We start from the raw sequence: 128,999 nt of genomic DNA, 5'->3' as shown, positions 1-128,999 counted from the left end.
CACATATATGTAATTGGGCCCAACTTGTGGGCAATCTTCTGTTTTTGTATGATTATGACTAATATTTACCAATAGAACCTTAATTTGCATATTCTTATTATATTTTGACTGAAAATAGCTTTATTGGCCAACTTGACAATGAATGCAAGATTTTTTACTAGCTAATACCAGATGAAATCAAATGATCACGTATAATATATGGTATTCGTATTGTTAAGTGAAATCAAATAGACACATACACATATTTATGCTATTCATATTATTAAGCAAAATCAAATAGATATATACATATGTCTAAACAAAATGTATTCACACACATATTTTTTTTTTTAGGGTTTCCCTCACACACATAATTAGTGAGGGATAGAAATATTTATTTTTTGAAATGTGAGGGATAGAGAAATTCATTTTGTGAAATGTAAGGGATGAAAAAATCATTTTATAAAATGTGAGGGAAGAAAAAATTTGTTTTATAAATATATGGAGGACTATAGATTAGATTATGTAAAATATAATTTGATAAATTTACTCTTAAAAAATGATCACATGCCTTGCACGTGATGGATTACAGTCAAAAAATGATTAAAAATCTAGTTAGGGATTAAATTTGACTGATGTGAATATGTAAGAGACATAAAATTATACTTTTAAAAGTGAGGAACGAAAAAAATTATTTTACAAAATGTGAGAGACCTTTTGGACGATTTTCCCTTTCAAGTATATGGTTGGCATTGCTTCACATCAAGATAAAAAAAAGAAATTATGGGATAAGCATATGGCCAATAACATAACATGCCAAACGTTTTGTTGTTTTCCTGAAAGACAAACACAGGAAAGTGGATTTTAATATGAAACCAGTGATTAAGATGTTTTGACACACATTAATGTACACCCATAAGTCAACTTAATTAATATGTGAGTTAGAATATTCTATTGGATATGAACGTAAGATCATTCGATGAGAGGGATTCATTAACTGTAAAATAAAGATGATAAATTTCTGTAGATATACTTCCTATTTTGTTTCCAAGGACTTCATGGCTTCATGCATTAGTTAAGCCACAAGCCTAAAATCTGTAGCTGTTGTCAGTGTCGCCCAATAGATTACTAAGTAATACTCCCTCCGTCTTATTTTCACAATTCTGTTTTCCTTTTTTATCTGTTTCAAATTATAATCCACTTTCCAATTAAAAAATATAGTTATCTTTCAAATTCTCTAAAATACCCTTATTCAATGTAAATTATTATTAGTATAAACTATCTTATTTAATATATACTGTTAACCTACCCCATTTAACACATTTAAATTTTCCAAAACATATTTATATATGAAAAACCAGCTTTGTTATTCTTCCAAGTGAAATAATGTAAAATGAGGATTGAATTTTTCTTGATCATCAATTCAAGTTCCCATAAACCATCAATTCAGGTTTTCATGAATAATTAATATAAAGTTATACTCTATTTAATGTAAGGGTATTTTAGAAAAATAGCAACATAAATTTATTGTTCCAACAAAGTTAATTATTTTTTCGTAAACTGTGTGGAAAAAAACTAGAACTATCAAAATAGAACGGATGGAGTATAAAGAAAGAATGAAAGAAAACTTCAATTTGCCATTACTGCTAGATTTCTTTCTTCCTTTTTTTAAAAAATTTTTATACCAAGTTTTCTACTATATATAATGAAACAAGTATCATATATGTGCCTTGTTTTTTGGTTGCTTTAAATTTTACAAAATTTGATTATTCAAAATCAATAAAAGTTATTTTTTTGGGCGATTATGATTTTTAAATTTTTTAGTAATTTAAAAAATATATAATTTGAATACAAAAACAACTGAAAATATCACAAAAACTAATTACTCAAATCAGAATTTATAATCAGTCAAAATAATCAATCGAGAACAAATCCATGATACTATCTAGCAGCTTGAATTTCTTAATATAAGTATAGAAAGTCCACTAATAGAACATATTAAAGAGCTACATTAACTCAAAATGAAACCTAAATTTAAAAAAGGAGTCAAAAAGAAGCCATGAGACGCAACAGCACCAAGTAGGTGGGGATTTAGGAGTGGACTTTTGAAGCCCGACACTGCGAAGATGATGATAAACGGAGGGTGGAAATTGTATGGTCGGCCATGCAGAAACAATAATAATATATACTAGTAGTAGTTTGAGACTATCATGGGGTGGCCGTAAATGATAAACCGATGGGTATTGTAGGGGCGTCGCCGTTGCGGGTCTTCTTCTTCCTGGGTAGACTAAGAATAGTGGTCAAAGAATTTGTACAGCATACAGCTGGAGCTCACTATAAATTAATTGTAAATTGGTGGTACGCATTCAAGAAGATTTGCCAAGAACAACAGCTGGTGGTCCTAACACGCTAACCAAGTGGTACAAGAAATTTTGGTCACCGTCTTGATTTTGCTTTGTCTCTGGCTTGATGATCATGCCACTATCAAAGAAAGAAGGAAAGAAAGAAAATGTCCAACCTCTGTCTTGTCTCTGGTGGAAGTTGGGAGATAGGGCAATAAATTATACGTCCTTTCCTTTGATCTTCTGGGGTACTACGTAATGGATTTTGTTTGTTTCACCTAACCTAATCCGCACTCGCAAAAAGTGATGTGTATGTATAAACCAGCGGTGCCCAATCCGGGTAGCTCGTGTGGTGTGTCGCTCTTCTTTAGATTATGAGCACTAAGGATCGAGTCTCGAGGTTAATGTGTTCGAGAGGAATGAACCTCTCCTTTCGAGCCGTAGGGGATTAGTCGGGCTGAAAGTCCAGAAACTACTGTATCAAAAAAAAAATAATGTATAAACTAGCAGCATTGCTTACATGTAAACAATGGGAATTGAGTAGATCGTTTTTTTCTTACGATAATATTTTTATAACTTAATATATTTTATTTTATATGAAAGGGGAGTTTAAAGATCTGACTAGACCAAAAAGATGCTTAATGAATTAGCATTTTTGCTAAATCAGGAGTTTCAATCGATTCTCCTTGGAAAGCTCTCTCAGATTTTTTAAAACAATTAGTGCTGGACGATTTTTGCCAAAGCAATGGAAGATTAATTTACGAAATAATATATTCGTGAAATTTAAGTGATAAGAAAAGAAGGGACAAAAATAAATTGAAGAAAGAGTGCGGTTCTTTTTGTATCTTATCTAACACTTTAGTCGCATAATCGGAGAGTTGATCAATTTTTATTAAATTAGATTCGTGTCTAAGGATTTTAAATATCACAAAATAAGTAAAGAAAATCAAAGTGTTTCGGTTTCAGGACCTATTGATTTGGATTTTGGAGTGGAGATTTAGGCCCATAGCGTTTTTTTATAATGACCATCGGTGGAAGAACCAATACTCAGACAAACATTTCAATCCGTTCGTAAAGCTCCTTGGGCTGGGCTTTCAATGTTAAGCAGTACGTCGGCTTGGAAGACTTTGCCTCAACAGATTGGGCTTCACAGTCGATGCATAGAAACAGCTCGTTGGATTACTGAAATTGGATTGCAATTGCAATTATTATCTTCTAAATAAATGAATTTACTCTAACGTTAACAAAATAGAATCCCAAATTGACAACCTATCTTAACATCTTGAAGATGTAATTGCACATTTAGACGCACAGGATAGCTTAGGTTTGTAACCCAAAAAAAAAGAAAAAAAAAGAAAATGAAACGCCGGAAAATTTAAATCCAATCTAGAAGAATGCTACAAGACTCAAGAAATTTGACATGTGGGAAAATAATCAGCTGCCCAAACAAACCTGACCATATCATATGTGGCCATTTTCTTTTCGTTGGTAAGGAAAGGGAATCACATGTTCGCACCTACTGCCATAATGATGAAAGGAAAGCAGTCTTCACAAAAACAACACCGTCCTATTCAACAGGATAAGCTTACTGACTAAGCAAGCACGCATCTGGATCTTTTGTATCCGCCAAACAAACAATCGCTGCAAAAAAAAATATTTATATTCATTAACACTTTATACGTTGTCACGGACTCACGGTTAAATACATGATACAGGAATGAATTTTAATCAAAATTTATACACGTGTTATGTTACGTATCTAATAGTGACGGTGTACATAAGATTAATTTCATAAAAAATTATAACATTTTATGTCCCCGTGCAAAGAGGATGATGATAGTGACGCATCATTGATCATTATACACCGTTTGACTTAGTTAATACTAGCAAAATGTAATTCCCGTGTCCAAAAAAGTGTATCACGCTACAATTGAATTTTAATGGTCAAACTACGGGCCATCATTTTTTACATAATTTCTTGAATATTTTGAAAGGTTTTCTAATTACCGTATTGGAAACAGAAGAATCTTTTGTCAGCCGGGGCTACACTACATTATATGGAGCATATATAACTTATCTGGTACGGGCATTTTGTTTGGGTCGCGTGTGTTCCCCTTTGATGCGTGTGCAAAGAATTTGGACAAAGTTGCATGGTTCCAACCTAACGAAATTGCTCACATGCAATCATTACTTGCACCGGAAGGATTTAAGAATATTGATTATTCGTGTTAAACTGACGTGACACAGGAAAGAAATTATCTCCATTCGCGATTTAGCTACATCAACTCACCTTCATATGTGACCTGGATCAGTCTGACGGGTGCTTATTCGATGAAGATATATTTCAATTGTTAGATTTTTTTTTAAAAAAAGATAAAAGTTAATTTAAAAGAAAGTATATAAATATAAAGAATGACAGTAATGATTAATATGCGTATATACACGACAGATTATGTGAAGTTTAAGTGTAGTGTCGGATGCCTGATAAAAAACCTGTTTAATCTTACAATTGAAGCCTTATTTCGTTCTTATTTGATTTCTTATGTTATAACTTCAGCACAATCTGCTTCTAACTTGTAGAATCGGTCAGGTCCTTAACTACGGTCCAGGGAAAAAGATTTTGCAAGTTATGGAAATCGATGCACTGCAAGAAGCCTACAAGGTTGTGACTGTGATTGCCGAGGAACTAGAACGTTATCCAATTTTTCGTCAAAGTATTTCCTTACTGCCGAGATTCCTTTTCTTTGCCATAAAAATTAGGGTCCCCTTTTCTTTTACGAAATTAGTATAATGTGCTAAGTTAAACAGTACTCTTATTTCTCTCTCTCTTCTTTTTTGGATACATAAGAAGGAAGAGGTCATTTTATCAATATATTTAAACATTACTTAATAATCTTAATAGTCTAAGCTTCTCATTTATAAAGATTACTCACATCATAATCCACTTTTTTTTTTTTTTTTTTTGTCACGGGTATAAAAATCATGTATTCAAACAAAATTAACAAAAATGTGTATCACGATTGTAGCAAAGTTCACATGATCTCGTCATTTAGCTGGGCTCTTTATGCACTTTTCGTCTACTATCGTCCAATGAAGAGCCAAATGCCAGGTCCCACAAACATGGAAAATTGTTTAGAAATTGAAAGACAAAAGAGTCTTTTGGGAATAGAGAATATGCTTTGCTCTTCCCTGTAAATATCCCTTGATAACTTGTACCATCACTAACTTGTACTTGATGGTGTCTTTCATTCTTGGAATGCTAATATTTTTCTGCAATTCTTATTCCTTCCGTTATACTTTAATCTTTCTTATCTCATATACAAGTTTCCCCCTCTGATAGTAGTCGCCAAAGTTGGGATTTTTTTTTTTCTTGACAAAAAAAAAAAAGAAAAAGAAGAGTGCAGAGTATGGGGTTGTTTCTGGAGCTCCTTCTGACAGCCTTTGTGGCTTTCGTTTTCTCTTTTGTTATTGCAAAGTTGGTTTCAGTTGCTGTTCCCAGCAGTAGTGAGGAAAAGAATCTTGATCGAAAGGTTGGAGCAGAGGAGGTGAAGGTTGATAAAGGGTTAAAAGTTGGGAGGGCTAAGAGCAAGAAAAGGAGAGTGAAATTTGTGGATGATGTTGTGGTTGGAAACGTTGTTCACCTGGAGAGTTCTGAGGAACCCGTTAAAAATTTTCATACAAGTGAAAGTATATCCGAAAAAGTTGGGATTTTGGATAAGTCGTTGGAGGCTGATTATGGATTTGGGGGTGAAAAAGTGGATAAAAAATCTGAAGTACTGAGGGCTTATGGTGAGAAATTGGTTGAGGAACGTGCTCATGAAAATATGACGAGGGATGCAAAGGATGGTGATGTGGAAGGGAAAAAAGGGTCTGAAGACGTTCAACTGTTGGATGAGGCAATCGACGGTGAGGCTGTTGAGGGAAAGAAAGAAGTTGCTACATTTGGTGAACTTTGTAGTGAAAAGAATGAAGAGGTGGTTGGTAGTGGCTTCAGAGATGTGTTAGCTGGAGAGGAGATGAAAACTGAGGGGATTGGTGGTGAAGACGGGCTAAAATTGATGAGTGACGGGAGTGATCAAAATGATGTTGTTGAAGGCAAAAAAGCGTCTAAAGATGTTGAATTGTTGGATGAGGCATTCCATAGAGAAGCTGTTGGGGAAAAGAATGAGCATGCTAAATTTGGTGATCTTTGTAGTGTAAAGAATGAAGTTGTGGTTGGTAGTGGCTTGGGAGGTGTGGTGATTGGAGAGGAGATAAAAACTGAAAGTACTGGTGATGAGAATGAGTTAAAGTTGATGACTTGTGAGAGTAATCAAAATGATGTTGCAGCTGGAGAAAAGTTGGCTGCTAATGCAGAGTACTTAAATAAAGAGTTGGACAGAGAGGCTGTTTATGAAAGGGGTAAACATACTGCAATTGATGCAGACAAGGTCTATGACAGCAACACTCAAATGGTGAGTGGAAATTTGGATGATTTGGTTGTTTCAGTGAAGGTAAAATCTGAGGTGAAATTGGCCTACGATGATATCTCCCTTCCTCAAAATGAGGAAGGCAGAGTTGTGAGTACTAAGGAGGGCAATGCGATTGGAATCGTAGAGGACTTGAGTGAAGAAAATGAAGGGGTGGAGGATAAGTATATACTAAGGGATGAGAAAATCGATCATAGTGCTGCTTCGGATGATGATGACTGGGAGGGAATAGAGAGAAGTGAGCTAGAGAAGGTGTTTGCTGAAGCTGTTAATTATGTGGAGTATGGGGCGAAAAGAAAGGATGAACAGTTGGTGAGCTTGGGAAGTGATGTGCTGGTGCAATTGTATGCGCTTCATAAACTTGCATTGGAAGGACCATGCCATGATCCCCAGCCAATGGCGCTTATGTTCTCTGCCCGAGCCAAATGGTAATGGTTTTTACTTGGATAAAACATCCATACTCCTTGATTTTTAGAAAGTTATCACCCTGTTTTTCTGTGTATGTGTTTAATTAAGTTGCTTTAGTGAAGTGATTGTTATCCTGAACATAACTAGTGGGCATCTATGAGTGAAAGGAAGATAGGAGTAAATAGGACTATTTTCATAATATGGTGGTTGTTGAGGAAATGTAGAAGGAAGTTGGTACAATTTTAAGCTAAAATACCTGTCAAGATTGGCAGCCTAGTTGTTTTTAACTGAATCAATGTGAAAATATCTTTGAAAATCTGAAAATACATTTACAAGGGTTGTATGAGTTACCGTGCAACAGACAGAAAAAGTGTAAATGTAGCTGACAAAAATAGTATAGGCATAAGAACCAATATATGTGTGTGCATGTATCTTCAGCCAGACACCCCTTAGACTGGAATTAGAGTTCACAGCCTTCAGTGAGGAACTAACTCGTTGTTAGATTTTGATCCTTTCCTTGACCTTCCCTGTTTCATACAAGACAACTATGTTAGTACTACTTAAATTTGTAAGCAAGAACAGAATATGGTAAAAGTTGATTGATAGATTAAATACCTTGGCTTGACTCATGAGTAACATATACCATAGACATGTAAGATATGGGGGTTTTGAACTAGACAGATGGACTGAGTCCAACGATCACCTTAGGACCAACCAATGAAAGACGTTCAGGGTATAGTTTGATTGCTAGTTACATAACAGGGTTGAAAGCTGCTATGTGTGAGTGATGGAGGCCCTAATTCCATTGTGCAAGGAATGCGTGGCAGCAACTGGGAAACATGAGGCCAGAGGTCGCAATGGAGGAATATATCAAGATTCTGTCAGACAACGATCCTGGTTGGATGCAACATTCTTCTGCTGTAAGTTTGTCCTGTATCTAAGTGAAGTTGCTCAATAATCATCACAGGAAGACTGTTAGCCTCATGCTACTGCCTTTGAGCTGCAGGAAGATGAACAGCATGGTTCTTTAAAATCCGAAACCGGAGTATGTGGCAATCCAGATACTGAGTCAAGCTCTGTTCAGGACCCTCAGATTAGCTTTGAAGTTGGAAAGTAAGTCTTTATTTTGTTTTCCATAGACAAATTTCACATTTTGAGTTAAAGGTTCTGAAATAGGTACTTGATTCCTTATGCTTCTGTGCCGCCCTCTATTGTCTCTTACCCTTTCAAGGAAACTAGTTAAATACATTACTTTCCTGCATCCCTTCTAGTCAAAGCATTAAAGATAGGAATATGGTTCTTAGATGACAGGAAAATTCAGTTATTTCCTGCTTCATTTTTTCTCGAGGTCATAATGATTTATATACTATGCTGTCTCATACTATAATGTAGCTTCTGCTTCTTGTTACTGGTCTACTGAGGGGAATAGATCAATGAGGTTGAGTTGCTGAGAGGCATGAGGTAGTTAAGTTGTGTACGTGCTGATTTGGTATTAGTCCATTTGAAAGCTTATTTTCTGGAGATCTTTTTTGGGCAAACTTTGACAGCATATTGTGGTCTTAATTGAAATTATTTATGTAGTCTGAGTTTTGGCTACAATCTGACCAACGAAAATTTTAAAAAAAAAAAAGGACCTGTCATACAACATCCCCTTGAGATCTAAGAATTGTTATTTCAGCCCTTATTTTCTATTTCAGCAAGGCTTATTTGAGGAGCCTCATTGAAGACTACTGATAGTTTCAGCATTTGAGGCTTTAGGTTGATGTTGAGTATGCTGGTTGGTTCAGCATGGCATATACTGATCTTGTGCTTTTTCTTAATGATGATGATTGGAATCCGCGGCAATTCCAGCTTTCTATTTCATTTACTGTGTAAATGGTTAATGTTAAGGTTGTCAGGGGATTACATATTCATCTTGATTTTAAGAATCTCAGTTATGATTTTCTCTTGAACTTCAAGTCATCCTACCCCGTCATTGCCATCTATTACAATGCTGAAAACCACTTAGAGGGCTTGAGTGTCCTTGCTTTGGTATTAATTCCAAGGTTTTGCTGGCATTCGTGATGAACAGTCCAAGTCCACCTGTAAATTAACATCGCCATTTTTTTGCTTGAGGACTGCCTTTATCCAATCCTCTTAGGTTTGGTTGCCTTCACCCCTCAAATTTCTAAATCATTCTGCATTTCCTCCACTGATCATGTTTTAGATAATCACCTGTTGCTACACATGATACGATAATTCTGACAGAATTTGCTTTCCAATTCCAGGACGAAGAATGAGAAAGTTGATTAACTGCTTGTGTTGGCAACAAATTTGGCTCCTCCTCCTGAAATAAAAGCACAATGTAATTTTTCCAACCATGTGCAGTGTGGATTTGAACCGTTTGGCTGTTTGCTATCATTTATCTCTCCTTGGTGATGATTATGATAGTGGTCATGCAAGTTATATATATATGTATATATGGAACATCAGCATTTGTCCAGAGATCGATTGGCCTCTTGACTTAATCAATAATTCTTTTCACGTACTTGGGTCTTCATTGGATTGTATTTCTTTCCTGTATTGTGTTTCTCTAATTGTCAAAAGATTTGGCTTCAACACCCTTGTCACAGCATTATTGCTTGCCTTTAGATAGTGTGATCCTTAATTTTGTGCGATGTGAAGCTTTGGTTCCAACTGACGGGCACAGCCTATAGTTGATTTCGGCACATACAAGGCCACGGCTAATAAGAACATTATTATTATTCTCAAACAGTGGAAGTTATACACTAGTTGGAGATCACTGTTGCAGATATATAGCAAGCATAGCTATTAGCAAACTGCAGAATTATTACACTGGAGAAAGTGCTCTTTATTTCTTCACTAATGGAGCAATTATAGCTCAGGAAACACCTTGGCTATGTCATGGTTTCATGCTGCATGGGAGCTGCTGCTTGTCCCTGTCTAGGCGCCCACCATTGATTCCATACTGCCCTTCTCCGTTGTTACCTCCGCTGCCATGACCAGTACTACCGCTGCCATATCCTGAGCCAGGGCCCCCGCGCCAGCCCCTGCCATAGCCATAGCTGCTGTCCCGACTCCCCTGCCTGCTGCTTGCACCAGGACCATAGCTACCACCATTCCATCCACCACTATTACCACCACCACCTGGACCATATTTACTGCCTGGACCACCACCTCCACCCAATCCAGACCCACTGCCACCACCTCCACCTGACCCACCACCATTACCACCAACAGAGCTATATCCACTGCCGTCATTGCTGCCTCCGCTTCCAGCCCCGGAACCACCACCATTACCACCTACAGAGCCATATCCACTGCCGTCATTGCCTCCGCTTCCAGCCCCGGAACCACCACCATTACCACCTACAGAGCCATATCCACTGCCGTCATTGCTGCCTCCAATTCCAGCCCCATATCCACCACCATTGCCCCCAGAACCTGATCCATATCCATTGCCACCACTACCACCACCATTCCAGCCGCTACCATAATTAACAGCTGTCAACCCCACATGGGCTGCCCTATTCACGTACTTCTTCTCATGCCTTTTACCTATATGATACTGATTAACAGCCCAGGTTTTCTCAGGCGTTGTAGCTTCGACAGCTACACAAGCATAAAACTCTAGACACACCACAAGCAGGAAAATGAGACTCAACAAACCAACATCATGATGTGCCATTGTCTTTCTCACAAAGTTGCAGAGGTTAAATTTAACGGAAACTCTTGGTGGCAATCCTTACTATAAGGAATGTAGAAAATATTTCAAAGAAATGTAAACGCAAATGAGGCAAAATTTAGGAAGTTAAGGCTCAGAAAATGGTGCAAGGAAGTCGAAAATAACTTAAACATGCAAGCCAAGAGCCTTGACGAATGACATACTTTATAATTGATAACAACTAGCAGTACTGATTTATAGCAGAAAGGGAGATCTGCTCGTCTATTTCGGTGGCAGCTCTCATATATATAGGAGATGCTAATTGTTGGCTTATGCATCTGCTGTACAAAGCGAGTGAGGATGTTGCAGAAAGAATGCATCGAAGTCTCAAAGCGTGGGGTATGATTCTGGTAGAGATGGCAATTTGCATGAATAATGCAAGAGCCCATGCAAACAAAGTGTGGCAAGTGGCCGCAAGAGATTAGGCTGCTTTCATTTTGCTTTCTTTCTTTGTGTATAAACATGGATCCTTATTGGTCTAACAACTTCTGGGATGATCAACTCGAAACTAAAGATACCTTACAGATCCAAAATTTTGTGCAAAGGGATACTTCAACGCACACCACATAACAAACCTAAATATTTCTGCAGATCTTTAACCGTACATGCTGGAAATCAAAACAATGAGCCTTTTCTTCTTTCCTCTTTTTCCTTCTATTAGATGCAAAACTCTTACATCTATGTAAAATGCTGGAGACAAATAGCACAATGAAGAATTGTAGTGAATGAAAATTCTTCAAGGCAAGACTACAATGGTCATTAGAATACGAAAGGCACACAAAGTGCAAGAGTCGTTAAGGTTATTCCAGCAGTCTAACATTCAGATATTTCTAATCAAGTGCAATAATGCATACTAATCTCTTTTTTTTTTTTTTTTGAAGATTTTCTAAAGCTATTACAGTAAAGTATCACTCAGAATCCTCCACAGCTTGACAAACAGCGAGATAGTATGTATCTAACTGCCAATATCTATGTTTCACACCCTCCCAAATTTTTTCACCCAAGCAGTCCTTTACAGGTAATGGTATCAGCTGCGTTGAATAACCCAGACTCTCGAGTTCTAAAGAGACCAACTGACAGTAAACAACATGAAAGAAAGGATTGCTTCCGCAGAGGCCATTGAAGAATGAATATATGCCTCCAGGCTTCAAAAGTGTAGGAAGATGTTGATGAAACTCTCTCATATCTTCATAATATTCCCCATAGGTGTCAAAGAATATCCCTGTACAAATGGAACAAATAAGAACCAGGCACATTTTCACATCAGACAGGAAGATTTTTGACGAGTTGGCAAAAAAAAATGCTTAAAGTGTCTTTCGATTAGGAGTAACAAGTAGTTATGTTGAGAATTGGCTTAGAGGTAAAGTTGCTCTATTGTGAATCCAAATCCATGCAATACAAGGGATACCCCTTTACTACCACTTAAGGTTGCTAACTCATGACCCTTCTCAAATACTATTACAGCAGAAGCCACATGCACAAACGTTTCTCTTAGAGTTGTCAGAAAAGATGATAGTGATGGTGATAGTTCATGACCAACCAAGAAAAAAAAATGATAAATCTCACAGCTATGCAGTTCATAGATATCTTCAATTTATTATTAGTAGACTCTATAAATTCAAACATCTCTATACAATATAAGTAGACACTATAATCATGCTGAACGCACGAATGTCTGTAAGGAAACAAAATATGCTAAACAAATTAAATTGTCTCTAAGATATAAGTGTATATTGTATACAATATGTCATGTATTTATTCATCTACAAGGTATAGTCTCATCAGCATTTGGTTTCAATAATTTTCAGCAGAGCTTATTATTCCATGAAAATGATGCCAGTCACAACAAGAAAAACAATCTGATTATTTATGAAGTACTACTTTGAATTAGCTTTAAAACAATTCTTGAAATTCTTCAGGCCTATACTAACACTAATTCATGCGTGAATATGGAAGCGGATAAAGCAAATGTCATCTTACCATCATAAGATCCAAGTTGATCAAGGACATCTTGCCACCGACCATAAATGATCTTCACATTCTCCTTATCACCCCACCCAGAGTCAATCATACGCTTATACACCCCTGGATGAGCTTCAACAATGGTATGACTCGTGGGATTGTACTGTTGTATAGCAGTGTCAACAAGGCCCATCCCAAATCCAATGTTCAAAATGTGTCCACCTCCAGAGCAAACAGCTTTTGCATGAGCCTCCATCAATGGCTTTTCCCATGCCATCATTACTGCTTTATCTTCCGTATCCATCAACTTGTCCTCACTAAAACTCACTCTATCTTCCAAGTAATCAACATTGGATCCCCCATTTTCACTTCCTTTCCTAGCAATTGTTCCTAGCACCAGCTCAGATTGTATCCCTATTAGAAAACAATAGAGAAACCATTTCCCTAATGTTAAATTTCAGAAACAACCACCAAAAATAATAAAAAGGGAAAAAGAAAGCATTTCCAAACTAAACTAGTACTTGAAATTCAGCATCAGCTACAACCAAAAAATGAAGAAAATGCCACTCCAAACAGCTTACGTGCAAAATCAGCCTAACTGAGCCCGACACTATTAGTATTCAAGCTAAGTTTGATTCTCTTCCTCATCAAGCTTAAAATTGTGTTCAACCTTAACTTGCTTATTGCACAAGTCAAGCTCAACCAAGTTTTTATCATGCCGATCCCAGGTCCTGCTCGAATATCTTGATTTCTTTTCTTTTTGTAAAAACTACATTTTTATAGTTATCCAGGTCCATTTTGAGCCGAGCTAAAAATTAATGCCAATGCTATATCAACTGGGTCCTACAAAATTTCAACATCAACTGAATTCCTAAACATTCAAGCAAATGCAACTGTTGAAAGAAAAAAGGTGATAATAATTATCGAAGGTTTAAGCAAGAATTGAATCCACAGACCGGCGTTAAGGAGGAGGTCGAAGGCGTCCTGGTGGCCGGCATCCATTGCGAAGTCGCCGGCGGAGAGGTTAGATGGGGAGAGAGCATTCCAGGGGGCGCCGGCTTCGAGGAGGGACTTAACAGCCTCAGCATGGCCGTGCTTGGCGGCGTGCATCAGGGGAGAAAGGCCATCTTTATCGAAGCAGCTGACGTCAGCTCCAGAGTCAATTAAGGTCTTGAGCTTTCCAACGTCGCCGTTTCGAGCTGCCTCGCAGACTAACTCGTCATTTTCCATGGTTGGTTGCTTTCTGGGATGGGGTTTTAGAGAGTGAGAAGAAAATGCTGCTGTGTGGGCTTAAGATTAAAGAAGAATGCTTGAGCGGGGATTGGAAACTTAGAAAAAGAAATTTTAGTGGGGTTTTTTCGATTTAGCATTTTAGAAGTGGCATTAGTGTCAAAATCGTTATTCACTAAAGACCCTGGAGGTTTATGTAATTTCCAGTAGTCTGCCTGCCATTGGTTTATTAGACATGGCAATAGGCTCCCCATTTCGGGTTTTCTCAATTTTTTGTGACAAAATAGAGGGTTCTCAATTTCCCAAGGAGACAGCTGTTAGCACTAGTGCCGGTCTTCAACATCCTATAATCTGATTGTTTGTATTAAATTTGAAACTTGATTGTAAGCCTTTGTCATAAAAATTTTAGTGAAAATCTTTGGAGGCATGTTTATTTGGATAGGAGTTTATTTAGATGATTTATTTGAGATAATTATCGTAGTACTTTTTGTGATCTAATATATGTGAGATAAAAAAGTGATTGAAATTTGTGAAACAAATTATTTAAGAGTAAATCTTTCCTGCACTGACGTTGTATACACTATCATCGTTGGATTCATGATACGTGTGCAAAACTTGAATTAATTTTTCCACGCTGACAGTGTATACACTATTAGCATTGCATGAATTAATCTTTTTCACATTGACAATTTTGCATTGTTGTCATTCATCCAACGCTAATAGTGTATACACTGTCAGTGTGAAAAAAATTAATTCAACTTTTGCACATATGTCATGAATTCAACGATGATAGTATATACATCATCAGCGTAGAAAAGATTTACTCTTTGTATAAACCAATTACGAAAAATAATTATAAAGAATAATCAGAATCAATAGAAACCACTTTTCAGTAAATTATGAACTTGAATTTATTCTATAATTTGAAAAACTAAAGCAAACAAGAATATGAAAAATAGTCACAGTTATAATCTATAATCAATTCAAATCATCAATTGAGTACAAATTCAATATGATCAACAAAGATTTAATGCTCCAAAGCAAGTATAGAACCATTAATCGAGTTGAAATATTTTGAGATTAAATAATAAGTAAATCTTTCCTACACTGACGGTGTATATAGCACTATCATCGTTGGATTCATGACATACGAGCAAAAGTTGAATTTCAAATTCAAATTTTTATATAATTGTCATTCATTCAACGCTAATAGTGTATACATTGTTACTATGGGAAAAATTTGATTATCATCCAAACTTCTATTTGGAGGTTTGGATTTTAATAATTGGATTTCAACCGAAAAACAAGTAATTCAATAAAATATATGAAATTTTCATTCAAATGTATCATGTACATAAGAATCCTTTGAGATATCACATAAGCATATAAGTCATCCATTGTATACGCCTTAATTCATAAGTCATCACAATCAATACAACTATTAAAACTCTTAAAGAAAGACAAATATTCCGAGACATAATAAAATTGCAAGTAGCAACCTAGAAACCATAAGTATTGGAAAATGGAAGGATAAAAAAGAAGGCAACAGTCCTTGCATCATTAGTACAGAAAATGATCTCCGGAGCCAAAAATAGACCAACCAATACAAGGACTAAAACTTTTGCATTATTGCCTTGAATATTATTTATTACACAACCCAAATAATATTAAGTACTAAGTTTGTATATGTATTTAATAAAACTATTTATTAGTAATTTAGTATATTTATTATACATCAAATATTATTATTATTAGTTATCAAGCAGTGTGTTTGGATAATAAATTATTTGAGATAATTTTGTGAAAAAATACTATAGCATTTTTGTTGATGTGATGTATGTGAGATAAAAAAAATTATTAAAAAATGTGTTGACAATGCAAGCAAATCAGTGTGTGTAAATAAGGCAGAAATAATGTTTGGATACCAAATTTTTCTAAATAATATTTTGCTTTCATTATAAATACATTTCTCAAATCACTTTTTTATATTTTTAACCACCTTTATATTTCACATACATCAATCACAAAAAACACTATAGTAATTATTCCAAATAATATTTCGAATAATACTTTATCCAAACAAACCAATGTGTAATCCAAATCAATGTTTTAAAAACCGGACCGTTAATTGAACCGGTGAAGTGAAAGGGTCGAGATTCAACCAGTCAGACCGGTTCAACCTCGGTTCAATGAATTTTTTAAAAATTTTTTTATATAAATATATATATGTATAAAATAAGACAAGTAATGGATTAATTTAATACTTTATATGATGAAATGTTTACTATTTTTTAATAACTTGGATTTTTTAAAAATAAAAATTTTAAATTATAAGTTAAAACAAATAAATTTCATCTCGATTTCAATTATGTCTAAATCCAATCCAAAAATATCACAATATTTTGAAATTATACAAAATTCACGTCTATGAGAATTTAGATATTGTGAATTTAAATTTTAATTTACGTTTTAGAGATTGCAATTTAAAAAAGGAAGTTTGGAGTTCGAAGGAAGTGAAGAAAATCGAAAATAGAAATGTAAACTTGATAAGAAACAAAAAATGAGATAAAAGTAAGTGGTTGTAGCATTGAATAATTTGAGTTAAAAAATAATTCTTTTTTAACTTTTTTTCAATTTAATGGACAAAAACCAAATTAAAATATGGAAGAAAACATCAATAAATTAAAAATAAAGAGGTTTGATTAAAAAGTGAGTGACAAAAAAAAAGATGATGGAGAGAGAGAGAGAGAGAGAGAGAGAGAGAGTTGAAAATTAAAAAGAAAGAGCCATGAGAGTATGAGATTTTGTAAGAAAAATGAAAAAAAAAAATAAGTGTTTGCTTTATATAAATAAGTTATCAAAAAAAACTAATAAGATGTGATGGTGCAATGGTTAATACATTGGTCTTCTATTACAAAGGTCTTGAGTTTGAATTTTGATAGCTGCATTTTGCAAAAAAAGAAAAAAGGAAAAAAAAAAAGGAAGGTTAAAAACCGGTTCAAGAGCGGTTCAATCACGGTTTTTACGGTTCGACCGATTCTCTGACAAAGTCAACTATGGCATTGAACGGACCGGTGCCATGGCCAATTCACGGTTCAACCGATCGAACCGGACGATCCGGTCCGATTTTCAAAACATTGATCCAAATACGCTCAAGGTATGGCATGCACTCCTATGTTTTAAGTCTTGCTCAACTAGAATCGGAATGGATATCCCATTATAGTTGTTCTAGGCAAACTCGTCCCTAATATGAGTCATCATTTAAATGTTAGTAATAAAGTAAAATTGCATATCCCAAAAAAAAGCTTGTTCTCGTTTGTGTAGATCTCACAAGACATGTTTATGTAAATGTAGAGAAAATCATAATAAGTTAAAACCACTTTTGAATATATTTTATAATTTAATTTTTCTACTATTAAAAAATTTGAAACCTTAGATGCAAAGGAACTTTTTTTTTTTTTTTTTAGATACGATAGATCTAGACTTACTCTATACTAGAGGAAGGAGGATTTGAAGAGATTCAAAGAGAATTCGGAGGGGACTGAACTGTCACCAGTCTTAGACGAATGTCTATGCATTAGTTGACAACATTTTTCAGAAAATTCTGAATTTTAGTCTAGACAAATGCCTGTGCACTCACTGACAACAATTTTCAGAAAATTCTAGATTTTAGAATGTAAACAACGGAATTTGATCCCTTGACCTATGCATAAGTATAGTTTTTTAAAACTCTACTGGTGACTAACTATTATAAAAGTAGTTGGTTTTAGATGCAAAAGCACTCAAGAACATCAAGAATTACTCCAAATAATGGGAGTGCTTGGATAGCAAATTTATCCAAATAATATTTCACTTGTATTATAAACATATTTTTCAATCCATTTTTTTATATTTTTAACTATTTTTTTATTTCACATACATAACATCATAAAAAATTTTACAGTAATTATTTCAAATAATACTTTATACAAACAAACCCAATCCTGCTACCTAAATAAAGTATTTATGTGTTTGCATCATTCATATTTCAACCATAATCAGCATTTTACATAAGTAACAATGGGTTTGGTTTGGATTATTATTTTCTAAATTTTTTAATGGAAAAATATATTATTATGATATGATGTATATAAGGTAAAAATATGATGAAAAAACATATTTGCAAAAAGTGTAAAATATATTTGGATAAAAAACTATACTTCACATACTAATGACTAACTACGAGACGGTATTGGAGGTGGAAAGGGAACTAGAGAAAGTGTGGGAGGTCAAAAAAATCAGGGGGAGCTAGAAAAAATTCTTAGTGGGGGGCAAAAATAACACTAAAATTTTTTACCTACTTTTTTTCTAGTTTTTTAAGCAAAAAAAAAAAAAAAATTACCAACAAGTACAAATGATGCATATATTCCATGAAAAATATAAAAAGACAAATTCAAAATTATTAATGTAATAATAAATTTATTTAAAAAATAAACTAAACTATTTACAATTGCTCACTACAAGTTTTTATATTTTGATAACTAATTTGGTTGTGGAAATAAGAATGGCTCTGAGTTGTGGAGAGAAAATGGGGGATCAGTGGAGGGAAGGAAAATTGGGAAGTGGGGACAAAGGAAGTGAATGATATGATTAGATAAATTTATCAAAAGAAATAGTAACTATCTGCTTGGTTGTGGAAGGTAGTGGCTCTTGGTTGTGGGGGACAAATGGAGGCCCAGAGGAGGGAAGAGAAATTGGGGAGTGAGCCCAAAAAAAAGTGAATGATATGATTGGTACTTGCTTGTTGAAATAAAAAAGTTTTTTTTTAATTTATTTCAAATGAAATTTATGCCCCACGTATCTTCTTAGAATTTTAATTTATGAACTAACTTAAAAAATCACATAATTCTTTCATATCATTTTTTAAGAAAATTTTGGGGGTACACTTAAAATTATATTAAAATTGTAGAAGTATTGTAAGAATTTAAGGGGACAGTGGAACCCGTGCCCCCACCTTAAATCCGCCCCTAAAAAAAACAAAAAATACATATGAAAACAGTTATTTGTTCAATAGTAAACACTAGTGAGTGTGTTTGGATAGAGATAATTTGAAAAAAAATAATTTATCTCTCAAATTTCAATTATTTTTTTATTTCATATATATCATATCACAGAGATTACTATAATAATTATCTCAAATAAACTCTTATCCTGTTTTTCATCCACCGGAAGCCTGGAAGGAGAAAAGTTGTCAACCCACTCGGACTCGAAGAAGAATAGTCGATTGTCTCTTATCTTTGCGTCTTACTCGTCTCAACTCAATCATTGTACACTTATTTTGACCACGCACCTAAAATCCTCTGAAAAAAACCAACACGGTCCAACACCATCGAAAACGACACCGTTACCTTCAGATTTACTCCTCAACGACAACCACTCGCCGCCTACCTGGAAGGTCGCCCCATCCTACAATTACATCCGCCACGCTTAAAAAAATAAAAAATAAAAAAACTCAAAAAGTATATATGTATCACAATAGGAAAAAATGATAAATCAGAACAATACCGTAATTTGAGGTTAATTCCAGATAGATTATCCAATACCTTTCCCTCTTGCGCCTTAAATTCTTTCTATTTTTATTTCTGATTTGGATAATTGAATACAAATAATCTATAGATCTGGAATTTCTATTTTTTTTTTTGCCGGAGATTCTAATTCTTTTTAGTGATTTTTTTTTATTTTAGGGTTTATTTCTTTGAAACATTCTTTTTGGTGTAAATTATTTGTATTATTTTTTTTTGGAAAATCAAATTAGAGGAAGAAGTGAGCGAGACTGAAATCTTGGCAATTAGGTTAATAAAAATATGGCTTCACAATTTGATCGGTGGGAAAAAGATCCATTCTTCTCTGCCGCCGAGGAGGTTCAGGAATCTGCCGACAGGTACCAACTTTAAATTCAAAGTTCGTAAAAATCCTTGCTTTTTTCCTTTTTGGAATTTTTATTGCAGTTTTTATGATTAATTGGCTTTTTTCGTGAGAAGTTGATCTGGATTATGTCGGTTGCAGTGTTTGGCCGGATTTGAGATAATTTTTTGGGGTTTTTTTTTTAAAAAAAATTCGTTTGTAATATATTGTTTTTTTTGGCAGGATGGAGTCAACTTATAGGACATGGATTCATTCTATGAAGGATTCCGGCAGTCTTTGGAACTCCGATGAGCTTCGTAGAGACCTTCGTACTGCCCTTGGCACGACTAAATGGCAGGTTTGACACCCCTCTGGCAGTACTAGAAAATGATCACGCGTTTTTAACCACATTGTGCACTTCTATGCACTGTTTGCTTAGTTTCTAGCTCTAAAGCGAGCAAAAGGGAAAGGAGAAAAAAAGAGTTCATAAAGCTAATGACAAATGTGTTAGATAGTTGTGTTGTAGCCTGTTGTTTATGTTGGGTGCTTTTATGTTTCTTCCAACTTTTTGGTGTTGCAACAAATAGTGAATTGGGTTGACGGTTGTTCTGCCAATGATATGCAGTTGGAGGAATTTGAACGAGCAGTTAGTTCAAGCTACACGAATAATGCAGCTGATGATGCCAAGGATAGACATAGGGAGTTCGCTATTGCAATCGGGAGCCAGATTTCAAAGGTTGAAGCCTCGTTAAATGAATCAGCTGTTTCTCGGGGAAAACCACCAAATCCATGGGTACATCTGGATGAGGGAGAAAGTGACGAGCTGGCTTTGTTTCTCTCAGGACCGTCAGCGCCCTTTTCTGGGGATAAAAACTTTGGAAGACTCCATGGTAGAGAGCAGCAAATAGCAAATTTGCAGGAGGTTGATAAGCAATCAGAACTGAAGCATCCTACAAATTCTTCTCATTCTTTGGAGTTGGGTCAACTGGAGAGTAAGGAGGTGAAGTTGCCTGGGCACCGCAGAACTGCTAGTGCTAATGCTGACATGGGTTACTGGAAGGTTTCAGTTGCCGAGGATGCATTGCCTCAGAGTTCACCAGATGTTCAATCAGATCTACCACCGCCAAAGATTCCGAGCTTTTCTGGTTTTCTGAATACGATAGAATCTGCAGCTAAGTTGAAGTGGTCAAAGAATGGTTATAGAAAATTGAAGCTTTCAGATCACCATCCAGAAGCTGATACTCCATTACCTCGAACTCAGCCCTTGACTCGAGTTAGTGCGATTTTTAAACTGCTTTATATAGACTCATTTGCTGATTTTATTCACGTATATAGCATGTTATTGATTATGATGAAATGAACTTTTTAACATGCAGGGCATTAACTTGTGTTACGAGAAGAGTAAGAGTTGCCTTGAGGGTTGTGATGAATGTTATGATAAGCAACTTTATGGTTGGTATGGCGCCATCCAAAGACAGCTCCAAAGATCTCAGTATCACATGCAGTATAGTAGACCCATGCAAGTCGTCTTTTCAGCTGTCATCCTTCTCTGTGTGATTGGTGAGCCTGCTGATTATGGAGCTTTTTGTCTTTTTGAAATGGATGGTGAAGCTTTCTTTCTTTGATTCTGATATTTAAAGCAGATGTTGAGAATTTTGCTTATGGTGCAATTAATGTTTATTCCTTCTAGTCCTCAAAGAGAAAGGTTTATGAGCTATAGCAATGTCGATTAACTCGAGATATCTAGATGTGGCTGCAGCTAGAAATTTTAAACTGTCTTTTTTCTTTAGGATTGAATTGCATGAGAATATAGAAATTTATGGGAATTTAATCAGATCAAATAAAAGTTTTTCGATTTATGTTGGTTTAATGCTTTGATTTTGTTTCCTGCGATTCTTTTGAATAACTGATAATAAGATGATTGTACCATGCCTGATTATGTTTGTATGTAGCATTGAGAAAGGATGTTTGTTGCATGAAATATTTTAGAATTGTAAAACTACTAACTTTGATCTTAATCTAGTAGCATTTTAAAATTATTGATGCTTTTGGGGTTGATTTCTTTCCTGACAGTACATTGCTTCTTTATTTTAACTGTGTGTTAGTATTATAACATATCTTGGTACCATATGCTTCCTCCAAGTTGCAGTAATTTGCCATCTTAGTGAGTGGATGCCTTTTTTTTTTTGGTTCCTTTTTCTTTTTGGCAGTTAACATGGAATGTTGTTTCTTCAGTTGAATTTTTCCTTCAGTGATATGATTTATTTTTCTTGCCATGCCTATATCCGAAATCAATATAACTGTATAATATTGATATGCCAAAGGAAAAAGGTCCTCCATTTTTTTAATGACTAGAATTTCTGGTGCATGCTACCTCCTGGAAAGATACCTGATTATTTGATTGTTTTTGCCAGTAACTAAATTGAGTGATCTATCAATAGGAATATGATCTGTTTTGGGACTGATTGAGCCGCTACTCACGAGGCATGTTAGGTGATTTACAGGAAATTTTACTGAATCACGTCTGAGATAGCTTGTATAGCAAAATGTCAGGCTGAATCACACAGGCAAAGTGAGATTAGAGGAAATTCATGTGTCCTGTCCTTGGTTATGCTGGCTAATTTGATGCCAAATATACTCAAAGCATGGGGAAAATTAAAAATCCACCTTCGTAGCATCTAGAATGGCCTAAAGTCCTCTGTTTATGAAGTGGGGTAGTTGGTGGACATGAGCTTTTTGGCAGTGATGAATTTTGACATATCATGTATAAGAATTATATTCTGGATAATGGGTATTATAAAGGGAATTATGGATGAATAAGATCTAATGACTGCATGGTAGTGGCTTTAAAATTAATCATATTGATTATGACATCTTTTACTAAACTAATCTGATTTTGCCTAAATGTGGTCCTATCTTTAATTGTTTTGTCATTGTAAGACATTGAGATTTTTTTAAAAAAATTAATCTTGTGCAACTGTAAGTTTGGTATAGTTTATCTCATTATAATAAGAGGTATTTGCTGTATGAAACCTCGTAGCAGATCTCTCCGACTCTTTAATAATTGTTTGACAAGCATCTGTGTCATTCTTCTCTTTTGAGTTCAAAGTCAGTAGTGCTAAGATCTGCAACCCTTAATAATCCTAGATACATGTGCCTTGATTGCTTGGTAAATGATATTATTCACATACTTGCGTTTACCTAGGTGTACACTTTTAAGGCTTTACCAGATATCTTCAGCCTCAAGCCCATCCACCCACAGTGGCATTAAAAGAAAGGGAAATAATGACGAACAATGTATTTTGGCTTGCCAATGAAGTGGTACAAATGCGGAACCGAGTTAATATTGTTCTTTTTCTATTTGGAGACTCTCACAGATCAATGTCAAATTTGGTCCTTTTAAATAATAATGAAAGTATCATATGCAAATAGCTAGTCTAAAATTATCTGCTCCCAGTATCCAGTGAGGTGGTGTGGGATTACGTTTGTACACATATCTTGCAATTTGGCTTGTCTATGTTATAATCTGATTTGGCGAAGCATATGTGTGTAATTCTGTCTGAACAAGAATGGAGATAGGCACTTAAAAGTTTAAATTGCATGCCTTGTCCTTGTGGGATACTTATGTGGGATTTTTATTGTCTCTGCAGTTTTATTGGCATCACGTGGGTTCTGAAGAACACTATGATCCTTGTATTGGCAGTCACGGAGGTATGCTGGCATTCTTGATGCTATTAGGTGATGGACAGAGCTACAATTTGCTTCTCTTTCACCTGATTTTATGCTTGGGAATGAAAGCTCTAATTAGGTTTGCAAATCAATTTTACTACAGTAATTCCCACCTAATGCTCTTCTGATAATTGTTAAATTTTAGTTCAGATGATGGTGGGTGAATTTGTTATAAAAATGTATAATCTCAGGATAATTAGCTCTACTCCACTGGCTAGATGATGCAGTATATTACTTTTCCTTTTCTCCAGTGTTTTTCGAGTCCCGCTTTTATCATTTAGGTGCAATGATAGTTCTTGTACCATGTGCTTCTTTGGAAGCCAAAATACACTTACTTTCGTCAGTGTTGCTTCATGATATTTTGTCCTATAGCATTATAGTGTTCTCTTGGAAAGCCATGATGTATAAAGTAACGAGACAGTATCAACTTTGTGTAGAATTTGTCTGGGCATCCTCTCATTTCTATGTCCGTAAGATAACAGATCTGATTCCACAGTTATGTTTTATATTTTGTTTTTCCAGTGATGAGGTTCGTGGTGCCAGTCATGCTTGCCTAATATTAGTTTTATTCCCTCATGTATTCGATTCATCAAATATGTTGCACCAGTAAAGGACTTTCAATAGTTAAAAACGTGCTCATTGAAGTTGTTATCCAGTGAATTGGAAGCCAAAAGGTTTGTGACATTATGTCTTCTGTCAGTTTGGGAAAGCAAATGTCTTGTGCTTGTATCTTGTAGTTGCAGGGTGACTGCTTCGGAGATTGCTTAAACCCCTCTACTGCATCATTAAGTTCTTATCCTGATTCTATCTTTTTCATTTTCTTCAGGACCAGATCGAAATTATTCACCATTTACCTTCTTATTCCGGAGATTCCTTGAACCCCCGCAATGCCTCATGGGTTAAGGTTCTCTTAAATAATTTTTACTTTCTAGACGACCACCTTAATAGTTTCACCATTTACCCTTCAACCTGCTCTAGCTTAGCTTCTTTTCGGGTTGGAGCAGTGTGCGCTGTCCACTTCCACTTGTACTACTGGATAACGCCTTGCTTGAAGTACCCTCTCTTTAAAGGCGCTTGGCTAGGTGAGGGCCAACTGGACCTGGACCAACTGCCTTCACTTCAGATACCTTTTTGTGTTTGAGATTGGAAGTGCATGTATGGCTGCTAAGATCCTACCTCACCTTAATTGGGCTTCTGAAATTCCATCTGCTTAAAAGGAAGTCACGCTGCCCAACTCTCTGGCACAGCTTATTTACTCCACATCCTTCTATAGAAGAAGAAAGGCAACGGGTATACTAGACGCCCACAATGTAAATGAAGCAGCATCAGGAGAGCAGCACGCAGTGCTTGCTCATGGTTTTGGGACTGATCAGTTTATATGGAAGTGCTTGGTGTCCCATCTGCTTCACGACCATCGTGTTGTCCTCTTCGATAACGTGGGAGCAGGTGCGACAAACCCCGATTATTATGATTTTGAACACTGCTCCACCGTCGAGGGTCATGCATTTGACCTCTGGGCAATCTTATAGAGAGAGAGAGAGATCCAGGAGTGGGCATATCTGGAGATCTAAATGCGTGCTTGTCCTCTTTCTGCTGCAGAAGTACCATCGTTGGTTGCATTTGCTGTGGTAAGAGCTCAGGTTGCCTGTTTACTTAGGTTTGAACAGTTGTGGAAATGGCTGAGGTTACTTGCCCTTGTTAACTTCTAAATCTAACGTTTTGAGGTTAATGAAAGATTTTACCAATTATAATCGGAAAGTTGTATCCCCCGACTCTCATCACAAGTCAATTTACAGTGTTGTGAACCAGCTGTATGTAAGAAAGCTACGAATACTCAGACATTCAACTAAGGATGCGTTTCATAAAATTAAAGTTTGAAATCTGAAGTTTGAATCTATTACGTTATTGAATTGTTAAGTATTAAATTTAATATATTTGAATGCATATCACATTCAGTGATAAGCGAATAATTCATTACTTAATTTGAGAGCAGGTTTTGCCCAGAAAATTTAGTGTCATTTAATTAATTCAAATGTTCAATTTTTTTATTATCAAACGGTTTAAATATATTAAGATTTAAATCCATTAAATTTAAGTGTTGAATTAAGTTATCAAACAGGACCTAACTTTGGGTACCTCTACAATCTATGTCCAACTAGGACTGCCGAAAAGGAATACAAGCAAGCCTTTACAAACTTAATTTTGGTGCAAATGTAGTCATTACATCACGGAGTAATCAGTAAGTGAAAATCAGCATGATGCATATAGTTTCTGAGTGCTTTTTGACAAGTCCTTGCACTAGCTACTTTTGCTAGAATCTTTAGCGTCAAGATCCGTCCCCTGAAATATAACCCTTGAATTTCGGTAGTGACTACCAAAAGCTGCACCAAATCCCCATCCAAGGCCTACACCAACTCCGCATCCACCACCTTCAGATCAGTGAGCATACATCAGAATCCAATAACAGAAGTTATATTAGGGGGAACGATATCAAATGAGATGCAGTTTTACCGACACCGAGGCCCAGAAAATTCAAAGGCATGCCTGATAAGGACACAACATTTAAGGGAAATTGATTAGAGATGGGTACAAGTAGAAATCGAAAACAAGATATACTAGCAATTTGCCAAGGGGAGATAAGAAACTAAGTAAGAAAGAACAATGTTCGCAACTGCAGCCAAGAAAGGCCTTCAACCATGTCGCAGAAAAATGAGCAGAATTTGTTCTTCAATACCCATCAGAACTGAATCTAGTACTATATATTGACCAAATAAGGACACTGAGGAGTTACACCATAAAATTCCAGAGGGAAGCGTGAATGGCAACCAAATAGGACAAAACAGAAAGCTTTGTACTTCAATTGGCTATCAAAGCTCTGTAAAAAGTAAAGCACAGTACAGAAACATGGCCAAGATATTTCATCATTAATGCATAGATCTATCCCGTCTTATTGACCATTATAAACACATTACTAAAAGAAGAAATCTCAGCAAAATCCATCATCTTCTGTCAAAGAACATAGATAAACCTACATCACAATTAATCCATCATTTTGTACTTTAAGCGATACCTGAAGGAATTACAGGTTCAATTTGAGCAAAAAGTTGGGTAATGATCACATAGATAAACCTGCATCACAATTAATCTTACTGTCCTGCAACAACATGTCCCCTATTACTCCTTTACATTGTTGAAATCCCTCCATGACATCATGACTCCCACTGCTATCGTATCAGGAATAAAGCTTAGCTGAACTACCTGTTTCTAGCGTAATCACCAGTTCACCCATCCAAAAATTTTCAAACATTCTTAATCTAACAAACAATAAGTTACCAATTATACCATTATAGCATTTGTGTTTTAGAACTAGATTAAGTATTAAGAATTAGGCAGGTGAGTAGACATTAAGTAAATAGCATTCTATGGACCAAGGTTGAAAGATGGTAACTTCATTGATAACTAAATGTGTCCTAAAATAATATTTCATATATCGAACAATGTTATAACCTGTAATAGTAAATTGAAATTGACAAAAGACCAACATATTGCAATCCAATTCTGAAACATCCAAAATTAGAAAATGTTTTAGGCGCTTGTAAACAAAAAACTACATCCTTTAAAAAAAAAAAAAAATCTTCAAGTTCAGTTGTTATCAAAGGGTTGACACAGTTATTCTCTATTTAGAACAAAGTTGGTTTGAGTATGACCTAAATTCAGGAAACCTGGTGCCTAACTTGCAAATTGTTACTCATTCTTTTTGAGTAGCATGATGCATAAATGATGATGCATGCGTTCCAGTGAGCAGCCAATGTTCTGGAGTTTGAAACAGTAATAATATTGCTATGCTAATCCTGAAATATGAAAATATCTTTGTCTACCTCAGATTAAGAACAGATATTAAGTTGTTAAATATTCAACACAAGATTAATTTTAAAAAAAATATTCAGCTTGCCAAAAATGCAAGGTCACTGAACCAAGAATGCAGTCCTTGACAGGTGTAAAACTCATCTAACAAATACATTATCTCAGCACGGATAAATAAACCTTGGCATCCTAAGGTTGCTAAATTCTAAGCATAATCATCCATTAACTAAAATTGGAAAAGAATCTTCTTAGATATTTGAAGGAATGTGCACAAATACTCATATATAGTACATATATCTTGACAATGAGGTTTGCTGTAAAAAGAAAAGTTCACAGATGCAAGATTTCCTATGACTGGAAAATTCACTTATTAGTGCAAGGAATCATAGCATAGCTGAATCTGATCGTGCCAAACAGGATTTTTAAAATTTACTACAGAAATCCCAAGTAGATTACGGCCGAGGGAAACATAAATTCCAGGTTAGGAGGTCCCGGATGCAGTTGCTACAGGGCGAGTTCAAATCCTAGTACCATCGAATTCCATGGATATATCACGATTAATTATTAAAGCTAGAAATTCACAATCAATCAATCCTCATCCCAGCTAAGCATGATGCCCTTAGAGCGGGTTATTAGTGCTAAGACTTAAAGAGGCAATATAGCATCAAAGAGTTTCACATTCTGCTAGTGCTCACCTGGTTTTTCCAAAACAGTAAGCTAAAAAACAAAACCAGAAAAGGGGAAAAAAGCTGTTACACAGAAAAGTTAGAATTACCAACAGGAATAGAATTAAAAAAAGATAAACAAAAAGAAAAAGAAAAAGATGCAGAGGAATGAGAATAGTAAAGAGTAGAAACTTCAAACTTACCACCAAAACCCCATCCCACTCCAAAACCGCAGCCAATGCCAAAACCTGAAAAAGAAAACAACTCCAAACAGTCAGGTTACAGAAAGGGCCAAGCTTGATAAAAGTAAAAAACAACACACAAATCGAAATTCAGAGCTAAATCAAAATTATGCCAAGAATTCGACACCAGCAAATGGGTATTAAAGAAAAAAAATTTTAAAAAAAAAACACCTACCAAAACCCACTCCTGTCCCATTGAAGTTTTTAAGCCCCATCGCCTTTTCCTTCAGGCCTGTTCCCTATTTTTTTTTTTTTTTTACGGGATTTTATGGGGATTTACAACTGAGAGCAGGGGAGAAGAATGGGAAGAAAATGGATTCTTCCTTGTAAGGACACTGGGGACGAGAAATCAGAATGATGGGCTACTGATAGCAGATAAACTATATCTGGTCTGACCAGTACTGAAGCTTTTCCATGTTGTTGGCCCAGAGTTGGAACAGAGGTAGCCTGCTTAAAGTAAATCTTAGGCCCAGTGTAATGGTTTTGCATAGGAGCAAAAGCATTTTCAATTTTCGGCCATTATGTTTTGAAGTTCAACTGGTTTTGCTCGTTTCTTTTCTTTGGTAGGCAGAACAAATAGTCCAAAAAGAATTTTCCATTAATTTTCTTATTCTACTATTCTCTCTATAATTGGAAAGAAATAGTTCTACATGCCATATCAATTAATTGTCCATCTTCTTTTGTGTCCAGTTAAATTTCTCAAGCAACGTGGCGTTTTCATATTAATTTTTTTTTCATCCTCTTCAAAATCCTAACAGTTGATGAGAATTATTTCGGAAACAAAGAGTAAAGTCATATAAATTTGATGTTAGCCACCAATGATATGGTCCAGAATAGTTTTACGATCATTTCTCTTTCTATTCTCTCCAGAAATAGTTCGAGATATCACATCAATGCTGCTCTTGGGTCGGTGGCCACCACCAAGCCCTTAAGGCTTTTGGGGGAAACCTTGCCTCCCACCAAAATGCTACTCTTGTGACTTTGCTTTAAATCTAGACGGGTGCGTAGTGCACCCGTCTGGTCCGGTGGTGGTTCTATCCCCTTCAGTCCCCGTAGTCTTAGTTGAGCTTCCCCGTAGTTAGAGTAGGGATGACAATTGACAAAAAAAAAAAAAATTATCATTTTCTTGTGATTTGTCACATTTAGTGTCTCCCATTTTTTGAGCTCTACCTTTCGTTTCTAGATGTCAGCTTCCTTTCTTGGAAAAACATGCCATGCCGATTTCCCGTAAGGAGTACCATTCACTGGGGAAAACAAAACAGAGAAAAGGAAAACACCTGTTTGGTTATTCTTTGTTCTTTTATTTTTTTGGGATCAATTGTCATCATTTACATCTACTCCTACTCCCACAGAGAACCGACAGGGACTAAACCACCATCGGACCATACGGATGCAAAGCGCCCACATGAATCTAAGTAAAGACACATTAAATGGCAACTTTTTGATGAAAAACATGATTTGAACCCTTGACTTCTCACCCCACAATAAAATGGTAGCCAACTCCTCTAAAGGAAGTTGGTTCCGTGTAAGGAGGTCAATTGCATGTTTTAGTGCTTTTTGTTTCTGTAACTGCTACTACTTGCTATGGTAGACCACGAGACCCTATCTTGTAAAGCAACACTAGATTTTATTTTTGGATAAATTTTGTCTACAGTGTTAGTGTATATATTCACTAACGGGTCTAAATGCATATTATATCATCTAAATTTAAATTTAAATACTAAATTTTACATATGTGGCATACATCTAAATCCGCTAGTTTATACTCTGAAGGTGTGTAGTAGATTTATCCTTTGTTTTTTTTTGCTTAAATGCTTTAATATTGTCCTTTTTCTGTTCTGATTTTCACGTTCAAATTGACTATATATTATCTTTGGTTTTGTTGAGTGCGGGCAGGGTGCAAGATTTGAATCCCGACCTAGGTCTAAACAAGAATTTTAAATTCTTTTTGGTGGCCAACTTGTCTAAAACAAGTTAGTTAATTGACTTCAACACAATTAATTAATGCTTTTTGCATAATTAAAAATCTTTCCAAAAACGCAGCTACTTTTACTCTTAGTGCACGCCTTGTTTGGAAGCTAAGTTTTTTGTCAATTTTGTTTGCTACAAGTTTTTTAAAAACTTTAACTACAGTAAACTCAAAAAACTTTTTAAAGTTTTTAAACTATACACTTCAAAATATTAAAAAAAAAACACACTTCAAAAAATTTTTAAAAAACTTTTACAGTAAGTTACAGTAATATTTTAGATAAACATCCAAAAAACTCACCTTCCAACAGGAGATGTTCGTCAAAATGACTCGAAAGGGAGGCTTCCATTCCCAATAATGCTGGAAAAGTTTATGGTGCGTGTGAAATTGCAGATATAAGTATACACCAATTACAAAATCACACATCTAGAAGAAACAGACAAATCAAGCCTATGCTAAAGATCCCTTCACTATAGTTTATTCCACAAAACCAACACATTTTTTAATTCAATCACACAAAGAAATGATTACCAACATCAATCACAGTTATACCATGGGCTAATTTAAGGGATAAATCCGTAAGCTCTCATTTTCTCAATGCTGTCGAGGAATGACTTTGTCGAGTCCTTGAATCTCAAGAATCCAAGCTCCTTGCTCTTGTTCATACAGCTCACTCGATTATCCGAATAGAACACCACATCTGCAAGCCAAAATGCTGCAATATCATTCAGCTTTGTAGGCACCAGTTTGTGCTTCTTCACAATCTCATCCCACACCGGCTCCTTCCCCTTCATCAATTCTGCCATGCTCGTTTCCTTCTGCCCTTTTCTGTATCCAACCATTTCTAACCCAAACTGCTCTGCCAATATTTTCCAGATGTGTTTCCACTTGAAGACATCTCCATTGCTACAATTGAAAGCTTGGTTCTTGGCCTTGGGCTCCATCGATGCCCATATCTGTTGCTCAGCTAGTAAATCCGCGTCCACAACATCATAGTAACAATCCCAGGAGAAGTCGCTTCCAGGATACACCAAGGGCTTGTTCTCGTGCTTGCAAATGGTAGCATAAACGGAGATGGTGCTGACCATGTTCATCATGCTACAAGGGGAGAACCCGAAAACCAGAGCAGGTCGATGGGCGGACCACGTCAAACCAAGCTTGGCCTTGGTTTCTTCTTCAAGAATGTCCTCCAGGTCATAGTAGAAATTTGGTATGGGCAGTCTAGGCAGGTCCTCAGTGAAAGGCGACTCATGAGGTTCTTGCTTGTATCGTTCGTCGAACACTCCAAGGTAGTATTTGATACCTGTCTGGAGACAAACGTGCTGGAGATTTGGAGCATTGGGGATGACGACTCTCAGGACGTTCCTGAACATGGAACCATTTAAATCACAGTCCTCCGACCCAACCCAACATACATAGAAAATGTGAGTGATGTCGATGAGAGGGGAGAGCTTGGAAATGGTTTCTCTAGAATTGGAGATGTCGCATTGGATGTAGTTGAGTCGTTTGTCGGATAACCAGGTGGGACGAGGGCGGCGAGCCACACCATAGACCTTCCAGGGATTGCCAGGGGTATCATGGAGCAACAGCATTTCAGCCAAGCTGCTGCCAACAATTCCAGTGATTCCTATAATTAGAGCTGCACTGTTGTGTTCTTTTTGTCCTCCATTCTCCACACATTTCCTCGGCGAAATCTGAATACAGAAACACACAAACAAACACAGCGAATTTGTTAGTTAGTCCCAAGCTGCTTTTTCTTCTCTTTCACAAAGCAACATGATCAGCTTCAAATTAATGCTATTAATTTAAAACCTGATAAGCTGATCAGGTTTCAAATTTATAGTACATGAACCTGATCAGCTTCAAATACTTACTATTAACCATCCCCAATAACCACAAATGAATTTCATCAGGAGAGATCGATTTCAAGAGACTTGACACAAGTTTAGGGAGCAAGACGGAAACGAAATGACAGTGGAACAGACCATGAAAGAGCAGTGAAATTAGTGGTTATTCAATTGCAGGCGAGATGAGGATCACACTAATAAAATGGTACTTAGTAGACAAGTAATACATTTGCTGTACATGCCTGTCGTGCAGCAACGGATCTGTTCCACCACCAGTTGGCTGTCATGTTGACTTGTTGATTGCAAGACCGAAACAGGACACAAAGGAAAGGGCACTTTAATCAGCTCAAGGCTCACTACTAAGAACTATGACTAAAAGCCTCGAATGTTCAGTCTAATATGATTCAGGTTCTATATATAGTGTTGGGATTGCAATCCTTTTATTTATTTATTACCATGCATGCATGCATTATCTGCTAAGATCTTGACTAGGAGCATTCATCTTATCCTGTTTTACATTACAAAAATGATATCTTTCTCACTATAACGCATAGAATACGTTATTTGCAAAAACGCCTAAGAATAATTACTAGTACTGTGATACAGATGGGTTTAGTGAGTCTGGTCTAAATTGAAGGGACACTAATGCACTAAGCCTTTGTAAGGTTTAATTGTTGTTGCAGCTATGAAAAAGGAATGTTAACATGCATCAAATGAGGGGCTAAATTTCACCGCATTTTTATTAATGTTACAATAATAATTTAACATTGGCTTTGTTAGGATAGATTATTATTCCAAATAATTATTTAGAACGATTACTGTAGCATTTTTTTATAATATGATGTGTGTGAGATAAAAAAGTGGTTGGGAATATAAAAAGGTGGATTGGGAAATATATTTATGATGCAAGCGAAATGTGTTTATCTTCCGCAGTTCCAGAAAATACGATGAAAAAAGAGGTAAATTAAAAGAGACTAGTTCTTTTCTACTAATTCATATCCTATACTCGATCTTAGGTTCATTTATTTTTTTTAAGTCATCGGATTCTGTTGCTTTATGGATGGAGTATCTTTGGCCCTTTTGTTTCTAATTTTGTTTATAATGAAATCAAATACAGTAGCATATAGCACCGCCGAAAAATACTATCTAATCTTGGAACTAGCATATATTTGGTAATTTTCTGAAGTTTTTAAAGTTGTTCTCATTGACATTATGGAAGGACATTTTTGTAGCCAGCTACCAGTGGTTATAAGCAATATAAACATTTTTTCAAAAAAAAAAAAAAAAGGTAATAGAAACATGCCCTTTAAAATCTAAGGGCACCACTGAATTTATTGGGTTTCACCACCACCATTACTAGAAATTCAACTCCCGGCCAATTTTCCATTGCAGAGGCTCGTGGGCTCAAAACGAAAAGGACATTGCAAAATCAATGATGAACATCCTCCTTTTAATATTTGATTAGATGAATCCCTCGAGGGCGGCATGTACGAAGCACAATAGTATAATACAAAACTATAAAACATCCCTGTTTGGATTGTTATTTTCAAGACTTTTTTTAAAAGAAAAATATAACGTAACGATTTAATATGCATAAGGTAAAAAGATGAATGAAAAATATTTTCACGAAAAATGCAAAAAAAAAATTGGAAAAAAATGGCCAATCCAAACAATTTATCATTAATAATTAAATCTGCTGGCTATTTAACGTTTGTATTTTTTGGGTTTCTGTCTTTTCTTTAGTAATAAATAATAAGTATATGCAAAAAAAAAAAAAAAAACAGAGCGTAAATGCTTTTAAACGGCTACTAGTGACACGAAAAAGGCATCCTTTCACTCCACATCACACGCGAGTAGATAAGACTAAATAATATTTAGTCTTATGTAAATAACCCTCGAGGATCGCATGCGTAAAATAGTTAATCAGCGCCCCTCCCCTTTCACTCCACATCACACGTCTATAGATGAGTTTTTTGCCAAATTAACACTCTTTTTAAAAAATATTTCTAATGTGATTCTCTTTCAAATTTTATTCCCAAATTGATGTTATTGTTGGCAGCTAATTACCCTGATTGCCATGTAGGATAACAAGAAAGGAAAGCTTTAATCTAGTTTATAGTTTCCAATAAAAACTAAAAATTTAAACTGTTTTATTATAGAGGCACAAGAAAATTGCATAACTTTAATAATTTCCTTATAATTATTTAAAATAAAATTTACCATTATTGACCTTGCTATTATTGCTCTCTGCAATTTTTTTAAATGTATCAAACTTATTGCATATATTTTTTCAAAAATTAATTTGCAAAATACAAAAATTGCAATGAACATTATAAGCAATAACAAGAAAAAGTTACAAAAACTTCAAGGCTATCATATTTTTTTATTTTATGCTTCCTACTCCTTCAAAAGAACTTTTACAAAAAGTAATCAAACTATTGCAATTAAGATAATGCTAAAGTTTCTCAAAAGTAACACAAGCCATTAATTGATGTTGAATAAATGTGCAAAAATACTTCAAGTATACGAGATTATTTGATTATGTGATAGAGAGGCACTACAAATGAACATGCTTATACTGAGCATGAATTTATGTTGTTACGTAATTTTCCTCTTAAACATTTTATCAAACACACGGTGTGAGAAATCATTTGTTAAAGCAATTAGTAGTCAAAATTTTTTGAAGGCCATAGGAATGTTCCAAAAACCGCACAATAGAAAAAACAAGAGAATAATCTTCATTTACCTTGAAATTATCAATTCGAGGAGAATATTTTCATCTACAGATACAATATCAGGAATGATAATGAAGTTTTAGATGTTGTTAATATAAATATTGGCTTTTAACAATTACATTTGACAAGGAAAAATAACGAAAGGACACAAAATAATAAAGGAAAAAAAAAGTGGGAAGGTGGTTTCCTTTTTAAACTAGTGAAGTTGAGATATACTTTAGTATAGTTAGATGGTAGAGTTAGGTTTTGGTATTACATTTTTAGCTTTTTAGTTGATAAATATCTTTGATCTATTTACTGATCTTTGGATAAGCAGTTGCCTCCTGAAAACAAGTATTTACATAGAAGATTACATAGAAAAAAAAAGGTTTAAAAAAAAGTTTGGCCAATAAATGCTCGTTAAGAGGGGCTCAGGTGTTTTTTTTTTTTTTTGGGGCAAAGTGTAACTATTTCATAGAAGTATTCAAATTGAAGAGGCGCAATAAATATGAATGTATGTATTCACTTGGTAAATTGAGTATAATTTAGGTTTTAACAAATACTTTCGAGGCATTCGTTAGAAAAATATTTTTTAAAACAATACCTTAACACCCTTGCATGTCAGATTAGAAATTTTGATTACCTTAACATTTATCTATTTTTGTAATTGTTGGTATCGTTGTTGTCAATGAAAAATGATATGCACTCGTAATTAAAACAGAGCATTGCAGCAGAACTTACGAGGCTGAGAGCGTGGGTCATTTAACTATTAGTAATCACCAAATTGCTTGGATTTAAATGAACAGTCGAACACAAGAAAGAACTAAAGAAACAAGACAAATTAACCCAATACATAATCGAACTTGGGAAGATGGTTTATTAAACCAAAACAAATCTTTTTTCCTTTAAAAAAAATGTTATTTACACTCCATTTTTTGTTTTTGGTCATTTTTACTCCTATTATTTTAAAACAAAAAGTCTAGTAGGAGAATGGTAGGTAGGATTTTAAAAATAGAAAGGGGATCGAAAGATTAGAATTCAGAATCACTATATTCTAGGCCTCCAACCTTAATCAATAGATCAAAACTTTCTCAATGCACTCACATCATCGTCTAATAAGTAAACATTATATGATTAAAAGCATAATAAAAATATGATTAATAAAAATGGGAGTGCAAAAAATATTTTTCTTTTTTTTTATTATCTTTTGTACGTGGGTGTTGGGAATCTCTGCAAAATAGACTAGAAAGTTGTTTACATTTTCTTTTGTCATACCAGCAGCGCGGGTTCCGTGCACGATGAGTGACAATTGACGAGTAATTCAAGTTCCTCGAGGATCGCATGCACGGTCTGAGAATAGATTTTGACTAAATGACTTCAACGTGGTATCCGTTCGTTGAAAAGCAAACAACCTAATTGCGACGATGAATGAGAACCAATTGATAAAACGTTTCACGTATAATCGAAAGGTACGAGATTACAAAGTATGTGGTACGAGATTGATATCAAAGTAAGTCACCAATGAAACGCATACACGAAGCTTGACCCTTTTTAAGCTGCAAGAAAAACCCATAGCTCCAGCGAGTTTTTGTGTGAAGACCCACAACCATTTGCTGCAAAAGTAATGGATAAGGTCAAAAAATAGTTTACAAAGTCCAATTCAATGATTATGACCATTGTATTTGCAGTTCATCTTTAATTTGATTTCCAATATCACACAGGTAGACTTGGGAGACAGTTTGCCGGCACAATATTACTCTTTTCTCACCAGGCAAATTTAGTAGTGAGTGACCCAAGAAATTTGACGCCCATTAAGTGAAATAGAAGCTAACATTGCAATATCCAACCAATGCAAGGACTGACATATTATGGTCATGAGAGCCCAAAAACTGCAAAGAGAAAATTTTACAATTACAAATTGTTACTTGTTACGTCAATGCATGCGTAAAAAAAAAAAAAAGGCATTATTGATTTTTTCCGTGGGGCGGAAAAAGAGTGAAATTAGTTTTGTGATTCTATCAGGGTATCACATCATCTATGGACATCCCGGCCAGAAAAAGAAGAGAACCAACTTGAAAAGGATAGAGAAAAGGGGGTGTCCGGTATCAAAGCTAGTTTGTTTATGACGCCATTCGTACAAAGATTACAAAAATTGAAAGGAAAATACAACAGGGATGTTCAATTCCTGGGAGGGAATTAAATCTTCCTTCACATATTTATTGCAAAATTTACCACCAGAAGTAAAATATTTATATAGAATCAAAAGCCTGCAGGAAGAGATACAAATCATGGAACAATTTTGTGAGCTCTCATCTTGTCAATCACAGAAATGACAGATTTTGTAGTGTTCCTGAACCCCAAGAACCCATGTTCTTTACTCTTGTTCATGCTATCCAGCATACACTCTCCGCTGAAAATCACATCAGCAAACCAACAAGTCGTAACCTCCTCCAATTTCGTAGGAGTCAGCTGTTTCTTCTTCACAATCTCATCCCACACCGGTCCTTTGTCCTTCATCCACTCACTCATGCTCACGAATTCCTCATTCTCGTCAACTTCCACGTACTCCAACTCGAATTCCTCCGCCAGCACTTTCCACAGTTGTCTCCACTTGAACAAATCCCCGTTGGTGCAGTTGAAAGCTTCGTTCTTTGCGTAGGGATCCACGGCCGCCCAAATCTGGTGCTCCGCGATCAAATCAGCGTCTGATGCCACCGAATAGCAATTCCAGGCCGCTTTTGTGCCTGGAAATTTAAAGGGCACCTTTTCGTGCTTGCAGATTGCAGCGTAAACGCAGATTGTGCCAATCACATTCATCATGCTATACGGGGAAAAGCCAAATATCACCGCAGCCCTGTGGACTGACCATGTTAGTCCTTGCTTCTTCTTGCAAGTTTCGAACAATATGTCTTCCAGGCTGTAGTAAAAGTTGGGGACGGGGAGTCTGGGAACATCCTCGACGAATGGAGTTTCGTGGGGCTTGATTTTTCCCAAGGATTCGAAGGGTCCGATGTAGTGCTTGTGGCCTGTCTGAAGACAAATATGGGTCAGGTTTGGTGCGTTTGGGACAACGGCATTTAGGACGTTCAAGAACATGGCATCATTGACTTGTATGCACTCTGCCTCGGATGGCCGATTAGCCCAGGTTACCCAGAAGATGTGGGTGACGTCAGTGAGGGGAGAAAGCTTGGCCCGAGCGTCATCAGCGTTGAGGACATCACACTGGATGTATTGCACCGGGTGGTCTAGGCTCCAGGACGGCCGGGGGCGTCGCGCCACCCCGTAAACCTTCCATGGACCACCCGGGGTGTCGGAGAGGGGGAGGATTTCCGCCAAGCTGTTGCCAATTATGCCCGTGACTCCCGCCACAAGGGCCACACTCTGGAAATTCTTGGAAGCTGGTGCACCATCTTCCCCCAGCGTTTTCTGCAAATTTTCCCAAAATATCAGTCAAGAACATGTGAACTTTAAAAAAAAAAAAAAAACAGCAGGGGAAATCAAAGACTAGATAGGATCAGAAAGAGCAGTAGACTTGCCCTTGCAGCTCCAACAGCACCAGCCCACCACCAGCTCATTTTTTCAGAGAGACTTATTATGGGAGGATTTGACGGAGGAAATTGGAGAGGGCTCCAGAGGCTAAGATGCAAATGTGCAATTAAGGGCACAAGTTTCAGTTGATTTAAAGAGAGATAGCAGTGGGCGCAACGGATTTTCTGTCTTATATTATATTATGTGTCTGTCTTATTTTTTATTATATTATTATTTCTCCTTCATAAATATTACGTTAAAATCACGAGCGCAGTAGTGGTGTTGGGTGGCTACTGGCCACACTAAAATTTGATGGTGAATTGCTTCAAGACGTGGTTTGTTGGATGGTGAAAAAAAAATATTATCAATTCTTAAATTAAATAATGTTAAATATTAAAAATTTAAATCATTATCTTTAATGATGAGAGATATAAGTCGAGAAAACAGTAACCAAAAAAGTTTTGGATTCCTATAGAACGTACCATCGTTTCATTTTCATCAACGATCGTTGATTCCGAGGTTCATTATGGGCCTCACTGATTAAATTAGATTCGTGGTGAAGAATTTGGGGAGGAAAGATTCGTTTTTATTTGTATGACAAAGAACAAGAGCACTAAATTGATTGGCCCTTTACGTTGCCATTTGGATTCATGTTTTTGACATTTGGCAAAGTCCCAATCAATTTTTAGTCTTTTGTTGTTGGGTCTTCCTTCCCCCTACGGCTCGACCTGCTGGCCTCTCGCGAGATGGCACGCTGACAAGAGCCACCCTCGAGTTGCGCGTGCACATCTTCTTAATTGGTCGCGCCATTGAAATTGTATTTTTTTTTTTATTTTTGTTTGGGAAATTCGTTGCTTCACTTTTATTGTAATTTATTTTCTTAAAAGTTAGTTCCCTCCTATTTATTAAACCAAACGAAAAAAAAAAAGAATTAGTACGTAGTAAATTGAATCAAGTAAAGCTGATTTTCTCAGTTGGAAATGACCAAGCAAGGCCCTGTACAAGTAGTAAGAACAACATGCTTGAGGACTTGCAAAGTTAATTTACGTATACCAACCCCCACCCCCCAAACAAAAAAAAAAAAAAAAAAAAAGAAAAAAACAAGAAAAAAGGGGAGATGCAAACCGATTGATCGATCTTGTTCAAGGACCCTGTTCTGTGGAAAAAAGAAAGTATGATGCGGTATATGATTTGATGTAAGTGCAAATTCTACCAGAAAAGGGATTTAACATGCAAGGAGCATTGCCTGATTGAAGGGACAAATCAATGCATTCAATTTAACGTGGACTTGTGGTCCTGCCCACTTCCGTTTCATAAGTGATAGTAATCCTTAAGCATGCAGGTAGGTACTAGAAAAAGGAAAGTTTCAAATAGTGAGTGGAATACAAAATTTGCGATCGTACCCTAAGACCAGGTGATATATATCAATAACTTTACGGGAGAGGAGACTGCATTTGATCATCATCAATCAAGTTAGCATCTTGTCTTCTTCTGTGTTTCCCGCTTTTCACCAATCAATCATGTTAAGACCAATTCCTGTTAATTGTTTCTTAATGGTCGGTAGAATGCCTCATTGATTTGAAAAACTCTCTCCACTTCCCCCAGCTCTATCAACATTCCTTCTGCCTTTCCAGTTTCCATGCAAAGGTTCTTGAGAAGTGGCGGACAGACCTGATCCAATGCATAAGGCAGGAATGATAAGTACTATTAACTCTTATGTCGTCGTTCATTTAATGAAGAAGCAAGTATATAAGTCGTAAAAATCTAGACTTGGTGATAAACATAGATAATGGAGCTTGATTACCTGCCATGAAACCCTTACCTTGGATGGAGATTTTCAAACTCGGGAGTTTGTCCTGGTAAATTCTAAGATCATCATCTTTTTGCGATTGTTCTTCTGTTTCAGCACGTTTGCTTAATGTCTTTGACTGAGCAGCTTTAAAGAGCCATGTTGAATCCATCTGCTTGCAGATCATCCGTACTGCATAATATGGTATTTTCAGATGTTTTGTGGCTTCTGATTTGATACAACCATTGATGAACATAATACAGTCCATTAAGCTCTCTTTAGCCAATCCCTTCATGTCATATGCCTGTGATCTTCTCCAAAGACTCTTGCCATGAGAGTTCGGAGGATTAGAAAGGCAAATTGCTCGAGTTGTATCGCTTATGGCTGCATCAGGATCCTTTAGCAGCAAGGAACACTGAGCTCTATTACTATACAGCACAAGTCTCTCCTTTTTCAATCTCGTGGGGCACAGCTCTAATGCTTCTGTGTACTTCAATTGTGCTTCTTGAATCTTTCCCAACTCAAAGCTATGATTTCCCTGTTGTTTTATCAAGGCCACCAATACTCTTTGCTCTTCGAGTTTCTCAGCAGACATGGTCTTCTCGTTCATTCTCTTCTTTATATTGAGATTCCATGTTTCTTCTAATGCTCTTTGAACACTATTGCTCATGATGATCTTAGAGTTTCGTAGTTTAAAATCGCCAAGAAGTACTCTTGCAATTTTTTCACCAATGTTTGACCTTCCTCCAATGTCCCTAAGTTCAATCAAATCACTAAGATATAATGTGGCAATTTCCATTACTTTGTACCTCGTATCTGGATCTTTCAGAAGTAAAAGAAGGCAATCAATTCCCATGTACTGCCAATCATCCGAAGATCTCGAGAGATTACATAGATTTTCTATGACTTGCTTTATTTCTGCTACGCTTCTTCTTCCAATTTTACTATAACAAAGAATTCTGATAAGTCCAATCCCTGAAGGAGATGTGCCATTGGCAAGTCCACCCCACATCTCAGACAAATCCTTCAAGAACTCTGGCTTACACATGACATCTAATGACCTCCCTTTGATGGCAAAGCAGCTAAGAAGATGAAGACACCAACATTGAAGTTGACTAGCCCATTCCTCTGCCTTCCTATTTTCTATCTCCAAATCCCCGAGACCTACCCCTCTCGTGAGCAAGTCACAATGGTATCTCAACCTCTTCTTCTTGTCTTTTACCCCTACAAACATCTTATAAACAACTTCCAGACAGGTAGAAGCCAAACGCATGGCTAATCTAACCACTTCTTCTTCGTAAAGCGCTATAGCTTTGAAGGTCGTTCTATAGCTTGCCAAATGTCCTAGTGCTCTAACAGCTACCCTTTGCTCTACCCAGCTCATCTTTCCTCTAAGAAGCTCCAATAATGGTGGTATGACACCTGCATCAACAGCTTTGACAGCATACTCGGCATTGTTTATCGTGTAGGAACCAGTAATATGAGCTGCATAATAGGCAATGTAAATGTTTTGATGGCTAAGAAGCCAATCTACATCATTGACACTTCTTTCAATAAGACTTGCCATGCATTCAAAAACACCTAAAGAAGGAAGCTCTCCATCTTGAGGTTCAGTCATGGCAATATTCCACAGCCCACTGAGTACTAGAACAAGTTCTTGGTCTTCAATCTGATGCATGTTTCTCAAGTAGCTTGCAATTCCAGCTCTCCTGAGCAATAAATCTTGTTCCTGGAGTGTGCAGAAGAAACACCTACTCATGCTTCTACTCAATTGATCTTTAGGCATATTTGCAATTTTGAGGGGTAGGTGTTTGAAATGGAGATATAGGTGAAAGACACTAATTTGTCCGTTTTGTATAAAAAAACAATAGATGATTACAGAAAGGTTTTACTTCAGGCTTCTTTGTTTTTCGTCACCCTATTGCTGTTTTCTTTCACAAAAAATATGAAGCAAAAATAAGAAAAGTTCCAGCGGAAGAAAACAATCCTGCGGTAAGGAGTGACTAGAAGCCGCTCATGAGATGAGATCATCTGATATATAATGCAGCAAATTAAGACAAAGCTTCATGTCTAGGAGCTTTGGCCTTTTCTTCTTTCCACTTTCAACAGCTCTTTTTGCTGTTGTTTTGATGATCTATTGGTGAGACCAAAAAGCTTGTTTGCCCTTAACCGGAAAGTGTAAAGGGTGAACATATAATCCATTGAAAGAAAGTAAGACCTCGTCATCAGGAGCCTGAATTGCATGCATAATTTTCCTTCGAGGTAATTCTCAGTTTTGCCTTTTTGTTGCAGTAAATCCACGTTTTTTCCAGTGCGTCCAGTGATTACAACCAACATTAGACAGATCAAACTATCCACCTAACCCCTAAACTATTCTCTTAGCACTCTTATGGTCCCTCAATAATATATTATTGCAAACAAACCTCTCAACAAAAAAAAGTACCAAGTTTAAGGATTTCAGTCAAACTCTGGCATTAGTGCTAGATAGAATGAGGGATAAAAGTTTATAGAAAGGGTTTAAACTATTTCTATTATCAAGTTTTGGCCCCTAATCTAAATTTTATCTAGAGTATATACTTTTAGCCCTTCTAGCCATTTTAGTCGGAAGTGCAGGCGGAACATAATGGCATTTTTATCCAATCATTTAATATAATCATCCGAAGTAGAATCAGAAGGGTTAAGATGAAGAACACATTTCATTATTCAGCATTGCAAAAAGCTAAATCTAATAATAGTAAAATGAAGTGCATTCTCCATTCTTTACCTTTCTAATTCTACTTGCGATAGTTATATTAAGATTAAAATCCTTCCGTTTTGGTTGCATTTAAGATTAAAATGACCAAAACGTTTGAAAGTATACACTTTTAATTATTCATGGATTACCCTGAGACAAAATTTAAATTAGAGACCAAAACTTAACAAGAATAGTTTAAGGACTCCCTAAATACTTTATTGTTGAAAAATTCTTGTGTTCGGTCAATTTTTTCTCTCGTTTCATCAGCATTAACGGTTAAATTTGATGAAAGTACTTAAACTTGACACTTTTTTTTTGGTTGACGGGCTTGCTTGCGACAATATATTATTGAGAGGCCAAAAGAGTGTAATGAGAATAGTTTAGGGGCTGAGTTAGATATTGCTTCGTGACATTTTTGTAGGCAAAACTAAATATTATTGTTTCAAAGTATGTATCATTATCTCTTACAGTTTTTCCCCCCTCTGTCGGCAATCCCCGTAACACGACTTAAAACAGGAAAAGGACTTTGTGTTGATGATGTTCTTGGCCACCTTAGCTGGTGAAAGTAACAGTTTTATTTTTTTTGTCGTACGAGGTGAAAGTAACATATACTTCAATAATATGATCAAGAAACTCTTTTGTATGGCAAGGCAAGTCTTAGATTCAACCCAGACTGGAGTTGCAAAACCAATGTTGATCTCGGGATGATGCTACTCATGCTAGGCTTTGATCTCTTAACTTCTACTACTTTGCAATCTATGTGCATTAAAGAAGATTTGCTACGAACACGCGCAAATTAATGATAGGAGAGACATTTGATGTAATGTGGTGCAAATGCTGCGGAAGGATGTCAAGGACCACAACCTCAAAACTGGGAAGTTTTCCCTCTTCAACTTAGCAAGTGATATTGTGGTCCATTTTCAAATTAGCTTTTTTCCAACTGGTGGAGAACACTAGCATAGAAAGGTAGTACTACTGCTAAGCACTAGCATACAGAAAGGGGAAGGTCTCAAGAAAATGCGGCTGCAACAAGATTACCCACAGGCAACAGCATAAAAAGCAGATTCACATATATTATGTTAATTAGTACTAACGAGGAGACTATAATCTTGTTTGTCTCCTGCTCGTGTACCTTCAAGAATATTCTAATGGTTATGATTTCTAAAACTGAGTTCTTTCAACAACATCTGTTCATCTGGGATTCTTTTCAAGTTTGTTTATTCTAAATTGTATAATGCGCGTGAAAACATCTATATTAGCTCATCAGGAGGGAGGACACTTGCTTAAGTTTTCTAGTCAGACAGAAACAGGATTAATGTAAGTTTGTTTGCCAACTCTGCATGATTGACTAAAGTTCCTGTTCTTTTTTCAAAAATTTCCTGTTCTTGTGACTCTGCAGCGTGCGCAAGGACGGGGCAGGGTAGATGTTTTCACCTGAAGCAACAGAGAATATTGTTTTAAACTTGATAGCAGAATGACAATTGAGGGACTGGCTGTTGAATGAACCATAAAGTTTAAGATGGAAGGAAAAATGTCAGGGCAACCATAACGGCGGTAAAGAAGTATTGAGTCTGGATCTCAAATTCTCGACAATGTAATTCTGTCATCATTTAGGATAAAGAGTAGCAGTGTACAGTGCCCTAACGGCATACCCTTTGAATAACTTGGCGACATCTAATTCCAATGTCAAATGCCAAGACTAAGGAGATCTATCCTCTGTTATTCCAAATTGACTCCATATGACAAGGCAGAATAGGGAGTGTAATAAAACTTTGTTGGCAGAAGAAAAATAATTCTTTTAAGATCCCAACTATAGGATGTTAATGCTAGTGTACCGACTGCATAACTATTTATTCAGTATTCAAGATTGAGCCAAAAGATGTATGGAAATCTTTATTCTTTATTACAGAACCAACAAAAATAATTGTATCATCCCAAATATGGCATCTGAGTGGAAAGAAACATATTTAAGGCCCTGTAGTAGTATCATTTCTTGTCCGTCGGCCGAGATTATTTGGACTGAGATGAATGATTGTTACATTATTTTTCTATAAACCAGTCTGGCTTGTTCCTCCTCTGCATAGTAGTGATAATCATCCTCTTCCTCGCTTGAACTTGACCTCTCGCATCTGAAAGTTTTGATATGAGAAGCAAGCTTCCTTGTCTCATTACCATAATCAAATCCGCTGCAGTCCCTCAAGTCCAGGAGTTCAAGCTCTCTGCAGCTTTGCAATATCATCAAAAGGTTATTCTGGTGGAAATGGACTTTCCTAAAACTTAAGTACTTGATCTTTGGCATTCTGGCTATGGCAAATGCTTCTTCATGACCTATCCAACTATAGCAGAAAATTAGCCCTACAAAGTTCTTGCAATGAAGCCTGAGCTGAGCAAACATTTCATTAAGCATATAGCAATGTCCAATGCTCAATACTTGCAAGTTCTTCCATTTACTGATCAGGTTTGCGATGACTGGTCCGTTGTGATACAATAGATCAAGTGACAAACCTAAGAATTTCAAGTCCGGGCACCTGCTAGTCCAGAGAATTAATACAATTTCCCGGTTAGTTATCCTGATAACCACAAAACGGAAAGAAAATTTTCAGTGAAGGAAAGGACAAACTTACTCATCTGAGATATATTCTAGTGCTTGATATGCGCAAGTGCCAGGAAGCACCAAACTTGTAGCAGACCTCTGACCTCGGCTAACTACAAATTTAGCAAACGAGGCATTTGGAAAATGATGCCACGATAGACTGTATGAATGCACAAAGTGCATTGTCATTGGTCTGGGCAATTTCTCTGAACATCTGATATCAGGGAAAACGAGAATCTGCCAACATTTTGGGTCAAGGGTGGCTTTGTACCATGATTTACACACAAGTGGAATACTCAATAGAAGTGACTCCATCCCAACCCATTTGAACACTTCAACTAGGCAATCGATGTTCAAATTCTGCCATTCTCTTTGAGCCATGAATTATCTTCTTTCCTTGCGTAAATAACAACAAATGACTTGCACATCAGTTAACTATGGCATATCTTATTAACAGTTGGACAAGCCTTGCCATATTAGTAAGGTTCTTGCATCACAGTATTCAATTCATGGATTATAAATGCTAGAAACAGTTTTATCATTCACTAGCAGGGCTAAGTGCAGAGGCTGCATTTGAATTTCTTTTCCAATCGAGTGGCATGGAAACCTTGGAATTTGGATTAGCTGCAGCAATTAAGAAATGATAAGCTAACAACGAAGAACTGAAGAGAAAACAAAGCCTGTATCTATATGGCGTACCAGAATTTAAAGCGTCCTCATAAGCAGAGCCTTTTCAACTGCCACTGGGTGAAAATTTTGAAGTAATATTCATTCATTTAAGCTATGGATTCTAAAAAGAAAATATGCTCCATTCCACCACCTCTATGCATCTTATGCACAATAGCTGATAACTTAAACAGATTAGCCGTGTAAGCAATGTTTCAAATTGAGTTTGAGATGCAAAGAAATAAGACTCACAATATAGACACACGGCAACGCCTTTTAGTTTGAACCTTCATGCTGGCCGGCCGGCATTTCTCGTTCGGGAGCTGTATTCCCTTAGATTGTCAGAGGGGAAACAAGAGGAATTGATGAAGCAACAGAAGACATGGATGACTCTCAAATAATCACTAGTGGAGCTGTACGGAGCTGTCCTGTGACTCCTGTCAGTAAAGCTTATACAAATAAATTAGTAATAAGCGTGGATCGCATGCGTGAAACCAAAAGCGGGATATATCATAGGGATAATTGCAGAAACCTCCCTAAGGTTTCTGACATTTGCACTGACCTCCCTTGTAGTTTGAAAAATTACACTGACCTCCCTTGCGGTTACTAATCCTTTGCAAATTTAGTCCAAACGATTAAAATATTATTTTAGGGAGTGAAATTAGAAATTTGTTCCATATTTGTGCTTTGTGCTATATATCCAATGAATGACAAAGTACTATAAATCAATTAACAATTAATAAATTTTAAGGAGTATAATTTATGGACAAACACGCATTACTCATTTAAAGTATCAGCTTTTTATGAGTATTTTACTTTCAAATATTTAATTTATGATAAATATATCAATATTTGTAAGTAAAATTCAAAAATTGTTATAGTAATATTCTTGCAAAAAGGAAATCGATAGATTATTTATTTAATATAAATTAAATATTTTAAAAAAAAATAAATGGCCCATAAAATATTAATTTTTTATGGCTTTCATCCATTACACGAGTAAAGTATTCGCTCTTTATGTGCATTTTATTCTAAATCATTTAATTTATATTAAATACATAAATATTTGTAACTAAAATTGAAAAAGTGTTATATTAATATTTTTATGGAAGAGAGATTGGTAAGTTTTGTATTTAAAAAAAATTAAATATTTGAAACTAAATACAAATCTGTATTTGAGCGTAAATATTTGTATTAAATTAAATGTTTGAAAGTAAAATATCCGTAAAATGCCGGTATTTTAAATAGTTACCGGCTCTTTATAGGCAAACACGCATTATTCATTTAAAGTACCGGCATTTTACGGATATTTTACTTTCAAACATTTAATTTATGATAAATATATCAATATTTGTTAGTAAAATTCAAAAAGTGTTACAATAATATACTTGCAAAAAGAAAATCGGTAAGTTATTTATTTAATATAAATTAGTTTTTTTTAAAAAAAATGAACCATAAAGTATTAATTCTTTATAACTTTCATCCATTACATGAGTAAAGTATTGGCTCTTTATGGGTATTTTATTTTGAATCATTTAATTTATGTTAAATACATAAATATTTGTAACTAAAATTGAAAAAGTGTTATATTAATATTTTTACGGAAGAGAGATTGGTAGTTTTTGTATTTAACAAAAATTAAATATTTGAAAGTAAATACAAATATGTATTTGAGTATAAATATTTGTATTAAATTAAATGTTTGAAAGTAAAATGCCCATAAAGAGCCGTTACTTTAAATAGGTAATGCATATTTGTCTATAAACTATACTCCTTAAAGTTTATTAATTGTTAATTGATTTGTAGTATTTTGTCATTCATTGGACATGTAGTACAAATGACAAATTTGGTAAAAAATTCTAATTTCACTCCCTAAAACAATATTTTAATCATTTGGACTGAATTTGCAAAGGATTAGTAACCTCAGGGGAAGTCAGTGTAATTTTTCAAACCACAGGGGAGGTTTCTGCAATTATCCCTATATCATATTTGTCCGTTTGGATTGCTTTTTTTTTTTTTGGATTTTTTAAAAATATATTATAGCAATTATATATATATAAGAAATAAAAAACGATTGAAAAATATATTTACTAAAAACGTAAACATTTTTTGGTAGACCAAAGAAATGTATCGAAGTCTTTTTAGGTATATTTCTACTTGGATATAAAAGTTTTGGTAAAGAGATGTATTTATTATTTTAATGACTTGTTTGTCCATTACATTAAGAAATTAGTACAATCTTTTAATCAATGACATATTAGGTAGATCAAAAAAGTCTGCTGCTTAACCAAGTAATATGTTTTCAGAAAAAACGTATTAGAACCAAGTAATATGCACACAAAGAAGATACTAATAGAACCAACCAAGTGATGATTTGGTATGTTTAATTAAGTGGTGTTTATGTAAAAGAATGATAAATTTTCAACGAAAGTTTTATACTATGATAGTAATGGCATCAACGGATCTTTATAGTACAGTATGGGGGGAAAAATCACATTGTCTATAATTGTTATCTGATCCTCGATCCTGTGAAGTCTTGGCCACTAATGATAGTCTTGCTTAATAGAGCTTGTTTTAAACTTTTTATATGCTTCTGTCTAATGATACGCCTTTAGAGTTCTGAATGTAATTATACAAGTAGCGAGTGTAATTATACTTTGAATGGTGATATACTTCTAGTTTTCAATTGGAGTCTCTGTTGGGTAGATTTCTGCTTCTATATGAAAATTTTCCAACAAAAGATTCTTTCCTAGCAAGATTTCTGGTTGGATATAGAAGTTTTCCCAATTAGATAAAGAGATGTATTTATCATTTTAATAACTTGTTTGTCCGTTACATTAAGGAGTTACAATATTTCAATTAAGGACATATTAGGTAGATCAAAAAAAGTGAGAAACATGCTTTTATTTAGCACACTTATATATGTATATATATATATATATATATACACGTCTCTGCGTGTGTATAGAATATAGATAAATTTTTTTGTCTTTTATTTTTAAAATATTAACTTTACATTTCTCACAAATTTAAATTAGTAAAATTTGGTTTTAACCTAAGTTTCCGATGGCTTTTTAACCTGAAATAGTCACGTGACTCATATGTCATCATTTTCAATATACAAAATGATCAAATTTCAATTTTTTTTAATAGCAAAAATGAATATGAATTGGATCAGAACTTAGAACCCACTTTTTTAGGGGGGAAATGAATATGATTCGGTTCGATCTCACTTTTTAAGAGATAAAAATGAATATAAGTAGGCTTATTTGTTTAATTACAAATAGGATATAATCTTTTTTGCCTTTAAAAAATAAAAAATAAGTAACCATGTATGAATCACGTAATAAATTCAGGGTAAAAAATAGTCAGAAATCTAAATTGGAACTAAATTTTACCGATTTGATTTTGTAAGAAAAATATAATTGTCATTTTAAAAGTAAATGATGAAAAAATCCATTTTGATAGTTTTGAACGATTTTTTCCCTTCCTATCATGTGAGTCTTTTATTCCCAAGAATAGAATCGGGGCAGTTTGCGGCCCGACATAAAAGCACTGCTGCCGGTTGCGCTTCCATCCCTGTCAATGGACATCTACATTATTGTATTCTGTTTTGTTAGCTGAAAACATTCTTGTACTATCACAAGAATCCTGTTCTGTTCAGATATTTATGCAATTCTGCCTATCCGGATTTCCACGCAATTATTTCCTGTTCCAATTTTTAAACTAATTATTTGAACAAAACTATAATCAGATAATCCCTAATGCATTTGAAATTAAAGCACTTGTTTGTCTCATAAGATTAAACAAGCAGAATGCGAAGCTGTTTGTTTATGCCGGAGGCCCGGATGCAGGGCTGAGAAAACAGCCAGAAGACAGCATAGCTATGCCCATTTATCTGAAATTGAAGCATTGGTGGGCATACATGAGGTTTGATCAGCATCTGTGGATGTTCAAAACTATCCCTACACTCCAGAGCAAGTGTCAAGCTTTGCCCCCATGGGATAGTCTAGGGGTAAACGAACTCTTAAGAACTCATTTGGTTCTGATTTCGAATTTTACTTGGATTTGAATTTCCATGACTCGTCCCGAGTGCATTGCGTGGGACCGCAGCGTACTCTTATTATTTGATGTATCGAGTCCAAATAGCTCGAATCGGGTTACCCCGAAAAAAAAAAAAAAAGTATCAAGCTTTACCTTGGTTTTCTACTTTACAATTCCCTTTGGAAAATGTGTTAATTAATCACTGGGCACGAGCATTAAGCATTAAAAGTTATACACAAAACTATCATTATTATAATTGATAATCCGTTCATGTAGATCCCCATAATAGTTAATTCCTTGAGCAATAATGACAAGACCGCATGAGAGACAACAAATGATCTCTCTTTTTGGGCATGAAGAATGAGAATCATGGGAACGGTAACTTCACTCATCCTTGGTTATAACGGGCAATGATAAATTTTTAGGACTTTTATCTCTGCAGCATTCCCTGCAACTGTATTAGCATAATATAGATACAGAGACTGCTAAGACGTGGACGTAACAAAGAGTGGCGGAAATAATTAGACAAGATACAAAAATGAACAGAAACATTTAATAGCTCCAATGCCTCTCACGCAAACAGCTTTTCAGTACCGGTAGTTAATATTTGGATGCCAGTACAACCTTAAATAATACAAAACCATGACAGAAAGGGATGACCATATTCAATATCACAGTTGGGACGAGATTTTACAAGAGCGAAATCTCAAATGTTAAAAAGTTACAGCTCAACTGAGCTTGAAAGTGCGCAGCGGGTACATAACATAAGCCTCCACTAGCAAGAAACTGCTGACTGAGAGTTTCATTTCAAGGCATCTAGTTCAATATATACAATTCAGAAAGATCTGTATCCAAGTTCAAAATTCTTCGATCAACTGAGTTCCTAGCTAACTAACTTACCTCCTTTCGTCAGTCTATTTGTGCAAATAAACTAGCCTACTGGGACTAAGAAGCTACTAAACCAGTTTCTTGTCTTAAATGTCCATCTTGAGTACAATATTGTTGACATTGCTCTCCTGTGATTTCTCCAGCGCAACAACCTTAGCCCGATAAGCTGCTGCTGCAGCCACTGTCCTTGCCCTCTCTCCTTGAGGAAGTTCACATGCTTCGCTGAGAGAACCCAATCTCAACTCAGCAGGTGGAATGAAACACTCTCCCGACAGACCAGGAACATTGAAGGCTACTTCCTCGATGGTCCATGCTTCTTCCATCCTGGTTTTGGTATGACTCATTGCTGTATCCCCGAACCTGAAAAGGGTAACCACTGACCGCCCAGAGTGAGCAATCATGATCCCCTCAACAGGCCTATAATCATCAAGAAATGAATTGATTGTTGTTTCCCAGTAAACAGCATCACCTCCATTGCTTTGAATACGCGTTAAATGGGAATCTTCTAAGTGCACAAGAAGCCCCGTTTTCTGGCTAAAATAGCCAAAAAGAACGTGCCTTATTATTTCCGCAGGTCCTTCACTCCTTGCTTTTAATGTGTGTGGATCAGCACAAAGCTTGAGAACAAAGCAATCCTCCCCATTAATCTTCTTCTCTCCTGTGCATCTAGCATTAGCAAACATGTTTGCCGTGGTCCTCGGGTCAAGTCCCTGAAGTCCAAAACAGAACCATGTTGAAGAATGACCAAACAGAGATGGCACAGGTAAAGGAAAAAGAAAGTCCTACAGTTAAAGAGAATACTATTCACCTGAAGGGCACGACGCAGTGGTCTGACGGGCCCTTTTGCAGCATGTGCACCAAGCCAGGGGGTATGTCTCCAAACTAATTTCCCGTTGCATCCAGCATGGACTTTGCTACCACCAAGCGCAAGCTCCACATACCACATATCTGGGTTCATTTGCCAGAGAACAAATCCACCAGACTCGGCTGCTTTCGAAGAATTCCTGCTCTTAATGACCTTTGTAGCAGTCTCAATGTCTGATGCCAACATCTTCACTTTTCCCATCGCATAAGCATTGTGAATAGCATTTTGCAACTTCTGTCCTCCCGATGCAGCTGTATACTGCTGCAGTATATATTGAGCTGATGAAGTTTCCTGCACAGCAATTTATCGAAACTATGAGATGATCAGCCAAGATAAATTTCAATTAACACCAATGAGAATCTGTGTTAACCAATATCCAAAAAACAAGTTCAAAGCCCTCTACAATCTCCTTCCCCACCCCCACCCCCACCCCAAGTTTAATTCACTGTCTGTTTATTATCCATTTTCCCAAATTCTTAAGGCGCAGATTTCTTTTATTTTATTTTATATTTCTTTTGACGTATTCAATTTTGAGAATCAAACGTCACCGCATTTTCAGAGAATATTCCATCACATTAACAACCCAAATTCATTTATATTTATTTAGGAGCTAAACAAACCTTAGCAATACATACACGAAAATCAGAAAAGGAAGTGATCAAGAGAGTACTCATTGGTTAACCTGCAGCCAAAACCCCGGATGAAAATTTTTTTTTTTTAAATGCAGCCAAAACCCAAAAAAAGAAAAAAACTAAATTGTAGACGTGACAAATCAAACAAAAAAAAGCACAAAACATTTTTATATCCAGGTTTTTATATATCCATTTCAGTATCTAATTGGAAGGACGAAAGCTCAGTTCTTTTGTGAACCACAAACAAAAACATTCACAGTTACAACCCAACAATCTTTTTTGTAAAATAACTGTTGCTATCAGTCAATCCCAACAATTCTTATTCATCACTCCGAAAAGCAGTAACATCCAAAACCCAACAACTATTAAAACCCCACCACATGAAATAACAAATATAAGAACATTAAAAGCACAGAAAAATCCAAGCCCACCAAAAAACCCAAAAAAAAAAAAAAGAAAATGTACGAGAGTAGACATTGGAGTGCTGTAGGAAAAATGTTGAGGAGAGAGAGACTAACAATGGGAGTGTCTTTAATGCTGAGATGAGGCAAAGGGTCGTTGCTGCTGACGTGCACCGGGGCAAGCGGCGCACCCAAGACACCAAGCAGCAGCCTCAGATCGGACCTCTGATAACCCGACCCGGATCCGGAGGCAGCAGTCGAAACGGAGGGCGCCCGACACAGCCAGTGGCCCCACTTCTCGCTCTTACTATCCCCAGCCTCCGACCCGGCCGGATCCGGACCCTCCCTCAAAGGCGACAGAGTCTCGACGGCGGGCCTCAAACTCCCCGATCTCGAAATGAACGCCTCCGGCGGAACCGTGTGGGCTCCCTTCCTTCTCCTCCTTAAACTCGACCTTGAAGGAGATGGGCTTCGCCGTCTGGACCGTCCCGGTGATAAACCTCGTACTACTTCCTCTCTGAGTGCTGAAAAGAAGCCCTGTTTCCGCTCCATTTTTTGCAGAAAATGGAGATGAAAATGAGAACCCTTTTGCAGTTTTCAGCAATCAAGTACGGTAGAGGGAAGGTTTAAAACGAAGAAGAAATCGTGAAGAGAATGCAGCAGCTATGGAGAGTGGAGAGAGTGAGGAGTCACAACTGAAAGAAGGCAGAAGGGCATGACGTTATAAAGAAGCAAAACATTTTTCTCATCTCATTGTTTAGTGCGGAATGGAATGTGTGATTTACTATATATTTATGGCCACTTTTACTGTTGACTTCGGTCAAAACGTTTAGACAACTTAATGTCATTTTTACCCTCAGCATTTATGGGTTTCATTCTCGATTGACATCAGCCAAATTCCAAAACAAGTTAGAAAGTGGGTAACGTTAGTTGTTATTTTGAAAATTTTTTGGATTCTATTTCGTTTTGTTTTTAACATGTTTCCTGTTGATTGTGTTATTATCTTTCCAACTACCATTACATCTTACACACATAGCATTAGAATAAATATAACTGTTAAAAGCTCTTCTACAATTTGCAATCCAAAAAAAAAAAAAAATTGCAATCCTAACACGCACAAATGACATTTTGCGCGTAAAGAATTTGTCACGATAATCATGTTGATTTAAAACGTGAAGGGTATCTTTGAGGTGGATAAGATAAATAATTAAGACAAAGATATGGTGCTAATATAGACTGTGGTAAGAAAATATTTTAAACTTTTATTGGACCCAACTTATGGTTGCAACCTAAAGATTTATATTTATTAAGCTTATAGCAGCGGTTGAGACTTAGATCATGTTTTGTTGCAAGCCATGTTGGTAGAATGAAAATAAAGATGATAGCAATAGTTGGCTTTGAAAGCAACATGTTGGATTGCATTTTTCATGATTTTTCATGAAAAAATTACTGTAACGATTTGATATATGTGAGGGAAAAAAGTAATAGAAAAATATGATCACGGAAAACGACGTAACTTTTTTACGAAAAACAGCAATCCAAACAAAGCAGTAGATTGCCCAAAAAAAAAAAAACATTGTGAATAATGTGTATGCTACAGTGCTTCAGTTTTTATGGATAGTTTTGGTCATAATAACTTGAAAGCAATTATCATTTAAAGCTCTAAACATCATATTAACAAAAAAGAAAAAAGAAAAACCCAAAAAGAAAAGTATTGGAAGCACATTACTGGTTTGTATAACAAGTCATGTTTATCGGCTATGTAAGGCTAAAATGAATGGCAGATTTAATTAACAATTAGTTGCCTTACCTTCTCAAGAGAAACGGTTGTTTCACCTAATTATTAAATTATGGCTTTTAGCCATTTATGAACAGTAATGAAATCAATTTCTGATTTGATCTCCTTATCTAATTTGTTACACCAACTCTACCCCCCCTCCCTACCCGTAAAACAATGGCCTTTTAAGTCTTCTAATAACTCTTCCCATCAAGAACAGTTGAAAACATAAGCAGCAATAATTCTTAATCAATTGATTTTCATTTTGAAATAAGGACAAATACTGGAATACGCGGCATCGCAATATAATCAAAATGTCAGAAAGTTTTGTGAGCTAATTCTTTCTAGAAATATTACTCAGCTTGAATTTAACTTTAATGCATAGTGTAATTTCTGCGCTAATCTTGCCCAACCCATTGCTTTATAAGTATATTCTTTTCCATCCGTTTAATTAGGCCATGCTTGGATTGCTTGTTTCCGTCAGAAAATATTGTAGTTTTCCGTGATCACATTTCCCTATCACCTTTTTCCCCTCACATATATCAAATCGCTACAGTAATTTTTTCATGAAAAATGCCAGAAAATGCAATTCAAACACAACCTTAGTGTTTCGGCTTAACCAATATGCATCTCTAATCAAATCTACAATCTCAGCCCTAGAACAAGTGTACAACGATACAAATATTATTGAAATACCCAGAAAAAAAAAAAAGTTTCTCATAGGGATTCTCAACCAGGTTAAAAGAGTAATTTGATAAATAGATAGTGGTGGCAGTAGACTGTATAAATTTGCAAAAATAGGAAAAAAGAAAAAAAATGGTGGGTAAATTGGGCAGAGCAAATGAATAAGAGGGGCCCGTCTAGTACGTATCGATGATGATGAATAGCACAAGGGGACAAGTACTGCCGCAGTGGCAGTAGACGGCTGTTGAAATAGGGTGTAGGAGGCAGTGGGCAGTGGTAGGTTGGTTATCCAGCTTGCGCGTCATTGATTTGTCGTTTTGCTTTTTGCTCCGTCTCGTTTTAGTTTTTAGCGGGTGGTCGTTGATAAAGAAGAAGAGGAGGTGTGAATCGTTTTTGTGATGGACCATTTACATTGGTGGGTTCCAGCTTCCAGGGGCGCCCATCGGGTTGCAGCCTTTCATTTCATTAGAACAGAGAGATGGATTGCGGGGCTGAAGGCTATTATTGGAATCTGACGACCTTTTCTGATGATGATGGGTGGTTTCCGTGACCCGATTATGATGATTGGAACGGCTGATTCTTCCTCCTCATCAATCTGTTCAAAAACCCAGATAATGAAGCGGTTTCTGCGGGTCCACTTGGAACTCCAGTCCAGACCCATATATTATATATATGGGTGGGTATGAACAAACAGTGAAACAGACCCTGTTTCACTTTTTTTTTTTCTATTATTATTTTTCTGCTGCTGTAGCATTTAATAGTACAAGTACTATAGCATTATCAAGGAAATTTGATTCATCATTCGTACCACTAATAACGAAGATACAAGTAATTACTTTGCTGAGCCCATCTTGAGCAGCTCGATTGGTCACAGCACGTCTCCTTAGGAGCTGTTGTCTAGTGCTCGTCAGGGTTCGAATCCCATGATTATCGTGCTCGAGAGGATGAAGCCTCTCCTCTTGGAGCGGTGAGAGATTAATCGGGTCCGGTTTACCCGATGACCCGAACATCCCCTCCATAAAAAAAAAAAAAAAAAAAAGTAATTACTTTACTTGAAAGAAAAAGAACGTAACTTATAGTGACTACTTGCATTAAAGATTTGTTTTTCTTGGCCGAGGGCAGTTAGCAGCAGATGCATCTAATTACCTTTTAAGTTAACACTGGCTAGGGCTAAATTAATGCGACACATCCATTCTTAAGATAAAATTTATGTTTTTGGCGCCGTCTTGAATGAAAAATTGAAGTAACAAAAATGCCAATATTACTGCTTTGCTTTGTTACAGCTGTTACCACTCTTTCAGCATATTTTTTAGTTAAAATTTGGATAGATTCGACTTTTAAATATTCAATGGCTTAGATTAGATCACACTACTCACCGATGAGATGAGTTGATATAGTAGTATGATTTAAACCATTTATTAGTCTTTTTTTAAAAAAATGGGATCAAATCAAGTTTGAATCCACTTTTTTTTTAAACTGCTGCGTCCCATCATATTCCCATGATACATTCGTTATACGAGCGTAACATCCGTGTACGGGGAAAAAAATCGTATCCCTTGAAAAACGGTGCATGGAGATAAAAAGTTTCCTGTGCGCGCAAGAGCAAGTGGGACCAGGGTTGAGATGAGGACATCATGCGCCACGCAAATTGCAATACTCAGTCCAATGCATAGTTGTCAAAATCGCGATTCGGATAATCAAAATCGATCGATCCGAATCGTATTCAGAGTCAGCAAATCATATTAATTTCTATAGGATCGTGTAGGATCGTAGGATCGTGTAGGATCGTAGAATCGTACAATCCTACAATTTTTTTGTAAATTTGTGAAATACGAAGCTCCATTTTGCAAGTAAATAAAAATATTTGTGGTATATTTGTAATTTATCAAAGAATTGCAACCTTTAATTGCAATTAAGAGTTTTTAGTATCCTACAATCCGATCCTGTGAAACTAAAATCGATCCTACGTAAGATCCCGATTTTACAAACCTTTCTTTCAACTTCTTGAGAAACCTCAAGAGATGCATTAAACAAACCTAAACCCCAGACCAATCGTCAAAAACCGGCAACTTTTAACGACGACCCAGGAGACTTATCTACCCATCCCCTAACACCCCCCAGCCGATGTGGGATTGAAACCCCGACAGGGGCAGCCGATTTTACAAACCTTGATCCAATGTGGTTTGGGTACTCTACTCTTGGACTGCCATTAATTTAATAACAATAATATGTTGCCAACCTCCCCTTGTCGATTGCAAAGATAGGTAGCTTGGAGGCTACAGATTTTTGGCATTTCTATCTTGTATGGAGCCTGGATGGATGTCAGGCACCTAACATAACGGCAGCAAAATTCTCCCAATCAATGCGCTCGTCACGGAGCACTAAAAGTCTTTTCACTTTTCATTTCTTCTATCTTCTATTATTATTGTTCTATACTCTGTAGTTAGCCTCTGGCTCTCTTTGCCCGACAGACCATACCATATGTGTGAAAAGGGATAATTGAATTAAATTTTGACTTTGTTCGCCATGGCCCATAATGATTGGTTATGGCAGTCAAGTGATTAAAATTTCAAAATTTTGTATTATTATTATTATCGGATATCATAGCCTGAAATTTAAACGGCTCCATTAATCAGTAATCTCAAGCACGCATATGGTGTTCATGATTAGTCCATTTGAACTTGTTTTAAACTCTGAACGCAAAACCACAGCGCTTCTTTTTGTTCGTGTGTATTGTGCATCCCACCCCTCATCATGGGCAGCATGCCAGTATTGTGGAGACTTGGAAGTCGAAATTGCACCAGCAAAAAAACATCGGTGCATTAGAATTTGTCATTTGAAAATTGTGTCATTTTAATATGTTTATTATAGTATTATTTTTTGACACAATTATATGAAATAAAAAGATAATTTAAAATAAAAAATTACATATCTTTCACGGGAAAAAAAATTATAAACCCACGCACTCAGGTTGTGTTTGGATTGCATTTTCCGTCATTTTTTATGGAAAAAATACTGTAGCGATTTGATATATGTGAGGGAAAAAGGTGATAGGAAAATGTGATCACGGAAAACGATAATATTTTCCGACGAAAACCTTGAATCCAAGCAAGGCCTCAGTATTCAGTAGCCATAAAAGAACTGAGGCTCAAGTCTTCAGTTAACTGCGGGTTGGGAGTCGCAACTGTTCACTCTTATTTTTTGCCGTGCTGACAGGTGTCCTAAGTAGACTGAAGTCAGAGTCAAAAGCTGAAATTGAGAGATTGAGATTCTCAGGTTTCTTTTGGGATTAGGTTTATAAAAAGCCGAATTTCTAGACTTCAGTTTAGAAAAGGTCAAGAGATTCTCAATGGAATCAACTAACGTGTAAAATGCTAAAGGTTAAAAAAGAATACCATCATGTTGGACTGATGCTCAGCTGGGATACTACCACTACTAGTATCCTGTTCCTGTATACTCAAAAACAACAACAAACAGAGAATTCTTAGGTGTGAGTTTCGGGCGGAAATTGCGGAAAAGAATGGCAAGCTTAAGGTATTGGTGGTTTGACCAGAGACTGCCTGGCAAGGTGGTGGTGTACTCGCATTCTTGCACTAGCTCACTTTACCAGCATCAAAATGGACCCTTTTTTGAGCTTTGTTTTCTTCCATAGTTCCAATCAATCAGTAGTGAGTATTTTGTCTCTCGCTCCATGGCTTCGCACCCCTATTTCCTTTCCCAACGAAGATCCCTTCGGCCCTTCAAGAAAGGATAATAATGACTAGTTCGGTACTGGACGTTTATGTCAAATTTTGACACAACATTTCCATGTGGAGTCATGCCAACCTAAGAAGTGTACTCATTTTTTATGGCTTCATTTCTTCTTCTTCAAATTGAAATATTCAACATCAAACAAATTTAGACCCTAAGTGACACTCTTGTTGGCTTCTCCAATACTCGATACTAAAGAAGAAAGAAAAGAAAAGAAAAGCTCCACTTCATTCATTCATTCAAGTGTGTCAGCAAGTAAAAATTTGGAATTTAGGATACCAAACTTGCTCCAGGAAGTCATAGAAAGGCCGGCCCATCTCTTTGTTGGTTTGCCAAAAGTCGTCAACCACTTAGGTTGTCTCCTAAATAAAACTTAGGAAAGGACCATTGTTGTTTGATTGATGCACTTACCAATTGTTTAGTTGAGAAAATGTTGGGGACGGAATATTATTGCTTTAGCAACTTTTGACTCGTCTAAATCTCACATAAGTTTCTAACCCCTTTTTTTTTTCTTCTTTTTCTTTTTTCAAAGCCCGTGCAGTCGCTATACGGAGGAATTCAGTCACTATTTGGAGAAGAAGCTTTAATTTAATTATTTTTCTGGAGGTTTTGTTCAAAGGGAGACACTAGTAGCCTTGTTTGGATTGCTTGTTTTCGTCGGAAAATATTGTCGTTTTGCGTGATCACATTTCCCTATCACCTTTTTCCCTCACATATATCAAATCGCTACAGTAATTTTTTCATGAAAAATGACGAAAAATACAATCCAAACACAAAGAATCGAATTAGAGATTTCACGATCATCTATCTAACTAAATGTTTCTCCTCGCTAGGTTGGATCTACATACTTTACTTTTTTAACTTTTAGGTACACGAATACCATCAACGAGATATTAATGTACGACCGAAAAAGAAATAAAAGGAGCTAATAGGAGAAAGACAGCAATTAAAAAATCTTCAATTCTTTGAGTTTTCTTTTTTTCTTTTTGGTCATAATTTTCTGATACTGTAACTTTTGGGTAGAATTTAAGCATCCGATTTCGAAAAGTCACATCACCAGAACAAATTTCGAAAAGGACCCTAACTTGGGCCACGGATGCCACGCCTGAATGTGGGACGAGGGTACCTTTTGGGTTTTGCGGGTGCTTCCAGTTGTGATGAGTAAACTCAACCAGATTAGACTAGCAGTTTGCCCATCTTTGTTTTCCCGCCGTAACAAAGTAGACAATGGCATATGGGCTACCTTTGGTGTACACCACATTTTTGTATCCTAACTAAATCCTGGCTACCCAACTCGTGGGCTACCTATGGATTAAAACTTGTAATTCTTGTTGGCCCAATACTGCCCCATCCAGAGCAAGAAGATTCACACTTCAGGGCCTTTCCCTAATTTACTTTTTTTTTTCTTTTTTGGGAGGCACCTGTCTCTAATTATTTTTCAACTCCATAAAGGATACAAATCCATGTCAGGAATGCATTCTGTGTCCCAAAACCTAATGTAGTTGGTAGGGAAATTAACCAAATGATCGTAAAGAACCCAGTTCGACTGTCAAGTTTTTTTTTCCCTTTCTCCTGTCCCTTTATTAGGTTTGAAGTCTTTATTGAACCCACAAAAAAAAAAAAAAAAGGTTGCATTCAATGTCCTGTTAGATTGGTTAGGGGAATGAATAAAAGGTCCCTTAAATTTAGAAGAAATAAATTGGAAAAACAAGCCAACACAAGTTGGCTTAGTTGGGAAGCACAGACTGTTGAGTCATAAAACAAAACCAAACCAACGAATGTTGGCGCAACCAGAAGGGGCTTCCATCCCTTAACCATGAGGTATCAAATTCAAAATCCATGAAAATGGAAAGGACAACGTTGGAACAGCTTTCCTGCAAGAGGTCGGACCCGACTCGAACAGGATCAGTCGCAAATCGTTAAACGGATATAGGTACCTGTGGATTATACCAAAATAAAACAAAACCAAGAGAGCTGGTCCTCCTCTGTATTTTTACTCCTCTTGCAAGAACAAAAGGTTGTCGTCCAGTATGTTATCTGCAAGCAATCCTGTGAAGCTTCAACTTCTCGCAGTGAATGTGGCCCCGAAGGCCCAATTGGATCCGAGGACAAAGGGGAATAGTCCAATTTTTAATTTCACAAGAAAAAGATATAAGACGAAGTTTAACCATTTTGTTTTTTATTCTCAACCAAAATAAATAAATAAATAAATAAAAGGAAAACTTTTTGTAGCTAAAGCTGGGGTTCTTAGCAAACCACCTTCAGTCGGCAAAAACGACACATTATTAGCTTAAGGAATCAAACACCAACTAAAACCCTTAATAACACATAAGCGGAAAAATTGACACAAAGTACTGCAAAATCTACCAAGCTTTGAAACATTAAAACTACCAAGTGCAAAAAACCTTAAAACAGATAATCAAAAGGAGACCTACTTTGTAAATTTTGGCCAACATATGAGAGCAGAAAGGATATCCCCCAAAAATAGTTCCTGCAAAATATTTTCTGTTGAAGAAAATTCAATTTGTTTTCCCCTGATCGTACTAGGTAATCCTTGAAACAAATGGAAGTGTGAAACAATTAGTAACTTTTTCTTTTTTTATGGACAATTGATTTTTCAGTTCATAAGAAACAAATGTAAGGCGACTAAAGGCTCAAAATTACCTTAATAAGCTTCTAGATAAAGGATTTGTTCTTTGCAAAACCTGAGCAAGACATGTCACATGTCTGGACTCTGGAGAGAGTTGGAGAACTTTTGATCGCTGAAGGACAATAGGGCCGACCGTTCTCTTTTCATCCAAGGTGTAAAGGTGGTACCTGGTCGCAGCAGCGCGGTGGCTTTAACCATTAATTCTTGATTAGACAGCCCTTTAACGGCTTTCCAGAATGCTCTAAATAACGGATTTGGGGCAGGACGGTCATCAGTATAACCGTCCCTGCACGGTTAAGGGCCAAGATTGGCTCTCAAAATTTTATGCGGCTGAGATTACACCATGTAACTCGATTTTCGCGTTAAATGTGGGGCCTACCACCATCTGTTGTGAAAATATATCCTGTGAAAAAAAAGTTATACGATGTACAAAGAAAGTTACGGCCAATTGATAATGACTACAATTGGCAGGGACGGTTGCCCCGAGTCCCTAAATAACCTCTGCAGCGGAATCAGGAGCTGCAGTAGCTCATCATCTGTGGTCCGGTGGTGATTCAATTCCCTCCGAATTATTCCTGGATTTTCTTAAGTCCACTCCCTCCCCTTAATGTAGGATAGAATAGGTTTATCGTTTCGGAAAAAAAAAAGGAATCAGCAGCAGCTCACCGGCCACTGGTTTTGGAATTTTTGGCTTATTACTTAGACGTACAATCCATACATGAAGTGCTTAATTATTTTCTACTATGAATTTTCTCTATTACGTATTTCGAGTGTAAAATAACATTTGTATGTCCAATTGCTCAAATCAATTTAAACTCGGACTGAGTAGCGACTTGACTAAACTATTGGATGTTAGATCAATTGGACCGTTCTAAAAAAATCGCTGACATCAGTATGATGTCATAATTATTTGATATTTTTACAAGTTTCAAAAATATTGAAATTGAGTTGTTGGTTATATTTGACCAATCATAGAAACTGTTCCAAAAATATTAGACTTGCAATCACATATACACATAATAATTATATATAAAAATATAAGTTCATGGTTAAAATATGTCCATTCACCAAACTACTTAAATTCACTTGGAATCACTGATGCTAAATTGATAAGATTGTAGGGATGAAAACATCTTGATTTAGAGATCAGTCAGGAAAGTAAGTGATTTGGTACTTACACTAAATGGGTGGCATTTTCTTATTTATATTAATAAATGAATGTGTTACAATTTAGGTAACTCAAATTGTATTTGGGGAAAAGAAGAAAGAAAAGTTTGAGAACAGAGTCAACCAGTCGAACCGAACCATTAGCTTAACTCATTTTTTGACTGATTTTTTACCCAAGTGATTTTGTACTACAAATCAACTCAAAAAGAAGAGCGATTCATAATCAAATCGATCTTTTCAACCAATTCGATCCAAGTCTGACAACACTGGCTCAAATGCGTCTCCACTAATTTCCTGCGGCTTGGTTTTATATTTGATCTTTTCACAACAAAGACTTTGAATATTTAACATTCAAAATTTTTTACCTCATTTCGAGTTTACAAGTTTATTGATGATAAAATTTTGTCGTATCGAAGATAATACGAGGAAGAAATAACAGGAGGGCCTCCAACTCTGCAAACCTCCTTCCATCACTGTAAAAGTATGCCCAACCAAAAAAAAAAAAAAAACTAACAAAATTACAAGTTTGTTGTTTTTTGAGTTAGTCGAGATGATAATGTTGGTATCATGTCTTTCTATTAACTCAAGTTCAAATCTGTATTGAAACAATTGTCCGTCATATAAGGCTTACATAGTACGTCTTATTCTTATGTGTGGTTGACGGATTATTGAACAGGATAGAATTTCTCCGGTGCGCATTTTTTAATAACGACTGCAAATTTTCTCGTCAGTCAAGAAAAAAAAAATTGCAAGCTTGGCAATCAATCACCATCACGATAATGGGCAACGGAAATTTCACACTAATGGTGCTTGGTCACAAACGCGTAAACGATACCAGAAGGCGTTTGGTACTCCGATCGTGGCTGCTTCTTTTCCAAACTCGTCACCGCTACACTCCTAACGTGCATGGCTCAGTAGTTCAGTAAGAGTATGTAACGTGTATGGGTGGTTGAAAGTTTTCCACCGTTTCCGAGAAGTAATTCTTCTATGTCATCAGGTTTTGTGGTGTAACCCACCCATACCACCAATTCTTAGCTGTAAAGGCGCATTTCCTTTTGCCTCTTCATCTTCTTTGCTTGGAAGTCAAATTTTTTTTTTTTTTTGATATTCTAGGTGAGACGGCCTGATCCTTGCTTATTGCTATATTTGACCAGTTTACTTACTCAAGTTAAATTACAAAAATTACAAAAAGTTTCAAAAAAAGAAAAAAGAATGTAGTATTCAAACGGGGCGATCTTTAAACAGCATTTACAAACAGAAGCCACTTGTCAGTCTTTACATGACTTAATCTTAACAACTACACTCCAACAAGCCCTCTCCTGCTCTTCTCCTCTACCTACCACAGACAGACCTTCATGCTATAAATTCCCCCCCAAACTAAGCCCTTTCTGACCATGAACAACGAATCACTCACAACCCTCCTAAGCATACTATTTTTCTTTTCCCCTAGCATTTATCAAATCATCTGCCTTTTCCTAGCACATTTTCCACATACATATATTCTGCCTGATCAGTTTCTTGAGAGCCCAGAGAGATGAAGCTAGTCTTCTTCACTTTGCTCCTCCTTGCTCTTGTTCTCAACTCCTCCTTCATCCCAGCCACAATGGCTGGATCAAGTAAGATCTTCTTCTTAACCTCGACGGGATACAAGACATAATAATGATTGAAATTAACATCATCTTCCTAGCAACGCATGCACCTGTCCGGCCAATCATATACACTAATAAGCTGTGAATTTTGTTTTCACCTGTAACGCATACATTTATTCTTGTGAATTTATTATCCTTCGCTTTTGATCTCAAATATTTCTACTTGGTTGGTCACAGGCTTTTGTGATTCAAAATGCGGAGTGAGGTGCTCGAAGGCTGGAGTGCAAGACAGATGCTTGAAATACTGCAAAATTTGCTGTCAAGAGTGCAATTGCGTGCCTTCGGGAACTTATGAGAACAAGCACGAGTGCCCCTGCTACAGGGACAAGAAGAACTCCAAGGGCAAGCCTAAATGCCCTTGACTTAATTCACCTGTTTCATTTACCAAAAAATCTAGAGAGCACAAATATATATATATTACTACTGTGTATCTTGGCCGTCACCGCTAGCCACTAAGTTATATATGGTTGAATAACTTAAAAAAAGTGTTTTGGCTGTTTCCTCATATGATATGTGTTGCTGTATAAAATGTTAAAGAGTGTCATGCTACTACCATAAAGCATTGTATTTGTGTGTCAATCTTTTCTATATTAGTAATTATATGAGTGAGTTTTTTTATATACTGTCCGTGTATAATTTTTTTTTTTATATGTTTTTTATAAACATATTTTTTAATAAAATTTTTTTTTTACTTTACATATATAACGTCACTTCAGTACATTTTTTTGACAAAAATTAATTTCAAAAGATAAGTTGGATTATCAATGGATAGCCATCCAAACAGAAAGTTGGATTATCAATGGCTGTAGGAGGTTCCTCTATTTTAGACAGCGAAGCTAAAGTTCAAAAATACATGCAAAATGACAACATAAACAGAAGGAAAATTATACAAATTAATCAAATATTTGCACGAGATAATTCAGAACATGTATTACATATTTTGTAAAGAACGCTCAAAATAGAGACGCGCATCAAAACATGTGGCATGTACTTTGATTTAGAACATTAATATTATTGGTGTCTATTTTCTAAAGAATCCTCAAGATAACAATTGCGTATGTTTTAAGGCCTATCTTGTGTTTAGATATTTCATTATTTGAAATAATCATTTGACTTACATCATAAGCACATTATTTAATTATTAAATTTTTTTTTAAATTTCAGATAGATTACATTAAAAAAAGAAGTGTAGCATCAAATGAAACAAAAATTTTTTTTTTGTTTTTTTTAACAAAGAGTGGGCATCCAAACTTACTTACCCCAAATGTGTTTCGTTATTGATTCGCCCCCAACATCACCAGGAACAGGAAGCAGCAGTGGTGGTGGCATTGGCATTATTTAAGTCCGAGGTTGACCGATCCCAGATGAGAATGTGGCCCGGTCACATGCACACTGTACGATGAAAATAACGCTTTGCTTTACTCTTGCATCGGTCCCTGCCATACACAATAATTGCATCCTTCCACCTGCCGGCCCGGCCCGGCCCGCTTCAGCTCGTAAAAAGTGTAGCAAATCCGATCAGAAAATCAAACAACAACTGCGAAGTCATTAGCTTCAAGGAAATAAATTTAGAGCCTTTGATTACGTCGACAAAGGTGCAAGTCTATTCTAAATTAATATCGTGCATTCTCTTGTATTAATCCCAAAATTACAAAATTATATGCAATCAAATTAAACAAGAAAGCTTTTTTTTTTTTATTAAGTATTTTTAACAAAACTCCTTCATACCAACAACATTGCACCTTTTATCATGGATGTCCCTAAGCTTATAAGAGAAGCACTCTTGATGTCATTGTTATTATTACAACTTTTCTCTTTTTTTTTTTTAAAAGGGTTTTTATCATGTAATATTAATATGAGTTTGGCATGTGAGTTTTTTGGCCCCGTTTGGCATGTGAGTTTTTTGGGTGTTTGTCTACAAATTTACTGTAACTTACTGTAAAAATTGTTAAAAAAATTTTTGAAGTGTGTTGTAAATTTTTGAATATTTTGAAGTGTATAGTTTAAAAATTTTGAAAATTTTTTTGAGGTTACTGCAGCTAAAGTTTTTGCAAAACTTGTAGCAAATTTCACACGGGGGGCCATTACCGATCAAGAAAATATGGATATAGAGTAATTTTCACGGTACCAAGCACACTTCACAAAAAATTAAACCTGCAATAGAGGTCGATGTGAATTTATTGAGAAATAATTTTAAGGATACAAAGGCCACGAAATAAATAGCAACAAAACAATTGGTCTCTAAATGTCCATCACAGTGTAAGAAGAACGTTGTATAAAATCACAACCTAAAGGCTGCTACAGTAAACAACACATGACGGGAGGGAGCATTCTAAGGATTAATTAAACAACAGAGAGTAAAAAAATTTATTCCCAGACAGACGCTGACACCAACACAATTCTACTACACCTACAAATTACCATGCAACACCCAACAAAATGGAATGGAAGAGATCGATCATCTTCTTCTCTCCGCTATAGCCCAACAACAAAGCTCCCCTGGATTGATGATGCTACGAATGCTTCTGTTGCAGCTTCAGAATTTTTCCCACCATCACACTCCTCTTTCTTTCAGGTCAGCAACTTTAAAGCTTAGCTCATCCATCAACAAAGTCAGGAAAAGACTAACACTACAACCACAAAGCTACTATTACAAGGTGTATAAACACAAGTTAAAAACTGCTGGTTTCTGTAGGAGATCTGAACGGAACCAACACAAAGTAAGAATAAAGCTACAATTTCCGGCTGCCTTTAGAGTTTGTGACACCTCCTTGCGGGAACGTGTCTATACATGCTGGTGCTTCTTCTTCTCAAACCAAGCAAGAATCTTCCTACCGAAAAGGTTGCTGCGCATTGATTGAGCATTGCTTTGGATTAATCTGTGAAGTGCAACGTATACTTCACCCTGTACAACAAAATCATGACAAAATGAGAAATCAGATGATCATTCATAGACTGAGTGGTCAGACCTCTCATCTAAAAGGCAAGAGATAATGATGCCTTGAATGGTTTCTGTTTGCCAGCAAGAACATGGCTAAAGATGGTCATTTCAGCATTTTCCAAGAAGGTTAACGGTAAGCAACTCAAAAGATATGTAGAGTACTTGTTGAATTTAAAACAATCATGCATCAGAAAAATATCAGAAGCTTTGGAGAGTGAGATGCCCAAGGGACAGCAAAGAAATCCAGTACATCAAACTACCTTTGCGATTGATAGCGCTTTCTGAATGACAAAGTTCCCATAAGGATGTACTAGTAGACTACCAGCATTTGGACTTGTGAGCAATTCCATAATAACTGTTGCGGAGTGCCCTTTTCCAGAATCAACTAGAATTTTCTCCACTACATTACTCGCATATTTGTCACTAGAGAGGGCCACAAAATGGCCTCGAAGCTGTTCCAACAGAAGAGCTGTAACTTCTGGTATTTTTAGTCCCAGCAAGTGTTGAACCACATAATTCCTACATAGAATGAAGGGCAAAAAGCATATCAAGACAGAATATGCTTATTATTATTGTTTTGCAACTTAGGGTAAAAAATAATTAAAAAAAAGCAAGCATTAGAATCAAACCCATAAGGATCTTCTGCTAGTTGTAATGCATTTCTTATTATTTCATTCATCAAACGCTCTTTGGGTTCTCCATAAGCATTCTCCACACAAGACTGCAGCACACAGCACCCACTTTTGTCTGTTGCAATTGTATAGCAGTTATGTACAATTTCGTTGAGAAGGTGCTGCCAAATACAACATACTGTCAGACAGTTGATTTAGTCCAAACATGCTAGTATACAGACAGAGAGGGAAAAAAAAAATCTCCTTAAACAGAGTATCTAGAGATGGGAAGAACTCATCAAACATATGAGAGCAGCAGTAAACCATCTATCACGTGTTTGAGTATAGGCACATAATGCTGGTGTAGGAGAATGATACATTTCACGAACAGACACACAAATTGGTTCCTGAATAGCAACTGTGGCAAACATATCATCCAAGATTTACTGCTAGAGTAACACTAAGTTCAGATTGGCCAAAATACAAGTTTGTGCAAGCAATGAAGTTGCAATTGACTATCTTTAAGCAACGGAGTATGTCTATCACTGCTTGAGCAGATCATGTAGATACAAATATCTGCCTGCTCAAGCTACCCAATGGGGAGTGATTTGAAATGGGGAATGAGTTGCACAAAGAAATTGCTACTAGGCACACAAAGGAACAACATAGTCATACTTATCAGTTCGGATGACAAGGACATTAAGCTACATTCAAGACCCAAATGCATTTAATGGATAGGAAATTATTTGAAATATTATTTGGAATAATTACTGCAGTACTTTTTGCGATGTGATATATGTGAGATAAAAAGGTGTGTTAGAAAATGTGTTTGTAATGCAAGCAAATAATTTTACTTTACTCTTCAGCCTATATTTGTTGCTGACTGTAAGTACCAATTTTGGCCATTTCAAGACAGCTTGTTTGACAAAGCAATACTTTTAACTTTCTCATGAGGTAAATATTATACATGGGGTGTGCTGATGGAGGATATTGTCAGTTAGATTGAGGTAGTAAAAAGGATCACATTACAAGAACACATTGATTAGCTAAATTAGGAAGATGTGTGTTGTACCATCCTCAAGCTAGAAATTGCAAACATCAGAAAAATGAGAAATCTTAACGGTAGATTTTCATATTTTTCACCAGTTTGATTGCTTTCTAGTGTTATTGTGGTTGAAAAACTCAAAACCAACTATGAAGGAAGCTACCACCAAGTAGCATGGAAAAGCAATACAATTGTTGACTCAGTAGCATAAAGGAGAGAAAAGTCAAACAAGGAAATATAGGGAAGAGGAATTCAGACCATAATCTCACTTGTTGCCTTTCCCAATGACGTGATCATTGAGAACTCAAGTAGAGAGGAAACTCAACATGAAGGTTGGCAAGTTATGTTAGAATAAAGCTACGCAGTTTAGTTCAAAGCATGATGAACAACCTCACAGAGAAGAAGAACAAGAAGAATAAGAAATTACATAACATGAAATTCAAGCGTATTATGTTAGATAAACTTGTTATGAAGCTGACAATGGGTTCGTTAATTTGCAAAAGTGAAATGAAGTGGTTAAAATGGTATAACAACGAACTATAACCACCTCAGGATACAAAACTCTTGAGTGGAAATTATGATAGTTCAACGATACCTTCATATCGAATTTTAGCACTCTCAAGAACATGTATTTAGGACTTTCTGTTCTCATCCAGCAGCTATTCCTTTCCCACAGAGAAAAAAGGAACATCTATAACATCGCTTTTGATAGAGAATAAATCTACAAGCCTATAAAAGTATAACGCTGTGAAATATAAAAAGAGCACCTATACAAAAGTACTCTTCTATCAAGTTTGAATTTTATGAGAAAGCCTCCTGAATGTCTAAAACCTAAACCCTAACTTAAAGTTAAACCCAAGGAAAATAACAAAGTGGCTGAGATTTATCTTTCACATGCTCTTAAGTTTTTCTCTAGAAGATGATTGATGGTAAAAGTAAACAAAGATAAGATTCCTTGAGATTATAAACGATTATACTAGCAGAAGTTTTTGCTTGAATGCTGCAGTACAAAAAAAATAGTAAGTATTTGGTAATGATAATCTGTAAGAATATACTGAACAACCAAGGTTAGCTTTTCTTTGGTCTATGTAGGTCATAATTCAAAACTTTTCGCACAACTAAATAGTCCTCCAGAAGAGGAGAGCTAAGTCGTGCATGGCTCATTCTTGTTTCAAGTTAAAGTTGCGGGCAAATAAATGATTCTGAAAGCTATTATCACACAACTTCTTGCTTTGAGATCTTTTTGACTTGACAAAAGCTATAACCTAGACAGGAAAGAAGATTGGAAACAACTTCTAGATTTTTTTGTCTAAGCTAAAAGCCAAACACTAAACCAAGGAACATACAAGAAGGGCCTCAAGTTTTGCAACCTAAACCGAATATCAGAAGCATGTTATGAAAAATAGCAAAGAAAGTGGACTTTCAGGGTAAAGTATATAGCTAGGCATCACACATGTATCGCTTAAGAATGTCACAATCACATATGCATCGTGAGGCTTGGCAGGACTCACAATCCGCTTAAGAATGTCAGCTTTACATAGGTTGATATATTTAACAATGAAGAGCGCAAGATTGGCATGTGAAAACTAAAGTCATGAGCATAGATGTGAATGGTCTCCATAGTGTCACTAGGCAGTCAAGTTGTCCCTTGTGGCACCTTTCACCTTTTGAAAGGATGGTAAATAAGAGTTAGTACCCTAGTAGAAACTTAAGTAACATTAGGCTGAACCTCCAATTTACTGTCCCCTTACTACCATTGCTATCTAGCTGATCTTTGTGGGCATAATGAAGTAGGAGCCCCTAAATAAAACCTTCAAAGTTATCTTTGTGCAGCATGCAGCCTTGAAGGTGACACCCAAAGTGACTTTCTCTAAGCATACACCACAAAGGCCCATCCTTAAGGTACTGCTTGAGAAGTGCACAAATGCACGACACGCATGGCAATCTCAGGGGTGCTAACCAACCCCTAGGTGATCTCTAATGGTGGAGCGTCTAGTTCAACCACCAGCAAGTTCTTTAGTGGGACAAAATGAGGAGGGATCCTCAGGTGATAGTAAAACTTACTTATCAGAGTATCTTAGTCAGCAAAAGGTACAATGCATCACAGCACAAAGACTTTTGCAATGACTTTGACAGCATCACATATATCTGCCATCTAGGCCACAGCATCGAGGAAAATAAATTAACAGAATATCTAATGATGAACACTTTCCCACTTGAATGAATTCCTAAACCTCTTATCCGTCACAGTAAATCGTCACACCAAGCAGCACATAGAACATTTCACTTGAAAAATTAAAAGCAACAGTCTGCTGTCCAGGGAAAACAAAATAATGTCAGACTATCCCCCCCGAATGCATACAATTCCATCCAGATAAATTTCGACCTATTTGCCATCCAGAGCACAACCGAAGAGAAAGATGGTAATTGCTCCAATTCTTACATTTAAGATTCTTAGTTGTCCCCCATGCTACATATAGAAATTGTAATCTTCCACCCCCACCGGCACCAAAAAAAAAAAAAAAAGAAAAAAGAAAAAGGAAAACAATATATAAATAGAACGGGATTACCTTGTGGTACTCATAGGGGTAATGCATCAAGCAATATCGGATAACATGCTGACCATTGGGGTCGTTAGCCAAAGCCACAGCCTCAGGGCTTAAAGCAGAGATTACAAACGATATCTGCTCAGGGGTACTTAAATTTTCCAACAATTTCTGCATAGTGCGAGCTCTGTAGAATTTATATAGGCCAATTCAGACAAAAAAAAAAATTTAAACTTAAGTGCTATTCAAGATCCAGACAAAGCTAAAATATATCAAATCAACAATCAACAGTATATTATACCCGTTTGGATTGAGACAAATATCAACAAGCTGAAAAGAATTGTTGGTAACAGCCAAAATAATCCTAGTCCTCTGTTCCTCACTGCAGACCACGAAAAGCTTCTGTATGAAATAACTACCAGATTGATTTTTCATCAGATCAGAAGCATGATCCAAAATCTCAGATATTGCCATCTCAATCTCTCCTTCATTAGCATGATCCACTTTCGCCTGCAAAATCTTACTTCCACTCTGATCTTTAGCGAAGGAAACAATCCTTCCCCTCATATCTCGCAAAGATAATCCATCTAATTGATTCTTAATCCTTGCATATAATTGTCTATTGTTTTGCGAATTAGGCCTCAAGAAGCTTAAATTTCTCGACAGAAAGCCATTAGATAGTCCATCCATATTTTCCATCGACACACCATTCTGGTTTCCTCTTGATAAGGATTGCTTGCATTGCAAGAAAGAGTAGCCATGATCACAAAACCTTTGACTGTTGTCATTTTTCAGGTCAACATTCAACAAGCAGGCAGCCTCATCCCCACACCATGGCTCCCTGCAAATGCCACCACTAACGCCGGAAATCGCGGGCCCACAATCCCAGTTCCCCGGGCCCGCGAAGGGGTTCCGGTGGGCCCCACCAAAGCCAAAAGCCTCCCGCTGGTGGCCACCAGGCCCACCACCAGTGTGATAATCATCGAAGCCAATTAAACCACCCTGCTCAAATGCCACATTGTTCAAACCCACAGAACGAAAAAATCCCATTGAACCCTCCGTGTCCGTCTCCGGAGGCTGGAACGGTGCCGTCTGGTGGTGAATATCCGAAGAAAGGTTGAGTCTTGAGAGAGCTGATTCGAGGGTTTGATCACAGGGAAAAACGTTAGGGGTTTGTGGTGGGGGGTGGTCAAAGCCAGCCTCAGGCAAGGAGTTCCGGCGAAAAGGGTACATGAAAAAATTCTGGGCTTGACTCTCGGATGAATAACTCGCCGGAAAATAAGGAATTCGCCGGTTCCCTAAGCCCCTATGTTCCATATCTCCGTTACAAGTGCTAAAAGAATGTGTGCGTGTTTTCTAGAGTGAGGCTTTAAGAGGGTTTTATCTGACTTCTCAGCAAAAGGGTGTATTTATAGGTATTAAAAAGGGCGCATTTTTTTCTCTGTTTTTTTCCTTTTAAAATTTTAAAATTTTAAGGGAAAAAGGGATTGTGTGGGTCGGGGCCGGGGGCGGGGTTTGATGGGGGCAGGGGTGATCGGGTAGAGTGGAGGAGAAAGACATCTAATAGAAATAGGAAAAGAATTGGAGTTTGCAGATGAAAGGAAAGCCTGAGAGAGCCCATGCAATTTATAGTAAAGTCTCTCTCTGCAACTCATGCGCGTCCATGTGTTGGACGTGGCTTCTGCCCAATTGCACCTGCATCCCTCTGTTCGCGTATTTACTAGGAAATAGTAGCTAGGTAGGGTCGATTTACGAATTCATTGAAGGTTAAGGGCAAACTGTATATATATGCGTGTATGTATATATATGTATGCGTGTTTATATATATTCAACAATATATACAAGGACAATAATGTCATTAACATTCAATTTTTTTTTTTATTACGAAATCAAAAGTTTTAAAGTTAACTACTTTTTTAGAGATAGACATGATTATTTGACGGAGACACAGTGTAAGTGAGAGAATTCGAACCCTTCGAACCCTCTCACCTACACTTAGAAAATTTTTTTTTTTTTTAGGAATAGGTAGAATTATTTGACGGAAACAGTGTAAATAAGAGGATTCGAAGGTTTTGAGGTCGAACCCTCTCACCTATACTAAGGAAAAAAAAAATAGGTTGACTACTTTCTCATGAGGGATAAATTGCATTTTTCAAGGTTGAGCATGGCAAAATATGATTACATTTAAAATTGAGGGGTGCAAAGTGTGATTAGCCTAAATTATACTACCATTCGGGGTCGCATAAATGTTTGATAATACGTGTATATTGATAGTGAGTAATGTACGGTGATACAAGATAATAATAATAATATGTAATTCTAAGATATACTACGGTTAACAAGACTGTATTCTGTAAACCAAATCTATCCAACCCTGATAGTCCAAGGATCCATGTCTTATCCTTCGTCCTGGGGTCTTTTCTATATCTTTTGAGAGGAAATTTCTGGTAAATTGATATGTGAAGAGTGGGTCCGTCGAGTCAATTACAACAAGTAATTCAAAGCCATTCAATAGAGACAACCCAATCTTTGACTGCATACACAAGAATCTACCATACAAGTTCTATTCTTTCATGCGTACTGGTGAAAACTAGAACCTGCTTCATAGAGCAATGTGGATGCATAATTTGACGTCTTGTAATCCTTTATTGAGTCATTAATATGTGGTTTGGACGTTTTACTCCGTCAGCATGCTCTTTAAAACCTTCTAATAATGTAGCATCATATGGCATGACAAGTTAATAGAAAAATTTTGCATGGTTCCTAAGCAAAGTAGGACATGGTACTAACAATTTATTAATTGCGGATCAGTTTCTTTTACGAAATTAATTTGTATTATTGCAACTTTAGTATGTCTGTCTTCCAGTTAATTATGAAAAATGAGAAAATCGACTCAAAAGATGGAAGTAAAGAAACTTTCCCTCCCATGTCTTGGCCTTTTTTTGTTGAGTTTATGGCCCGTTGGTGTATTTCTGGCACACCTGATATAATTGGAAAGGCATTGGTTATTGAGACCTTTCATGGTTTGTGCCATTTTTATTGCCAAAAGCTAAAAGCAAAACTTTCTCCAGTAACCCTTTCCTCAATGGAACTGAACTTACTCATGTTGGAGGGTGCATGCAATGCAAGGAAATTGAGGCGATGGCAGTCTGGAAATGACCAGGTGAGAGGAGCAAGAGTGGGTCAAATTCTGCAGGTCAGTTGTCACTTGTAGAAGGCTGGAAGAAGCTAAAGAAAATTCCAGGTAAAAGCTTGCACGAGGCTGTGCTAGACTAGACCATGCTCAATTTGTGCATGGATGATTTGCTTGGTCAAAACTGGGGTGTTTAATCGCATTGAACGTGGCAGTACGGTAACATCCTTCAGAAGATTGCAGCAGCTAGTTCATATTTTGCCATAACAAGGTTGAACAGGCAAGCAAGTGTAAAATGTGGTACATCCTTTTGCTATTATTAAGCTCAGTGAGAGGTTGTTTGGAATATAATTTTTTCAAGGGTTTTTGAGAAAAATATTACTGTAATATTTTTTTTTAAAGATATAACGTATGTGAGGTAAAAAAAAATGATTAAAAAATATGTAGAAGAAATATTTATGAAAAAAAAAAAGCATCTCTAGTAAGTTCTTGTGATTGAACTAGCAAGAAAATGCAAAATGCGGTACATCTTTTAGCTATTAATATCAATAAGGGTAAATTAAGTTGAACAAGAATGAAATTGTAGGATTTACTAAATACATAGTGCATGTTTTGTCATTCACAAAACACTTAAGAACAAGCAATAAGACTTTTAACATTCCAAGAAAATGTTTTTTTTTTTGTGTCTATATTGTGTGGATTAAATGGTTAGGTGTGTGCATTGTTGGTTTACAGCGTACAAAAGTCCTTAACTAAGTATTTTAGTAAGCAAAACCAAATTTAGATCAACAGTAAGGACGAACTAACTTTTTGTTACTTTATTAGGTATTATAATCCACTATTCCATGAATAACTTTAGTCATAATAAATTTGAGTACTTCGAATGCGTTAGAAAAATAATTTTATTAGGTGTACCGTGTACGTACTAAACAAACTAATTCAAAATTATTAATGTAATAATAATTTTATTTCAAAAACAAACTAAACTATTTACAATTGTTCGCTGTAAGTTTTTATATTTTGATAACTAATTTGGTTGTGGAAATAAGAATGGCTTTCGGTTGTGGAGGGAAAATGAGGGACCAGTGGAGGGAAGGGAAATTGGGAAGTGAGAACAAAGGAAGTGAATGATATGATTGGATGAATTGATCAAGAGAAAGAGTAGCTAGTTGCTTGGTTGTGGAAGGTAGTGGCTCTCGGTTGTAGGGGAAAAATGGGGCCCAAAGGAGGGAAGGGAAATTGGGGAGTAGAGTCCAAAGAAAGTGAATGATATGATTGATACTTGCTAGTTGAAATGAAAAGATTTTTTTTTTAAACTTATTTCAAATGAAATTTGTGCCCACGTATCCTTTTAGAATTTTAGTTTATGAACTAATTTAAAAAATCACGTAATTCTTTTATATTTTTTAAAAAAAAACACTGGAGGCACACTTAAAATTATATTAAAATTATATAAGTATTATAGGAATTTAAGTACAGTGCCCCCACCTTAAATCTGCCCCTTGTAGTAGACATATTGATTAAATACTTTAAATGGTAACTAAATATAGAGTTAGCCAAAACTGGTATTTAGTCAGACTTGAATACATAATCTCTAATTCTTGTAGTATTATACGTATTGTTGACAGCTCAAGAATTTTTTTTATAGTGATAAGGGTTCAAAAAGAAACTTGTGAGCTACGAAAGGTAAGATGCTCAAAACAATTACTCTATATCCATTGTTCATTTTTCTTTTGGGTAGCCCTTGTGTGGTTAAAGCATATATTTTATACTTCTCTCGTTAGAAACACATCTAATCTATTGCATAATTAGATAAAAAAAAAAAAAAAACTCTACGACTGACTGTGACTGTGTTATGTCACATATCAAATTAACCCCCTTGCCGAAATCCATCAAGAGCCCCTAATTAAAAACTTAATTATGTGTGGGAGAGTCTATTATAGACCTAATCCACCGTTAGATCATTTCGCACATAGGTGAGATCTAGCTACGTATATGGATGGATCCCACTTGCATATGAGATGTTCTATTGGTAAATTTGATCTAATACAGTAAATTATCTCATAAATAGGTAATGCTTATCAATTTACCACCCAGTCCAATCCTCCCCAAACAAACAGGTGGTACCTGCTTTTGCGGAATCCGCTTGCTTATGAGTTTGTGAGACGAGGCTTGGTGTAATCATGAGTCTGGCCATGCGTGATGTGATGCTTAGGCAAGTCCGAAGTCCAACCATATTGACCGGATTCAAAGTCATTCGAACAGTCAAAACCGTGTCTCTTTCCATTTCGGGTAATTACTTTTGACTCCGATTCCTCGTCATCCTTCCAAATACGACAACTCAAGAAATTTCTGATTTCCCTCAAAGATTTGGACTGAGATCGAGCTTCCTTGGCTGGCAATTCATTTCTGTTCCCAAGTCTAGAAGCTGCTTAAGGATTATGGTATTAGTGAATCTGTCATCTTCCACGCCTGTATTTTCCGAGCAAATTACTGCCCCCGAGCATTATTGGATGAACTCACGCGTTACCTTGAATTGCTGGATTTGTAGATAGTAGTAGTACTACTGTCATTTTGGCACTGGTCAATATGTTCATTTATCTGCATCTTGCTGTATTTGCTGTGTTCCCCCATCCTCTTCTCAGTTCTCGTGATTAATGCCTAATCATCCTAGCACTATATCACAAGGCCAGATGAAGGCTGTAGCCATTGAGAAACCAGAAAAGGGGCCAAGTTTACTTTGTCTCGTGCAACTTCATTGACCTTATTCTCTGAAGTAAAAAAAGCCGAGTTCTGAAAGTCACATTAGACATAAAAAAGTGACTTGCATTTGGTGGATTCAAGCAAACCATAAGTTTCATTTTCTCAAAAGATACAATTCAGCTGTGTGCTAATGACATGACAGTTAAATCTCTAAACTTCTTAGCTATCAAATATAATCAATTAACTCCTACCAGCTTTATATATATATATATAAAACAAACAAACAAGACATTAGTTCCCTGGCAATGGAGTAAAACTGCCCGTAACCATTACTGAACGACGCTAGCTATATATCCTCCAAACATGTGCATGTCTTCTTCTTACTCCACACCCTCTGAACATAGTAGTGATGATCCGTTGTATTTTCAGCAGTAGATTCACTTTGTCATGCATGCACTTAACGACTCGAGTCAAAAACTCAAGAGCGCAGTAAAGATTCTCAATTAGTCAACGAACTTTTATACCATGGTTGTAGCAGGACATGCTCAAAAGTAGTATAGAACAGTTCTCAGCTCTCGCACTTGAATCCTGAGTCTTGATGTGCACTTACCTCACCTGATACGGCATAGCCAATTCTGCCAAAGGCTTCCTGGCACCGTTGTAATGCAATAAGGCTTTTCAGTGATGGGTGTTATGGAGTTCCATTTTATTAACCTGGCAAAAGGATTGTTGGCTTAGCTCTTGAGCTGGGCAAATCCAGTAGAGTGCATGTGGCTGAACAGATTGGTAATAGGCAGGCTACCACCATGTGAGATGAGGTATAAAATGAAAGCCAAATATGCTAATGTCCCCAGGCAGACCACCAGTCCCAATAATGGTCCTTCAACTTCAGATTTAAAGAAGTCCAGCAAAACATATCCATTTATCACTATCACAAGGGCAACCACGGTCCAGACAGTTCTCTACAGCACAGATCGGGAAGAAGTAGGAAATTAGACATGCTGAAGCACTAAGGAGTTTGCTGAAACAAATGTGTGCATGTGTGTGTGTGTGTGAGAGAGAGAGAGAGAGAGAGGCATCTTAAGTTCCAATCCAGAATCTGAGTCTCAATCCTTCCTTACCCCCATAGCAGTTCCAATTTTGAAGACTCCCATGACACGCTCGTTCGATACCAATGTGAGCAGTGGAATAAGGGCAAATGGGATCTGCATACCCTGAAGCACGTTAAGCCATTCATTCAAAACATCCAACGAATCTTCAGTTCTATTGAAGACGATAGCCACGATTATGGTTGGTATAATGGCACAACTTCTGGTAATCAATGATCGCATCCATTTCTGCATACGAAGGTTGAGGAAACCTCCCATTATGAACTGTCCAGCATATGTGCCAGTCATGGTGCTACTTTGGCCAGCTGCCAGAAGCCCAATGCCCCAGATATAGAGAATAGGGAACAAACCTCCACCATACCTCTGTTGAAGATATTGCCCTGCATTCACCAGGCCTATAGTACTGGCTTGTGAACTGCCATAAAATCCTTTTGCAAAGACTGCTGTGACAAACAAATTAATAGTGAAAGAGACGAGAACAGCAATGCAAGATTCAATGGTGTAGTAATTGAGAGCCTCTTTGACCTTCCCTTTATTTTTGGCATCAATCTTCCTTGACTGCACCAAAGCAGAATAAAGAAAGACATTGTGAGGGGTTATGACACAACCGACAACTCCCACTGCTTTCTGAATCGTCTTCGAGCTCAGTCTTGGTACTAAAAGACCTGCACAAGGATGACATCTTAATTAATTGAACAAGATAAAGAAGAATTTTATCCCATTGGACAAAAGGCATGCCAAATAAAGCAAAATTCTAACCTAGTGTGAGTTCTTTAGTGCTAGGCTTTGTGTCAGCAAACATCCAGGCAAAAGATAGTGCCATTGTTGTGATTAGGATAGCAAAAACAGCTTCTAGTTTTCTAACTCCGTAGTTTTCAAGAAACAAGAAGATGAAACTGTTCATGCCAGCAAAAACACATTAGATAACAGAACAAAGTTGCATTTTAGCAGGTTCAAGTATGGTACTGATGATGAAAACTTAAGCGTGAGGAATCACCAAGATTTCGAGATAGGACGCAAGATGTTGGAAATCAGATTCCTTTTAGAAGAACATTTGAAAGCCAAATGCTTCACTTACAACTTAATAAAGATATATATATATATATATATATATATATATATATATATATATATATATATAGGCAAGAAAAAATGCCATATACATGCAATGAGAACGTGTAAAGAAAAAGTCTAATGGTTGAGAGACAAATGACAGTAAAGAAACTTATCACCAGAAAAGAACATAACCAACCAAATTGTTCCTTCATCCTGTTCTCAATAATATTTGATAAAAAATAAAAAATATGTGCAATAAGAACTTGAATTGAAAATTCTGTCACCTCTGCCACATATATTTGTATCTCCAAGTGAATGGAACTAATAATAAAGCTAGAGCAAGTTTAGGCAAAACGAGTTTTTTTAAAGTAACGTTATTAGTTTATCATCCAAAGCAATAATATTTGTAAAATGATACTCGTTAAAGACCAAAAGAAATTGAAAAATTTTCAATTCTTGGGCCAAGACTAGTAGGGTTGCAAACGAGCCGAGTCGAGTCGAGTCGAGCTTTGGGCTAATCGAGCCGAGTCTCGACTAAATTTACCAAGCTCAAGCTCGAGCTCGACGAGCCGGCAATTTAAAGCTCGAGCTTGAAAAAAATAAAAAATAAATAAAATAATATTTTTTTTCTTAATAAAAAATAAAATATTAAGGATATATATGTAATTTTACTATTAAAATAAAAAAAAGAAAAAATATATATACTTAAAATAAAAAATATTATATATATATTCGAGCTCACGAGCCGGCTCGCGAGCTAACGAACTTAATATTTTGAGCTCGAGTTCGAGCTCGATTTCGACTCGAGCTTGACTCGAGCCGCTCGCGAATGACTCGATTCGTTTGCAGCCCTAGCCAAGAGTTTTGAACAATGAACATTTACCTAAAAAAATTGCATTAACAACATCCTTTGGCCTTTGATAGGATTAACTTCACCTAATAATCAACCGTTGTCAAGAAAAATATATTTCGGTCATCAAAATTTCATGTGCATGGTACAATCTAAGTTCAGGAGCTACAAGGCCAACACAAGACACAATTTTTATTGTCTCCACAAGTAATCCCCATCTTCTCCTTGGGTCTATAAAAGCTTCCCTCTGTTATGTGTATCTGTCAATGATGTAGAGGTTTGCCCTCCAAATTTCTCTGCCAACAAAATGTGCTTCACTGGTTTTTCTAAAGCAACTTTCTACCAATGCCTTAGGAACAGCGACTTTTATGTGCTTATGGTAACATTAGGATGAACATTTAGTCCCCTGAAAGTCACATTCTATGCCATAGCCACAAGCAAAGACATACTTCAGTACCTTCTAGTTCAACTTAATTCACATTTCCCCAAGTTCAGAGCTTTCCTTAATTTACTTAAAACAGTTAACAACTCTGGACATCATGCCCATATGGATCTTTTATAACCAATAAGCTGAGTTCTGCAAATCAAATCCCTAGCCATAAAATTAATTAGCAACAAGGGGATGACAAAACCTCACCAATCAGCAGCAGTTATGAGGACACCAGCCCAAAGAGGAAAGACCCCATGACTCAAAATGTTTATGGCTATAGCACTGCCAATCACCTCCTGAATATCAGCTCCGATCAATGCCAGCTCAGCCATTAACCACAACAAAAGCCCAGCCCAATAGGGGTACTCCTCCCTACACAGCTCAGCCAAGTGCCGGCCCGTGGCGACACCCAGCCTCAGAGACAGGAGCTGGATCAAAAGTCCCATCACAGTAGACCACATCAACAGCCACAAAAGTGAGTAGCCCGCAATAGCCCCAGCCTGCAGATCACCCTCCAAGTTTCCCGGATCAAGAAATGCCACGCTCATTAGAAAGCCCGGCCCAGTAAATTCCCATAGCTTCCTCCAAGAAAACGCTGGTGCTTTTGCCTCTTCTTCGTCGGGGTTACCATGGGATGATGATGGCTCCTCTGTTTCAATTTCCAGAGCCAAGATTTTCTCATGGCCTTCATCAACGTAATCATGGGTAGCCGTTGATGATGACAAAGGAATAAGGATATTGGATTCTTGATCTTCTTCTTGTTCTGGCTGATTGTTGGGGGTTGCATGGGCCATTGCTCTTTCTGTCGTTAGCTGAATTTCTTCGTTGGTCTGATGTTTTCCTGATGAAAGGAATAAAGAATTTATTGCAATGCAGATAGCCGTAATTTCATGGCAAATGCAAGCATTGTGAACTGTGTCTGTTTGTTTTCCCACTTTATCTCTGCATATTATATGGGGGTACGGGGGCCTTGGGATTTGCGGGGGAGGAAAGGAAGGTATTGGATTTGGGGGGCCCTTGCATGTTGGAACATTTTGCAGTTTTTGGGGTTTGGTTTTAAGCCGTGATTAGTGGGCAAAATGAAAAATGTACACGCACGGACACAGCCAGAGACCGACAAAGGCACAGCTGCTGCCTGCGTTGTGACGGAAAATCAAGGAAGCAGGCTGAAAAGGAGAATTTTGACCATGGAATTGCAGCCAATAAAGGACAAGAAAACTTTCATTAGATGAATCAGACCAAAGAAGTACGAGAAACTGTGTGGCGGTGATTCCGCGTGGTGTAACAAAGATTCCTATACCATATCGTACCAATTACCAGCTAGCATGGTGAATAATAATGAGGCTAAATCTTTGATTGAATGCATGATTTGTTCACAATAAACAGACCAGTAAGAGCATGATTTGTTTACTAATCAAATTAAGGTTAAACAGTGTCAGTATGCTAGTGCTTATCAATATTTTTAAACCCACCTAAATTTTGTGTCGAAATTTACATTTTTATGAATGAAATTGCTTAAGCACATCACGATAAAAATCAAGTAAATTTCGTTTTAGCTGAAGAATAATACCAAGCTCACGTATATATCAAGTTCATACTAAAAAAAAAAAAAAATCAATCTGAACTTTCATAGTATAACGTTATGGCTATATTAGGTTCACTTAGATCCCATCTTGTTTTCTTCTATAAATACACCTCTAGCACATTAAGGTGCGACTCTTCACCACCACAAAACCACGCCTCTTCCGCTACTAGGGCTGTCAACTGTCAACGAGCCAGGTTTGGATCTGGATCCGGCTCGAATTTGATAGTTTTTTTCGGGTACAAATCAAGAAATAATTCTGGAACCCGAACTCGTTTATTCTTACAAAAAAAAGCGGGTCGGATATGAAATATAGAATTTCTAACTCTGAACTCGAGCAATACATTAATAATTATAAAATATAAATATTTTTAAATACAATAATAATTCTTTTGCCCAAATTAACGAATCCTAATCTTGTTGGGGCCTTATTTCTGAATACATTATTTCTAAATACAATAATATGTATAAATACATTATTTTGTTGGATTTTATTTTTTTCGAATAGATCCGAACCCGATCCGAGACCCTAATTACAAGACCCGTCGGATATACAGGTCGGATTCAAAATTGGTACATTATAATGGATCCAAGTTCGAAATTTTCAGTTTCGACTTGAATCCGAACAGTTGACAACCCTATCCGATACCCTTCCCCGCGCCATAGGCATAAATGCATAGGATTGGATGCATATCCAATCATAAAGTTTACCAACTCACTCTTGAATGCATACAACTATGAAAAATTAAACTACAGCCTACAGCAAGTTCAGCATGAAACATCCAAAATTCTACAAGGTCAGATTGATAATTTGTTATCTTTTTAAAGCTATTTTAGATGCATCAGCAATGTTGTCAGTATTGATTCAATTTACTTATGTACCAAGTTTAGAATTTATACCATAAAAGCCTAACAATTTGCAACTGAACCAGCTCTTTTTATTCAAAACGAGTAAGTCACAGTTCAAATATCGACAGAACATTTGCATTTCGAGTGAGAAAAGTTGACAAGCTTCTCCAAGTTTAATTTGCATGGTGATAATTGATACGACTGCCTTCAATATATCCACTAGTTTGAGAATAAGTTAGCAACTCATAGTTCTTTCAGGATTTTAGTCATCTTTTCACGAGCTCTGCACATCGCCTCCAATGGCTTGGCTTTAGGCATTGTGAGGCCTGAACCTTCAGTCATGTCTTCCAAATCCTGGCTAACCCTATCCCAGTCAAAGCATTGGATCAATGCTCCCAGAGCCAATGTCACCACGCGATTGGCAAGACCAGCACCAGGACAGCCCCTCCTTCCCATGCCAAATGGTATCAACTTCAACTTGTAGGTATCAGCTTCCAGGCCCTCGAATCTTTCTGGCTTGAAACTGGTGGGATCATCCCATAATTCAGGGTCCCTGTGAATGGCCCAGGCATTAACAAGCAACATTGTGTTAGAGGATACATAATAGCCTCCGATGGAGCACTCAGCCGACGACTCATGCGGTGATAGGAGTGGCACTGCTGGAAACAATCGTAATGTTTCGTTGACAATGGCTTGGATATAAGTCAGCTTAGGAAGATCTGATTCATCTACTACACGATCTTGACCTACAAAGTTGTCTAGCTCAACTCTTGCCTTCCTCAACACCTCAGGATGATTGAGAAGAAGCGACATGGCCCATTCCATTGTTACAGCTGAAGTGTCTGTGCCAGCCATTAATAGTATCTTGGAGCATTTGAGAAACATTGAAGTCAGAGTAGCAATAAAAGGGAAATTAGGAAACAGAAGTACAGAACAGCCCCTAATTGTCAATATCTAGCATGTGACCAAATGGAATTTTTTTTTGTTTTATTTGCTCAAGAAATTGTTCTTTTAGTCTGACATTAATTCAATTGAGATTAATTCCAAATCAGAAGACCCATATAGCGTGAAGTAGCATTTAGCTTTAAAGGAAAAATTCTGGTTAGATAATATCTAATTGTTCTTTGGTTTAGGAGATGATCAAATGAGGGTTTTAACCTTTAGTTATTTGTTAGTTCTTGGTGTAAATGTTGCTATACAACAGTGTGGTTGGACACCTGAAAACTGGAGTTAACAATCTTCCCTGACTGAAAGTTATGGTTAGGAAACATACCAGAACAATGCCTTTGATGATTTCATCAGTATAGTACTCAGGTTCTTCTTCTTGCATGGAAAGCATTGAGTCAATGATTGTATCTCTCCCTGCCACTTTGAGTTCCGTCTGAGATTCTCTACACTTATTTCGACAATCGTCTATCAGGCTCTGCAAGACTTCATCCATACTTTCCTGCAATTTCAGCATTTTCTTCTCAATCTGCTGAAAATCAATCCATTGCAAAATTGGCAGGAAGTCCCCTGGATTTGATGCTCCACTCAATTCAAACAATTCCCTTATTATATCTCGGAAGTGCTTAGCCTGTTCATTGTTCTGCACTTCAGCTCCAAAGTATCGCTTGTTTGTTACCATCCTCATAATGATGTTAAATGATAGCTCCGAGAACCTAGACTTCATCTCAACCTTTGAAGAACTTGGGCTTGATCTTTGATAAAGATCTTTTACTAGTAACTTCACTTCTTCTTGCCGAATGTTCAAGAACATGTTGAGTCTACCTCTTGAGAAGATCTCCAGGGTAGTAATTCGGCGAAGGTTCCTCCAAAGAGGGCCATACGGGGCTGTTCCCACTGTGGTGAAGTTATAGTTGAGGTGCTTGCCAACAAGAAAACGAGGCCTATTGGCAAAAACTACGTCATTAGTTGTGAAGCATTCCTCAAAAGCCGATGGTGAAGATATGACAACCACTGATCTGTATCCCAGCTTTAAGGAAAATATGTGACCATATTTATGAGAAAGTTGCTGTAACCTTTTGTGCAAAGGTTCTTTTAGCAGATGAAGATGCCCTATGATTGGGAATGAAGGTGGGCCTGGTGGTACATTGTTGCACTGCCTTCTTTTCCTGAGGAAGAGTTTTGACAGGGTGAGAATTAGCAAGAAAAAAGATAGTAGGGAAATGCAGTAATAACAGGACATTTCCGCTTCCATGATTTTACGAGGATGAGGTTAAGCTATGGTTGAGTGCACAATTGCCTTATCCAAATTTCCTTTTTATATACAAAGCCAACAGAGATAGGGACCAGGCTACCACTTAATTTCCAATAATCTATTGGCATTGTTTTTATTGTACTTGTTTGGCAAGAAAACTTAGGTTGGATTGCTAAGAAGCTCTTTCTATGGCTGCGGCTCGTGATCTTTGACTATTGCCCATGCTCTTGTTCCTGGAACATTACTTGTGCAAAGGTTCTTTGACTATTGCCCACTTCCCCCCCCCCCCCCCCCACCACACACACACACCCCAAAGAAAAATCCCCCCCAAAACAACAAAAAAAACGTCCCCATTAACTTCAATGTGAGAATTTGTCCGCTAGTATGGTCATTTAATTGCTCTGTCCAAGTACCTTCCAATATGTCCATTTACATGGACTATGATGTATATCATTAACTGAAGGAGGATTTGTAAAGGTGATTGGACTTTTGGATGCCTTCGTTGAGGTCATCCAGCATCAAAGCAGAATTTAGTTTGAGCCCAACCTACAAAGGAAAAGACTTTGCTCTTTCTTACCTTATATTCCTTGCCACTTCAAGTGCAAGCAACATTAGAAGCTGTTAAGCTCTTTCTGGAATAGTTGGAGGGCTGTCAGATAAGTTTCTGAGAAGAAATGTGGAATTTTATGGCTCCATTGAGCAAGATTGGATTACCTAAGAACTATTCACATCTTTTAATCTCCAATACTTACCATGAGCATCAACACAAAAAGGTTGATTCCAACTTAGTCCAGCAATCCCCTCCCTAGTTATAGCTGTTATTCCTAGGATCTTATAAGATTTTAAGTTTTGGTGATATTTTCTAGTGAAAAGCTTTATGGTAGTCATTGAACAACTAGAATCCATCTCTGGTTGCGAACATGAACAATGGCCTTATGTGTGTTTAGTCTTGTTTTTGTGATGCTAATACACTTTGGAATTTTGATTTGGATTGTCCCTTATCTATCTAACCTTTCATTTTAACCCCCAAGCGTATCATAAAAATATAGACGAAGGCCTTGAGCGGATCAAATCTTATTCGTCCGATGAGCTAGTTACAAGCTAAAACAATTGCCTTATTCAATCATTTCTGATTCCAAGATTCACCTTTTAATTTCAACAGACAAAATTCAAAAGCGTACAAGAGAGTGCTGAACTACGGCTTGTCGAGGTCTGCAAATAGCTTCCAATGGCTTGAATTTAGGGAGGCTGAACCCTTTACCTTCAGTCATGTCCACTAACTCTCCACTGGTTCGTTCCCACTCAAATACCTGAACAAGTGTCCCCAACACCAATTCCAGAATCCTAGTTCCCAGCCCTGCCCCCGGACAACCCCTCCTTCCGGCACCAAATGGCATTAGACTATACTCATCCACTCTCCTACCTTCATGCCTCTCTGGTATAAACTTTGTTGGATTCTCCCACTGCTTGGGGTCTCTATGAATAGCCCACAAATTCACCAGCAACATTGTACCCTTTGATACATAATAACCTGCCACTGTACAATCTTGAGAGGCTTCATGAGGGATCATAAATGGAATTGGTGGATACAAACGCAGGGTCTCCTTGACTACATTTTGTAGGTAAGCCAACTTTGGCAAGTCTTGCTCTTCTAGTAGCCTGTTATCCGGAACATGATCATCTATTTCAGCTTTGATCTTCTTGATAGCCTCAGGATGGTCTAGGAGCAGAGCCATGGCCCATTCCATGGTTATTGATACTGTATCTGTTGCAGCAATCAACAACACCTGTAAAATATCAAGAGTGAAGAAGCATGAATGATCAATTCCTTCTTTCTCATGACCATGGTTTAAAGTCACGGTCGTGGTCGCGGGTGCGGCCAGGAACGTTCCACATCGGTTTCGGCATATCGATCGCGGTCTCGGTGAGACACAAATTTTAAAGTATTTAATATTCTAAAAATTGTTAAAATTATAAAAAAGTAGGCTAAATAAAAATAATTAAAAAATAGCAAAAGAAATGACCAAGTCAATCCGTCGCGGTGTAACTCGGCTGATTTCTCGTCTTGACTCGGGATAACTCGGAGTAACTCGGTGTGACTCGGCCGAGTCAATCCGTCGCGGTGACGACTTGGCCGATTTCTCGGCGAGTCAAGTATTTCGGTATCGTTTCGTCACGGTATCGTATCGGTAGGGGTCGAGACGGTGACGACTCGGCCGAGTCGTCTCGGTCTCGGCCGAGACTTCGAACCATGCTCATGACAAAATAATGCTTTTTTCCTTGATATATCTAACAAATAAATGTAAACACTATGATAGAAGCCCAACTTGAATGGAGCACTTACCATTACAATCCCTTTTATGAGCTGATCTGTATAGTATTCAGGTTCCTCTTTTTGTAAGGAGAGCAAGTGATCAATCAAGGTGGTCTTCTCTGCCTGTCCACGGCTCACATTTATAGAACTGGTAGATGATAAACGTAGCCTACGTTCATCTACCAAATCCTGTATAAATTTGTCAACCCTTTTCATCAAAGTTGAGAACTTTTGCTCCACTCCCTTATAATTAATCCACCTCAAGATAGGCAAATAATCCCCCAGATTTGACCTTACACTATTCACAAGCATCTCCTTTATCAGAAGCTTTGTCTTCCTAGCCTCTTCATCATCCGCCGCATTCTCTCCATAATATCTCTTTCCGGCCAATGTCATGGACAGGATATTGAAGGTAATCTCAGCAGACATGGAATTCAAATCCACCTTTGCTGATCCTCCACCAACACTACACTTTTGCATCAGTTCACTTAGCAGCAACATTAGTTCCTTCCTTCGCGTGCTGGCAAACGAGGCCATTCGAGCTGGAGAGAATATCTCCAGTGCTGCTAAACGGCGAAGGTTGCGCCAATGATCTCCATAAGGGGCTACACTGATGGTGGTGTAATTGTAGCTGAAGTGTTTGGATGACATGGTTTTTGGACGGTTAGCGAATATAATATCATTCTTGGTGAAGCATTCTTCGGCTGCTGAAGGTGAGGTGACAATAAGGACCTTACGGACACCTAGCCGGAGAAGCAAGATGTCACCATACTTGCTGCAAAGTGATTGTAGGGTCTGATTGAGTGGTTCTTTCAGAAGATGAAGGTGGCCTATGAGAGGAAGTGAAGGTGGGCTTGGAGGTTGCTTTTTCTGCAATGCCCGTTTTCTTATGAATAAGTTCAAGATGAATATAATGGAGATGGCAAGAAATGCAATGCAGGAATTAGATAATTCCATTGTTTCTCCTGTCACCTCTCTTTCTGGGGCAAAAGGTGCGTAGCAATACTGGGCATATACAGAAGATGATAGGTATAGCTTCTTAGGGGAGAAGTCATCATGCAATTAATAATGTCTGTGTTATCTTCTTTTTCCAGTTGAATGGATGAAATCATGCCAGAGGCAATTTTTCTGTTGCCTAGAATTGATTGATTATGTCCACTTTTTTACTCTTGGTCATTGATTCAATTAAATTCCAATACTTGTTTTTGTTCTGTTCCTGCATTTGTCGGTCATGAATGATGATGTTTATGCCATCCGTGCATGTCAAAATTCTATACTACGTTACTTGTCAAATCGTGAAACAGATCTCAAGAAATCAAAGATATAGTTGGGCTGTCTCCATAATTGGAGAAAGAGTACGATTTATGGTGGGGAAAGAGTACGATTTATGGTGATTTCCAGGACAATAATCGGCAATAAGTGATTGGAACCTATTTGTGGGGGCATTGTATACAAACTATTGTAGAGGATGTGATGTATAGAAGATGTGAAATCACTAGACGGATCCAGAATTTCCTTTAGCAGTCATTCAATCATATGATCATCAGTCTTGTAGTTTGTCAACGGTTTGCGATCAGATTGGATCTCAATCCTTCTCCAGCCTACGGAAACAGCCTCTAACTATTAACGCGAGTAAATGAAATCTTGGGTCCCCCCATTGACAACTGATCCCTATCTATCATACTATCCGCTTTGTCTGTAGCCCACCAACTCAAGAAATATCCTGGCGTCCATGTCAAATGTCCACCTGCTTAAAAAAGGTCTGAGATGTCATCCGTCGAAAATTTGGATGGATTGGCAAGCAAAGCAAAGGGATGTAACAACTACCCCTGCATTTTTCTGGCAAGATTTGGAAATGGGTAACGTTACCAACTATGGATTTACGAACTACCAATTCTTTGCGTACTCTAAATCAAGAAAGGTAAACACGTACGACAGCTTACTTTTTTGTTAATATTTTTTTCTCTTCCTGAGCCAATTCTTGAAAAGTAGGGATGTAAATTCTTAAAGGGATTGCGGAATGATTATAAAGAACTCTACTTGAAGAGTAGGATATGTTGTGATGTTAACGGTTGCAGTCCATGTCATACAAAACACGGAGAAAGACTTGAAACCATGGTAATGAAAGCATAATTCTCAGAACTTTTACATGAGAAATGGCCATTTCCAAGTGAACATTATCTTCTCAAGCTGAGCAGCCAAGAGCAGAATGATTCAAAGAAGATGGAGATACCAGTAAGGTCAAGGAAAGATTCTCTAATTAGTTACTAGAAAAGATGAGAGATGTCAATTACCAGGCAGCCTGATTTGCTCTAGCTAACCAGCCAAAAGGAAAGAGAGAAATCAGTAAGGTCAAGGAAAAAGATCTCAAATTCTTTTAAAGAAAAGATATCCAAAGATCCGAGGTGTCCACTATAGCAATTTGCAGTGTCATCCCAAAGGCTAGTCCCTCCTGTCTATTCCAATAATGGTATTGTCTTCTGGAAATAAAATATCTCAGTTCTTTACACACAAAAAAAAATGGGGGAATTTTTGATAAATGTACATCTATCTATTCGAGTATAATTGACACGTAACAAGTATTGCACAAATGAAGCCAGAGCATCACCTTCATCATGCAGAGAACACGTTCCCATTCTTTTCACAAGATCCTTTCAATATCTGGTCAACGGCATTAGAGGATCACCTTCTCCAGCTGTAAAAGCCCCGTTCCATCTCAATGAATTAGGTACATCTCCCCAACAATAGATTTACAAATTTCATCCGTTCTGAAGCCCTCACTGTAATTGTACACTTGTGCACAAAATTTTACTTTCAGACTGTATTGTCATTGTGAATAGAGAACGCCATTTGGAGGAAACCCTGGTCAAAGCGTGTATCAGGTCAAGTAAGTGCAGGGTCATGTTCCATCAGCCCCATGGCTGTGATTGCTCAACGTTTTTGGTGATAATTTTAATTCTTGACCTAAAGAAGAAGTTTTTGCCTTAATTTCCAAATGTTGTAAACACCTTGAAGAGTGGTATGTTGATCCAATTTGAAAAAGGACCACCCCCACGCGATATCAGATATAAGATAAATGCTAGATATGCAACAGTTCCCGCACAAACCAGGAAACCAAAGAGCAATCCATGAACTTCAGAGGAGAAAAAGTCTAGCAAAAGATACCCATTAATCACTATCACCAGGGCAGCCACGGTCCAAGCTACTTTCTGCAACACAAAGTAAACAACGTAAGAAGATGGGGAATCAAATTGCTAGTTTTGGCAATTAATATGGTTGGGACTTGTATATCCAATGATCGCCAAATTCACCAGAACTGCAAACAGTTAATGGAATAATATATGCAGCTGTAGACAAATGGCAAATTAACTACAAAGCTGCTGAAGAAAATAGACTGTGAATCTTGAGTTTGTTATTTACTTATTCAGCAATAAACAAAATTTTGGAGGAAAACTTGACTTGAAAAGTTGGTGATTTCATTATTGCTTCAAAACTGATATGGAAAACTGAACCCGACAGAATTGGCTGCAAAATCAGAACAACTTTTAAAGATGCAAAGCAGAAAAGGGATGGCATGCTCCAAGCAAGAAAAGAAAGGATTTTATAACTTGAGTGGTCAAGTGCGAGAAGCATACTGCAACTTTCCATCAGCTAATCAAGGATCGATCAAGTCTATCAATTTGTGACGTACAATTAAGATGGAGGGCTAAGGCAGTAAAAGAGACCATAACCTTGCCAACTCCATGAATTTCATGGAGTGAAACATTCTCTGGATGTCATGATGATGAACATAATTACAGGAATTGCACAAGTAAAATAAATGCCACATCCATTCTTATGACATGGACAACAAACTCTATAGACCTGAATCTCAAAACATGGAATTATCCAGGAAGTTGATCGTTCAGCAATTTCAGTTTAAAAGCCATTTAACATATTTACTTGCAACAATCATCGAGAATGACAGCATATCCTCAAAACAAGTTATCGAGAATGACAGCATATCCTCAAACAAGTTAAACTACATGTGCTATGAAGGATGTACAATTTCCAAACGTGAGAGTTGATGTAGATGAATCTTAATTCTGAATTCAAGCATGTAGTACTACTACACTGACCAAATATTTAATCAACTACATCACTTACTCAGCTCAATTTCAGACGCAAGCTGTAGTTATAAGTCTCCAATTGCCAACAACCAAAATCATATTGACCTTTAGAATTGCAATAATGGCTGCCAAGATTTAAAACAAAAATGAAAAATAAAAGAAAAGAAAAGGGAGATATAGCTGAGTTGTCCCACAGTAAGCTTAGTTTAAGCAAAGCACAGTTGAGCAGCAATTGGACAAATTGAAACCTATATGTCTATCACTCTAATTGGAGCGTCAGGGCAGTCTCCTCTCTTTGACATCCCATACATGTTCCTCAAAATTTACTCATTTAGATTGCAACAACTCAGAAATTGAAGCATTTTCCAATCACTGCAGCCTCCTTAAAACCTGTGGGGCCATGAAAATTATTATTTTTGTCCATAATCCATTCATTTTGATTTAAGCTTCCAAATTAACTGACATTACAAGCCCCAAACCGTATTATTTTAACCAAACTAAGTTTGTTCAAACTCTGGATGACGTATTCAACTGTCATGAGGAATCTGTGTCATCTTAGAAAACGTATATTTCCAAAAGAAATAGCTGTATGCACTAAAATGATAAATCAGAGAAATCATTGATTTACCTCCAGAGTGGGCCCAATTCGAAAGACTCCCATAACCTGTTCCTTCGAAACCAAGGTGAGAAGTGGAATAAGAGCAAAAGGTATCTGTATGGACTGAAGCACATTAAGCCATTCATTTAGAACATCCAGTGATGACTCAGATCTGTTGAAAATAAGGGCTACCACAACAGTAGGCAAAATGGCACAACTACGAGTGATCAATGCCCTCAGCCATTTCTTCAGACGAAGGTTTAGAAAACCTCCCATGATAAACTGGCCAGCATAAGTTCCAGTTATGGTGCTACTTTGTCCAGCTGCTAATAATCCAATACCCCAAATGTAGAGAATGGGGAACAATCCTCCACCATATTTCTCTTGAAGATATTGTCCAGCATTTACTAACCCTATACTATCAGCTTGTTTACTACCGTAAAACCCCTTGGCAAAAACAGTTGTTACAAATACATTAATCATGAAGGAAACAAGGAGGGCGACTGAAGATTCAATTGAGTAGTAAGTGAGTGCTTCTCGAACCTGCCCTTTCTTGTTGGGGTCAATTTCCCTTGATTGTACCAAAGCAGAATGCAAAAAAACATTGTGAGGCATTATAACACAACCTACTACTCCAACAGCCTGATGAATAGTTCTTGAGCTGAGCTTTGGTACCAAAAGACCTATTAGAAGTTCATTTCTACTGGGCTTTGTGTCACCAAACATCCAAGCAAAGGATATAGCCATGGTCAAGATAAGAACTGCAAAAACAGCTTCCAACTTCCTCACTCCATAGTTCTCAAGAAGCAAAAATATAAAACTGTAATAATAAAATCCAAGTTAGAATGAAAAGAACTAAAAAGTATTTCAGCCAATGGAGCTATAAACCTCAGCCGTAATTGGTTTCAGAACAAACGTACCAAAATTCTTATCTTTCAATATAAAATTAAAACAATTTAAGCACTCCCAGCAGAAAGCAAAAGCCCTAAAAAGACTAACGCTAATAAAAGTCCCATACAAAATCGAACACTAATTTCAATCTGTCGAAATGCAGCATATCAATTAAATGACAATGTGCAGAAACAGATAGGATGCAAAACCAATGTATTTCACGTAACAATCTCAGCAAAAACACCTAGATGCAAAACAAGGGAATAACCTCTGCAGGACCCAAATCATTATTACGAAAACAACATGTTAGAAGGACCTATTAGACCTAATTCCACCTCCTCCAACAATCTTTTTCCAACACAAATAGTAACTTTAAAGCAAATTGACTACTAAAGACCAATAAGATCTTAAAACAGACCGTTTTTAAGCATCATTTTCCCAAGCAATACTAATTTACTTATCACAAAATAGAAAAAAAATGTGTAAGCATCACTTAAAATCCAACAACCCTAGCTGAACAAACTTCTAAATTTCAGAAAATTCAACTAGAAAAACACTATATATATATATATATATATATATCAAAATTTTTTCAGATTTACCAACCAGAAGCAGTCATTAAACTCAGAATACCATCAAAACCAAGTAAATTCAATTAAAAAAAAACCACCAGCAATAACACCCAAAAAATCTTTTTTTTTTTTTTGGTTAAGGAAAGTACCAGTCAGAGGCAGTAATCAAAACTCCCGCCCACAAGGGCAAAACCCCCCGGCTAAGAATCTGAATAGCAATAGCACTCCCAATAACCTCCTGAATATCAGCTCCAATTAAAGCTACCTCCGCCATGAACCAAAGCAAAATCCGAGCCCAATTCGGATACTCTTCCCTGCAAAGCTCAGCCAAGTGTTTCCCGGTCGCCACACCAATCCTCGCCGACAAAAGCTGTATCAGTAGGCCCATTGCCGTGGCCCACATTAACAACCATAATAAAGAATAACCCGCAATTGCACCCGCTTGTAAATCCCCTTCTAAATTACCCGGATCTAGAAACGCTATACTCATTAGAAAACCCGGACCGGTAAATAACCATAATTTCTTGAACGAGAAAGGTGGCACTGTTGAGTAATCTGCACCGTCTAATTCAATATCCACGACCAAAATTTTATCTCGGGATTCGTAGGCCACTTCTTCTTCTTCTTCTTCTTCTTCTTCAGGTAGACATTTTCTTAAGCTGGCGTCAACTAACGGCGACGGTGAAGGTGAGGGTAGAGAGGAGGAGGATAGAAGATGGCAGGCTTCTTCGTCTTTTGAAGGTGTTGGGTCTTCAGGTGAAGCTGAGCCCATCGTATTATTAACTCTGCTGGCGGAGATTAAGGTGATCTCCGACGGTGGCGGTGGTTGGTGTTGGCTGTCGGAGGATTAGTTAGATTCGTCCAGTGCTTGTGCCGTCCTCGTGCAAGCAACGTTTTGTTTCGTGAAATATATAGGATTTTGTTTTGGAGATGGGGATCTGATACGATGTCTGTCTACTTATGTGGTGTGGTGATGTTCAAAAGTGTGATTTCAGCCAATCAAATTATGACACATAGGATTAAACAGTAGCCTAGTCCCTCCGTGCTAAAGTGGTATTACTTTAGTAGGTGTAGACACTTTGACATCTACAGATCTACGGCCAATCGATTTATTGTGTTTCAAGAATTGGAAAAGAGAACCTTAATCCACATCTAGTGCTCATATTTTGATTCTCAAATGACATGCAAAACATGACTTGGATGACCAGAGTTAAATCCCTAAGTCACAATTTATTATGACTCAAATCTTAACCTTGATTTACATTGGGTCACTTCATCACCCGAATCAAATTTGAAATATAGCAAGAAGTGTATAAGTAGTCAAGAAATAGAACAATCAATGAAATCGAGTTAACTCAAATTCGATCCGTTCGATCGGAAAAAAGTTCACTAAACTTAAGTTTTAATTAGGTCAGACAGAATTTGATTTTAAATAGTAGACCCGAATTAATTGTGAATTGAGATTGGATCACATTAAACTTAGACCTGATTAAAATTCGATCCATATATGAGTATAATTTATATATATATATATATATATATAATTTATACTTCCTTCGCCCTATTTTATATGTTATGTTTTCTATTTTGGTGTGTCCCAAACTACTTATCATGATTTAAAATGGAAATAAATGAAATCCAACTTTTCTATTGTACACTTAATACAAGTCCCAAGGTAAAGCATTTAAGTCATATTCTCTTGATAAATCATGCTACAAATTATCTTTGTGTTCAGGTAGTTGTGCCTCTTTTAAAATTTCAAACTAAACTTGCAAAATTTTAAAGTTTAATCGAAGGGTAATATAATGAAAAGACATTTTTTAGTAGCTTATGTGTTTTAGTCAAAATTTATTTTTCTTAAACTATGTGCAAAGTTGATCATGACATATAAAATGGGATGGAGGAAGTAGAATACTATCTATAATTTATAATTATACATATTGCAACATAAAATGTTAATAATTTATATATAAATATAAATATATTCATATTTATAAAAAATATATTATATATAATTATGTATTTAATTATAAATTTGGGCCAGACCGAATTTGAGTTTGAAACTCATATAATGGTGTGAGTGGAGATTGACCCTTTTAATACGGACCCGAAAGCTGAAAATCTATATAATTTGTGAGTTGAGATTAGATTTGCTAAATCCCGACTAAAAAAAAGTCCAATCGGCACCCTATCAAGTAACAGTGAATGTATACTTACAAACATGTGGATTGCGGGGTATTTATTAAAAGACTAGAAGTATGTTATGATGGTAATTCAGCATGATTCGATTTTTTACCCCCTGCTTAATACCGGATATTATTATGCTGGTAACTTCAGCCTAATTGTGTGGCAATTAAGAAGGAATGTAGCACGTTTACAGTGGTCGGTTCACCATGCACCCGCAATTCCCTTACCAAAAAAAATCTGAACTTAAAAGGTTTTTTTTTTCCCCTTTTGCCAAAATGGATGGTTAGGAAGGGAAAGAAGTAAATGGGGAATTGGATACCTTTTGTTCTGGAATGGAACTATCTGCTGTGTATTCAATCCAGTGAGAGAACAGAGAATAAAAATAGACATGCCAATTCTTTTTTTTTTTTTTTAGCAAATAGAAGAGTTCTTAGTTAACCACATACCAAAGACTCCTATTTTTAATTTTGAGGGGACAGCAAAATATCAAGTTATCAGTAGTGTTCAGATAATGCGGTGTTGCCCCATATTCGATCTGAAGCAGATGAAGCATACAAATGGATGGTTACTTGATCTTAGACTAGAAATGTTCATCCAAATAGGGAAGTTCTTGATTCCTGTTTGCCTGTACCAATTGACAGAAACTGGATAAAAAGATTGGCACTCCATTTTGATTCCATCGAACCGATGGACCCAAATCAAAGAATAAAGAATACCGACAAGATTATTGAAGCAAGGGAATTTCTCCTGTTTCTCCGAAGAATTGGCAACGGCTACAAGCAGCGCAACAAAGAAACAGAGGAAAACGACTTTTTGAAGCTCTACGCGGCGGCTTCTTGACTTCGACCGAACAGAAAGCTAGAAGTTGCGGGTCGGGATTCTCACAAGCTAACTTCAAATCGATCTGTTGTATAATTATTATTGTATTTGGTATGAATTCGCACAGTTTTGATGCAATCTCCAACTTAATTGTATGATTTCACAAGTTCAAATTTGCACTCAAATTATACAATTTTACACCAAAAAATTGTAAGAATTACACGAACTGATTTAAACGGGTCAAAAGTTGCTTGTGAGACCCTGATCCAGACTCTCAGCAAAAAGCAATTGCAACAATCGACCTTATCTTGTCCCAGTATAAAATGTCTTTAATGTAGCATCACAAATGTAAAGCATGGACCTCCTCATTCTCGAATGGTCAAAATCATTTGCACCATCCATGCATGAAGGACATAACCACTCGGCCAATGGCTCAGTGGCTGTCAGGGAGGGGTTTAAGTCCCTCCTTAGGCTGTAGGTGAGGATTCAAAACTCATCTGTAGTAAAAAAAATCAGAATTGTGTTATAGCACTTCTTTGATCTAGTTGGATCTGTATACCCACTAACTCCCTACCACAGCCTCCTTAAACTCCCCCTTCCCTTAGATTAGGATAGAGTAGATTATACAAGTGTATCGTTGTTAAAAAAAAAAAAAAAAAAAATTCCATGCATGAAGGATCTATTTATTGCCCTTCTCACCCATCATCTTTTTGACTTCTTCAGCCTGCTTTGCATCATCTACTGTACTAGTGCGCAGTGTGGTGATGTTGCACTGGAATTTGCCGGCCAGCGCCCAGCACTCGGCTTGTTTCCACCACGAATCTGTGCTTGCACGCGTGATAATTAGAAAAATAATTTTATTTGCATTACAAATAAGTTTTTTCAATTATCTTTTATTCTCACGAACATTAAACTATGAAAAGTATTAAATTTATTATTCTAAATTTTTTTCCCAAATAAAATATAGTATATCACAGACGAAAAAATGTTACTGTAATTATTTTATAAAATTCTCCACATAACCTTCTATTCAAACACACGGACAGAACTAAGGGAGACGAGGAGGGGCACCGCGCCCAAGTTCTATTTTTCTGTTAATATTTTCAAAGTTTACAATTATGTTCTTTATAAGTAAATCTTTTTGTACCCTGAAAGAAATTATAAACATTTAAATTTACTCTAAAGTATATATGCGTATGAAATTCTCTCCCTCCAAATAAATAATCTCCAACCACAACAAATTTCAGCAGTCCATTGGGCATTTGCTCTCACCCCCTCCCTTGGGCTATTCGCGAGGATGGTCATAACTTAGTTTTTATTTGGACTGATCTATGTAGAGTATTGGGCTAAAATTTGAATAGATTGGGTAATTCAATGCAGAGTAGCGGGTTGAAAAGTCAGTGACAGAGCCCAATTATAATTATTACATACCAATAAAAATCATTTTTGACCAACATGACATAACTGCGTCCTTGGCGTGCTATTGTACTTTGCCTCTCCTGGATTTACCAAATTTTTTGACTTGATGGATTTGTGATAAATTGAATAATGCATTACAATTTTACTCGGTGTTACAGGTTTATTGCTGCAGGCTACAAATGAAATGGTTCTCTGATTCGTAATAATTAATGCAGAATTCTCTTTTATGTATATAAGGAAAGGGTGAGATTTGAGAAGCGGATACGAAGAATTGAATTTAAATTTCTAATTTATAGAGTCTCAACTTAACCACTACTAAATTAAGACTTCCTCGACTTCTTTAGGTGAAAGAGGAAACTCTTCATAGTGACAGTAAATGTATATCAAGTATTGAACAAGTTTGTCAAGTAAATAGAATTAGTATTCCTAAATTCTGTGAACATAACATCTTTCATTTGTCATCTGTGCTGGCCAATAGATCATAGGAACCCTTTTTTTTTTTCGGGATAAATCATAGGAAGTTAAGATATATTATAGCTTGTGGTACATGCATCAGTGCAAGCATGCGGACTTGGTTGAAATTTGGGAGAGAAGTTTCAACATGTTTGGCCGTGGACAACATTTAGCCACCAAAGGCTGAACCCTGTGCACAGGAACTCCAATTCCTTCACTCATGTCCATCTTCTTACCATCCTTGGTTTCCCAGTTGAAGCTCTGGAGTAATGATCCCAAAGCCAATCCAAGAACATGGATTGCCAAGTTATTTCCAGGACAGCCTCTTCTCCCCGAGCCAAAGGGAATAAACTTGAACTCCTCTTTTCCTCCGACCAATGCTTCAAATCTCTGAGGCATGAACTTATCAGGATCATCCCAGTACCTGGAATTGTGTTGTATGTCCCAAGCATTCACAAACAGAACGGTTCCACGTGGAACTCGATAGCCTCCAACGATGCAATCTTGGGAAGCTTTGTGAGGCATCAAAAGTGGCGTTACAGGCTGCAAACGCAGGGTCTCATTTATTATGCAGTGGAGGTAAGGAAGTTGAGGCAGATCACATTCAGCAATGAAACGCCCTTGTCCCACTTCTTGGTCAATTTCAGCCTGTGCCTTCTTTAAAACCTCTGGATTGTCCAGCAAGTATGCCATTGCCCACTCCATTGTACTGGCAGTTGTATCTGATCCTGCTTGGAGTAGTACCTGCTTAAGTTTTCGTTTCAAATAATGTTAGGAATGGCGAGCAGAAAATTAGTTAGGGACCATACTTATGCAGCAAATAGTTTTTGCACACTTCAGAAGAGTGCTAATGAAGCTAGAGAGCCCTGTAGAGCACAACTATTCCTTCGCCTTTCCAACTGACTCTTCCACTAAGAACCAACAATTTGTTCAATCAGTTTCTACCATGTTTGCAACTCATTTTTCGCCTTCCCTACTGAAATCCTACTGCAGCTACTAGTAAAAACTGTAACAGAACTATCAATTGAAGTGTAGAAAACTGACGGCCAATGAAAATTAGATTCCAGATAAAGAAAACGGGAAAGCAAAACTACTGGATCTGGATTACTACTTACCAACATGAGGTTTCTTATAGTTTCCTCACTGTAGTACTCAGGATCCTTTTCATGCAAATCCAATAAAGCTCCGATCATGGTTCTCTTCTCTCCTGAAGCACCAGCACGAGCACGATGTTCATCAATTACGTTCTGCATAAACTTGTCTCTTCTCTCCTGTAGTTCACTCATCTTTTCCACCACGTCTCTCAATCCAAACCACCGCATGAAGGGCAAGAAATCAAGAACATTGGCCTTGGGATTCACCTTTGCTGCCTCAGAAGTTATCTCATGGAAAATTCTAGCCTCTTCTGAGTTCTCTATATCTTCTCCATAGTACCTATTTCCAGTAATCATCCTCGTCATAACATTGAATGTGAGATCAAAGCAGGCTGATCTCATATCAGCGAATTGATCAGGATCCTCCACGGAAACTCGAAACAGCTTCCGAATCAAAGACAAGACCTCATCAGCACGAATATCTGACAACAACTGTAGTTTGTGGGATGACAAAACTTCAAGAGATGAAATCTTGCGGAGGTTCCTCCAATGTTCACCGTAGGAGGACCAGGGGAGGCTGGTATAATTGTAGCCAAAGTATTTCCCATTGAGAAAGTTGGGACGATTTGCAAAAATGATATCATTTTTGGCTAAGCATTCTTCAGCTGCCAATGGAGATGAGACGAGGACAACCGGGATACAGCCTAGCCTGAGAGAAAGAACTGGACCATAGCGGCTAGAGAGCGCTGATAAAGATTTATGGAAAGGATTCTTGAGTAAATAGAGATGGCCAAGAAATGGCAGGGCTGGAAAAGGGCATGGTGGAAGATTTTGAATCTTGTGAAGGATTCGGTTGGTCAAAATCTGAAGGGCTAAGATCAGAACAGGCAGATACAGATACAGAGTTTCCATGGAAAACATGGATGTGGAGTTTCTTGATGATTCTACAGGCTTGTTTGATAAAAACTTTTATCTGAGAATACTAGTCTCCTTTTCTTTTTGTTTAACATTAATCAATTTAGATTTAAGCATGGTCTTCAAGGCTCAGTTTTGTTGACGTCAATATCGCATGTCTTAGACAATAATATAAGCGTTGAATTAATCTTCTACGAGGCTTTGTTAAAATCTAAAAGGTGAAAACAACAATAAAAAATTTGGTGTGTACAATCAAAAGCCTGTTATTGTTAATTAGTATCCTGTAAATGCTGTTTACAAAAGTCCAAGTACAGGCAAATTACGTGAGAACAATATAGATTTGATTGGACTAATTTAGTTGTAGTTCAATGCACCTTCCTCCTTTTAAGGATCTGGCGTTAGCAGCACAAGCACTCATTGTTCATAACCCCCTTTTTCTAATAGAATTAGGTTCTAAAGAATTTCCAACGGAATCCAAAGAACAACTAGCAGTTTTTGAAAGTTTAAAGGAGAGATGAAGGGGTTTGGGGTAAATAAAAATCAGTTACTTTATAGATGACGAGGGGCTTTTGATATAAACAAAAAATCTATCAATCTTTGATAAACTACCCACTACCAGTATGATTTCTTATCAAGTGATATGTATTTTTTCATATTCTATTTTTCAACTCATTTAGTAAATTTTAATTTTAATTAGCAACTACTTTTTATGATTATGAACAACTACCAAATAACTGCTTTTTTTTATAACTTTTACTTTAATAAATTTTTTACATATGCATTGCGAAAATATAAAACTAATTTTTTTTAAAAAAATGATTTCAATAAATATACTCAAAATATGTTACAACTATTTTTTTCTATTAGTTACACACATATTAGTGTGTCTCTTGAATACTAGTTGATAAGTATACATTAGACCCCCTTTTAGTCCAGGCCACGTGCTTAAGTTAAATTCTTATTGTTTCTCACATTCACATATTCGTGACTATAATATCTATTAAAAACAACTTTACAACAGTTGGATACATAATTTTTTTTTTAATATAACAATTTGAATTGGAAAAATCAAAATTTGCTTTTTAACAAATATTGAATTGCATTCCTAGCTATTTTGACAAAATATAACATTTGGATTGTTGGAAATTTTCAAAATTTATTTGATGTACATACATGTATTGTATTACGAATCAAATGGTTCTAAGATGTACATACATTATGATAAATGTAAATTCATTCATGAATATATTCATGTATGTGGCGATTCTTGAATGTAAGGATAAATTCATGTATTTAATCATAGAATCGTATGATGCATGAATTAGAATACATGAATTTGTACACAATATATTGAATCTATTCAAATAAGTATTTATTAAGTTCATTTATTTCTTAAACAATCTCTTCTATATAAAGAGGTCAAGTAGAGAGTGATTTGTGGCAGAAAATTACTTTACTGCTATTTTGAATTCTCTAAAAAATCACTCCTTAGTTCAGGAGGGTTTGTCTTATTTTGTACAAGAATCTAAGACAAACAAATTTCATCTTATCTTAAAGGATATTTATCCAAAGTTATTACGTGTTATACTGAACAAATAAAGTCCAAAGAAAAAGTAATATTCTATAACGATTTGAAACTCATTCTTGTCACAACATTTGCCAGTTTGTTGCAATATTCCCAACACGGGTGAAGAGAGGAAGGGTACATATATATATATATATATATATATATATATATATATATATATATATATATATATAAGCATGACTAGTGAGAATTAATTTATTGAGGGTTAAGTACCCAACCATGTGAAGTCAGAGGACAGTTGTCTGACAAATGAGATGTAAAAAATAACTAGGAATTTATTAAATGGTCCGGAATTGAATGAAGCTAATAAATGAATCCAACGCCCCGTCAACCATGTTGTCGACTTGTCGCTGTCCTTTGCGAACATTTAATATGACGTACGATAAATGAAGAACGGCCTGCACATTTTCCTCTATTTTAACCTTTTATGTTTCGTCTTTGGTGAACGAAAAGGCGTCTAAACAAAACCGAAACAGATTGAGATTGACTCAAGCTAAAATATGTGAGTTGAGTCCGAGCTTGGCCATGTCTTTGAGACTTCAATTCGAGTCTGATTCGATATTCGTGTAATAAAACTAATAGAGGTGGAACGAACCGGATTTAATTGAGCTAAATTGACTATAAGTAATTGTTTTTATATGTATACACACACAATAGGCATTCTAAACAATAATAAATATAGAAAATTATACAGCTATATGAGTTAGGAGGCTCACCTTCGAACCTCACTCATATCATATATGCTTGATTAGATTTGTTAATTGGAAAATGAGAAAGGACACTAAAAAAAATGTTCCATGTCTTTATCGGTCACTCAAACCTTATAATGCAGATCTGAGGTTGTGAAGGTTTACTGCCATTTATCGAGTAACAGACCCGATCCACAATGAATTGCTTCAGCCCATCCGTGGGAAAAGTTAGAAACGACTAGTTATTCGAACCAATGTGTAGATTGTTGTGATTGCACTACTAAGATGCAAACGGAAAGCAAGTTAATCTTGTGTCGAAGAACTGGAACTAACCCTTGAGCAACCATGCAAATATTGGGCTGGAGAATAGGGGAAGATACAGAAAAGACAATTGTCCAACTTTCACACTAATCGCTGCTGATACGTGTCTTGCGAATGTCAAACAATGAAAAATGTCAAAACCAAGTCAGTGGTCAACGATCCCCTTGGGTGGTTGGCTCGAATGGTTTCGGGGTAGTCTAGCTAGGTCCCGAAATCGTGTGTTCGAGTCGTGTGTTCGAGTCATTTCTCTACTGCTTGTTTATCCTTGGGCGAAGGGTGCACAAACGTAGGGAGATTACTCTGACAAAGTTAGAACACTCCCTGTGTTTGGAAAAAAAAAAAAAAAAAAAAATCAGTGGGTCACCGCAGTAAGAATAAACACCTCTTTTCCAGACTCTCCTTCCATCAATTCTTTTACAGCCATTTTCAAAGTCTCCCATTTAACCAAACCATTCAAGGTCCCGTCGCAAGTCTTCACCCCTATCCCAATCTTTATCTCCTCCACCACCATCTTTGCATTCAGTGGCTGCTCCGCCAACATTGGCCAAGCCAATATCGGAACTTTTGCACATATGCTCTCGATCACGGAGTTCCATCCACAGTGACTTAGAAATCCCTGAACACTTTTGTGATCAAGAATTTGTCTCTGATCAATCCACTCTTTTACTACTATTCCCCGGTCTTTGACTCTGTTTTCGAAACCATCACTCGAGTCTGACTGATCATTTCCTCTAACAATCCACAAAAAGTTCACTCCTGATTTCTCCAATGCGATTTTAACCTCCTCGAATTGCACCTTAGATATCTCTGCCTGTGATCCAAACGAAATGTATAAAACAGGATTCTTCTGTTGTAGTTTTTTGTCTAGCCATTGAATCCACGAAGGTTTCTGGCCGGCTGATTTTGACGGCTGGGCTGCTAGGCAGAGAGGTCCAATTGACCATGCTCTGGGGACACATTTTTTGTTCCAATAGTCCAGGAAAATGGACTCAAGCTCGTAGAAGCTGTTCTATTCATTGTTGCTCTGCCATGCTCCAAGACAAGTTGGAAGTACTCAGTATCACGTTCTGGATAGGCAATTTTTGGGTCAAAGTCATTTCTTGTGAACTTGATCCATGGAAAATCATCCCCAGGAAAACTGATTTCTTCAGTGTGTGATTTTCCTCGTTGGAGCAGAGAAGTCGGGCCTACAACTTGAACCCAAGTCTTGGCATAAATGCCTGTACCATAGAAAACAAGCCTTGGGATACTGAACTTCTGGGCAGAGTCAAGTGTCCAATGTAGGAAGCCATCGGTTATCATGAATGTGAGGTTTGGGAGTGTGTTCAAGGTTTGTTCGAAGTGGGGTTTCATCAATTTGGTGGCTTTAAGAAAGGAAATAAATAGAGACATGGATGGAAGTTTATCGGTACTTCCAACTCCTGGTGGTATTCCGTCGATGTTCTAGGGGAAAGGGAGGATGACTGTGGAGATTTTGTTGTGGAAGTTAGAGAAGAAATTAGAGATGATGGAATGGTTTGCAGGGGTGGTTACAATTGTTATTACAGCGCCGTGGCGGTGGTGGAGGAGCTGAGCTAAGTGCAAGGATGGAATCATGTGGCCTTTGGACATGAATGGAAACAACAAAACATGAGGAGGAGGAGCCATTTCTCTGTTTCTTGCAAACACAATTGATTCTCTGTTCTCTCTTTGGTAGTAATTAAACTATGATCATTGTTACCAGAATCCAGGACTCCTGATTCAAGGTTTACACAATTTTATAATCTAACTAATGGAGTAAATAAAACCTCAGCTGGTGCTGCTTAAGCGTCACAATAAATGAAGTTGACAACTCACAACAGGGGCTCAACATCTCCATCAACTCTCAAAGGAAGAAATAGAATCCACGGACTTGATTGATTCAACAACTCGGATAAGGCTGCTGCTTTACCATCTAGCAATCTTTGTGATCAGGGACTAAAGGGAAGGGATTGGTTGGGCGGTTATAGGGACGGAGTGCAACTGAGACGTCTCATATTCGAGTTTTTCTACGGAAAAAAATCTTCATATTTTGGATTTTTTCGGATGTTTACTGGACACTCGTTAACACATTTAAAATTTATCTAATCTATTATATATATATATATATACACACACACATATACTATAATTATTATTCTTTCTTGTATTTATATATTTTTGCTTATTTAATCTTACATGTCCTTTTTTATATTTATTTGTTCTAATTAATCTTGTATTTTTTATCTGAAATATGTCTTAAGAAGGGTTGTCCAAATAGATAGACTTTTTACATACTCATTTTTTTTATCTCTCATTGATTATAACATTAAAGAAAACTTGACTTTTCGGATCAAGAAGTTGCCAACTAAGATATTGCTTAGTGTGGAGTCTGTGGACACATGGAGAATGAATAAAGATATGGTTGAGTCATTTTCGGTTAGGAGTTGCAAGGTATAATTATTGTGCTGTGAAAATTCCAACTTAAAACAAGGAAATTCAAAAATTGGCGTCATCAAATACCAACTACTATAAAGTAAATTACTCCATCATTTTTTCCCTTAAAGAAACAAGTGAAATATATAAAACAAGATTTTTTTTTTCCTAGTACATATTTTTTCTTCAAACAAGAAGAAGAGACGAGGCAAATACTGCCCACCCTTTCTCAAGAGTCAAGATACATCCTCGTCGCGGTCTAAATTTGAGAAAGAAGGCTCATCATTCCAGGTCGTGCTCGACAATTGGCGACTAAGGGTTGAGCTTTAGGCATAGTCAGTCCAGGCCCCTCAGCTAAATCTACCATCTCCTCGCTGATTCTGCTCCAATCAAAGCACTGAATAATTGATCCCAAAGCAAATCCAACCATGCGCATGGCCAATCCCTCCCCAGGACAACCTCTTCTACCAGAACCAAATGGCATTAATTTGTAGCCATCTCTGGTCCCTTCAAGCCCTTCAAATCTTTCAGGCTTGAATTTTCTTGGATCCTCCCAATTCTTGGAATCATTTTGGATAGCCCACAAATTGACAATCAACATTGTCCCCCCAGGGACACGGTAACCCCCAACCACACATTCCTCGGAGGATTCGTGGGGTAGTATTAAAGGCCCTGTTGGAAACATCCTCAACGTTTCACTAATTATGCACCGGAGATAGGGTAGATTAGCCACATCTGATTCATCTAATAAACGTTCTTTTCCTATGATTCTGTCAATTTCTGCTTTTGCCTTCTCCAAAGTTGATGGATTGTTTAGCATAAGTGACAATGCCCACTCCATTGTTCCCACTGATGTATCGGTACCTGCTGCAAGTAAAACCTGCAGTACGAAAGCGGTCAATGGTGAAATGCACTTGAGAAAAGAAGAAGAAAGTGGTAAACGCTAGAATGAAGAGCATGATCAGTGACATTTGCTTCTAAAATCTAGTCAACCAACTTTAGACATCGGTTGGCCAGACATCATACTTTCTTTCTGCTTCACTGTCAAATGCCAACAACGAAGAAAAGTAGGCCCCCCGCCCAATACGTTCGGATCTACTCCTGTTCACACCATGCGGTCAACTCTATTCTTGGACTGTACCAGTGAATTTTTCTTATTGCACAATAATGAAAGCAATTCAATTCTTATAAGACAGCTGAAGTAATGTTATGCATTATACTCAAAGAAAGCAGATTTTGGCCATCTAGATTTAGTCACTTAATCTTCGAATTACTTTCAATTTCTATTAATTTGTCCTTAATCGAAGTTTTACATTTTCTAGGGAACATAGAAATGATAACAAATTAGCTACATTACTAAGAAGAAGAAGAGCCAGAAAGAAATTTATCAGAGTAACCATACCAGCATAAGGCTTCTAATGATTTCATCCTTGTAATACTCAGGTTCCTTCTGTTGCAGGGTCAACAAAACTTCAATCAACGTTTTCTTCTTTTCCCCTGTTTCCTCTGCATCGGCGCCACCATTTTCTGCATGTTTTGCACTCCTAAACCCCTTGATCAACTCCTGCACGAATTGATCCCTATTCTCCTGCAAAACCCTCAAGGCCTTCTCCGTCTTTCCCACTTTTAACCACCTCAAAACCGGCCAGAAATCTCCCATATTCGAAGCTCCACCAATTCTCATCGTCTCCTCTACAATCTCCCTAAACCTCCTAGCCTCCTCAACTTCCCCAACATTCTCCCCATAATACCTCTTCCCAGCAATCATCCTCATCATCACGTTCAACATCAGCTCAAAGAAAAGGGCCTTCATATCCACGCTTTTCTTGTTTTCTGAAGCTGAAAACAGCCTTTTCAGCATCAATTTTACTTCATCAACACGTATCGCGTGAAGCGTCTGAAGCCTGTGGGAAGACAAGATCTCCAGTGAAGCTATCCGCCGTAGATTTCTCCAGTGATCCCCGTAGGACGTCCATGACAATGAGGTATAATTGTTTCCCAGATGTTTTCCAGCCAGCAGACGCGGGCGGTTGGCAAAAACGATGTCGTGCTTGTTGAGGCATTCTTCGGCTGCGGAAGGGGAGGAGACAAGGAGGACTGGGCGTGAGCCGAATTCCAGGAGGAGGACCGGGCCATGACGGTCGGAAATCTTGGCTAGGCCTCGGTAAAGAGGCTTCTTGATGAGGAGGAGGTGGCCGAGGACGGGGAGATTAAGGATGGGACTAGGTGGAAGGTTTCGGATTTTGTTGAGGAAGTGCTTGGTGAAGATGTATAATGCTAGGAAAAGTGGAAGGTAGAGATACGAGGTTTCCATGGATAGTTGCGATTTCTTGCTGGTTTATCTGGGATTGAATGATGGATGGGGTTTAGGTAATGAGAGTTAGTGGAATTATAGTTGGACTTGTGACTCTCAGTGGTCTTCATCTCGTTTTCTTGTAAGGTTGCAATTGATAGCCAGCCTATGAAACTTCCTATTAAAATGTGCAATTATAATCGTAGGCTAAATTCTATAGACAAAGATGACTTTTTTGAGTTTGGGAAGGTGAATTTGTTGTGAGTAGATTAAATCCATTACGAACTATACTATACATAATACAGTCAGTGTGGCCCGGCCCCTCTTCTTGAAGAAAATTATGCTTCAAATCAGATTAAATAAGGTTAATGAGTTGAGATTTTTGTGTTATTTTGTACAAATCTTCTTGGGTTCGGGGAAGGGGAGCGGCGTAGGGTTGGAGGTTTTTACATTTCAATTAGTGGCACTAAGCCACTACTTAGTGTCACAGGCTGCTTGTTTTCCTAAAAGTCACTTGAACGTACTTTAGTGCCGCACGGGGTGGTGGCTTGTAGGAAAACAAGCAACCCGTGACAAGTGGTATCAGAGTTTGATACCGATTCTTGGTTGCCATGGCTACAGGTTCGGACGTCACAAAAGAAGATAAGCATGCACCTTGAGAATAAGGATGAATCTTGAGGATAAGCATGAACTTTGTGGATAAGAGTTGACCTTGTGGATAAGTTTTGACAATGTAGATAAAATTGACATTGTAGATAAGGTCTAGACTTGTGTAGAGAATTCTATGACCATGTAGTATTTTGGCTTGCCTATAAATAGGTCAAGCCCTTGTGCGGCCGTGCCTTTCGCACGGGCATCCGTGCGCGCCCGTGCCTAATCGCACGCGATTGTGCCTAGTCTCGCTCACGATTGTGCCTGTGCGTGCACCCGCGCGCGACTGGGTGCCTAGTTGGCTAGAGTTATTCCATAAGATACTAGAATTGTGGAGAAGATTCTAGAATCTTGTGGAATACTCATGAACCTTATGGATAAGCATGCACCTTGAGGATAAGGATGAATCTTGAGGATAAGCATGAACCTTGTGGATTTTCTAGAACTTTGTGGAATGCTCATGAACCTTATAGATAAGTATGCACCTTGAGGATAAGCATGAACCTTGAGGATAAGGATGAACCTTGTGCATAAGGGTTAACTTTTGGATAAGTTTTGACCATGTAGATATATCGAGCCGAAGAAACGAGACCTAAGTATGCATTAAACGCAATACAACATTGCTTCTTTTGGCCAAAGCAAAAGGAGGATGTTGACATGTACGTGCTACAAGACAAGGTTCGACGCATACTACTTTTGCGCTTCCGTACTTTAATCGCGCATTGAGTGTTAAGGCTAAACTAGCTAGGCGCTCATAGCTTAAGACTTGAACGTACGTTAGTGCCGCACGGAGTGGTGGCTTGTAGGAAAACAAGCAGCTCGTGACAAGTGGACCCCGTGCGGCACTAACATACGTTCAAGTCTTAAACTATGAACGCCTAGCTAGTTCAGTCTTAACACTCAATGCGCGGTTAAAGTGCGGAAACACTCAACTTAGGTGCGGGCCGTGTCATTAGCTTTCCTGTCATCTACTCTTTTTTTTTTTTTTTTAATATTGTACCTAGAGTTTGGAAGTGCATTTTTTTTTCCTGCACAAAAATTAAAAAACGTCAAAGTAACAAAATCTTACAGTTGAAAACTAGCAAATTTTCTACTCCCTACATCCCATTTTGATAATTCTGTTTTTCTTTTTCATCTGTCCCAAATTATAGTCCACTTTTCAATTGAATAATATAGTTGTCTTTTAATTGTTCTAAAATACCCTTATTTAATGTAAGTTGTTATTACTATAAACTACCTTATTTAATATCGATTGTTAGTATTGTATATAACCTACCCCATTCAACGTATTTAGATTTTTCAAAACATATTGATATATGAAAAGCCAACTTTATTTAATGTAAGGGTATTTTAAAAAATAGAAATCTAAATTTGTTTTTTCAACAAAGTTAACTGTTTTTTTTTAACTGTGTAAAAAAAAATAGAAATATCAAAATGGGACAGAGGAAGTACAAATCAAGAGAAATTAAAGCACAGAATCAATGCACAACCCTACAAATTCAAATTTTGAATTTGAATGATAACGTGTATATGATTAGAGAGATGGACTATGTTGAAAAGAAAGACTAAAATGTGTTTTAACTTTATTAACAGGACAAATATTTTGAGACATTCTAAAATAAAAAGTTGAACACTTTCAATGGAACGAAATGAGTATAAGAATTTTATGTTGGATCCTTAATCCAACATTGAACTTATATGTGAATAATTATGGGTTGCAAACTGTCAAATAAAGTTAAGTCCAATTAAAGTGATCAAATATGGTTTGGACCTAATGTATCTAATAGGATGTGGGCCTTTAATGTGTAGAGACTTAAGGACTCCTATTTCTATGATGGGCTGAAATAGGGTTCCAGAGGGTAACAGAAATGTTACCTATAAATAGGGTCATGGTCCCCAAGTCACACGTATTCTTATTTTGTCGTATTTTCTAGTACCAAAAATATAGCTCTTCCCTGATATCCCATTGTCAGGAAATATACCAGAGAGAAACTAAAGGCCTCTCTCAAGCACTGGTGAATATGTATTGATCTGGAAGATCACCCCAAATTCTCTAAGGATTCAAGTATCAAGATTGTCAATATGGATTCAGATACGCTTCCGCTATTTTACTGTTAATTTATTTCTTAATAATCGCCATATAGATTTTGGGTTTAATAGGTGATGATTTTCACCAAAGGCTAAATTTAGATAACCACCCTAACATTTTAAGGTAGATAAGTTACTCAACATTTTCTAACAAAAATATTTCAATGAAGCCAGACCGCCATGTTTTTCCTAGTAAGTCCTAAGATTTTCATTTCCTCACACGAAAACTGAATAATTAAGCTATTTTGATGCACGCAGAATTGCATGGTTTAGATAAAAGAGTTAGTGGTAGAAAGTTTATAATTTTATTTTGACGCATAGAAAATATATGGAAATGCCATTCTTTTCTGTTGCATGTTTCTTTCAATACTGCATAGTTGAAAATGATTTATTTTTCATGATTACTACTGATAAAATTAAAAAAAATTGAAGTAGTAAAGCACTCCAAAATATACTAGATTCATTACAAGGAACATAACTCTTGCTTATATCCAAAGGCAAAATGGAATTAATTTGAATTGCCAAAAAAAGGATTACAAGTTTATTGTGAAATTAACCAAGAACATGTATACATTTTCACATGAATTTGGGCTCTTCATTTTTTGATACTTTGGCATTGCTAACTGGAGCAGCCCAAGTTTTTCTTCCCAGTAATCCTATAACTCTTACTACTGGTTATTCAAGTAAGTAGACACGTATCTTATTGGTAAACTACACTAACTTCCCCTCTAGTTTCTACAAAAGTTAGGGCGAGCTCTTGATTTCAAATGAACATAGACCTCCCCCATCATGAATTTCCATCTACTTAGTGTTTATGATAGATTTGACAATACAGTTTTATCCTTTACCTTTTTTATTCCTGCCCTGCATATTGAACAAATAAAAAACTGTAAAAAAAAGTGTTTTAATTCTTTTACAAAAGGAAGTAAAAGTGAAAAAAAAGAGAGACAGTTTTATTCATGAACATTGAAGATCTAACATATTTCTAAGTCCTTTTTTGTTGTTTTATTTTCACCTATCAAAATAAAAAGGTTTGCATATGCATCTATTCCTACAATAAAACGTACTAAATTAAAATGAGGAGTCTCTAACCGCATTTTAAACTTTTAATCAAATCCTTTATTCCACATACAAGAAGGTATAGAATCACAAAAATAATGGCAAAACAAGCACACTTTGTTCACAATGTCATCACTGCGATGGGTTTTTTTTCCTTAGAGGTGCCAACTGCCAAAACAGGCTCTCAAATCTCAATCACGATTGAGAAAGAAGTTTAACCATTTCTTGCCGTGGTTTACACTTGGCCATCAATTCTTTAGCCCTTGGCATAGTAAGCCCTTCTCCTTCAGTCATATCCACCAAACTCTTCCCCAACTCTTTCCCACTGAAAACATTGAATAAGCAGCCCCAATGTCAACCCCACAAGGCTCATGGCCGAATTTTCGCCAGGACATCCCCTTCGGCCAAACCCAAATGGCATGAACACAAATCCATCTCTTTGCCCTTCCAAACTTATAAACCTCTCAGGCCTAAATTTTGTGGGTTCTTCCTAAACCTTGGGATCATTTTGCATTGCCCACAAGTTCACTAACAGCAATGTGCCACAGGCACCAGAATAGGGGTCACCGGGCAAATGCGATATGTTTCATTAATAATTACATGAAGATAATGCAGCTGACTCAAGTCCGAGTCATTGATAAGCCTTGATTGGCCAGCGTACGCGTCAATTTCTTGCTGGGCTTTCTTTAGAACTTGTGGATTGTTGAGCAGGAGGGACAGTGCCCATTCCATTGTTCCAGATGATGTGTCGGTTCCTGCTGATAACATAATAAACATTTGCTGTAGACAAAATTTGCATTATTTTCTGCATGTAGTATTAAAGGTAAATATTGTGCTACTCATTTGTTTTATCTTTACTTTTTCTTTTTTTCCTGCACCTCATGATTCAGTATTACAAAGGGATTGAATTTTTTTTACTATTATCTTGATTCTGTAAATAAGATAGAAATACAAAGGAAGGGAAAAGAGGAGGCGTATGATAACGTTAGAACATTTATAGTGAGCAACCCTCTTAGTATAAATAGTATTAGACGTAGATAGAATTTTGGGATAATTTGAGAAACTTCCCCTGAGGTTTCTGACAATGTCACTGAAATTTTCAAAATATCGGAAACCACCCCCAAAGCTAATTATCTAGTAATAAATCAGCTCAATTCAAATACAAAAATAATATAAAATTGGTATTAGAAGAGAGAAAACAATTTAATTCCATAGCTACCCTCAAGTTTTGCATTAGATAGTTGATTTACTACGAACAATATATATCTATTCTAACTTTATCAAATGTGAAACGGTGTAATTGTTACCGTATTCATAGAGCGTAAACAAAATATCAGTTTACTTACTCTATAACAAGTTCAGCAACTCAAAATCTTATCTACATATTGTATATGTAATATCATAATATTACATCTGTTATAACACATCAATTGCATAATCTCCTTCAAGAAAAACAAAGCATGTGAATCCTACTACAACCAACATTTCAATTTGAAAAAAAAAACCATTTGTTGAATAATCACAAACAAGAAAAAAAAATTGTCATAATTAAAAGGTTTTTCAATTTAGTAGTGTATAACCAACAATCTTTATGTATATTTCATACAACACCAATACCTAATTTTGATGAAAATAAAAGTAACAATTAGGATAAAAAAGAAAAAGCACTATAATTAAATACCAATCATCAAATGGAGTAGATCATACAGAACATAATACAAACTACATAACGTCATATTTTCCTTTTTTTTGTTTGATCCAAACTATTCTTTTGCACTTGTAAGGTCACTATTAAGCATGACCATCAAGAATTACCTTAACAACTGCAATCAAATAATAAAAATTTTCAATATTTAAGAGCAGAAAAATCATAGAGGCTGATTTTGAAATTTTCACAATCACCAAAATTTTGAGAAAATTTTAAGAGCAAATTTCCTTTTCAAGCCTCTTAAATCCTTAGATATACCTAAAGAAGCTCTATTTCTCTTATTTCACAAAAAACATAAAATTTTAAATCATTGCTTCTACTCACACACATCAATTATCAATCACAGAAAGACGGCAATATATGGCCTTCTTTTTGTAATGGTGAAGAGGTGATTCTTGTCCTGCTGGAGTGAACCTTCAGGTTTGGAGAAGTGCCTTACTCTGGATAGTTCACTGGGACGAGGTCACCTGCTTAAGTTACAGGAGGGGTTGAATCCCCCGGTGTAACTCCGAAATTTAAGTCAGTTCGGTAGAAAAGAAGTAAGGTAGTAGTAAAGAAAATTAGTATGATTTACCAGAAAATTGGTCATCCCCCACCTTGGTAGATACGTTGGGTATTTATAGAGGATTTGTTGGGAAGAGGGACTGTCAGCACGGGTCCCTAAAGATCGGAGATGGTCAGTGCATCTGGTGGATTTGACTGGTCTTTATGAAAAAGGTGTGACGGGACATCTGTCAGGTTCAGGCGGCGTGTGTCAGAGTAACTGTCTGTCAGACGCAAGGTGTGTCAGGTGTCAGAGGTCACATCATCTCTTCACAGTTTTCAGGCCGCATAGACATCACCTCAACTCATGCTCCGAAGATCTAAGCCGAGGTGATAATCGGGTCAAGACCACCTCGCTAAATGAAGAGTCGGGGTGGCATTTCAGTAGTCTCAGTCCGGGATGAGAAGGCCATCCTCTCTAAGCCTCCCAAGTTTCGAGAAGAGCGAGGTCGTGGTTTCCCGAGGTCGCCGCTTCCCGAGGCTAACGAGCGTGTAGAACACGAAAAATAGCTAGGACACGTCACGACTGTGTAGATAGGACCAAGAGAGAAGTGAAACGACGGCTGTCAATTTTAACGTCGGATCAATAAGATCAACTGTCAGATGAACAGCATCTTCATTAATGAGGGGAGAGAGTGGGCGCTCTAGGGAATCTCAAAAGTGCCGCCCTTCGGTCTCTCCCTATCGCCTATAAATAGGAGTTCCTTTTTACCGTTCCATTCTTCATCAAAAATCTTGAATCACCTCAGAACTCTGTTCCTGCGCTTTTTCACTTCGGCTATTTCATAAATAGCATCTTCAGAGTAAGTTCACTTCTTTCTCTTCTGTAATAATGGCTAGAACAGCTCGCACACACAAAGAGACGGTGAGGCCTGACTTTACCGAGGCAGAGAGGCCTGATCCCTCCGAGGAGAGGACTGCTTCCGACATTGGGGAAGGAGGTGCTGAAGCGTCTCACCGAGCCGGGACATCAGCGGGGCAACATGAGGAGATCGAGGTCGAAGCCGAGGTCCTTTACAATGACGACCTCGGGAATGAGGTCCCTAGGAACGAGGACGTACAAGAGCCTTCCTCTCCTCCGAACGTGGCCACGCTTAACTACGGCCAGATGCCGACCTTCACCAGTGTTATGGGACAAGCCTCCGTAGCCGAGGTGGTCCGCAAGTATCCATGGAGGAGGGACTACAGCATCTACCTGCTCCAGCCACATCAATCTGCCGCGCTGCCACCGAAGGGTAGGGTGACTATCTACGTGGATCAACTGGAGCCCGGACTCAGAGTATGTACAACAAGGTTTCTCCGAGACTGTCTGAGGTATTGGAGGGTGAGGATCACCCAACTCACCCCTAATGCAATTCGCGTTCTCGTCGGCTTTCAACTGCTCTGCCGACATCAAGAGATAGAGCCCACGGTCAATCTCTTCCGCCACTGTTACTCGCTCAAGAACAGCGGGAGTGAGAAGGGTTGGTTTTATTTCGGAAACAAGGTTCCGAAACTGGTGGTAGATGCCCCGAGCTCGATAAAGGAATGGAAAAAAAATTTCTTCTTCGTCCCCGCAGAAGACTTCCTCGGGGATTCTGGTGGAGGCCTCCCATCTCGGTTAAAGAGACGTCCCCGAGCAAGTTAGAGGAGCGCAACTTTCAGAAGTTAACGGGGTCAAGCCTCAGAATTAACTGCTTGGATTTTCCTGAAGCGGTGCTCGTGGAAGGCGGGATCAATCGAGCCCTGATCAGCTCGGATCACCCCGTCCTCTTCTCTTCTAGACTTCAAAGACCTTGTACTTTTACATTTCCCTTTTTTATCCATTCTTCTTGAATTTTAACTAACTCTTTTTCACTATGCAGTAGTGAAGGTTTCCGACCTGATAACCTCGGGAAACGTCGAGGTGGTGAAGAGACCACCCAAGAAGTGCAAGGATGCTGCTGAGCCCTCCACCAGGCCTTCCAAGAAGACCACCGCGGAGACGGGCGACCGCGAGCCTACCGTGGTGATCGTGGGTGAAGGCTCACACACCTCGGCCACTCCCGGAGATTCCCGAACCTCGGCTATTCCTGTAGGGGTTCCCATTCGAGGGGTCACGATAGCCACTCAACCTTGGGGTCAGGGCGTAATCGCGTTCTCGAATAACCCCGTCACGGGGTCTTCTTTGTTTAACCTCCACCACGTGCCTTCCAAAGCGGTCGAGGAGGACAAAAGGCACTCCGGAGCGCATTGGTGTCCGAAGTGGGAAATTAACGTCAACGACAGCTGCAAGAACCCTCTGGTTGCTCAGGAGCTTTTGGTGCATTCGGTGTTGCCGCGAGATAGCACTTATGCCAGAAAGCTCACTCCAGGCGAGCTGATGCAAAGTGCTTCGGTCTCATGGGTCTCCACCACGGCCTTCTTCGTTGAGATGATCCAATGCTACGGGCGTTTTATAGAGACCTACGAGCCACCGGCCGAGCTCCAGAAGAAAGTTGCCGATCTGGAAGAAAAGCTGAGGGCAGTCGAGCTGGAGCGCGACAAAGTCGAGGCGGCGAAGAAGAAGACCGAAGTCGCGAACAATTCCCTGATCACTGCCTTTGACGAGGAGAGAGAAAGAAGGGCCCAAAAGAAACAGTCGATCAAGGAGGCCATAGATAAGGCCGAGGTCACTGTCGTGGAGGCCTTCCGGAAGTCGGAGTCTTTCACCCATGACCTCGGCGAGCTCACACGTCCAAGCTATATGTTTGGCTACACGTCGGCTGTTAACGATGCTATGCCCTTTCTCTCTTCTGAGCAGCTGGAGTCCCTTCAGAGCGCTCCTCACTACAATGAGGATGCCAAGAAGCTGTGCGATCGTATGGCCGAGGGCATCCAGGCTGGAAAAGATCTAACCGAGATTCGTGCTGAGTTCAACAAATGGCTTCAGGAGTTTGAACTAGACGGTGATGGCCTTGAAGGGAACCAATCCGGCGAAGGAGCTGAGGGACATCTGGATGCCGAGGCGGGGGGAGAGACTCTGGGGGAGCAAGGCTCTGGAGCAGGGAATGCTTAGAAGCATCCCTTTTTTGTACTCCGGAGCAAGTCTTCTACTTTTTGTACTTGTTTCAATTCAATCGACTTCATATTTTTGCATTCTTCTTAATTGAGTTTGGTTCTTTACTACTGCTTTGTCCCCTTATTTTTCACTTATAATGAAATGGGAATAAGTGAGAAATAACTCAGACTTAAAATTAGAAACACGTACCCCTCAAGAGTAATACAATTTGAGATTTTCAGCATGTCAAGTGCGGGGCACCCGAGATCCATCTCGATATGCCAATTTACAGTATCCATTTCGGTTGGACTCGACAACACGGTACGGTCCCTCCCACTTGGGGCTTACCCTGGGGTTCAGCTCGGCTAACCGAGTTCTTCCGGAGCACAACGAGTATTTGACCGCAAGTGTTTGACCCGAGTATTGTAGTAGCTAGTTAGGATATTTTTGTAGATCGCAACTTTGGCCGCGGCCATGTCACGCTTCTCCTCGGCAAGGTCGAGGTCAACTCGCCGTTCTTCTTCGTTGACTTCGACTGCATATGCTGCCATTTGTGGACTAGGGGTAATGAATTCGGCTTGGACAACAGTTTCGGATCCGTAGGTTAAAGAAAATGGGGTTCCTCCCTTTTCAATACGGCGCTCACGGCTTCAGCCGCGGCAGACAGGTACAAAAATAACTTGTCCCCTGGCCGAGGCGAGGTGAGTGTTGGGAGGTGGTGGAGGTACTCCTTCAATTGATCAAAGGCCTGTTGGCATTCTTCAGTACAGGAGAAGCTATCTGCCTTCTTTAGAATCTTGAAAAATGGCAACGCTTTAGAAGCTAACTGCGATAAGAATCGGTTCAGGACTGCTAACCGTACAGTGAGCCTCTGGACATCACGGATGCACCGAAGTGGAGACATCTCTTAGATTGCTCTCACCTTATCCGGATTCGCTTCTATGCCCCGCCGGGAGACGAGGTAGCCCAAAAATTTCCCTGAAGTGACCCCAAAGACACATTTCTTGGGGTTCAGCATCATTCGCGTCTTCCGGAGGACCTCGAGGATCTCTTTCAGGTCGGAAAGAAATGTGGAGGTCGTCTGGCTTTTAAGGAGGATATCATCTACGTAGGCCTCAACATTTCGGCCGATCTGAGATTTGAATGCTTGGTTGACCAAACGTTGATAAGTGGCCCCGACATTGTTTAGTCCGAAAGGCATGGTAGTATAGCAATAGGTGCCTTGGTCAGTGTAAAAGGCCGTCTTTTCTTGGTCTTCCTGACTCATTCCAATCTGACGATACCCCTTGAAGGCGTCAAAGAAGCAGAGGAACTCATAACCCATTGCCGAGTCCACCAAGGTGTCGACCTTGGGCAATGGGTAGCAATTCTTGGGACAGGCTTTGTCGAGATCAGTAAAGTCGACACACATTCTCCAATCCTCGGTGTCCTTCTTGACCATGACCGAGTTGGATAACCAAGTCGGATACTGGACCTCTCGGATGATCTTCGCAGGCAGGAGCTTGTCCACCTCTTCACCTACAGCTCGGCTGCATTCAGGACCGAGGTGCATTCTTTTCTGTTTGACCAGGCGGACTTGAGGGGTCGACGTTCAACTCATGTATCATGAGGTGATGCGGGACTCCTTGAACCTCCTCCGCGGCCCAAGCGAAGACGTCCCGGTACTCTCTGAGGAGGTCCACTATACCTCTTTTAATTGGGCCAGGCAGTCGGGTGCCGACGCGGACCGTCCGATCAGGTTCCGTGGGGTCCAGGGGAATCTCTTCCACCTCGTCTCCAGTCTCCAGCCTCGGAATCTTCTCAGCTTGCTGAGCATCAATGCAATCTATTGAGAGGATATTTGACCTCTTCTCGGACTTCGCACCGGAGGCAGATGGGGAGGCTGCTTGTAGAGTGGCGAGGTAGCACTCCCGAGCCGCACAGACATCGCTGCTGATCTCGGCAACCCCCGCGGGAGTAGGAAACTTAAAGCTCAGGTGGTAAGTGTAATATACCGCCCGTAGAGCATTAAGCGTGGGCCGACCTAGAAGCAGGTTGTATGGGGAGTCGGCCTTAACCACTACAAAGTTCACAGGGATAGTTCGGCAACGGGGGTGACGCAACACGGTTACTGTCAGGGTCACCATTCCCTCTGGATGCACAATGTGTCCCTCAAACCCCACAAGAGGGGTTCTCACCGGAGTCATGTGCTCCCTGGCGAACTTGAGGCTCTCGAAAGTACGAAAGTACATAACATCCACTGAGCTTCCCGGGTCGATGTAAACTTTCTTGACGATATAATTGTTGGTGAACACTTCGATCACCAAAGTTTCGTGGCTACTCGAGGCAGCCGGGACAGGGTCATTGGGCCAATAAGTGATCACCTTGGATATGCGAGAACTTGACTCGGCCTGTTCCAGATTGGCCTGTCGGTAGGTCCTCTTTCGGGAGTTCTGACTATTACTTCCCGTCGGGCCTCCGGCAATGGTATTAATGACTCCGGTAATGTTTGGTCCGTATTTTAACCCCTGGCCTGAAAATCCGTCTCGGGGAGGCCTTTTTGTCTCCCTAGGATCCTCAGGGGGTCTGCAACTGCTTCTTGACGTCCGCCTTTCATCCCGGCGCTAGTCACCTCATTTGTCACGTCGATTCTCATCACATGGATGACCTCCACCTCGGCGGATGGACTGCTTTAGGTGCCCTTGCCTGATGAGGTTCCCGATCTCTCTTTTGAGATCGCTACAATCTTCGATTTCATGCCCTATGTCCCGATGATATAAGCAGTAAAGATTTGAATTTCTCTTATCTCTGCTACTGTACATCTTGGGGGTGCCTTCCCGAGGTTATTTTGTTCCATCACGGACAACACCCGAAATCGGGTGGTGTTCAAGGGAGTCAGCTCGGACTCAGGGATGGTTGGCTTCCCCTTGAAAATCCTGTCGAACACGCTGCGGCGGTTTCGACTAGGACTTTGGAAGCCACTCCCTGTCCCTACTTCACTTCCGTCAAACTCTTTTCCCCTTCGGGGATCAGCCGGCGGGCGGGCAGCTTGGACCTCTTTCTTCATGCGATTGAGGTCTTCGGCCTGTATGCCCTTCTCGACCTTCAACCAGAGTTCATGGAGCGTGCGGGGATACTTCTTGTGGATCCCCGTGTTGAATATCCCGGCTACAAGCCCATGGGTAAAAGCAGCAATGGTGACCTGCTCATTGGGGTCAGGTATTTGAACGCTTTCCTCGTGGAACCTCTGGACATACGACCGAAGTAACTCTCTCGGGTTCTGTTGCATATTCAGCAAGTAAGCCGACGTCCTGGTCGTAGGTCGGGAGGAGAGAAATCGATGGAGAAATCGTTCCACTAATTCCCCCAAGGTTGAAATGCTCATAGGTTCTAAGTCCCAGAACCATTTTCGAGCTGTTCCCTGGAGGAACACTGGAAAAGCCCGACAAATGACGAGATCAGGAATGCAATATAAACGGAAGGCCGAGATGAAGGCATGGATATGATCCTCAAGATCACCTCGGCCGTCATAAGATGGTATAGCGGGGAGCTTGAAGTTGGGAGGAAGCCTTTCCTCGTTGATATCGTCAGTAAAAGGTGGAGCTCTCATATACTCCATCCCGGGCCTTCATAACAACCGAAATTCTTTCTCAGGTCGTTGTCCCAAAAGGCCTCGGGAGAATGCCTTGGTCAGGGAGGCTACTTTGGAAGTGGCCTAGAGAATGCCCGCTTCGAAGCACTCCGGTTTAGGCGTCTCCCATCAGATTCTTCTTCAGATGAACCTTCAGAGGATCCATCTGACTTCCTTTTGGAGGACTCAGCCTTCTGCTTGCCTTGCGTCTTTAAGTATCTCCCCAACTCCTCAAAGATGTTGGGGTTATCGGTCACAAATTCGGCCATACGAGTCATGGCTTTTTCGTTTGCGGGCTGAGTTCTTGGGGACTCCTGCCCTTTAGAAACATTTTTTTGGTGAGCTGCATTGCTTTGCTCAGCACCAATAGTGAGAGCTTTCCTGCTCCTAGAACGCGTAGGTTTCATACTCTTAAATGTCTTCGCGGTTCTCACAGACGGCGCCAATTGAAGAGTTGATTCTTGTCCTGCTGGAGTGAACCTTCAGGTTTGGAGAAGTGCCTTACTCTGGATAGTTCACTGGGACGAGGTCACCTGTTTAGGTTACAGGAGGGGCTGAATCCCCCGGTGTAACTCCGAATCTTAAGTCAGTTCGGTAGAAAAGAAGTAACGTAGTAGTAAAGAAGATTAGTATGCTTTACCAGAAAATTGGTCATCCCCCACCTTGGTAGATACGTTGGGTATTTATAGAGAATTTGTTGGGAAGAGGGACTGTCAGCACGGGTCCCTAAAGATCGGAGATGGTCAGTGCATCTGGTGGATTTGACTGATCTTTATGAAAAAGGTGTGACGGGACATCTGTCAGGTTCAGGCGGCGTGTGTCAGAGTAACTGTCCGTCAGACGCAAGGTGTGTCAGAGGTCACATCATCTCTCCACGGTTGTCAGACCGCGTAGACATCACCTCAGCTCATGCTCCGAAGATCTAAGCCGAGGTGATAATCGGGTCAAGACCACCTCGCTAAATGAAGAGGCGGGGTGGCATTTCAGTAGTCTCAGTCCGGGATGAGACGGCCATCCTCAAATGGCATGTTAGAAATTTTTTAAAAAAACTTATAAATTGTCATTATTTATGTTAAATCTAGTTAATAACAAGAATACATCAGTAATCAAGATTCAAAACTCCTTTGACGTAAGGGATACGACCCTCCATTCTTAAATATTAGTATCTTATCTGTCAATGTTCTGCTACTGATATCCATCCTTTATTGCCTCCTTGCTTTGCTTATATTTTTCTCCTTTCTTGAAGTGGCGTCGTATATAACCGGCTTGTAGCTTTGACCAGCTTACATTACAATGGAATCAGGACGGCACGGACTTTTTCACATCCTTGAGCTGCAAAAATTATGCACCTAGTGAAGGTAAAATATAAAAAGTAGTAGTCAGCCAACGGGGTACGCACGCACTACAGTGGGAAATCCTCTGTTTTCCTTGTACACTCGATTCCCCAGTGGTGCAGGTGGCAAAGAACATTCCCAAAACACTAGGATCACAACTCAGAAAGAAGGTTAACTATTTCTGGGCGTGGCCTATACTTTGCCAGCAGCGGTTGACAGCTAGCTAGCGCATGAGGTGGATTCTCTTAGGTTGTTAATATACTTGATTTTATGGAATGTTGGCACTTTTGAGGGACTGATATACTATTCTCCTTAAAACCAGACTCACCTGAACCAAGCCTCTGCTGATTTGATCCGTATGGTACTCTGGTTCGGTCTCTTGGTGAGATAAGAGAACATCAATCAGTGTCTTGTTCTCACGATGACTGGTGATGCTTCCGTGCTTTTCAATCAAATCTTGCAAGAACTTTTCCCTCTTCATCTGCAACGTTTTCAGATGACTTTCAAGCTTATTTTGCCCTATCCACCTCAGTAGCGGAACAAAATCTGCAACATTTGTTGATCCGCTGACTTTAACACTCTCTTTAACCATCTCTTGAAAGCTCGTGACTCCCCCTATTTTTCCTGAGCCATCACCAGAATATCGTTTTCTAGCAATCATCCTCATCATAATGTTCAGTGTGAGTTCGAAGAAGGCTGATTTCATGTCGACCATGCCCTGGTCATCAGCCCTAGCGGCAGCGCCTTTAGAAGGGAAGGGATTGGCTGGGCGGTTCTAGGGACGAAGTGCAACTGAGACGTCTCATATTCGAGTTTTCCTACAGAAAAAAATCTTCATATTTTGGATTTTTTCGGGTGTTTACTGGACACTCGTTAACACATTTAAAATTTATCTAATCTATTATATATATATATATACACACACACACACATATACTACAATTATTATCCTTCCTTATATTTATATATGTTTGTCTATTTAATCTTACCTGCCTTTCTTTATATTTATTTGTTCTAATTAATCTTGTATTTTTTATCTGAAATATGTCTTAAGAAGGGTTGTCCAAATAGATAGACTTTTTACATACTCATTTTTTTATCTCTCATTGATTATCAACATTAAAGAAAACTTGACTTTTTGGATCAAGAAGTTGCCAACTAAGATATTGCTTAGCGTGGACATAAGGAGAATGAATAAAGATATGGTTGAGTCATTTTCGGTTAGGAGTTGCAAGGTATAATTATTGTGCTGTGAAAATTCCAACTTAAAACAAGGAAATTCAAAAATTGGCGTCATCAAATAGCAACTACTATAAAGTAAATTACTCCATCATTTTTTTCCCTTAAAGAAACAAGTGAAATATATAAAACAAGATTTTTTTTTTTACTAGTACATATTTTTTCTTCAAACAAGAAGAAGAGACGAGGCAAATAGTGCCCACCCTTTCTCAAGAGTCAAGATACATCCTCGTCGCAGTCTAAATTTGGGAAAGAAGGCTCATCATTCCAGGTCGTGCTCGACAATTGGCGACTAAGGGTTGAGCTTTAGGCATAGTCAGTCCAGGCCCCTCAGCTAAATCTACCATCTCCTCGCTGATTCTGCTCCAATCAAAGCACTGAATAATTGATCCCAAAGCAAATCCAACCATGCGCATGGCCAATCCCTCCCCAGGACAACCTCTTCTACCAGAACCAAATGGCATTAATTTGTAGCCATCTCTGGTCCCTTCAAGCCCTTCAAATCTTTCAGGCTTGAATTTTCTTGGATCCTCCCAATTCTTGGAATCATTTTGGATAGCCCACAAATTGACAATCAACATTGTCCCCCCAGGGACACGGTAACCCCCAACCACACATTCCTCGGAGGATTCGTGGGGTATTAATAAAGGCCCTGCTGGAAACATCCTCAATGTTTCACTAATTATGCACCGGAGATAGGGTAGATTAGCCACATCTGATTCATCTAATAAACGTTCTTTTCCTATGATTCTGTCAATTTCTGCTTGTGCCTTCTCCAAAGTTGATGGATTGTTCAGCATTAGTGACAATGCCCACTCCATAGTTCCCACTGATGTATCGGTACCTGCTGCTAGTAAAACCTGCAATACGAAAGTGGTCAATGGTGAAATGCACTTGAGAAAAGAAGAAGAAAGTGGTAAACGCTAGAATGAAGAGCATGATCAATGACATTTGCTTCTAAAGTCATCAACCAACTTTAGACATCGGTTGGCTAGACATCATACTTTCTTTCTGCTTCACTGTCAAATGCCAACACCGAAGAAAAGTAGGCCCCCCGCCCAATACGTTGGGATCTACTCCTGTTCACACCATGCGGTCAACTCTATTCTTGGACTGTACCAGTGAATTTTTCTTATTCATCATAACTTATTGCACAATAATGAAAGCAATTCAATTCTTATAAGACAGCTGAAGTAATGTTATGCATTATACTCAAAGAAAGCAGATTTTGGCCATCTAGATTTAGTCACTTAATCTTCGAATTACTTTCAATTTCTATTAATTTGTCCTTAATCGAAGTTTGACATTTTCTAGGGAACATAGAAATGATAACAAATTAGCTACATTAATAAGAAGAAGAAGAGCCAGAAAGAAATTTATCAGAGTAACCATACCAGCATAAGGCTTCTAATGATTTCATCCTTGTAATACTCAGGTTCCTTCTGTTGCAGGGTCAACAAAACTTCAATCAACGTTTTCTTCTTTTCCCCTGTTTCCCCTGCATCGCCGCCACCATTTTCTGCATCTTTTGCGCTCCTAAATCCCTTGATCAACTCCTGCATGAATTGATCCCTATTCTCCTGCAAAACCCTCAAGGCCATCTCCGTCTTTCCCACTTTTAACCACCTCAAAACCGGCAAGAAATCTCCCATATTCGAAGCTCCACCAATTCTCATCGTCTCCTCTACAATCTCCCTGAACCTCTTAGCCTCCTCAACTTCCCCAACATTCTCCCCATAGTACCTCTTCCCAGCAATCATCCTCATCATCACGTTCAACATCAGCTCAAAGAAAAGGGCCTTCATATCCACGCTTTTCTTGTTTTCTGAAGCTGAAAACAGCCTTTTCAGCATCAATTTTACTTCATCAACACGTATCCCGTGAAGCGTTTGAAGCCTGTGGGAAGACAAGATCTCCAGTGAAGCTATCCGCCGTAGATTTCTCCAGTGATCCCCGTAGGACGTCCATGCCATTGAGGTATAATTGTATCCCAGATGTTTTCCAGCCAGCAGACGCGGGCGGTTGGCGAAAACGATGTCGTGCTTGTTGAGGCATTCTTCGGCTGCGGAAGGGGAGGAGACAAGGAGGACTGGGCGTGAGCCGAATTCCAGGAGGAGGACCGGGCCATGACGGTCGGAAATCTTGGCTAGGCCTCGGTGAAGAGGCTTCTTGATGAGGAGGAGGTGGCCGAGGACGGGGAGATTAAGGATGGGACTAGGTGGAAGGTTTCGGATTTTGTTGAGGAAGTGCTTGGTGAAGATGTATAATGCTAGGAAAAGTGGAAGGTAGAGATACGAGGTTTCCATGGATAGTTGCGATTTCTTGCTGGTTTATCTGGGATTGAATGATGGATGGGGTTTAGTTAATGAGAGTTAGCGGATTTATAGTTGGACTTGTGACTCTGAGTGGTCTTCATCTCGTTTTCTTGTAAGGTTGCAATTGATAGCCAGCCTATGAAACTTCCTATTAAAATGTGCAATTATAATCGTTGGCTAAATTCTATAGACAAAGATGACTTTTGAGTTTGGGAGAGTGAATTTCTTATGAGTAGATTAAAACCATTACGAACTATACTATACATAATACAATCAGTGTGGGCCGGCCCCTCTTTTTCAAGAAAATTATGCTTCAAATCAGATTAAATAAGGTTAATGAGTTGAGATTTTTTTGTTTTTTTTTTTTGTTGATACGATAGCTTCCTGTATTATAAAGGAGGAGTAGGACCTAAAGAGATCTAAGAATAATTCGGAGAGAACTGAATCATCACCAAATCAAACGAATGCATTATGTACCTTCATGAATTTTTTAAACAATACCACATTTAATTGTGATAAATTAGTGGGAGGTAAGACTCCACCAAAGTTTTTTCGGTTTTCTTGTACAAATCTTCTTGGGTTCGGGGCCACTACTTAGCTTACCTGTTATCTACCCTTTTTTTTTTAAAATATTGTACCTAGAGTTTGGAAGTGCGTTTTTTTTTCCAGCACAAAAGTTAAAATCGCCGGAGTAACAAAATCTTGCAGTTGAAAACTAGCCAATTTTCTACAAATCAAGAGAAATTAAAGCACAGAATCAATGCACAAGTTCACGACTAGGGCTGCAAACGAGTCGAGTCGAGTCGAGTTTTGAGCTAATCGAGCCGAGCCTCGACTAAATTTTACCAAGCTCGAGCTCGAGCTCGAGCTCGACGAGCTGGCAATTTTCGAGCTCGAGCTCGACTCGAATCAAGTCGAGCCGAGCTCGAGCTCGAGCTCGAAAAAAATAAAAAAAAATTATTTTATTTTTAAAAAAATAAAAAAAAATAATATTTTTTTCTGAATAAATAATAAAATATTAAGGATATATACGTAATTTCACTATGAAAATAAAAAATTAAAATATATTTATATATAATATACGTAATTTTATTATTAAATAAAAATAAAAAATATATATAAATATATATACTCAAGCTCGCGAGCCGGCTCGCGAGCTAACGAGCTTAATATTCTGAGCTCGAGTTCGAGCTCGAGTTTGACTCGAGCTGGCTCGAGCTCGACTCGAGCTCGATTAATCTCGAGCTCGACTCGAGCTTGAATCGAGCCGCTCGCGAGCGGCTCGATTCGTTTGCAGCCCTATTCACGACAGCAAAGCAGAACCAAATAATTGTCATGGACCAATCGTGCTTGATCCTTTTTTTTTTTTTTCAGAGACGATAAATATTGTATAACTTATCTATTCTAAACTAAAAAAGGAGGGGGAGTCTAAAGAAACTATGTTAAGAGTTAGCATGTACACAGATCTTATTAAATCAAGAGAGTGTTTTGACATAATTTTTAAATTTTTTTTGCTGTAGGTAGGATTTGAACCCTCACCTGCACCCAAGGTGGGGGTGCTTGACCTATTTAATGAGATTCCAGTCCTCCAAGAAAGTTGGCAACGAAATGAAGTCATATGGAACGGGGTTGTTCCCTGGCCAAACAGTGTGCTGCACCTAACTCACTTAAGCTATTGACGACTGTTGCATGCTGAAAATTTTTGCACTAAAAGTGTTGCCGAACCATGTGTTCAATCTATAGACAAGAGCCCTAAATGGAGGTAAGTTCGGTTTTGCAGATTACAGAAAATTACTACGCCCAAGCTGTGCTTTTGTCACGAGAATGGGAAACCAAAGGATAGATTAAAACTTTAAAGAGTAAATTTTATGTATACTAACGATGTATACATTATTACGATTAGATATACGATACATATGTAAAATTTAAATTTTAAATTTAAATTCGAATTATATGTCATATATGTAATAATGATAAAAGTGTATATACTGTCAGTGCATCAATTTTTTATCTCATACAATATTTTTTTTAAATAATATTTCAAATAATCTTAATGTTTGCTACTCTTCAAATTCATTTTCTTGAAAACTCAAACGCACCGAAAGCATCGTTAATTAAGCAATAAAAATATGCAGCCATTTTTTAAAAAAATAAATAAATAAATAAATTCTCACGCTACAAAAGAATTTAGACGAAATGCACCGAAAAGGGCATATGAGACTTCTGGTCCTAACCGTGTGCGTGTGGCGTGAGGTGTGAAGCATATTTTGATTGGATGCAACTGCCCCTCCAACTCCGGGGAATTTCTATACAGCACACAATTTTTAAAAAAAAGTTGACGGGATTACTTCGTCAATTAAGGCTGCGCGACATATCTTTCTTCCGGAAGATATTCAAGTGCTTTGCTTACCAGCATACCCGCGTCACTGGAGGATTCCAAGAACTCAACTTTCTACCTATAAGAGCAAATAAAAAAAAAAAAAAAAAAAGACTTGGTTTCCATGCAAACCACCATTCTCTATCTACAACATCGATCAGTTTGATATCAGGTGTTTAGTCGACACTCGTTAATAAGACTTTCAAGTATTAATTTTTTAAAAATTAGATAATTAATTTTTAAAAATAATTAAATATACTAAGTTCAATAATTATGATTGTATGTATTTATGCGATGAATTAGGCGTAACGTAAGTGTGTTAGATGGAAAAAAAAATTCTCTCATAGTGAACCTTATTGTTGAGGCTGTTGAAGGGCAAGGGAATTATTTTATTCTTTTTTTTTTTCAAGGAGGAAAACGAAAGTCTTGCAAGCCTATCAAGTTACGACTTCATTTAACCGGAGACTGAAGGTATTGATTCGG

General features: G+C 37.7%; 18 protein-coding genes, 1 long non-coding RNA gene and 1 pseudogene across 25 annotated transcripts; 2 read left to right on the top strand and 18 right to left on the bottom strand.

Moving 5' to 3' along the window:
- Positions 1-5,502: 5,502 nt before the first annotated feature.
- LOC113712089 (uncharacterized) lies at positions 5,503-9,725 on the top strand. 2 transcript variants are annotated; one of them, XM_027235377.2, is made up of 4 exons: positions 5,507-7,218; positions 8,013-8,118; positions 8,205-8,311; positions 9,466-9,725. In XM_027235377.2, exons 1-4 carry the CDS (start codon positions 5,729-5,731, stop codon positions 9,488-9,490), a joined length of 1,728 nt encoding a protein of 575 aa, XP_027091178.2. In that variant the 5' UTR covers positions 5,507-5,728; the 3' UTR covers positions 9,491-9,725. The 2 variants fall into 2 exon arrangements, 1 of the variants encoding a protein (XP_027091178.2); XR_003453224.2 differs by lacking the exon at positions 9,466-9,725 and having other exon boundaries at positions 5,503-7,218; positions 7,961-8,118; positions 8,205-8,312.
- Positions 9,726-9,925: 200 nt separating this feature from the next.
- LOC113712612 (uncharacterized) lies at positions 9,926-11,513 on the bottom strand. The gene is made up of 2 exons (XM_072066877.1): positions 10,568-11,513; positions 9,926-10,501 (listed from the first exon to the last, which is right to left on the bottom strand). The coding sequence occupies exons 1-2, from the start codon at positions 10,884-10,886 to the stop codon at positions 10,101-10,103; spliced, it is 720 nt and encodes a 239-aa protein (XP_071922978.1). The 5' UTR covers positions 10,887-11,513; the 3' UTR covers positions 9,926-10,100.
- A 131-nt stretch (positions 11,514-11,644) lies between these two features.
- Positions 11,645-14,221, bottom strand: LOC113712087 (protein arginine N-methyltransferase 2). Its single transcript, XM_027235376.2, has 3 exons — positions 13,841-14,221; positions 12,903-13,298; positions 11,645-12,144 (listed from the first exon to the last, which is right to left on the bottom strand). The coding sequence occupies exons 1-3, from the start codon at positions 14,112-14,114 to the stop codon at positions 11,831-11,833; spliced, it is 984 nt and encodes a 327-aa protein (XP_027091177.2). The 5' UTR covers positions 14,115-14,221; the 3' UTR covers positions 11,645-11,830.
- A 5,168-nt stretch (positions 14,222-19,389) lies between these two features.
- On the top strand, positions 19,390-25,484 carry LOC140015295 (uncharacterized). 3 transcript variants are annotated; one of them, XM_072067353.1, is made up of 6 exons: positions 19,390-20,034; positions 20,241-20,355; positions 20,623-21,270; positions 21,374-21,557; positions 23,648-23,708; positions 24,553-25,484. In XM_072067353.1, exons 1-5 carry the CDS (start codon positions 19,958-19,960, stop codon positions 23,671-23,673), a joined length of 1,050 nt encoding a protein of 349 aa, XP_071923454.1. In that variant the 5' UTR covers positions 19,390-19,957; the 3' UTR covers positions 23,674-23,708; positions 24,553-25,484. The 3 variants fall into 3 exon arrangements, 2 of the variants coding, with proteins under 2 accessions (XP_071923454.1, XP_071923453.1); XR_011821898.1 differs by having other exon boundaries at positions 19,392-20,034; positions 23,648-23,805; XM_072067352.1 differs by lacking the exon at positions 24,553-25,484 and having other exon boundaries at positions 19,392-20,034; positions 23,648-24,165.
- A 404-nt stretch (positions 25,485-25,888) lies between these two features.
- On the bottom strand, positions 25,889-28,872 carry LOC113712852 (protein TRIGALACTOSYLDIACYLGLYCEROL 5, chloroplastic). The gene is made up of 4 exons (XM_027236454.2): positions 28,673-28,872; positions 28,459-28,503; positions 26,238-26,270; positions 25,889-26,155 (listed from the first exon to the last, which is right to left on the bottom strand). The coding sequence occupies exons 1-4, from the start codon at positions 28,710-28,712 to the stop codon at positions 26,025-26,027; spliced, it is 249 nt and encodes an 82-aa protein (XP_027092255.1). The 5' UTR covers positions 28,713-28,872; the 3' UTR covers positions 25,889-26,024.
- Positions 28,873-30,782: 1,910 nt separating this feature from the next.
- LOC140015456 (uncharacterized) lies at positions 30,783-38,723 on the bottom strand. The gene is made up of 6 exons (XM_072068052.1): positions 38,564-38,723; positions 37,317-38,453; positions 36,860-36,916; positions 36,562-36,640; positions 32,556-32,605; positions 30,783-32,160 (listed from the first exon to the last, which is right to left on the bottom strand). Exons 1-6 carry the CDS (start codon positions 38,600-38,602, stop codon positions 31,030-31,032), a joined length of 2,493 nt encoding a protein of 830 aa, XP_071924153.1. The 5' UTR covers positions 38,603-38,723; the 3' UTR covers positions 30,783-31,029.
- A 1,402-nt stretch (positions 38,724-40,125) lies between these two features.
- Positions 40,126-42,130, bottom strand: LOC113712610 (uncharacterized). Its single transcript, XM_072068051.1, has 2 exons — positions 40,360-42,130; positions 40,126-40,226 (listed from the first exon to the last, which is right to left on the bottom strand). Exons 1-2 carry the CDS (start codon positions 42,128-42,130, stop codon positions 40,126-40,128), a joined length of 1,872 nt encoding a protein of 623 aa, XP_071924152.1.
- A 2,815-nt stretch (positions 42,131-44,945) lies between these two features.
- LOC113711982 (putative F-box/LRR-repeat protein 22) lies at positions 44,946-46,770 on the bottom strand. 3 transcript variants are annotated; one of them, XM_072066791.1, is made up of 3 exons: positions 46,371-46,770; positions 45,703-46,295; positions 44,946-45,606 (listed from the first exon to the last, which is right to left on the bottom strand). In XM_072066791.1, the coding sequence occupies exons 2-3, from the start codon at positions 46,050-46,052 to the stop codon at positions 45,114-45,116; spliced, it is 843 nt and encodes a 280-aa protein (XP_071922892.1). In that variant the 5' UTR covers positions 46,053-46,295; positions 46,371-46,770; the 3' UTR covers positions 44,946-45,113. The 3 variants fall into 3 exon arrangements, with proteins under 3 accessions (XP_071922892.1, XP_027091050.2, XP_027091049.2); XM_027235249.2 differs by having other exon boundaries at positions 45,703-46,067; positions 46,590-46,770; XM_027235248.2 differs by having other exon boundaries at positions 45,703-46,062; positions 46,590-46,770.
- A 4,254-nt stretch (positions 46,771-51,024) lies between these two features.
- Positions 51,025-53,931, bottom strand: LOC113712495 (uncharacterized). The gene is made up of 3 exons (XM_027235951.2): positions 53,285-53,931; positions 52,078-52,425; positions 51,025-51,979 (listed from the first exon to the last, which is right to left on the bottom strand). Exons 1-3 carry the CDS (start codon positions 53,717-53,719, stop codon positions 51,356-51,358), a joined length of 1,407 nt encoding a protein of 468 aa, XP_027091752.2. The 5' UTR covers positions 53,720-53,931; the 3' UTR covers positions 51,025-51,355.
- Positions 53,932-61,051: 7,120 nt separating this feature from the next.
- Positions 61,052-62,260, bottom strand: LOC140015498 (uncharacterized). Its single transcript, XR_011822139.1, has 2 exons — positions 61,814-62,260; positions 61,052-61,415 (listed from the first exon to the last, which is right to left on the bottom strand). It is a non-coding gene; the product is annotated as an uncharacterized lncRNA (long non-coding RNA).
- Positions 62,261-66,989: 4,729 nt separating this feature from the next.
- LOC113712028 (putative pumilio homolog 8, chloroplastic) lies at positions 66,990-73,483 on the bottom strand. The gene is made up of 5 exons (XM_027235304.2): positions 72,289-73,483; positions 72,012-72,174; positions 68,415-68,578; positions 68,046-68,304; positions 66,990-67,749 (listed from the first exon to the last, which is right to left on the bottom strand). Exons 1-5 carry the CDS (start codon positions 73,302-73,304, stop codon positions 67,630-67,632), a joined length of 1,722 nt encoding a protein of 573 aa, XP_027091105.2. The 5' UTR covers positions 73,305-73,483; the 3' UTR covers positions 66,990-67,629.
- Positions 73,484-77,925: 4,442 nt separating this feature from the next.
- Positions 77,926-82,342, bottom strand: LOC140015012 (metal transporter Nramp3.2-like). Its single transcript, XM_072066797.1, has 4 exons — positions 81,476-82,342; positions 79,692-79,828; positions 78,945-79,597; positions 77,926-78,785 (listed from the first exon to the last, which is right to left on the bottom strand). Exons 1-4 carry the CDS (start codon positions 82,060-82,062, stop codon positions 78,558-78,560), a joined length of 1,605 nt encoding a protein of 534 aa, XP_071922898.1. The 5' UTR covers positions 82,063-82,342; the 3' UTR covers positions 77,926-78,557.
- A 1,424-nt stretch (positions 82,343-83,766) lies between these two features.
- Positions 83,767-86,090, bottom strand: LOC140015008 (cytochrome P450 81Q32-like). The gene is made up of 2 exons (XM_072066789.1): positions 84,973-86,090; positions 83,767-84,563 (listed from the first exon to the last, which is right to left on the bottom strand). Exons 1-2 carry the CDS (start codon positions 85,897-85,899, stop codon positions 83,943-83,945), a joined length of 1,548 nt encoding a protein of 515 aa, XP_071922890.1. The 5' UTR covers positions 85,900-86,090; the 3' UTR covers positions 83,767-83,942.
- Positions 86,091-86,990: 900 nt separating this feature from the next.
- LOC140015318 (cytochrome P450 81Q32-like) lies at positions 86,991-90,952 on the bottom strand. Its single transcript, XM_072067495.1, has 3 exons — positions 90,822-90,952; positions 88,244-89,960; positions 86,991-87,686 (listed from the first exon to the last, which is right to left on the bottom strand). Exons 2-3 carry the CDS (start codon positions 89,168-89,170, stop codon positions 87,069-87,071), a joined length of 1,545 nt encoding a protein of 514 aa, XP_071923596.1. The 5' UTR covers positions 89,171-89,960; positions 90,822-90,952; the 3' UTR covers positions 86,991-87,068.
- LOC140015317 (metal transporter Nramp2-like) lies at positions 90,561-95,320 on the bottom strand. The gene is made up of 3 exons (XM_072067494.1): positions 94,533-95,320; positions 92,951-93,740; positions 90,561-91,422 (listed from the first exon to the last, which is right to left on the bottom strand). Exons 1-3 carry the CDS (start codon positions 95,153-95,155, stop codon positions 91,198-91,200), a joined length of 1,638 nt encoding a protein of 545 aa, XP_071923595.1. The 5' UTR covers positions 95,156-95,320; the 3' UTR covers positions 90,561-91,197.
- A 3,833-nt stretch (positions 95,321-99,153) lies between these two features.
- Positions 99,154-101,380, bottom strand: LOC113711788 (cytochrome P450 81Q32). Of its 2 annotated transcripts, none has more exons than XM_027234991.2 (2): positions 100,377-101,380; positions 99,154-100,008 (listed from the first exon to the last, which is right to left on the bottom strand). In XM_027234991.2, the coding sequence occupies exons 1-2, from the start codon at positions 101,274-101,276 to the stop codon at positions 99,361-99,363; spliced, it is 1,548 nt and encodes a 515-aa protein (XP_027090792.2). In that variant the 5' UTR covers positions 101,277-101,380; the 3' UTR covers positions 99,154-99,360. The 2 variants fall into 2 exon arrangements, with proteins under 2 accessions (XP_027090792.2, XP_027090793.2); XM_027234992.2 differs by having other exon boundaries at positions 99,154-100,005; positions 100,377-101,379.
- A 2,318-nt stretch (positions 101,381-103,698) lies between these two features.
- LOC140015010 (UDP-glycosyltransferase 90A1-like) lies at positions 103,699-105,964 on the bottom strand (annotated as a pseudogene).
- A 399-nt stretch (positions 105,965-106,363) lies between these two features.
- LOC140015059 (cytochrome P450 81Q32-like) lies at positions 106,364-109,121 on the bottom strand. Its single transcript, XM_072066902.1, has 2 exons — positions 107,704-109,121; positions 106,364-107,181 (listed from the first exon to the last, which is right to left on the bottom strand). The coding sequence occupies exons 1-2, from the start codon at positions 108,613-108,615 to the stop codon at positions 106,561-106,563; spliced, it is 1,533 nt and encodes a 510-aa protein (XP_071923003.1). The 5' UTR covers positions 108,616-109,121; the 3' UTR covers positions 106,364-106,560.
- A 10,055-nt stretch (positions 109,122-119,176) lies between these two features.
- On the bottom strand, positions 119,177-121,239 carry LOC140015455 (uncharacterized). Its single transcript, XM_072068050.1, has 2 exons — positions 120,436-121,239; positions 119,177-120,244 (listed from the first exon to the last, which is right to left on the bottom strand). Exons 1-2 carry the CDS (start codon positions 121,237-121,239, stop codon positions 119,177-119,179), a joined length of 1,872 nt encoding a protein of 623 aa, XP_071924151.1.
- Positions 121,240-123,872: 2,633 nt separating this feature from the next.
- On the bottom strand, positions 123,873-126,276 carry LOC140015372 (cytochrome P450 81Q32-like). The gene is made up of 2 exons (XM_072067813.1): positions 125,219-126,276; positions 123,873-124,684 (listed from the first exon to the last, which is right to left on the bottom strand). Exons 1-2 carry the CDS (start codon positions 126,128-126,130, stop codon positions 124,064-124,066), a joined length of 1,533 nt encoding a protein of 510 aa, XP_071923914.1. The 5' UTR covers positions 126,131-126,276; the 3' UTR covers positions 123,873-124,063.
- Between the last annotated feature and the right edge of the window lie 2,723 nt (positions 126,277-128,999).

Source organism: Coffea arabica, chromosome 10e, assembly GCF_036785885.1.
Source record: "Coffea arabica cultivar ET-39 chromosome 10e, Coffea Arabica ET-39 HiFi, whole genome shotgun sequence".
NCBI lineage: Eukaryota > Viridiplantae > Streptophyta > Magnoliopsida > Gentianales > Rubiaceae > Coffea > Coffea arabica.
The sequence above is the reverse complement of the archived record's forward strand: the minus strand, read 5'-3'. Positions and strand labels throughout refer to the sequence as shown.

Excerpts from the sequence above, each read along its gene's own strand:
- LOC113712089 (XM_027235377.2), top strand. The coding sequence starts at position 5,729 with ATGGGGTTGTTTCTGGAGCTCCTTCTGACAGCCTTTGTGGCTTTCGTT. Across the intron at positions 8,119-8,204 it reads GGATGCAACATTCTTCTGCT|GAAGATGAACAGCATGGTTC; the intron begins GTAAGTTTGTCC and ends TTTGAGCTGCAG. Across the intron at positions 8,312-9,465 it reads ATTAGCTTTGAAGTTGGAAA|GACGAAGAATGAGAAAGTTG; the intron begins GTAAGTCTTTAT and ends TTCCAATTCCAG.
- LOC113712612 (XM_072066877.1), bottom strand. The coding sequence starts at position 10,886 with ATGGCACATCATGATGTTGGTTTGTTGAGTCTCATTTTCCTGCTTGTG. Across the intron at positions 10,502-10,567 it reads CAGTGGATATGGCTCTGTAG|GTGGTAATGGTGGTGGTTCC; the intron begins GTGGTAATGGTG and ends ATGGCTCTGTAG.
- LOC113712087 (XM_027235376.2), bottom strand. The coding sequence starts at position 14,114 with ATGGAAAATGACGAGTTAGTCTGCGAGGCAGCTCGAAACGGCGACGTT. Across the intron at positions 13,299-13,840 it reads CGACCTCCTCCTTAACGCCG|GGATACAATCTGAGCTGGTG; the intron begins GTCTGTGGATTC and ends GTTTTCTAATAG. Across the intron at positions 12,145-12,902 it reads TCAACTTGGATCTTATGATG|GGATATTCTTTGACACCTAT; the intron begins GTAAGATGACAT and ends CCATTTGTACAG.
- LOC140015295 (XM_072067353.1), top strand. The coding sequence starts at position 19,958 with ATGGCTTCACAATTTGATCGGTGGGAAAAAGATCCATTCTTCTCTGCC. Across the intron at positions 20,035-20,240 it reads GTTCAGGAATCTGCCGACAG|GATGGAGTCAACTTATAGGA; the intron begins GTACCAACTTTA and ends TTTTTTTGGCAG. Across the intron at positions 21,271-21,373 it reads GAACTCAGCCCTTGACTCGA|GGCATTAACTTGTGTTACGA; the intron begins GTTAGTGCGATT and ends TTTAACATGCAG.
- LOC113712852 (XM_027236454.2), bottom strand. The coding sequence starts at position 28,712 with ATGGGGCTTAAAAACTTCAATGGGACAGGAGTGGGTTTTG. Across the intron at positions 26,271-28,458 it reads AGTGGGATGGGGTTTTGGTG|GCATGCCTTTGAATTTTCTG; the intron begins GTAAGTTTGAAG and ends TGTCCTTATCAG. Across the intron at positions 26,156-26,237 it reads TTTTCTGGGCCTCGGTGTCG|GTGGTGGATGCGGAGTTGGT; the intron begins GTAAAACTGCAT and ends ACTGATCTGAAG.
- LOC140015456 (XM_072068052.1), bottom strand. The coding sequence starts at position 38,602 with ATGAGCTGGTGGTGGGCTGGTGCTGTTGGAGCTGCAAGG. Across the intron at positions 36,917-37,316 it reads GAGCTCACAAAATTGTTCCA|TTTTTGGGCTCTCATGACCA; the intron begins TGATTTGTATCT and ends TTCTCTTTGCAG. Across the intron at positions 32,606-36,561 it reads TAAAAAGGGTCAAGCTTCGT|TCAACATGACAGCCAACTGG; the intron begins GTATGCGTTTCA and ends GCAATCAACAAG.
- LOC113712610 (XM_072068051.1), bottom strand. The coding sequence starts at position 42,130 with ATGCCTAAAGATCAATTGAGTAGAAGCATGAGTAGGTGTTTCTTCTGC. Across the intron at positions 40,227-40,359 it reads AGGTAAGGGTTTCATGGCAG|GTCTGTCCGCCACTTCTCAA; the intron begins GTAATCAAGCTC and ends GCATTGGATCAG.
- LOC113711982 (XM_072066791.1), bottom strand. The coding sequence starts at position 46,052 with ATGGCTCAAAGAGAATGGCAGAATTTGAACATCGATTGCCTAGTTGAA. Across the intron at positions 45,607-45,702 it reads CTAGAATATATCTCAGATGA|GTGCCCGGACTTGAAATTCT; the intron begins GTAAGTTTGTCC and ends CTGGACTAGCAG.
- LOC113712495 (XM_027235951.2), bottom strand. The coding sequence starts at position 53,719 with ATGGAGCGGAAACAGGGCTTCTTTTCAGCACTCAGAGAGGAAGTAGTA. Across the intron at positions 52,426-53,284 it reads GCATTAAAGACACTCCCATT|GAAACTTCATCAGCTCAATA; the intron begins GTTAGTCTCTCT and ends ATTGCTGTGCAG. Across the intron at positions 51,980-52,077 it reads CACTGCGTCGTGCCCTTCAG|GGACTTGACCCGAGGACCAC; the intron begins GTGAATAGTATT and ends TTTGGACTTCAG.
- LOC113712028 (XM_027235304.2), bottom strand. The coding sequence starts at position 73,304 with ATGGAACATAGGGGCTTAGGGAACCGGCGAATTCCTTATTTTCCGGCG. Across the intron at positions 72,175-72,288 it reads ATTTGTCTCAATCCAAACGG|AGCTCGCACTATGCAGAAAT; the intron begins GTATAATATACT and ends TAAATTCTACAG. Across the intron at positions 68,579-72,011 it reads ACCCCTATGAGTACCACAAG|CACCTTCTCAACGAAATTGT; the intron begins GTAATCCCGTTC and ends TGTATTTGGCAG.
- LOC140015012 (XM_072066797.1), bottom strand. The coding sequence starts at position 82,062 with ATGGCCCATGCAACCCCCAACAATCAGCCAGAACAAGAAGAAGATCAA. Across the intron at positions 79,829-81,475 it reads CTCATAACTGCTGCTGATTG|TTTCATCTTCTTGTTTCTTG; the intron begins GTGAGGTTTTGT and ends TGGCATGAACAG. Across the intron at positions 79,598-79,691 it reads CACTAAAGAACTCACACTAG|GTCTTTTAGTACCAAGACTG; the intron begins GTTAGAATTTTG and ends ATCCTTGTGCAG.
- LOC140015008 (XM_072066789.1), bottom strand. The coding sequence starts at position 85,899 with ATGGAAGCGGAAATGTCCTGTTATTACTGCATTTCCCTACTATCTTTT. Across the intron at positions 84,564-84,972 it reads TCATCAAAGGCATTGTTCTG|ATACTATTAATGGCTGGCAC; the intron begins GTATGTTTCCTA and ends AAATGCTCCAAG.
- LOC140015318 (XM_072067495.1), bottom strand. The coding sequence starts at position 89,170 with ATGGAATTATCTAATTCCTGCATTGCATTTCTTGCCATCTCCATTATA. Across the intron at positions 87,687-88,243 it reads TCATAAAAGGGATTGTAATG|GTGTTGTTGATTGCTGCAAC; the intron begins GTAAGTGCTCCA and ends GATATTTTACAG.
- LOC140015317 (XM_072067494.1), bottom strand. The coding sequence starts at position 95,155 with ATGGGCTCAGCTTCACCTGAAGACCCAACACCTTCAAAAGACGAAGAA. Across the intron at positions 93,741-94,532 it reads TTGATTACTGCCTCTGACTG|TTTTATATTTTTGCTTCTTG; the intron begins GTACTTTCCTTA and ends TTATTATTACAG. Across the intron at positions 91,423-92,950 it reads GAATTGGGCCCACTCTGGAG|AAAGTAGCTTGGACCGTGGC; the intron begins GTAAATCAATGA and ends TTTGTGTTGCAG.
- LOC113711788 (XM_027234991.2), bottom strand. The coding sequence starts at position 101,276 with ATGTTTTCCATGGAAACTCTGTATCTGTATCTGCCTGTTCTGATCTTA. Across the intron at positions 100,009-100,376 it reads CTATAAGAAACCTCATGTTG|CAGGTACTACTCCAAGCAGG; the intron begins GTAAGTAGTAAT and ends CGAAAACTTAAG.
- LOC140015059 (XM_072066902.1), bottom strand. The coding sequence starts at position 108,615 with ATGGAAACCTCGTATCTCTACCTTCCACTTTTCCTAGCATTATACATC. Across the intron at positions 107,182-107,703 it reads TCATTAGAAGCCTTATGCTG|GTTTTACTTGCAGCAGGTAC; the intron begins GTATGGTTACTC and ends TTCGTACTGCAG.
- LOC140015455 (XM_072068050.1), bottom strand. The coding sequence starts at position 121,239 with ATGGAGTATATGAGAGCTCCACCTTTTACTGACGATATCAACGAGGAA. Across the intron at positions 120,245-120,435 it reads AGGCACCCCCAAGATGTACA|CGCCGGGATGAAAGGCGGAC; the intron begins GTAGCAGAGATA and ends TGAGGTGACTAG.
- LOC140015372 (XM_072067813.1), bottom strand. The coding sequence starts at position 126,130 with ATGGAAACCTCGTATCTCTACCTTCCACTTTTCCTAGCATTATACATC. Across the intron at positions 124,685-125,218 it reads TCATTAGAAGCCTTATGCTG|GTTTTACTAGCAGCAGGTAC; the intron begins GTATGGTTACTC and ends TTCGTATTGCAG.